Source organism: Dermacentor albipictus, unplaced genomic scaffold, assembly GCF_038994185.2.
Source record: "Dermacentor albipictus isolate Rhodes 1998 colony unplaced genomic scaffold, USDA_Dalb.pri_finalv2 scaffold_13, whole genome shotgun sequence".
Lineage (NCBI taxonomy): Eukaryota > Metazoa > Arthropoda > Arachnida > Ixodida > Ixodidae > Dermacentor > Dermacentor albipictus.
The window spans coordinates 13,082,550-13,226,728 of record NW_027225567.1 but is presented as its reverse complement, the minus strand read 5'-3'; the positions used below and the strand labels follow the sequence as shown (position 1 = coordinate 13,226,728).

The 144,179-nt window shown below is 45.1% G+C and overlaps 4 protein-coding genes and 1 non-coding gene across 6 annotated transcripts; 1 reads left to right on the top strand and 4 right to left on the bottom strand.

The window, feature by feature from the left end:
- The first annotated feature begins 6,065 nt into the window (after positions 1-6,065).
- LOC139051613 (probable phospholipid-transporting ATPase IM) lies at positions 6,066-55,733 on the top strand. Its single transcript, XM_070528549.1, has 5 exons — positions 6,066-6,189; positions 10,011-10,306; positions 47,620-47,703; positions 48,348-48,590; positions 54,472-55,733. Exons 2-5 carry the CDS (start codon positions 10,169-10,171, stop codon positions 54,994-54,996), a joined length of 990 nt encoding a protein of 329 aa, XP_070384650.1. The 5' UTR covers positions 6,066-6,189; positions 10,011-10,168; the 3' UTR covers positions 54,997-55,733.
- On the bottom strand, positions 16,809-16,881 carry TRNAS-CGA (transfer RNA serine (anticodon CGA)). Its single transcript has one exon. It is a non-coding gene; the product is annotated as a tRNA-Ser (tRNA).
- A 1,897-nt stretch (positions 55,734-57,630) lies between the features above and the next one.
- Positions 57,631-62,834, bottom strand: LOC139051608 (uncharacterized). Its single transcript, XM_070528544.1, has 6 exons — positions 62,180-62,834; positions 61,332-61,564; positions 59,436-61,244; positions 59,182-59,370; positions 58,999-59,107; positions 57,631-58,660 (listed from the first exon to the last, which is right to left on the bottom strand). The coding sequence occupies exons 1-6, from the start codon at positions 62,425-62,427 to the stop codon at positions 58,588-58,590; spliced, it is 2,661 nt and encodes an 886-aa protein (XP_070384645.1). The 5' UTR covers positions 62,428-62,834; the 3' UTR covers positions 57,631-58,587.
- A 6,605-nt stretch (positions 62,835-69,439) lies between these two features.
- LOC135918767 (uncharacterized) lies at positions 69,440-106,580 on the bottom strand. Of its 2 annotated transcripts, none has more exons than XM_070528551.1 (14): positions 106,395-106,580; positions 103,338-103,383; positions 99,971-100,038; positions 95,957-96,055; positions 94,531-94,609; positions 89,606-89,877; positions 87,797-87,862; positions 86,278-86,314; positions 84,781-84,858; positions 80,704-80,732; positions 79,467-79,525; positions 78,552-78,643; positions 72,999-73,079; positions 69,440-69,664 (listed from the first exon to the last, which is right to left on the bottom strand). In XM_070528551.1, the coding sequence occupies exons 2-14, from the start codon at positions 103,380-103,382 to the stop codon at positions 69,602-69,604; spliced, it is 1,068 nt and encodes a 355-aa protein (XP_070384652.1). In that variant the 5' UTR covers position 103,383; positions 106,395-106,580; the 3' UTR covers positions 69,440-69,601. The 2 variants fall into 2 exon arrangements, with proteins under 2 accessions (XP_070384652.1, XP_070384653.1); XM_070528552.1 differs by lacking the exon at positions 106,395-106,580 and adding an exon at positions 105,684-105,794.
- Positions 106,581-115,354: 8,774 nt separating this feature from the next.
- On the bottom strand, positions 115,355-142,699 carry LOC139051635 (uncharacterized). The gene is made up of 3 exons (XM_070528581.1): positions 141,881-142,699; positions 135,346-135,578; positions 115,355-115,777 (listed from the first exon to the last, which is right to left on the bottom strand). The coding sequence occupies exons 1-3, from the start codon at positions 142,640-142,642 to the stop codon at positions 115,417-115,419; spliced, it is 1,356 nt and encodes a 451-aa protein (XP_070384682.1). The 5' UTR covers positions 142,643-142,699; the 3' UTR covers positions 115,355-115,416.
- Positions 142,700-144,179: the final 1,480 nt, after the last annotated feature.

Genomic DNA, 144,179 nt, shown 5'->3' with positions numbered 1-144,179 from the left:
AAATGCTCATATTCTGCGGCCTAAAGCTCATGGCACGGTGCGAAAACGCGCACGCGGCGAAAGCGAAACAATGCGCGGACAAGCATGCAGACGCGCAGTCAGTCACTGCGAATCTGTGCGATCGCTGCATTGAGGCTTCATTCTATTACGCTCCATTTAGTTATGCAAACACTATAAAAGCATATTTCACATAGTTTGCTCTCAGCGTTTCAAGAAGCCGGTTCGGGAGACTACATCGCGGCGACCGCGCGCAGTGGCGTTCACTGTACGTATCCGGTATAGATATAGCGTCTGTAAGCGATCCTGTGCTTTCAGTTTGCCCAAGATTATTATTTAGACAGTACAAAACTCCTCTCGTTTCGAAAGTACTTACAGAAATGTCCGGGAGAGCTCGCGCGTGGTGTTTTCAGTGAGCGCTGACAGCAAAATCTATGAGGAGCGCGAGATGGCGACTCCGTAACTCCTCGCCGCCAATAGCCCTCGCGGTACTCCACGGAGGTGCGGAGGATAACCTGATCATCAGCGACTCCAAATCAGCGATCCGGAACTACACCAAAGGTTGAATGTCCGCGGATGTGGCCCGCATGCTCAACGCCCGGGCCGGGGACTTCGGATCCGGCACGATTACAAACAAGTCCCTCAAGTGGTTCCCCGCGCACGTCGGGGAGCTTGGCAATAACAACAACAACAGCCGCGACAATAATGGCAACAACAATGCTAACGGCCGAAGACGCACCGACACTCCACCCAACCACAACGAGCGCGTCCACCTCGTCGCGAGGCAGCTTACCCGCCGCGACGCGGTCCCCCAGAGGGAAGTGCTGCCGTTGTTGTGCGGGACCCCAGCGGAGGAGTGACGGCGACGGCCACCACGTCTGGCGCGGCCGCTGTCGTTACAAACACAACACAAATCGCGGCTGACGGAGCTGGGGATCACGCGAGCGCCGACTGCGATGTCAAGAAGTTTCCGGCAACGTACAGAGAGGTGCTTGGCCACTATAGGAAAGAACGAAGAAAAATTGGAGGACGCTTAAGCTTCGCCTTCAAGAGTGCAACGCGATAGCGTTATCGCACCCGGTTCGCACCGCCTACTCAAACGCGCTACGCCAGCCATACGTCGCGATCGCCACAGATAGCCGGGCCCCGACGCGCCATGAAGGCGGACGCGATCGTGGGGCGAGTGGCGCGCCACGTGTCGGGCAGCGCCGTACATTGCGAGGGGGGGGCCTTCTGTAGACAGTTTTAGTTTAGCGTACGCAACTATAGCGTACGCTATACGCTATAAAATAGCGTACGCTAAGCAGCGCACGTTTTCTACAACTTTAGTTGGCCGACGATATCTTCGGATCTCTGAGGCCATATTCCGTCGTTGCGAATATTTCGCGCCTGTAGCGATAGGTGGCGCTGACATCTCGAACGTTTCTTTCGTTAGGCTTCGACTCGTTCGAAACGAGAAGCGATCTCGAAAACACCACGAAGTTATCCATAATACTCTGTCGTCGAAGCGGCCTGAGAGTAAGCGAAAGCCGTTTACACAGTCATTTGCTACGAACGAAGTGCATTTTACAAAAGCAACGCCAAATTCAATTCGAAGCGGGCAGCCGAGATCGCCGCCGTGTTTCCCGCAAACTCCGCAAACACGCTAACGCTAACTCCTTTGCGTTAGCGTTCAGCGCATGCGCAGTGAAGACCCGCTATTTTTTAGCGTACGCAATGGAATAGCGTACGCTATACTAAAACTAGACAGATTTAGTTTAGCGTACGCAACTATAGCGTACGCTATACGCTATAGAATAGCGTACGCTAAGCAGCGCACGTTTTCTACAACTTTAGTTGGCCGACGATATCTTCGGATCTCTGAGGCCATATTCCGTCGTTGCGAATATTTCGCGCCTGTAGCGATAGGTGGCGCTGACATCTCGAACGTTTCTTTCGTTAGGCTTAGACTCGTTTGAAACGAGAAGCGATCTCGAAAACACCACGAAGTTATCCATAATACTCTGTCGTCGAAGCGGCCTGAGAGTAAGCGAAAGCCGTTTACACAGTCATTTGCTACGAACGAAGTGCATTTTACAAAAGCAACGCCAAATTCAATTCGAAGCGGGCAGCCGAGATCGCCGCCGTGTTTCCCGCAAACTCCGCAAACCCCGCAAAAACGCTAACGCTAATTCCTTTGCGTTGCGTACGCCCGCTATACCCGCTATTTCGTTTAGCGTTCAGCGCATGTGCAGTGACGACTCCCTATTTTTTAGCGTACGCAATGGAATAGCGTACGCTATACTAAATCTGTCTACTGTCTTGTGGTTGCGTGTGCGCAGAGCGCAGAAGAAATGTAGCGGAAACGTACTTCGCTACTCGTGAAACGGTGACTTCTGTAAGTTACATGGTCATAATTACCGATATACACCGCAGTATACCTTCCTACGGCAGGTTTCTAAGCAACACCGCATTCACTAGAGGTGATTTTGTCCCGTTTTGAAGGAACGAACTCGTGGCTGAGTGGTAGCGTCTCCGTCTCACACTCCGGAGACCCTGGTTCGATTCCCACCAGCTCATCTTGCAAGATGTTTTTTATTTATGAAGTGCCTTCTGGGATTTATCGCTCACGGCCAACGCCGCTGACGCCGACAACACTGGCTTTTCTGCGATACGAGCTCCTTAACGCTGTCGCGTTCAAATATCCACAACCCCACGGGCGCCTAGACAGGTCCCAGGCGGTTGACCTGAGACGGTTGGAGACGGGCACTTTCACCAACCCCTTCCACCTGCACCGCCTGTGGCCTGCGCTGCACCCGTCGCCCGGCTTCCCGTGGTGCGAGCACGAACCGGCCGATATGGCCCATGTGCTTTGGGAATGCCAACGCCATGAGGAAGAAGGACAAGGAGGAAGGGGGAAGACAACAGCAGGACCCTCTGAAGCGGGGCGCCTCAGTGAGAGATGGCAAGCCGCTCTCCTGAGCGAGGCACCGGAAGACCAGGAGTGGGCCGTCCAGCGGGGCAGGGCCGTTGCCGAGGATCTCGAAAGATTTTCCTCGGGCGATGGACCCCTGGCAGCCTAGCCCCGGGCACCAACATCAATAAGCGTTGGACAAATAAAGTTTATTCCTATCCTATCCCTATCCTTCAGCGTTTAGGCTAATACGAGAGTGGTGAGTTGATGGTAAACGTTATCTTGCGTGCAGCGCTGCTGTTGTACACAGAACACACAGGGAGAGGTGTTTGATTGGGGCGTTGTTGTGCACCATATCTTATAACTTTGAGAGGGTGGAGCGTTGTCATTTCTTCACGTGGCACATCGCGTTGTGGCAGAAGTATTAAACTTAAATTGGATGATGGGGCTTTACGTTCCAGAACCACACTGGTATTATGTGGCAAGCCGTAGTGGCGGACTCCGGATTAATTTGACACCGTGATGTTCTTTAACGTGTCCCAAATCGAAGTGCACATGCGTTGTCTATTTCGCCCCTGTCGAAATGCGGCTGCCGCGATCACTAGCAATCCACGACCACTAGCAATGCCACAGCCGCAAAGCTAACGCAGCGGCCCCAGAATTGATTTGACGGTCGACCGCTTCCGTAGTTCCTGGACCCTGCGGTGTGCTTTAAGTAATGCGCCTCTGCTTCCGCATGCCCTGCGTAAGTTTCCCGCTTGACCTATTTGCATGGCGTTTATTTTTCAGAAATAGCAGTAACGTACTGTACCATACCTTGAACTTAAGCTTATCCTGTTTGCCTGAAACCACTGTCGTATAGTAGTGGGATTTCCTTGCCTTCTCACATCACCTCCCCCCTCTTTTATATGGGAACTACCTCTTCTCCTCCCCTCTCCATCTTCTCTTTTCTCCTCTGTATAGAGTTCTATCTGCGTCTCCTCTAGCCTCGCACGTTAGCAGAAAGGGAAGCGCTACAGTTTCTGCAATGCTTGTGAAGGAATCACGGATAATTATAGCTGTCAAGGGGCTAAATTCATCCGGGACTACATACTCAACACGTTACATATGTAAATATTTCGGAGGTGCAATTCTCTTCGGGATCTTGTCTGTGCTTCGTAGCGCTAATGTGGCTGGTGACACTGTCCTCTTCTTTATCTGTCTCGAGTGATAAGCTAGACAGCAGGTGGCGGGGGGCACCGTGCCCACTGAGAAGCGATCTGTCCCATGCAGGCCTGCGCAGCAAGAGTCGCCACGGCTGCGCTAGAGGAGGTTCACGATACCAAGTACATCGTTGGGGCATCCACGAGTGTGCTGTGTAAGTACTACGGCGTATAAAGGCAGGGAAAGCCCCTACGCGACGCGACTCATCTTCGTTGTTATAGGCGTCGCCTCAGGAGGCTCGGACGACTGGACCCACAGGCGAGGTGCAGATTCCGCACGCGTACAGAGCAGAGCTGCGTGACACCGGTCGCCACGGATTCACCCTGCCGCGCGACCAGATCGTGCCTACCGGCTAGGAGACCTGGGCAGGAATCAAGGCCCTGTTGCTCGAGATCGCCAGTAAATTGGACGAGGGAAGGTTATGCACGGCCACTGGGGCCGAGACGATAGCAACAAATACATATTTATGTTTTGCACACGAAATTTTGGAATAAATATTTATCAATAACACGTACGACCTATATTCAATCTATATCCTTATTATGGCATAAAGGGAAATGTCCTTTAAGTTCTTTCTAGTCAGGCCCAATACGCAGTAAGAGGCGGTACATATTGGTCGTTGTTGCGCCCATGTAAGGTGCCGTGAATGCTACCCCGCTGCACCTTTGTGACGTGTTCAAAAACAATTAGCCAAAAATTATGACAGCCTGCCGTCCGAATTTGCAGCGTTGTGTGCCATGATGTCGCACAAATAACAGAAGCCGCATAGCAAGTTGGTGTGCACAGTTTTTCATTGCACGAGGTTCGTCCAAATCTATCAAGTCCCTGGTAATGCGTACTTGCTTTCGTTGCTTTAATATAAAAAAGCGTGCACAAGGACTTTACTATCAGCAAGCGCCTAAACATGCTCGTGAACGATTCAGACGATCCATTCTACTAGCCAAACGAAAGGGGGACTAAGCATTCATGGGTCCCAGCAAAGCACTGGGACAATCCAGATAATCGCCACAGATGACTCCAGAGATTGGACCCCACCATGAATTTTAGGCTACCACCGAAAATTCAACGAAACGATGCCAGTCTTCTGCACAGACTAAGGTTGGGGGTAGCGTTTACGCGCGGATACGTGCACCTCATGCGACGCACCGAGTCTCCACACTGTGAGGTGTGCAATGTGACGGAGACTATAGGTCATGTGCTTTGTGACTGCCCTAAGTTTGTGGAAGAGCGTGATAGGTTGGCCAAGGACCTTACGCGTCTCCACAGCGCACCGTTGTCGGAGGATGTTATTTTAGGCTCTTGGCCAGACGCTCAGTCGAGTTTTAAGGCCATCAAGGCATTACTGAACTTTTTAAAAATTACGGGCCTGGACTGCAGACTTTGAGCATGCCCAATTGCTTGCCACATTTTCTACATCTTCCTTCTATCGTCATCGTCACCCATCATGCACCTCTTTCTTCCCTCTTTCTTTCCCACTTCCCCTTCCCCCAATGCCGAGTAGCTGGCTAGAGGAATATACCTCAGGCCGACCTCTCTGCATTTCGTGTCATTAAACTTCTTTCTCTCTCTCTCTCCTCCCCTTTCCGGGTTACTTCTTGGTTAATGAGTTCCCCTCCACCCTTGAGATGGGGTACGCGTACTGTTTGTGAGCCTTTGCTTAATGACAGCAGCTGCTCGACAGAAAGTCCAAGATGACGACATCGTCGCAGCATGCAATATAAGCACGAGATGCATGCAAAATATTGACTTATCTCGCAGTATAACTGACGAACTAGTCATACCCTGTTAGGCGATAGCCGAAAACGAGAACGAATGTAATTTATTTCTCCTTTTTTTTTTCTCCGAGTAGCTTGTTTATGGACCAGATAGCCCTTTGAACCCTGCTGTGAATGTCATATTTCGGCAGCAGTTGAATTTACGCCTGCCGCGGCGTTGCAGTCGCTAATCGAGGCGTTTGAAAGAAGTGAAAGTGCTCGCGTGCAGCGAACCTCGCGCCTCGCGCATTTATCTCGCGCGCAGACGCGCTCGGCCGTACTTCAAGCTCTGCGGGTGCGATCTTCCCTGAGTTAGAAGACAAGGACAACTTGACCATCATGGTAAGACACTGCCTTCCGCTGACACTTCGCCCTGTCGATGAGTTGCTGTAGAAACGCAGGAGCCGAACAGGCATGTTTGTATTCAAAAAATTTGGAGGGCGCTTAAGCCATCGATTTTAAGAGTGAAACGCGATAGCATTCAAAGATCCCTGACTGCTTCCCACGCTTCCCGGCAAATGCGGGTTATGCAGCCGTAACGTTTACCGGGCAACGCTGGCGGCGAACGCTATGCACGAAGGCGGCCTTTCTGGCAGAAACGCGGCCTCTTGCATGGGCCGATCCCGGAGGCGGTCAACCGCCGCACCAACCGTCGAACGGCAGGTGGAAAATGGGTTTGTGTTTGAGTTTGCGCGTAACAGAATTAGGTTTTCGCGTATATACAACTCACAGTCCGACGCTACCATGTCTATAGGTTGTGTGTAAGTCGTACTTTACGAATTTTCTTGCGCATTTTGCCTGGAAAATTCAATTAGTTCAGTAACGCCTTTGCGCCACGCGGAAGGCCCGCGTGAATGGGGATGCGTGGTTCGGGATGATTTTTCTCTCACGCACAATGCCACTGACGGTGAATTTTTTGCGACACGGGACGCTTAACACAACAGAAAAAAAATTACATTGAGTCGGTGGTGAACGTTAAAGTGCTGGGCTTGCTCTGTATACCTTCACAACCGGCTACCTCGTTGTGGTTTGTCCGTAAAGAAAAAACGGTGGCGAAATACGTTGAGTAGCTGCTCATCGAAGTTTCCAGAATACAAACCAGGAAAAATCTGGAGTTCCTCAGATCGTATAATTGTGGAGCTTATGGTGTGCGGTGTGCGTCGGCCAGGCCACGGGGACTTTTTTTGGTTTTCAATTAAGCTTCCACGCTTTGAAAACGCTAGCGAATAGCTCTGCACAGCTTACGTTTCTGTATAGGGAAGAAACGGGTCGACCGATGGTTCAGCGATACTCTTTCACTTTAGCGCTTCGTAAGCCACCCGAAGAAATTGACGGTCATTATGAACCAGCCTAAACCATACCGTAATAAGCTCTAAGCGAAGAACCCTTGCGTCCTCGAGAAGTCGTTCGTTTCTTATACAGGATCCTCAAAGCCAATTAGTAATTTTAATAATGCTACAGCTACGCATATGCTGCTTGCACAGGCATAGTTTATGCGCTTTAAAGGACAATGAGCCTCGGCAAGTACGTAATTAGCAAAACTGTTCACCTACTTTAATTTCGCGACTGTGGTATATGTTTGTATTAGAAACTTGAATACAATTGTATTCGAGGCCAACTCTTTTGTATGAAGTAGTGTATAAATTAGTATGCATTAGCTCTAGTATTACGCGCTGACTTAAGGCAATGAGCAAAGGAGATGGATCGAATACAATGGTCTTGGCTTCCACTTTTGCCGCGGAATCTTCTTCGTTGAAGCAATGAAGCAAATGGAGCCATGGGATATGCGGCAAATAACGCATGGCGATTCTTGAAGGCCTGTCGCCGTTTTTGATGTTGAGACAGCGTAAAAAGCGGATAGGTTGTCGCGGCGGATGACCATGTATCGGAGACGATGGGTGCGCCTGTCACCTATCATTTTTCCTCGCAGCCTATTCGTGACTTCGGTCTTATTATTATAATAATCAGTTGAACTCTTGAGTTGTAATACGTTGTCGGGCTAGTTGGTTTGAATCCACGATATAATGTGTAAGCGCGACTGAACGAGTACGTGCAAAGAAACAGACACACAGAGAAGCGCTGTCTCTTTGTGCCTGTTTATACATGTATCATTATTTCGCATATTCCGCGCAATATCACCACAGGACATAGACCTTTCCATGCTCCTGCCTGTTGTCACCAACATTCACTCGTCCACAGAATGCAGAGTCTTTATAACGATCATTTTCACGATCTTGATATTTTTCATAAGTCGTTTTTCCGAGCATTGCGTTGTTGTCATATACTTTCACATTGTTCAATTGCCCTTCTCATTTTTCTTTTTTTGATTCACCTTGCGCCTTGTTGTATGTACACTCTTCTTTTCAATATTGTTCTTTTTATTAATTGCTTCCTTTTTGCTTGTATTCCCCTGCCGTTTTTCTTATTTATTTATTTATGTGTGTGCCAGCACTTAGACCTCACGGTTGTTCCTGGGCACGGTAAATAAATAAATGATTTTATTTATTTATTTATTTATTTATTTATTTATTTATTTATTTATTTATTTATTTATTTATTTATTTATTTATCACGTTATAATATTAATACCTAAGCTCGTATCGAAAATAATGACTTGCTCAAGAGGATAGTGACCGATACTATAAGTTGGCTGCATTCTCCTAAGGCATGCTTGGATTTTTTCGAAGCTTTGCACGAGTCAGCTGAAACCCCGTTTACGTGTTACGTATTTCGGTTCAACTCCGCGCAGTCAAAGAAGTCTGGCGTGCTAGTGGCGTCGCAGCCTCGCATACTACACCGAGGTTCTTCACTGATAATTCGCCTGTTGTCCTCCGCGAAGGCGAACTGTCCGCCCGCACCGCCAACAACCCCAGATTTACGGATGCAACAAAACGGCTCAACTGACACTTGCGCGTCGCTAGCCACATGTGCGCCTTTAATCGTCCCCGAGCCCCCTATCAAAACCCATTCGCTTTTTTTTTTCTCTTCTTTCTTCTACAGTTAAAGCGGCTTGAATAATAGCGATATATCAGTAGCTTTTTGTTCACGCCAGAATTATGGTGCAATTTGCGACGTTCCTGGTGTTCAAAAAAAAAGAAAACGCCAGCCTCTCACAGTGAAAAGCGTTATATAGTGCAGCACGGTTAAGCACCCTTCAAGCCTTGTTCGATCCCGCTTAAGTCGCCTGACTAAATACGCGCTAATGTATTCCACAGCTGGCATCTGCATAGCATCGTCGATATGCAATATAGCTGTGAAAGTGGTGCCCGCGTAAGTTCCGCGCGCGCGCGCAAGTGCATGGTTCGAACTGTATAAAGCCATTTAGCGTATACGTGCGGCAGTTGACAGCTGCATTCGTTAACCACAACGGCAGTGATCGGTGGATAAGGTGCGCAGAGGTGACGCCGCCGCCCTTGGCGGTAATCAAACCAGCGGTCTTGTCTTCATCAGCAGGAACAAAGGAAAAGTGTGTGCAAGGCGCGTTTGAAAATCGCCACTCGAGTCGCCTCGTTTCCGTAGCGTTCAACGTGGCATAATAACCTCTCCCATCACCGCTGGGACTCCTCCGCTCTATCCGCTTCCGCTAAACGCATCGACCGGCGTGCTGACCATACGACGGGTGACGATCGTTCTCGCACCCGCAGTTCGAAACCCGCGGTCGCACATATGGCTCTCCGTTACACCTGAGAGGTTATCGATTCACGTCACAAGCGAACTTTATACGATTTAGGATACCACTTTTCACTCTTTCGCGAATACATGTATAGATAGTTCCTCTCTGCTGTCCTCTGCTATATGTCCTGTCCTTAACCACTTCTGATGTTGGCCACCGCTTGACCAGGTGCCAGCACGAAAAAGATAAACAGTTTTCGTGCGACGAGCACTAATCTCGTTCCCATCCTTTTCGTAAAATAAAGTTCAAGCAAACAACCACTTGCTATTCAGTTCGCACTGCAGGTGCGGCTGCTTCCGTGGATTTCTCAAATCCGTGACGTCTGTGTCGGACGCACATGCGACACGACTCGCAGTCGCCCTCGCGTCGTGATCTTTCTTTAGCGCATTCCGGGTCCGTCTTGCGGAGACCCGCACACGAGAGAATGTACCAGTTCAGAGCACTGAACATCACCTCGCTGCTTGTGTTCATGCACGGCGCGCACCACAAGGCAAAGATCCACTTTCTGACCGGGAACCACATTACTTTCACCGGAGACAACGAAGAAGAGGTTCTGCTCACCCAACCGGAAGCCCGTTGTAGCCTGTGGAGCGACCAAGCCACGGGTTCCCAGTCCGAGGTCGTGTTCCAGCGAGAGCGGCGGCCGGCATGGCGAAAATCGAAAGCGCAGCCGCGAAAAAGCCACTTCTGGTCTTCGCGGCAGCGGCGAGACGAGGGCCGCCCTTTCTCGAGGCCACACAGGCGCTCGAGGAACTCCCGGGCCACCGGCGCCAAATTCCGCCACTGGTGAGAAGAATATCGCTGTTCTATAACTGCTATACTATCTTGTCGCAGAAGTACATGCTACCCGATGAGACTGAAAGAAATGAGAGCTTTGAGGGGATCAACTGTGAAGAGAACATGTGTCGGAATAATTCTATTCTACTGCTATTCATTCTTCGCACTCGTGATGTCGTCCGCCCGCGTCATACTTCTGGGGCGCTATAACGTAAAACTATTCCAAACTTTTCTATTCCAATTCTACTATCAGCCCTCCACGATTGGGCAAAAACTTTTTTCGACCACCCCCACTTCACCTGTCTGTCACGCGACGTCACGAAAACCGCGATAGCTCCCCATCTGATATGATGTGTACACACTGATTATGCGTGATTTGACAGAAAAGAGAAAAACAGTTATTTCTGATTCGACACCTTTTCGCCATTAGCCCTCGGCTATAGGTAAAACGTTTTCGGGCTGCACCCACTTCACCTGCCTGTCACGCGACGTCACAAAACCGTACAAACTCACCGCGTCAAAGGGACGTGTACGCGATAAAGATACATTAATATGCCGAACAAAACTGAATTTTCTTCGGAATAGCCGCGGCTGCCCCGTTCTGAAATGAATAAAAGATGGCTGCCGCCGATCCTTGAGACGCTGGCTACTCGCACCTGCCGGAGAGCACGGGTGTATTTGCGTATAATAAAGCTTCTTGCGTGGCCGTGTAACGTTTTCGAGCACTTTCGGCACGTTTACAACCTCATTCTGCCAACTCTTCTTTGCTGAGGGTCAGTTTTAGCGTCATTCTTAAGCTTCCGTTGCATGCCGCCGTGATTTGCGACCAGCCACCACAAGCTAAGTAAGGGAAAGCCGACCAATCGCAGACGCCGGCACCACCCTCTTCACCCGGTTATCGATTTACAGTGCACTGACTCTGCCCCAGTGGATTCCTCTCCACTTGAGCGTTCTCCTCGCCTCTTGTCAGCCAATTAGATACGTCAAGCTGCTCATTGTAGACAAGGTTATTCGTTTTTCAAGCAAACAAAAGTAACCTCCTATGAACGAGGAGAGTGTTTGATGGTCTGCAGACAACCCTGTGGGTGACCGCCCGGTGCTCGCGTCAGTGGTTACGCAAATTTGACGTCAGGAGATTGGAATAGAAACGTATTAGAATAGTTTTACGTTATAGGGCCCCTGGATCAGCTGCACGTGAATGGTGGATTATAACAAAGGAGTAGAATCAAGTGAAAGGAATTCTTACTTCATACATCAGCCATGGCTTTGATCAGTGGAAAAGGCAACTCGTCACCGTGACCAAACGCACAAATTCTGCGCGCAGTATTTGAAGATAAGAGAAAAGGCAATAAATTCAGGTGCCTAAAATGCGCATATTAAAAAAATTTAAAATCAGTAGACTAAATTTAACGTGTGCCTATAGATCGACCTGTGTATGCATTTAACGCAGGGCGCTGAACAAACATTAGGGTTCAGCGTTTTCTATATTATTTTTCAAAAATTCAACATTCTCGCTTTTTCTTCAGTTTTTATTTCCGCCATAAGACTAGACTTTCTTTATGTTTCTTCATTTTTAAGCCTATTACCTTTCTTTATTCTTTTTTTGGTTTCGGTGAATATCTAGTACACTAATTTTGCAGACACTGAACTGTGCCGTATGACTACACACCCTGCTCTCAGCACTGGGCTTGCATCCTATACGCAGAATAGCAGAGTTCGAGAAGTCGACAGCAAGGGCACAACGACTAAGCAACGATTAAGAGGAAGCTTCAGCTCGGCGGCTGCTATATAAATACATGCAGGAGGAGAATTAGTTTTTTATCGGCAACCACTGCACCAAATTTGACGAGATTTGTTGAATTTAAAAGAGAAACTTAAAATCTAGTGACTGTTGGTTTCCAATTTTTGATCTAGGTTGACAGTTTATTAAAAATTGGCGAAAATTTAAAATTTTTAGCAATCGAAACTGTCAAGTTTACAACTCTCTAACTCAGCAAGGAAAAATGATAGCACTATTCTGTGAATTGCGTCTGATAGTAAGCGGACAAAATTTATATGTTACACATGAACCTGAAAAAAAAAATGCAGTAATATGGAAACGCAGCTTCTGCAGAACCCTTGTACACAGCGTAACACATTCACGTAAGATATAAATTGACATTACGAATTTTCCCGCTTTGAATTACCTAATGGATGCCGTGTACAGAACCGCGATATCTGTTCTTGATGCAGGGATAATAATTTATAAACTTCGTACGTCGATGTCTTTTGAACTTGCAAAATCTTTAAAATTCTTTAAACAACGTTCTGGCCCTAAATCGAAATTCCACTTCCAACAATCACTAGAATTTAGCTTTCTCTCTCAAATACAACAAATTTCAATAAAATAGGTCTAGGGGTTATCTTAGAAAAGCGTTCTTGAGTTTTAAATGCATTTGAAAAGGTCGCATCGGAGTTGGGCCCGAGCTAAAGCTTCCTCTTAAATAGAGCACTTTTGATATTCAAGCGAAAAATAGAATGAGTCTTTATTTGTAACATTATGCAGGCATAGAGATAGGACAAGGTATTAGCCCCGAGAACGAACACGGGCGGCGCTGCGAGCGCCGCTCGCGTGACGTCAGGGCACGGACTCGCGCCTGTCGTCTGCTACAGTTCGGGCGTTGTCCGGGCGCTTTCTGCGGTGTTTTCGTTTGTTCGCCCTCGTTCTCTCTGCTTGAATACTTATGGTGGTCGTCTCAAATATATTTTACGACGTCTTCCTTTGCGAACATTTATTCAAAGAGCTAATTTCTTAGACAACAATGCAGCTCTCGAAGGCAACGCTACAGTGCCAGCCGAAGCGACGCAGACCAGCCCATTGCGGGTTTTTTATACGCGGATAGACAATCGCAAGAGCATAGCCTATAGGAATCCAGTTATGATACCATACCTGCCGCGGTGCAACAAGTATGTCACAAAGCTGGCTATATATGACTTCTACAGCAGTTACGTTGATTTTATTCCGCTAAAATAGGTTTGCTCACGACGAGTAGTTCATGGTATAATATCGAATTTTTGCATTTCCTCACAGAAACGCTCGGCAGTAGCACGGGGACTTAACTAATACTGGAGCTTAGATTCTACACGCCTCACTTGCTTCTTTAACTGCTTGTCAACATTAGGCGGTTCTTCACGTGTTTATTTTTTTTAAGCGGCGGAAATTTGAAGTAAAGTTAATGAAGGCTTACAGCTATCTACAGAGTACAAATAGGAATGTACCAATATATATTTCCTTTTCCGTGCTACACGTTCAACTCACCTCTTTAGGGGGCGTTTGTTAATGATTAATAATGTAAGTTAAGTTCCTCTTTTTTGTCTATATTACCAAGTGTATATCATTTATTTATTTCAATGCCGCAGTGTGTTTTGCATTGTTATTGTGGAAATATTTCACTGTTCTTTCATATATTGTATAACTGCAATGTTTTATGGCCGCTATATAAATGTAATTTATATGGCGCTTGATGTGTTACCCCGTGCAGCCATATTGTACCTAAGGGGGTGAGGTTACCTCAAGCCGCGTCTGTGCGACTTTTTTCCCTCATCCACCTCCACTTACCACTCCTCTGTACATGTGTGTGTGTAAATGGAAATTATTAAATCAAATCAAACTCACTTGAGAAATTTACTGGTGCTTGCTGCTTGAGGAATATACATGACGAATCTGTTTGGCGAACTGACACAGGCTGCTCGGCCCAATTTTTTTAGTGAAGTATGCCTGCTGGACCGCATAGCTGCAGCCAGAAAGAAGTCGAAGCGTCAACGATTAGTAGTATGGGACATATTGAAGATATCGAAATTCCCCAGGTGGAGGGTCAGAAATCAAGTGAAAGTATATGCAAGGCTTGTGGTGCTTTCTTTATGAATGTTTGCGATTGGATTGGAGCAAACTTAATTTGCCTGCAAGGTTCTCTTTTATGTACCGACGAAGCGAATAGTTATCCGTTTGTATAATTGAATAACGCTGGATCGAGACATGGTGAGACAGAAGGTGCTTGAATTTTCCTTTTGTATACAGGAAATCTAAGCTGCGGTGTAGTAGCTCGAGAATATTTTAGCCATTCCAGTTGGCGCTGTAAAAAAAATGCTTTATGGTTTTAATTCGAAGTTGCAGTGGACTGATGGGTTTCGCGAACATAGCGTGCCTCGCCATACGGACAGTCGATTGCTACCGTTACGTGATCAGGGGTGTGCCATATTGTCGATAAAGGCTACTGAGGGCCACTATGAAACATTTCATCACTTTCAATTGAGTGGCTCTCGATCTTAACAACGAGACTTTTCTCTCAGGTGATTGCTACTATGGTGTTTGTGAATTAACTATGTAAATACTCTACATGACGCGCCGTCGTGTTAGCAGCCATTAGCAATTCGTTTATTGGAGGCCTGTTTCAGAGGGGGATGAAAGTAGCAGCAAACTTTTTCATAAGAAATGCGCGCCTAACTATTTTTTTACGCATTAATGAATGGCCATATTTGAATAAAACAACACACCAGAGTAATAGGAATCATGATGAGAGCTTCGCTGGGCAGTGTCTTTCCAAAATCAGATAACATGTTGACGCCAATTACCAAAATTTTCTTCCACGTAAAATGCAATGCCTCTCATAGCTAAACACTAAAGGAATGTTAAGTGTTTAGCGAAGCATCATACACAACTTCGCGCGTTGAATTTGCAGATATTCTTGTTTTAGTCAAAATTTACCGATAGACACGGCGCATATATGCATTGCAAAACCTAGTAGACCCCTTTAACGCTACTTAGCTTGCGATATCCAAGCCGCAATGTTTCTCGACTCACACGCTTTTGAAGAAGAAACTGTGGTTAAGGTATGGCAGCTGAAAGAAGCCGACGTATTCTTCAATACGTACGGCTCGAGCCACCCATACCCCAAGCATACACGAAGGGAACGAGCGCGCGCTACAGCCGAGCGAGCCGGAGCGAGCGGCGTCCTGGCCGTGACGTCACTCGCGAGAGGGCGCCACTCCTAATTCTCGGGGCTAATAGATACGACTCCGAGTTCACATTAGCGAACTTGCCTATTTCATCCACCACAGCGCGAAGCCTGCAAGGGTACGCAGAGGGGCCCTGACCCCTCTGCGTACCCTCCCTGCTCCCCGCTTCCCATATTTGTAGCAGTGAAAGGCAAGATGGCTGCACAAATTTCTTGGGCTTCAAGCTCCTTGTATTGGAGCGCATGTCGGTTTGTAGCTGCAACACCATCGCCATCTTCACTGTTTTATTTATTAATTTATTTTATTAATTTATTTCGGCGGAGGAGGGGGAAGGAGTGTTGCCACCGACAACTCCTCCCCCTCCACCTCTCTCTCTCTCTAAATATATATATATATTGGGCGTTTTCTCTAGCTGCACTAAATTTCTGAAGTGCCTACGGTAGATAGCACAATTTTAACCGTTGATCTAAACTACTCGATGAGGCGGCCATTACTGCGACCGGAAATCATAATGTTCAATTGAATAATTAACATAACTCTGCTAATTTGCTAATGCCAAGGTAGGCAAGAATCAGGCTGGAGACAAGTCAGTGGGGGAATATGGCATAGGCTCTAGGAATAGTAGGGGAGAGTTATTAGTAGAATTTGCAGAACAGAATAATATGCGAATAATGAATACCTTCTTCCGCAAACGGGTTAGCAGAAAGTGAACGTGGAGGAGCCCGAATGGCGAGACTAGAAATGAAATAGACTTCATACTCTGCGCTAACCCTGGCATCATACAAGATGTGGACGTGCTCGGCAAGGTGCGCTGCAGTGACCATGGGATGGTAAGAACTCGAATTAGCCTAGACTTTAGGAGGAAACGGAAGAAACTGGTACATAAGAAGCCAATCAATGAGTTAGTGGTAAGAGGGAAACTAGAGGAATTCCGGATGAAGCTATAGAACAGGTATTCGGCTTTAACTCAGGAAGAGGACCTTAGTGTTGAAGCAATGAACGACAATCTTATGGGCATCATTAAGGAGTGCGCAATAGAAGTCGGTGGTAACGCCGTTAGACAGGATACCAGTGAGCTATCGCAGGAGACGAAAGATCTGATCAAGAAAATCCAATGTAGGAAAGCCTCTAACCCTACAGCTAGAATATAACTGGATGAACTTTCGAAGTTAATCAACAAGCGTAACACAGTAGATTTGAACATGCTCTCAGGAACGGAGGAAGCCTAAAAGCAGTGAAGAAGAAACCAAGAATAGGCAAGAATCAGATGTATGCGTTAAGAGACAAAGCCGGCAATACCATTACTAATATGGATGAGATAGTTCAAGTGGCTGAGGAGTTCTATAATGAACGAGAAGAAAGGGGGTTAACCGAGGAGTCCGATTTTTATTAGTCATATCATAAGAAGCCAACAAACACTGACACCAAGGACAACATAGGGGAAATTACTTGTGCTTAATAAATGAAATAAAGGAACGATAAAGTAATGGAAATTCAAGTGGATGAAAAAACAACTTGCCGCAGGTGGGAACCGAACCCACAACCTTCGCATTTCGCGTGCGATGCTCTACCAATTGAGCTACCGCGGCGTTGTTTTCCCATCCACTTTCTTGGGTATTTATGTGTCCTAGCAGAACTCTGGGAGTGTTAGCCAGCGCCACCACTCACAGACCTTGGCGGCGGACGTGGAACGTCTTTTTTTTGCCGCAGGCGTCACGAGAACGTGATCTTTTAGGGTGAAGGCAACTGGTCAATAAACCCAACTGGGTTTATTGACCAGTTGCCTTCTCGCGCCTTACGGCAATGTACCTTGTAAATGACATCACAGATGTTTCTGTGGGAGCAGCAGCGAACGTAGTGGAGCCCCAGCCACATATATTGAAAATCTAGAAGGTAGAGCGCCTTCGCAACCGCGGTTGAACTCAAGTGACTGGAAGGCCACCGGTGATGATGACTGACTCTGCACCAGCGCCGCGGGCGCGAGAAAGTCTGTCCGACGTACCTTCAGAGGCAAAGGTCTGACTGGTGTTCTGACTGGGTCAGGGCACTTTTCATTTATGTTCAATTCTAGCCTCTAAATAATTTATGGTGTTGCAGAAGTCACGGGACACGGTAGTGCTGAACTTAGCGTCACAAGTTGGCGGCTGAACGTAATTATATTTATTCAGACGTGTTATTTTTTTCTAATTGTAACAACGTGTCATTATTTCGCATCATCGGCGGCGCCTCCAGGACACTAAAGCGGCAACGGTGACACCAAACTAGAACCCGGACTGGTCCGTGGGTTGCGGCTCGCCGAGGCCTGCGCGTGCCAGGGGTGTATAAGATCGGCTGTTCGCTATCGCGGACAGCCAATTTTTTACGCGCATACCCCCTGGCACGCTTCGGCCTCTGCGGCCCCAACCCACGGGCCGCCGTGCTTTCAGCTTTGATCCCCCCGCTATCCCTTGGGTGTCCTGGAAATCCTGCACCGCCTGCTTTTTATACCCTCAGGTGCTCTCCTGAGGCTTCCGTTTGCTAGATACACGTGCCCTAATGGAGCAGTACTTGTAAAAAATCTATCGTCACGACGAAAAAAGCGACCCGCGACTTATACAACATCAGTTAGAACCTTGCCCCTTCGGACACCGCGATCACCAAATGGGGCGTTCGTTCCCACTGCCTCACCGCGCGGGCAGCCAGCGGCGGGGCCTAAACCTACTCGACCGCACTCCGCGATGCCGGCATGGCTAGGGCACAAACGCATACAACACGCGCTAAGAAGCCTCCTCCGTAGTGCCTCAGCAGAGTCATATATTAAAGGAGCAGAAGCCCCCAGATTTTCTCTCTCGCGCCCGCTCTTACTTGCACCTGCGCACAAACGGCTGGCGATTCCTCAAATGAACGTCTCGTCCCTGCGTTGCCCCATACTGGACCTCCAGGATCGCGTAACGCATACGTTATGGGCCATGCCTTCGTCTTTTTTTTTCTCCTCGTCTTTTTGCGGCGCGGCGCACTTCCGCTGATGGCGTCGCGCGCGAGCTGTTGTGATTGTCTCGCTTCGCGCTTGTAGTCACTGAAACGTGCTGGTAGGTTGGTTTCACATGATTACAACGAAGGCGCCAAATAAAACAACGGACGAAGGAAAGTTCGCAGTGGCCGATTCCAGATTAATTTTGACATCGTGGTGTTCTTCAAGGTGTCCCTAAATCTATGTACACGGGCGTTTTTTTTTTTTTATTTCGCCCCTGTCGATATGCGGCTGCCGCGGTAGGGATCAAACCCGCGACGTCCAGCGATTCCGTAGCTGCAAAGATACCGTGCATGAAAACAAAAGTGTTGATTTGACATGTGACCGCCTCCATAAGGTCGCCTAGATCCTACGGTGTGCTCTAATGCGGCTCTGCTTCTGCACGCGCTGCATAAGTTACCCGCTTGACAAATTTGCATGACATTTATTTTTCAGAAATAGCAGAAATATACCGTACCGTGCCTTGAGCGTATATTTATCCGTTTGCCCGCAACCGCTGTCATGTTCTGACGTCACTTTTCCCTATCGCTCCCCCTCCCCCCCTCTTGTTATTGTTATGACTGTTATTGACTTGTTTCGCTACGGCTTCGGTTCTACCCATTCTCTGCTGCCCCCCCCTCCTTTCTTCAATTTTATATAGCTTCCCTCTGGACTTGCACGTTAGTAGAAAGGTAAACGCTGTGATTTCTGCTATGCTTTTGCGAGGGGTCACGGATGACAAGAAGCTATAGTGTGGCGACGCCCAGGGAGCACCAGAGGGAATGCTGCACATTTGACGTGGTGCAAAGGTCGAAACGAGTTTCTGCCGTCGCCTTCCCTCTCTACCGCGCTCCTGTCATGTATACACACGCTCTGAAGCACCCTCCGACTAGGTGTGCCAGACAGCAGCAGCAGTCGGAAAGTCGCAAGAAGAGGCAAACTTCGCTTTTAAAAAAATGGGGGAAGGGTGTGTCCTTATCATGCCTTTCAAAGACAGTTGAGTCGCAATCTTTTCTGAATGCTTTTCTTCGGTACAGTATGGTTGACTATTCGGTCAAGTACTAGAATTGAGACGCTTTTCGACGACACGAAGGCCTGGTCGAGAGGAACAATGCCCCCAAGTTTTATGCACGCGCTCGTCACGTCTTTATGTGTGTTGGAATCGCTAGTGCTGATCCCCCCTCAGCAGTTATGGTTAAAACGATCCCGAATGAGGTTGAGGCGCGCCATGAGCGGTGCTGCAATGTTCTGTGCATGGGAGAGGGGATCCCCCCATGGCAACCCAACCCCCTTCCGACCGCTAATAGCCCTCTCCCTGATTTCACATTCAAGCATTCCCTTTCATCCATGTCACTCTTTCAGAGCCTACCTCCTGAGACTTTGTTCCGTGGTAAAGGGGGGAAGGGGGAGTCCGAAAATTTCGGACTCCCCCTTGGAACCCCCCTGGATACGTGAATGCTGCAATTGGGCGGCTTCCTTGGCTAATGAAATGTCTTGCATCAGTATAGGCGGGCATCTGCACTTACGAACGTTATAGTGCAAGTACTTTTTCTGAATGCGCGTCCTGAATTTTGCAGGAAATCATGCGAACAATGAAAATATTTAACATAATCTATTGTAAAACTCATATTTCTCCGCTGCACACACGCACTAGTAGTTTACTGAATTACGATGTCTGTTTTTGGTACAGAGGTTCACAGTTGTAAAAGTTCGCATTTCTTTTCTTTTCATAATTTCCAATTTTCGGCAATTATTTGTGAAAAATGCTTACGCGCCCTTAATTAATATTGCGCTTTAAGACTTACAACAAGGAGTAACACGCATTTCCTGAGTTGACCCTGCGCACACACTTCTTTGTGGGATACGTACGCCTTTTATTTAACGGGAAGATAGGAACAACAAATGTGTTTAGATTAATTTTCCAGCGACATTGCTGTTTCCGATTTCGTGCCTTTGAATAAACTTAAACATTACCTATTAGATACGGCGACCGCCCTTCCTCTCCTCGGAGGTCACAGACACCGCAGACATACCACAATTTGTTTCTTTGCGTGCACTTGCTGCAATCTTGCACCGCCCCCTTCCTTTGACGACTTTAGAGCTTCGCCGCGAACAGAATCTATTTTTCGTAAAACCTGCCGAAACATTCGTAAAATCGTAGAACGTGCAAGTCAAAATTGTGCGCTTTATATACGAAAAATGTGAGACGGTTGACAGGTGTAACAATACCCAACATCAAGACAAGGGGGTTAACCGAGGGGCCCGATTCTTCTTAATCATATCATGAGAAGCCAACAAACAAAGACACCAAGGAAAACACAGGGAAAATGACTTGTACTTCGTAAATGAATTAAAGAAATGATAAATTAATGGCAATGAAAGTGGATGCAAAAACAACTTGCCGCAGGTGAGGAACCATCCCACGTCTTCGCATTAAGAAGTGAGATCTTTGTTTGTTGCGAAGACGTGTCTTTGTTTGTTTAGTTTCTCATAATACCCAACTTCAGGCAGACAGGCAGGAGTTGATTGTTGTCGTACCGCGGCCAATTACTCGTGCCGCCTGTGTTAATTAGCGCAATGGTATGTACTCGCTTATTGCAGTCACTACGTAGCTGTTAATTGGGAAACATGCACTTTTGTACTCTCGGGCAAGAAAGGACGCAGTAACGTGTCGTTAAATAACGCCGTTCTTGGCATCGCAGGACGGCGATGAGGTTCGTTCAGATAACAGCCGTCGGGGTCACATTCACTGTGGTAGCGCTGCTGGCAGTGACGTACGTGTTAAGAGAAGCCACGCTTAAAGCAAAAGAAGCCCACGATGGCGGTAGCGCCATGGACACCGGCAACATCACGACATCGGACGACATCGGCAACGTCACAAATATCCCTGCTACGCTGCTCGGGGACCGCTTCGGCGCTGCAGACTTGGGCAACATCAGCCTGGAGGCGGCTGTGGTACTTGACCCTGGCTCCTTTCCCACCGGCAGTGGCGAGCTCTCCACGCACGACGGAGGTCCACCATTGAGGGAAAGGGGTAGCGAACGACCGAGTCCGAAACACCCCTCTAAGACCGTGCGTGGCGCCGGACCGAAGGAAGAACCCAAGAGTTTGCGCCAGCCAGGTATTGAAGCGAACAAGCTACACCAGGACACCGAGGCACCACATGCGCATTCCAGCAAAACCGCGGCAGGGAAGACCTCCCGATAAACCTCAGAAACAGAGCCGTGGCTCCAGTAGTTAACGTCAGGATTTAACACCACCCTCCATCAGCCTGACGCGGCTTCAGTGAACGGACGTCGTTGTGGGAGTGATAATAAAGGCCGTGCCTACGTTGTTTCTGTACTCCGCTACTCAAAAGAAAAAAAAAGAAAAAGAAAACTCGTATTTACTGCGCCACAGTAGTAATGTATTTTTGAGCGTATAAGCCACACCAAGAAATTCAAAAATTTTACCGGTAAAGACGGTGTGCGGATTAGGCACGAATTTAGACATGAAGCATGGCTTCGCGGCAGCTCGCGTAGCTTTGACGTGGAGCCACGTCTAAAGCAAAGTTTTCCGACCACACGCATTGAAGCTCCCTCTCCCCTATTTCATGGCCGTTCATTGTCCTCCTCTTTTCGGATCGCCATTTTGCGTCCTCGCTGCGTTAGCATTCGGCGAACAGTAAACGCGGCGCCGTCGAACCAGAACTCTGATCACGAGAGCTGCGCTTAACGGGGCAGTCACGGGTTATGAGCGCTGCCCAATAGGTGGCCAACAGAACTGGTGGCCGAAGATACGACGTGGAAGAGTTGTGCATCCGCCAGACTGCTTTTCTTTACAAAGGTTTGAGTGCAGTTGTATGAAGTTATTGCCTCAAATAGTGGCTTGTACCCATGAGGGAGATTGGCTACACTGGATGGATTGAAACGTACACCCAACAACATACCCAAAAGAGTTAAAGGCGAACATTTAGAACGAATCAATTGGCAATTAACTGGTAACACAGACTTTGAGAGTAGCTATACATCGACTAAAATTAAACTGAAAAACGAATGAAAAAAATAAAATGTCCCACAGTCGGTACCCTAGCAGCGTAACCTTCGGATGCTTCCATGAACCTGTGCAGAGCTCTAATATTCGTACCCTGGCTTGTGCCTAATTCACAGGCACCAAAAGACAATGTTTGGTGCTGTAAGTGTCAAACTTATTTACTAGCTGGAAATATGAGGAACATTGTGCGGATGGAGGAGAAGTGGTGACAAGAGAGAAAGGAATGGTCAACAGTTTCTGTTTTATTACGAGAAGAGCCCAGGATAGTTAAGGATAAACCAGATCTGTGACGGTAAAGATTTAGGTGGGGAACTCTACAGCGGAAACTTTCTAACGTCGCATCGCATGATGTTTGGCTTTGTTCTTCAACTCGGGGCAGGGAAGTATTGGCGAGGTTAGGCTTTGCCCCGAGACCCAAGTATTGCGGAGAGGAAACGGCATAGATGGACCACAACGTTCAGTTGCGCATCGCGGTGGCCCCAATTTCCCAAAACAGGCACGCCAAGTAGAATCCCGGACGACGCACAGCAAGGGTAAAGACTCTTCACAAGCGTTTTGGCATGGGACCAGGAGTGTACTATACGGATGCCAGTCGAACCAGCTCAGACACCTTCACCATAGTCTCTACGTGTCAGAACAACATAGCAACGGCATCCTTCAAAACCACCTCGGCATGCGTGGCTGAGGCTACAGCCATTGCCTTCGCCGTTCAGGACGCCTAGCACGAAACCAATTCAGCTATCATATTATCGGACTCACGTGCGGCTTGCCGCCTGTTTCTAAATGGAACATTACCCCAATCAATAATCAAAATCATAGACTATCAACTAGAAGGGCACCACATTATGATATGGTGTCCGGCACAAGAGGGACTGGGAGGAAACGCGAGGGCAGACCGCACTGCTCGAGGATTAAACGTCCGAGCAACGGCACGACCCAGCGACGACCTTCAACCGAATTCTCGCGACATCCTCCTACAGCAAAGGCAGGAGCGGAAACGTTTTGGTCATCCTCGCTACATTTTAAACAGCCAACCGTAGAGGGACTTGCGTCGTATTCAGACGAATACACACCCCAACCTGCACCCCCTACACAGAATACACCCCACGAGGTTCACTGATGAGTGCCCGTGGTGCACAGACACCCCAACACTAAGACACCTCACATGAGAGTGCCCCAGGAGGCCTCCACACACAGACAGCCACATAATACACCAATATCCACTAATTAAGAATATGCAGTGGGAGGCATGGCTTGCGGAGAAGGGTCGGGAGAGCCAATTGGCTGTTATTGACCAAGCCCAGTGAGCCGCTCATGCCAGTGGGGCCCTGCAATGGGGCCCCAACCATAATGCCTTAATTTCTTTATTTTAAATAAAGTTTTTACTCACTCACCTCGCATTGGCGTGAAAGGCATTTGCTCCTATTCCACCGAAATTTTAGATGTCGAAAATCATCTGCGGAAAGTAAGGATAATTTATTGCAAGTCAACAATAAAAAGCATTTGAATCTAGCTCCTTTTATCAAAGAGAAATCAGCAAGAACAGTTAAGACCGGGCCACTTAGCGATGACGATGCGAGCGAGTCAGCTGATTCATTTAAAAAAGATTCCACTATGTCCGGGGACACAGACAAAGCGGACTTGAGACAAATTGTCTGGGATAAAACTCGACAATATACTCAACAGGTGTGACCTATTATTAGAAATTAAATGTGTACAGAGCGAAAGCGTGTCTGCAGCCACTATTGCGTGAACTTTCTGTGAACTTAATTTTCGTATGGCTTGAATTATCGTCAGGAATTCAGCAAGGAACATTGGAGTGTAGTCAGCTAGACGGAGAGCAAAAGATCAGTTAAGCTGATTTGAAAAGATGCCAACAGCGACCTTCTCTAAACTTTGTGATGCGTCCGTTAAAATTATCAAGTGAGACGGAAGTTGATTAAGATGATCTTAGAGGAGACCTTCAAATATGCGAGCAGGAAGAAGTTTTGCGTGTTTCGGAAAAATGTCATCTAGATCAGTTTTACCTTGAACGAATAAGATTTTGGAGAAATCAGGTTTGGTATACGAATTTGAAGTTTTGATAACAGCCCCTGAGCAAAAGCAACTTGTGGCTGTTGGTAACGCCGTCAACCTGTTATGAAAAATGATTCGGGAGAATTGATGAAAACGGGCTCCAAATGGGAGAAGGATGCATCGTAAAGCTTCAGGAAGGCTAGGACAGTAAGTTGCTTAAATCTGGATTCAAGCGGAATAAGTCCGGACTCCAGATAAAGTACGTTGTGTCACGTTTCAACATGGTCAAAGGCGTTAATTAGATGTTTGCCACGAGGCAACCCCCTCCCCCCCCCATCCATCAGCGCCTACCGAGAATTCCACGCAGAGTTGAGACTCACTGCAGACGGGTCCACAAAAGGCACACCCCCAACCCAACCTGACCACCTGCACTAATGATGAAAAGGTCATTTAAATATTTGGAGGTAACAATAACAACGACGCCGAAATGGGACATACATACATACATACATACATACATACATACATACATACATACATACATACATACATACATACATACATACATACATACATACATACATACATACATACATACACACACACATACATACATACATACATACATACATACATACATACATACATACATACATACATACATACATACATACATACATACATACATACATACATACATACATACATACATACATACATACATACATACATACATACATACATACATACATACATACATACATACATACATACATACATACATGCATGCATGCATGCATGCATGCATGCCAGAACGCGTTTAGGCAGTTAGGCTTTCTTCATAAAAAGCTACCAACAGAGCCACCGAATGTTAAGTTATCAAGCTACAAATCTGTCGGGCGTGCCATCCTCGAATACAGCCGCATAGTCTGGAATCCACATCAAGCTTATTTGATCGAACTTATTTCCAAGTACTCCCGCAGTGACAGCGTGACTGCAATGCGCAACCGCGCCGCCATATAAACCCTGGAAAGCCGTCGACGTATCGCTGCTATGAAAATCTTGCATTTCCTTTATCACGGCAACATAGCTATCAACAAGAGCGACTACCTCGGGCCACCTTAACAACAGTCGAGCAGAATCAATCATGCTAAGTGTATAAGGCCTTTTTTATCGAGTTGTGATACTTTCAAATGTTCCTTCTTTCCATTTGCCACAGAAATCCGGAATGTGCAACCATGTGAGTGCATGGGTCTATCATCAACGGACGCATTATCCGCTAAACTTAAAGAATTGTTTGGCTAAACGCAACTGAGAAAAATTTGTCACTCCCGAGCTATTCTCCCTCTTTTTTTTTTTTTAGTGATCTAACCTTTTTATAAATACCTTTTGGAATTGGTTTGTTCCTGATGCACCAATGTATGTGAACACACGTGAATCCGTTAGCATATGTGAATGCATGCTTTTCTTTTTTCCCTTTTTTCTCTTCCAAAATAAAATTATGCTCACTTCTTTTTCAAAAGCTGCTAGGTTAACAACTATTTTAGTGTATGGCAAGTCTTCCATGTATATGTTCCGACATGTTTTGTTTGACGTTCTTTGGCTGTGTTATACCTATCCACTCCTGTGTGAGCCTGTGTAAGGCCCACAGTATCAAATAAATGAAAAAAAAATGCTACCTAAGAACGGCGCCGACTGTGGATTCCCAGGTTGCTATCCCGTCCCCTATTCTATGCTTCGGGTGTGCGGAGGCTTCGGAGAGGCGAACGCTGCGGAGAATCGCGATAGCATGGGCTTGGTAACGCAGCCGATTCGATGATGGTGATTGGCTGCTATGTAGTTATCAGATTCCCTAGTCGAGTCACCTAGGGATGACGACGGTATTAAAAGCCGAGAATTTTGGTGCAGTGGGGCCGACATGTCCTGATGTGAACTCGGACGTTTAACATGCTCCTGCATGGAGTGGGCTTCCGTAACTGGAGCCAGGTAACTAATGCCAAATAAACCCCTTTGCCTTCATTCCTACTAGTGAACGTACTCGACGATAGGCTATTTTGATTCCGTGCCGTAACGCCACCCCAAGCCGCAACAATGTTAAGCCACAAAACTTGGCAGCCCAAGACAGAGGCTTAGCGCTCGCCTCTCCAGTAGTATTAAAGGTCTTAGTTTCTATGCTGCACATCCTGAAAAGAGAACACGGCTGAATTCGCGGATTAGGCAGTCGTAAAGTTTATAAATCCTCAGCAACATAGCTCTACGCATCAGCGCGTTTTTATTACTGAACCGGCGCAACAGTGTCATTGCACGTTCTCGTTGCTAGCATTTGATTCGAATTGTTGCTGCCACTTTAGTTTACCATCATAAGTCATCTCTAATTACTTCAAAGCTGCTACTTGCGGTATCGGCTCATTTCGGTAATAAAGAGAAATAAAAACGGGATTTGATGATGGAAACAGAAGTAACGAGCATTTCTTGAGGTTAAGCGATAAAGACTGTCTGTCCAGCCAGGGCTCGAGTTCAGACAAATATGATTGCACAATTTGGTATAACGAATTGATATCCAGTGATGAGTAGAAAAATGCGATTTCAGCAGCATAGAGATAGAGTTGCCCATCCCGATGAACTGGGACAGAAGATAAAATATTAAACAAAACTCAGTGCCCTTACCCTCTGTGAAGATGGATGATAAGCGAAGCTGTGTATGTGGGCCTCTTAATGTCGAACTGCACCTCCGCCACAGGTTGGCCCGACATTTCACTATCTTCTGGATCGGCCCAGTATGGGGAATGCGTAACGCGCGCGTGGCCTCAGCTGCGAGTCGGCTCGGCATTGCACTATCTTCGTGATTATTTTCCATCACGCGGACACGATACTGGGGAAAGTAGCCCTTAACAGCTTCTCTGTAAAAGTGGTGAAAGAACTGATCCCAGTGGCACGCCTCCCGCCTGTTTATATGTACCCGATGTTTCCCCATGTTCGAAAAAAGGAAAGAATTCTCTACCCGAAAGGAACACTTGTATTCAGGCTATTAAATAGTCTGGAACAGCACAGCTTTCTAATCTAGAAATTAAAATTCCATGTTTGATGCTGTCATATGCTTTTACAATATCTCAAGTTACCAATGCTGATACATCTCCTGATAGTCCTGCGAATCGAATGCGGCTTTCTGTGTCAACGTGAGCTGACCATATAGAACATTCATGCATAAATACTATTTGTCTCGAGCGCAGAATACCCTGAGAAGAAGTAAAGTTATTGAGCCGGACATAGATTACTTTTTCTGAAATTTTGACTAGATTCGATGTAGAGCAATCGGCCGAATGTTGTCCAAGACATTTCCGAGGTTCTGATTTTTAAGTAAAAAGCACGGTTTTTGCAATTTTTCAAGAGATCGGGATCCACTAATATCGTAGCGAACACTTAACTATGTTCAGGAGCTCATTCCGGAATGAGTTAAGCAATAATTTAATCATACCAGTTGTGATACGGTCTGGTCCAGGAGCTCATTGATGTGTAGTTACGATCTCAACGGGTGATTCTGTCATGGTAACTTCTACAAACTCAGATGTCGAACTTTTAATCCTCCTAGGTCTGGGATACTGCGAAGGAAAGCGTGCTTGAAGCCCTTTAGCAATTTCATTTAGTGAATCCGCCGCTTCTTTGGGGTATAGAACAGCAAAAGGAGCCATAGACCATACCGACAGACAGACAGACAGACAGACAGACAGACAGACAGACAGACAGACAGACAGACAGACAGACAGACAGACAGACAGACAGACAGACAGACAGACAGACAGACAGACAGACAGACAGACAGACAGACGGACGGACGGACGGACGGACGGACGGACGGACGGACGGACAGACAGACAGACAGACAGACAGACAGACAGACAGACAGACAGACAGACGGACGGACGGACGGACGGACGGACGGACGGACGGACGGACGGACGGACGGACGGACGGACGGACGGACGGACGGACGGACGGACGGACAGACAGACAGACAGACAGACAGACAGACAGACAGACAGACAGACAGACAGACAGACAGACAGACAGACAGACAGACAGACAGACAGACGGACGGACGGACGGACGGACGGACGGACGGACGGACGGACGGACGGACGGACGGACGGACGGACGGACGGACGGACGGACGGACGGACGGACAGACAGACAGACAGACAGACAGACAGACAGACAGACAGACAGACAGACAGACAGACAGACAGACAGACAGACAGACAGACAGACAGACAGACAGACAGACAGACAGACAGACAGACAGACAGACAGACAGACAGACAGACAGACAGACAGACAGACAGACAGACAGACAGACAGACAGACAGACAGACAAACGGACGGACGGACGGACGGACGGACGGACGGACGGACGGACGGACGGACGGACGGACGGACGGACGGACGGACGGACAGACAGACAGACAGACAGACAGACAGACAGACAGACAGACAGACAGACAGACAGACAGACAGACAGACAGACAGACAGACAGACAGACAGACAGACAGACAGACAGACAGACAGACAGACAGACAGACAGACAGACAGACAGACAATGAACTTTTATTGAGGTCCTGAGGGACTAGCCGGTGGAGACCCGTTGGGGCCCCCGGCTCGCCGCTGGCTACTCCCATGTCGGAATCGGGAGGCCAAGCCTCTCCGCTCTTTCACGGGCCCTCTGGACGGCGATGGACTGGAGCTTGAGTTCCGTACTAGATATGGCCTCATCCCAGTCCATTGAACATATTTTTTTCTTTGGTAAAAGCCTAAAAAGTGACGATGTTCTTTCTGGTTTCAACAAAGATGAATGCAGTGCGCTGTTTTGTTTGTCTTTGGCTGTCGCCACAGTTCTTAAACGAAGCTGCATGTAATTTATAGTCCATTCAATTTTTCGGCGAATGATTGCGTTAGAGACTTTTCCATGCTGCTTTTCTTCGCCTATAATCCCGTGTGCAAGCTTCATTCCGTTAAGATGAGTTTGACGGCGAGCTGCTAGACATAACCGCAAACTCAGCCGGCTGAATAGCTGAATTTTAAAGCGAAACCACAGAGTCAGCTCTCCGTTATTCATCGCGAGTGGTTAACGCTGATAAGCCAGAATTTATAGCATATCTACAAGTTATGTAATCAGCGAACCGTCTTTGCCAAACCATAGGAGCCTGACGTGAAAGCAATATGTCCGAAGTAATGGCTAAGTGAACGCGACTTGTTCCATTGTCAAAGGTGTCCAAGATGAAATAGACATATGAGGAAAAGAGAAAGTAAGGTCTAATGCAGGAGAGAAACGCCCACGTAGAAAATAATTTGACGTGAATTATAACAGTTTTAACAGTCTCGGAAGAGAACAGCAGTTTACGATAGGTAGGGAGGCACTGGAAGTGGTAAGGGAATACATCTACTTAGGGCAGGTAGTGACCACGGATCCGGATCATGAGATGGAAATAATCGGAAGAATAAGAATGGGCAGGGGTGCGTTTGGCAGGCACTCTCAGGTCATGAACAGCAGTTTGCCATTATTCCTCAAGAGGAAAGTGTATAACAGCTGTGTGTTACCAGTACTCACATATGGGGCAGAAACCTGGAGGCTTACGAAAAGGGTTCTGCTGAAATTGAGGACGACGCAACGAGCTACGGAAAGAAGAATGATAGGTGTAACGTTAAGGGATAAGAAAAGAGCAGATTGGGTGAGGGAACAAACGCGAGTTAATGACATCTTAGTGGAAATCAAGAAAAAGAAATGGGCATGGGCAGGACATGTAATGAGGAGGGAAGATAACCGATGGTCATTAAGGGTTACGTACTGGATTCCAAGTGAAGGGAAGGGAACAGGGGACGGCAGAAAGTTAGGTGTGCGGATGACATTAAGACGTTTGCAGGGACAACATGGCCACAATTAGTACATGACCGGGGTAGTTGGAGAAGTATGGGAGAGGCCTTTGCCCTGCAGTGGGCGTAACCAGGCTGATGATGATGATGACATTGAGAATTGTTGTCATGCATCCCATTCCACAACCTCTTTCCACAAGCATCCGTTTTAAGTCACCATGAAGTATACTGGGAATTAAAATCTCCTACAAGAAGCATTGTATTTGAACAGTCTCGGCACAGCTATTCCAGATGATCAGTGCACTTGACTCCGTTCGGGAAATACACATTAAACACTGTAAATGCAGCGCAACCAGGCGTTAAGATATATAATCCTAAAATTTAGCAGTCTGAACACCCATGTTCAAAAGTGACAGTTACTGTATGCTACATTTTAGATGAGACTAATGCTTGCAGCCCACCGCCTCTATCTCGGCGGTATAAACGAAATGTTCGAAAATTATTAATAGGAAATCTTTGGTGCGACGAAAGCCATGATTGTTGATGCAAACTAACACCTGGAATTAGTTTGTGTACTAGATGAAGAAGGTCAACGTAACCGCGGGATACAGAGTGGCAATTCCATTGAAGAACTTTTACTGATGCTATGGCTTATCTAAAACGGATGACATCCACAGCAGAATGGAACGCATCCTGCTCGTGGTGATCACTGTTTTTTCTTCTTTCGGCCTAGATTTATGAGAATCAGTGGGAGAAAGTGGGTAACTATTACGTCTATTGCTGATGGTCCCAAGCCTCATGCGTCCAAAAAAAAGTGGCCAAGTCCCGCACTTACTGATAGTGAAGAACACACGGATGTAACAGACGTAACCTCTGCCCGACTGTCAAAGTTTGTTTGGTTTGAATGTTGCACAGGAATACTAGTTGATGTGGGAGCTGCAGCAGCAAAGTTCGACTGGAGAAGGCACTTGAATTTGGAAGCTAGCATCTCGGTTACATCTTCGGCAAAGGTGTTAGAAAATCACTCGGTGTTTATGGGTTAGAGACGTTTTTACAGGCTAAAAACCCCGTTACATGAGCTGTTGTTATACCAAGGTAGTGAATAGTGTACCAGGCATGTAGCAATTACGACAATATTTTTTTTACCTTGTAGATGTCTGTAAAGTACATTGTAACTGGCGCCATTTCACAAACTATACCCGCCTTTCTTATTTGCTCTACGCGTCTCGTGCTACCGTCATTAACCCGCTTCTTTCATGTCTGGTGACAGGGATTATTGTAACGCAGAAACGTTTCATTTTACATGTCAATAATTTATTACTAGCGTTACACGGCTACTTTCACCTCGTATATTCGCTGCAGATCCTTCCGACAGTGCGCATTTATCCATGTTTACCGGTGCAATGCAACCACAAAGCACAAGCTACAATGCAGGCCTGCGACATTGAAGGGACGCGCACTGAGATTCGCCCGAAGTGCGGGCGCCTTGAAACCACGCAACGCCTGAAACAGGCAGGCAGGCTGTGCTGGTCGGTCTATTTTTTGGCATTCATTAGGGATGGACACGTCATCCCGGCGAGAGTGCAATGCCGGGACCACCCACGGCGCAAGGGTTGAGGATCGCCGTCAGAGTCAACATCCCTCAGGAAATCGCGGCAGTGGTCCCGATGGACGGGCTAGACTGCCACTTGCACAAAAGAGAGATCCCATCCGAAACAGCCAGAGGCTGTTCGGAAGGTTTCTTAATGCAGGACCGCATCATAGTTAAGGATATGAGCGTTCCAATAGGCCACGAGAAAGCGACACCTAGCGCTCCGCTTTATGCAGATGCTCAAATGCTCGTTTTGATGGTGTCAGAAACTTCCTCTTTCTTGAAACGAAAGAGCGCAAACACGCGCACGCAGAAAAAAGAAAACACTGCAGAGGAGCGAGTGTCTTTCACGTGCGCACGCTGCGTACCAGACGCGTTCGTTCCTCGCGCACGCCGATGTCGAATCGCGCCCACGTGTGTGCAACCCCGGTGCAGCTGCGTTTGTGCGATAGCTGTACATATGGGGCAATTCCGAACGTCTGTTTCAACCTGTTATCATTTCGCTCCGTTTCGCTGCTTCTAGTAACGGCGGACGCTTCGTCAGATTAGCCTCGGTGTCGCGACATCTCGAACGCAGCCACCGTGGCCGTTGCGCTACTGCCTACAAGCAATCTGATTACGGTAAAATGCAGACAAAAAAAATTTACAAAACGTGTACCCCAAGACTCTTCGGCGATAGTAAATTACTACAAGGGCTGCAGAAAGCGGTATCCACCACCGCACAACTCCCTTAGCAGAGAGGACTCTGTCGCGTGGAGGCAGCTACAAACGGGCTCCTACCTGAACCTAAACGTACTCAGCAAAATTTATCCCACACAATAAAATGACAAATGCCCCTGGTGCCACGAAACACCCACTCTGTATCACATTACGTGGGCATGGCAGAAGGTAGACGTGGTGCCCGTTATACCAAACCCGAGTGCGGAGCAATGGGAGGGAGTGCTCTCCAGCGATCGCCAGGCCGACCAAGAAGGTCTATTTCGGCGAGCACAACTGGCAGCAGCATCCAGCGGAGCCCTGGACTAAGGGCAACCGACCGTTGTGCTAGAAGATGGACGAAGCCATCTGAAGACCGCAGAAGACGAGCGAACCTAGAGCTGATAAAGTTTTTCACTTACTCACTCACTCACAAAATGAGAAAAGCAAAAGAAAACGCTCGTTTACTGTACATTGGGCACACGGTAAAAAAACAACAACAACAAAGTCAGAATAAATAAGGTGGCCGCCAGTGTGGGGAGACTCATAACTAAATAATTCTGCACGCACCTAAAGCACGTGATGTTTTAAATTTATAATTCGATTATGCACAATCTCTTTGACAGTAAATTTTACAAATATGTAATGCAGCTTCATCAACGTCAGATATCACCACAGAAAGTACAGATAAGTTTTCTTGCATATTCACAGTGACGAACGGTTAAGCTATGCAGTGCTTTACAAAGTTTACCGACCAAACTGAATACACACAGCTGTTGTGTAAACTTGACCAATAAAAAGAAAATGGATCCTTCGACGTTGACATTGAAAAAAAAATGGCATGACAAATATATGTTAAAATTCGTAAACGCAAATTATAGAAATTTTAGAAATTTAGAAAATATTCGTGTGCAATGTAAACAAATGTGAATATTTTGTCAAGCCTGCACTATGAACACATAAACAAGCACCCTTAAGCAATAAAGACACAACATCTGCTATTACATGATATATCACAGAATTATTGTAAATTGGTTATAAAATCGAGGTGGAATTCAGTAATCGGACGAATTCACTAAATTAGGACGAAATGTCGGTGCAAGGAAAATCTTACGAAAAAAAATCAGTGCCATTCCACTCTGTGATGTCTTATGATCAGCGAAGCTATGAATATGAGCCCCTTAATGGCGAACTGTCCATTGCCGTGCTTTAACCGCCACATGCACATATATGGAAAGTGAGGCGCGACTAGTCGCTCGTCCACGATGTTGAGCCCCGGAAGATGATGACGCACCGGGGGATATACATACCCATGTATTGCTGCAAAATGCGGCATGACAGCTTTTACTAATGAATCCCGGCGCGTAGAACGGGTACGCACCTTAATGCACTGAGAGCACACTGCTTTACACAGCCATATCAATCGTGCTTGAGTCGACGTCCCGCAGTGCTGTAATGGTTGTGAGGTCACTCGATAACCGCATGCGGTCTCGCACAATACATGCCACACAAAATTGGTTCCCAACCAACTTCACGCGAAATCTGGACGTTGCTCTGGTGAAACGTTCCAAGTTAACGGATCGGAGCCACATGGACTGTTCGCATTTCTTTCCGCCTCGCCGTCCTCGTGGGCTGCATGCTAACGTGACCACCACCATGGGAGAGCGGAAGGAAAGGAGATACGCAATTAGCGCTTGGAACGCTGACAGAGAGAGGGCGATGCGGACGTAGCCATGGCCAACGCAGGTCACAGTGTACTCATACAGAAATGATCTCAACAAGAGGGGACACTCAGCGGAAACTGGCGACAGAAAATACATCGCGCTGGTATTAACGCCGACCGTTTGCTGCCGCGAGCATAAAAAAAAGAGAGAGAATGGGAAATGAAATTAACAGACATTGTTTCATTCTATTTTATTGTTTCCCGGCAAAACTAAGTATATCTGCGCACAAATTAAATTATACTTTGCGGCTTACTTTTCTTCCGCTGCCTAATGACAGGCCAACGACACCCAGGGGTGAATCTCCCAATGGCTGCCAATGGCTGTTTTTAAGCAGACGCTCTTTCGACGCTGGCGACAAGGAGCCGTTCAGTTATGGCCTTAGCAAGAGGGCGATACTTTGGTAAAATGGCGGCGCACGTGATTGTTTACGTTGTCATGGCAACAGAAACAGAATCGCGTGTCGCCTCCTCTCTCTAGCGCTCTTCGTTTTTTCTTTTTGTTTGTATTATGACGGCCCGCTCCGCTCCTTCTCCACCCTTCCCCATGCCCCACGCACGTTCACCTTTGCTTTCTTTTTGTCTGTCTGTCCGTGGCGCGTATCTTTTTTTTAAGCCTGCAGGCGCGCGCAACTCAAGGCATTGTTTGTGAACTCGTGCGTCGTGGTTTCTTTATGCGTTAGCACGCACGCAGTCCTGTCCATACTGTGAATATGCCAGCATATGCCAGAACATATAAAAATTGCACTTCCAAGACCACAGATCTTTTGCCTCGTTTTATTGACATCCGTTTCCGAAATATTTTCGAATAACTTCTTATGATACACGCTCAGAAAATGAACAAAAGTGAAAAATGTATGACATGTACATGACTACTAACAAAAAATGGCACTCAAAAAAACGCGAAAGCCGTTTCATGTACACACATATGAAATATTTCTATATAATACCCTAAAGACCAAAACGTAGAAGAGCTTCTGATATGCGCACTGCGAGCTTCTGATATAGAGTCTACTCACTGAGCTAAGGCAAAGAACTGGACGATGTGTATGACATAGTCAGGACAACTAAAGAACGGGAAAATTCACTGGTAATGAGAAAAACAATGACACTCAATATACCTAAAAAATAGAATAAAATGCTAAGATTGTTTTATTGACAGAGATACGCAAAACAAAAACAAGAACTTATAAACCTGCACAAAAGTATACGAAATGCGCGAAATGTTCATTACTACTGAACAAAAGTAAAAAGACATGACAGAACAAAAAAAGAAACATTGTGCTAAAAATGGTAATACACATTATCACATTATTTTGCACTTGGCCACAACTTGTGCAACGGTGGCAAGAGGGAGGAGAAGGTAGCCATCTTTTGCAGCAGCACATAGAAAACGTTCGCAGAAAGGCCTATTCCTCAATCAAAGACAAGGTGAAATAAGCCAATAACACGACTTTTCTTTCACCAAGAATGCAATGCTTTGCAGTAAAATTACCTCACTTAAGGCACTAAGTCATACCTACTGGGCACACCTTTGTGTAGTAAACACGAACTGCAAAATCTCCATAAAGGACACTTGCAATGCTTATGCTTTCCAGAAAAGAAAAGCGTATCATGCCTACACATGAAGGTTGTCGCGCGGTTTTTCAATCGGCAATTAATGAGATAACACATAAACAGGAAAAGTAATTTTTCAGCTGTTAGTAGGTTTGTAGAACGGTCAGAAACAGAAAAACCACTGAGGGCGGTATGGAAAGCTGGGCGAGATACTGAAGTTGCAGATTGACACTTGGCACAGAAAAAGAATAGACCAGATGACAATGAGGAGGAACATCCATTTGTCAGCTTTCTCTCCCGGTAAGTGGGAAGTGTAGCACAATCAAGGCGCAACGACGTCCGGAGTCTCATGGAGCACACACATGCACAGGGTCGTGTTCGCGTACATGCGCCTTCTGATGTCTTTGGGTCTGTGCGCTCACCTGTTGTCTTTAGGCACCCGGAAGAACCTTTCAGGGCTTGTTTTACAGCGAAGCTGTATACCTCTGTATACCTCGTTGGCGTGGTAAGCACGAACCACCCACTTCGCTTTTCGAACCACCCCACTTCGCTGTCTCTCACGTGACGTCACTAAAGCCGTGATAGCTCCCCAACCGATATGACTTGTACACAGTGATTATGCAAGATTCGACCGAACAAAACAAAAATAGTTATTTCTCATTCGATGCCTTCTCGCCATTAGACCTCGTCTACTGGTCAAAAGTTTTCGGACTGCCCCCACTTCACCTGCGTGTCACGCGACGTCACCAAACCGCGAAAACTCACCACGTCAAAGTGACGTGTACGCGTTAAAGATGCATTGAATGATGCATTGCATTGAAGATGCAAAATGAATTTTTTTCTGAATAGCCGCAGGCTGCCCCGTTCCGAAAGAAATAAAAGACGGCTGCCGCCGATCGCTCAGGCATTGGCTGCTCACACCTGCCGGAGAGCATGGGATTATTTTCGTACAATAAAACTTTTTGCGTGGCTGTGTAGAGAGAGAGAGAAAGAAGTTTAATGACACGAAATGCCGAAAGGTCGGCCTGAGGTATATTCCTCTAGCCAGCTACTCGGCATTGGGGGAAGGGGAACAGGGAAAGAAAGGGGGAAGAAAGAGGTGCATGATGGGTGACGATGACGATAGAAGGAAGATGTAGAACATATGGCAAGCAATTTGGCGTGCTCAAAGTCTGCAATCCAGGCCCGTAATTTTTAAAAAGTTCAGTAATGCCTTGATGGCCTTGAAACTCGACTGAGCGTCTGGCCAAGGGCCTAAAATAACGTCCTCCGACAACGGTGCGCTGTCGAGACGCGTAAGGTCCTTGACCAACCTATCACGCTCTTCCACAAACTTAGCGCAGTCACAAAGCACATGACCTATAGTCTCAGTCACATTGCACACCTCACAGTGTGGAGACTCGGTGCGTCGCATGAGGTGCACGTATCCGCGCGTAAACGCTACCCCCAGCCTTAGTCTGTGCAGAAGACTGGCACAGCTTCGTGGAATTTTCGGTGGTAGCCTAAAATTCATGGTGGGGTCCAATCTCTGGAGTCGTCTGTGGCGATTATCCGGATTGTCCCAGTGCTTTGCTGTCAATTTTCGGATGACGCTGGAGAGGAGACAGTTGGCGTCCGCTCTTGAAAAAGGAATTGAAAGCAGTGACTCTCGTTCTTTGAGTGCTTTCTTCGCTTCGGCGTCGGCCAGTTCGTTGCCCTGTATACCACAGTGACTAGGAATCCACTGAAATGTGATGTGGTGGCCGTTTTCTTGCGCTAAAGTGTAGAGCTCGGCAGTTTGAAGAGCCAACACTCTGTAAGCGCTTTCTTTCAACACCACTCTAAGTAGTTGAAGAGCCGATTTTGCGTCACTGAAAACTGTCCATATTTGAGGAGGCTGTCGCGCAATATATTGAACGGCCTCTCTTATTGCCACTAATTCCGTAGATGTTGTAGTCGTCTTGTTATGCAGACGAAACCGTCGAATGACTTTATGCGCAGGCACGACGAAAGCCGTACCAGACGCATACGTGTAACGTTTTCTAGCACTTACGGCCCGTTTAAAACATCGCTCTACCAACTCTTCTTTGCTGAGGATTCATTTTAGCAGCATTCTTAACCTTCTGTTGCATGCCGCCGCGATTTTCGACCAGCCATCGTAAGCTAAGTAAAGGAAAGCGCACCAATCGCAGATGCCGGCACTGCCCTCTTAATCCAGTTATCGATTTTCAGTGCTTTGGCTAGGCCCCATATAAGCCCTCTGCACTTGAGCGTGCTCCTCGCCTCTCGTCAGCCAATTAGATAAGACAAGCCGCTCAGTGTAGGTAATGTTATTCGTTTTTAAGGACAACAAAATTTACCTCCTATATAAATGAGATGAGCGCTTGGTTGTTTTCTTCAGAAAACCCAGCGGGTGACCGCCGGATGCTTGCGTCGGTGGTTACGCAAGTTTGACGACAGGATATTGGAATAAAGACATATTGGAATAGTTTTACGTCATTGGGCCGAGTTTGCGACAATTTTTGTGGCCCCGCAACAACTTAAGCCTCCTTTCGGTACTCAAGCTTGTCGAAAACGCGACGAGCAATTGTCAAGAGCGGTAACACGGGAGTGTGTTGCTTGCGCCGACAGAACGCGCAAAAGATAAAACCAAGGAGCTCTAACACCAGGAACATGTAACTCGAAAATTCTGTCTTCTGAACGACTGAAGACAGGCTTTGCACCCACGCATTGTCTTGAGTGCGAGTAGAAGGAATTATGCGAGCGTCCAGCACGATCTGGTTGAGGGCCTGTGTTGTGGCCACCTTTATGTATTAGTAGCGTACTGTCGCGTGTATTGTAGCCAAGTTCTTTTGGAAACGCGTATTAGCTATATAGTCGGATGCAACTTTAGAAAAAAAGGGGGCGTTTACTCCTCCGAGGCAGATGCACACGAGCATCCACCAATGGGCGCGTACTCTGGACCGACGTCATGGGCCGGACTGCCGGTGACTCGGCCGACGGAGATGGCCGCCCGGGCTTCGAACTGGGCCAAGTCGCGTCAGCTGTGCGCGTCAACTCCTCGTTACAGTGAATTCCCAAACTGTTTGTAATCGTCTGTCATGCCGGAAGTATTACTGGGAGCTTACGATGCGGCATTTGTGCCGCGTGTGTTTATTCTAAGCCGTGATCCGGCGAAGAAACATTGCAGCGAGCATCGCTGACACTGCGCTACGCTTTGCCTGAAAACAGGATCCCGCGGCGACCGCTGCAAACACATATCCTGCGTGTTTGTTCCATGTTTTTTTTTATTTCGCTCCCGAGTGAAGTTACGACGAGAAAAGTTTGCCAAAGTCTGGTGCCTACTGTCAGCGGCGGGTGTGTTCGTGTACTGTGTCGCTGCATTTCTCGTCGGACGGGGTGAAGTGATGGAGCAAAACCATTCTCAGGAGAAATGAGAAAAGCGTGCGTGCATGAAACAAACCTACGAGCGTCTCAACAGAAAATATTTGCAAAAGAAGTCTCCAACGCAAAGATTTGTCACCGTCAACTTAGCGTGAACGATCGTTGTTAGCAGTGAGATAGCCGAGCGTCTAACGGCGGTGTTTGAGCGTTGTGTATATAGCACCGTCGATTGATTGCTTTCCACCAGTGCTCACCGCTCGCGCAAGCTGTAGAATGCGTACTGTGGCACAGTCACGCATAAGTTGTGTTGCCAGCGGTCGATATGGTTTCCCACAACACAGCTTCGCGTTGCTTTTCGATCCTCGTGATATGTTGCAATTAAAAATTCCCAAGACAGTGTTAAGAGACCGGTAAAAAAAAGCATACGAGAAGGTAGGCACAGCAGCTTGTGAACCCGCTCCTATAATACCTATACCCGCGTATAAATGTGGGTATGTTTTCTTGCGTTTGTCAAATTTTCTTTATTTCCCACATTTCTTTATATGTGAGATTTTCTTAGTTTTTGCGTTTGTCTGTGAATACGTGCCTGCTTCCATGCGTGTTTGCATTTACGCTTATTTCTGTCCTTTTATTTCATGCTAGCATTCGTTTTTGCTAGTTTTCCTCCAGCAAAGTATTTTTACACATTTTCATGAACCAATCTCATTCAAAGCACTAACTCCCGTAGACTGCAGGGCTGGCCTCTTCCATCTCATTAAAACCTTTCTCACTGGTCTACCTCGTCTCTCGCTATGTTTTCTGCCCTCGCTTCTTGTGTTGTTGCCGCACTGTGATTAACCAACTTGCTCAAAACAAATTTTGATCGCCTATGAAAACAGATAGGTTGACAGATGCATTTTCTTAAAAGCGTCATGTGGGTTGCACAGTAACTTTGCCTCTTGTTCATGTTTATCTATCAGTGATTGTGGCAGCTCGCCAGAAGTGCACATTAAAAGCTGCATTTTGTGAAACAGCACCTTGCTATGCTCGTGCATTATTCATGCTTTAAGTCTTAGTAAACAGATGGTTTCGCTGCCCATCACATACGATGGTAAAAATTTTCAACATGAATAACATTGTGCAGTGGCCTGTCATTTCCTGTCTGACACTTTCATCGTTACACTTTTTCAGTAAATGGAGCCCAACAAAGCTGTGCACTGATAGCTTTTGCAACTTTCACCATTTATTACTTCACTATTGTCATTGTCTGAACCTGGCCGTCGATCGTTATGCCGATGGCTTGTGAATTAAATAATTGCCTCAATAAAACACATTCAACTTTACTCAGCATGTTTTAGTACAAACGATGCTAGCAGAGCTATTCAGGGTGAAAAATTGTGCTTACATTCCTGTTACTTGCCTGGTTAGATAAACAAATACAATGGATGTAGCATGACTGTGATTTGATGTGCAGACTGCAAACGGTGCCTTTCAAGCGTGCCCTCGACTACTGCTACGAATAGCCACCCCAATGAGTATTTTGGGCCTCACTAAGCTAATGATGTTTGATAATTGTTCTCTTAACCGCAAGACTTGCCTGAGCCATATAACCAAAATAAGGAATGTGACCCCATGAATGTGCTTTAGCGTGCAGGCTGCTAAGAGTGGCCGTCGATTTCACGTTTACTGCTTTTTCGTGCGAAGCTGAATAGTGGCTGCCCGAACGAGCATTTTGGGCCCCACATATTTATTTACGGTTAATAATTGTATTTGCATTAAGATTTTCCAGCATTTCAGCACGTTTCTATGCCAATACTTATATTGAGCACGATCTGTGCAGGATGTTGCTTTTTTCAGAATTGAGCTTCCATTGAAAGGAATGTGTCACGAAATGAACTGCTTATTTATTTGAGAGGTCACGGGAGAATGCTTGGCTGCTGTGAACCCACGGGCAAAATTCTGGGAGCCCTAATAAGGGCTGTTCTTTCGTTAATAAGAAGCTGTTATGCTTGATCGAGTGGCTCAATGCCCGACAGCTCGCAGTCGGAGTCGCTTTCTTCACTGTCATCTTCACCCAGCTGGATGGTGATGGGTTGGATGTGGTCACTCCCACACGTATCAAGCCTGAACTTTGCCTCCAGATCCATCACGTGGTGAATGTTCTTCCTCCAGTCTTCCGCCGTTACGTGCTTGATTTTTTCCCTCAAGACGACCGTGGACAGCTTGAAATCTCTGTTGTCCGCAGCGATGCCATTCACACCTTTGCCCACACGAGCTCAACCGGACTAAATTCGCAGTGGTACGGTGGGAGCCTAAGTACAATGCAACCGGCCCTTTCAGCTGCATTGTCTACGATGTAGCTCAGAAAGCATGTCTTTACAGATGCTACCAACTCAAGAAGCTGCTTTTTAACCATCCTTTCGCTGTAGGTGATGTTACTGCTTTTGAGCCACTCCTGTATTTTTTCCTTCTTCCAAGCTGTCGTAGGTAATTTCTCTTCTCTCCGGGAATGGTAAGGTGCATTGTCCAAAACAATGACGCTACCAGCAGGCAACTTCTGCAGAACGTCATTAAACCGTCCCTCCAAGCGATTGCCGTCCATTTCTTCGTGGTAGTCGCCCGTTTTTTGACCTAGGAATATATGTAAGCACCCGTCGACGAAGCCATCCTCACTGCCGATGTGCGTCACAATCAGGCGCTGGCCTTTCCCAGAAGGTTGTTTCAGACCCTTCTACAGGCCATTTGCTCGAGCATATAGGCGTCCGCGCTCCTGCACCACGGTGTCTGTCCACACCATCGACCGAGTGTGTCCCGCCGTCACCCATGTCTCGTCCAGGAAAAAGATCTTTCGGCCTTCCGACCGGTAGCGCTCCACGTCACGAAGGTAGCGATTCCGCCATTCAGCTATGTCATCCCGGTCGATCAGCAGCGAATTGCGGCTCCTCTTCTCGTGCTTGAATCCGACCTTGACAAGCAGACGACGCACAGTACACCACTTCAGTGATGGGAGATCCATACGCTTCGAGAACTCGTTAGTTATCTTCTAGACCGTCGGTATCTCGTTGCGGCGAAAGAAATCGTGCACACATGACCTTAGCGCGAACAACGTGAAGCTGTCATACTTCGTCCTGCGTCTTCTTTTCTCCGCATTTCGTGGGCGCTTTCGCGAGGGCGTCGACAGTTTGCCACCCGAAATATGCGACGCTTTGTCCTCCCTCCTCACCTTGCATGAACACTGTGCTTTCGCTGACATCGAGCATCTCGGCGACAAACTTGGTCGTGGCCTCCACGCTGTGCTCAGGCTCCCCGTTACGCCAATACGTGTAGCAGTGGAGGATCATCTTGCGTGAATCGCTGTTCAGGATGTGGCCACTCTTGTTTTTGCCGAGGTTCCTTGGTAGTGTGGACATCGAGGCGACACAAGTCTCGTTCGGCAACAAAGGATCGCATTCCGATGTCCCCTCGCTGGGCTCCATGTCGGAAAACTCGCACGGAATGCCTTGCGCGAACTGGCGAGATTGCAGGCTCGCAAAAAAAAGTGAGAAGGAAAAAATTTGTGAGAACACAAAACCAAAAAATATAAATTTTATGCTATTTAACACCAAGAGTATTTATTTAAAACGATGAATGAAGCCTTTGTACCTTTCCTACCTCGAGTATTCACGCCCCAGGTTTGGTTGCGATAAATGCATTGTTTTATATATGTACTTGTTCAATTCATTTTAAGCTCGGAAAAGGAGTGGTTAATGTGCCGTGTACATGTAAACAAGCGCAAAAGCCATGCAGAGCTGCTCTTTCTACTTTTGTCGCTTGCAATGAAGCTAAAGAACAGACGACGGGCAGCGTTATGGAAGGCACGGGGTTATTTTTTTGTCGCGATCCAGCATGTGCTGTAGCACATGAGAGCTCTACTAAACCAGTCATCAAAATACAAAAGTCTTTGTTCATACCGAGAATTGCGCGTTTCAGAAGCACAATTTTTTGAGTGGGATTATTTTAGTCGCGGAGTCAAGCGGCTGTCGCGCTTCGGTCGTCTGGGCGGGGCCTCCCCTTTTTTCTAAAATTGTATCCGACTATAGTGTATTTGTGCTCTTAAAGGGCATGAAGTAAGTCCCTAGAAGAGGGGAACGCTAGGAAATAGGATGTAGTCAGTTTGAGGTTAGGGAGTTGACCTTGCTGTAGTTTTGTGGCCCACTTTAGGCGACTACAGCTAAGCGCAGGACGAGTGCACACGCTGCTGTATCGGCCAATAACCGGAAACGAAGCACGCAGGTGGGTAGGAAGCACGCAGAAGGTATATGCAAGGTATGTTGTTGGGTATGTTGTACGATATATGTACGGTAGTTGTTTGGAATGAGTCGGGCATTTTCCACGCCATGTATGTAAAAGCGAACTGCTTTTGTTTTTAATGCCACCCATTCACCATTTTCGATGGTTTCGCCTCTACACGCATTATTCGTATGTGTTAATACGAAAATGACACATGGTTGTAATTTACTTTTTTCCGCTGACGTCATCCGGTGTAGCTTCGTACGGCAACTACTGCTGCTTACCTGGTGCAACTACTTTGTATGAATGCAGAAAAAGCCCGCAACGAGCATTTGTATAGAATAAAATAAACATTTCCTTATTTCACAAGGCGCCTTGCGTCTTTGCGAAATTGCACGTGGCAGAGATTCGATGGAGGCTTGTAAAGATCGTTCGCAATCAGTTTTACTTAATATTAAAAAGATTTCGCATGAAAACAGCGCGCGGTTGAGCTGTAGAAGCAAAAAAAAAAAAGAAAGAGAAAGAGAACGCGTCGATCAGCGTAGCTGGCGTAACGCGTCCCAGCTAGCGTTCAAAACGCGCGCGCAAAAACCGAAATCGGAAGTGTGGTTCAGGTATTAATGCCGGCGGCTTGGTGCGCTGCAGTCAATTCGGCCGCTGGGCTTTATGGGAGTGTCCGCTCTCGTTGAATCCTTTCTCTATGGTGTAGTGCCTGTTCTTATCCGCTGAATATCTGATACTGGCTGTCATAGTAAGGTTCGTTACAGCGCAACGCAAGACAAGGGCAAAAGAAGGTATAAAACGACGACACGGCGCTGTCTTTTGTCCTTTTGCCCTTGTCTTGTGTTGCGCTGTAACGAACCTTATTATGAATGCCAACCAACTGGCCCAACTTGCCGTCTTGATACGGGCTGTATTTGGACCTAAGATATTAAACTTATTCTTGCAAGTTGGCGGAATGCTTACTGCTTCAACTCCGCAGCGGGTCGGCCCGATATTGCGCTATCTTGGGGATCAGCACACGTAGGGGGAGATATTCTTGATCTACACGGCTCGATAGATGCTCGCATTTTTTTCTGAACTTAGTAATGTGCCGCTCCGCTGTAAAAAGCGTATCCACAAAGGCAAAACCATTCGGAAGATCAGCAAGCTTGCGATGCGCGCCGCTGCAAAACGACCGCTGTAGTCGACTAAATGCGTTTATGTAATAGTATGTAGCACAGGTGTGAAGTTCCGGTTTGGCGATATGTCCTTACTGGACTGCTTCTCAAAAACTTTCTTCTTTTCATCTGTGCCGGATACAACTACAGTGTTGAAGAGCAGGATCCGCAATAATACAGCTCATTTCAGCATTAACAAAATTAATTAACTGTATATTGACTGAAAAAAAAGAAAGAAAAGATAAGCTTAATGGAAAATAGCCACTGAAAAATGGACAGTGAAAGTTCGGCTAGAAAAATATATTTACCAGTAAACACCAAGTTCTAGGTTGGAAATGAGAATAGAAAAAATATGCTGAATCTTGTGGAGACAAGAACTGAATACACAGAACCCTGATTAAACAAGTTTTGACTGTGTTTAAAGGAACTGAAAATTGATTAAGGATTTAGTTTTTTATGGCGCAACGCAAAGCTCATCCTCGGGAGTGTTTACATTCACTTATTTATTTATTTATTTATTTATTTCAACATACTGCAACCTCGAAGGGCTATCGCAGGAGTGGGGAAATACAATACATGGAAAAGCATAAAAGGAGCACTGAACATCAATGATTAGTAATATACAGCAGAAATTAATTGAGTGGTAAAGACTGTGCGGATCCACAATTCTATAGAACAGACAAAAAAACTATTTAAACACATTGGCGTGATGGTGAAAAGTTGACATATTCAACTCATGGTGATGTCTGGTCGTTGTGGGGCTAGCGGGTGTGATGTAATTGCTAGGTAGGGAAAATCGTGGCGAGTTAATTAAAGTATAAAGAAACTTAAAGATTTTTTTTTAAATTATGGGGTTTAACGTGCCAAAACCACTTTCTGATTATGAGGCACGCCGTAGTGGAGGACTCCGGAAATTTCGACCACCTGGGGTTCTTTAACGTGCACCTAAATCTAAGTACACGGGTGTTTTCGCATTTCGCCCCCATCGAAATGCGGCCGCCGTGGCCGGGATTCGATCCCGCGACCTCGTGCTCAGCAGCCTAACACCATAGCAACTGAGCAAACCACGGCGGGTAAACTTAAAGATTCAATATGACGACATGAAGTGAGACTGGTGAGTTGAAGACTAAGATGAGAACTGGGTGAAAAATACCTATCAAAGCGACGATAAATGAAGCGTACAGCTTTCTTCTGGACAGGTTCAATTTTGTTGATGTCAGATATTTTGTGTGGGTTCCATACGACAGAGACATACTCCAGTATTGGGCGAACCAGTGTTCTATAAGTGAGGATTCGGGTGCTAAGTGGGGCTGAACGTAATGTACGTAGACATCTGCGGCGGTTACTTCCAAAAGCGTGTGGATATATATTTAGTAAGCAGAATTTTTCAATCTGGGCAGTCTAAAAATGTAAGAGTCCCTCCTCCAGCAACGCTGAGAAGTAAGAGCAATGCCGATAGCCCGCCTCGCAAATTGTGAAAGCCGCCCATCGTTCTGCTTTCACAGGAGTGAGTGTAACTGTGATTAACCACCTACGTTTTGACCTTTCCAACCACTTTTGAAAATAAAAAGCTGGTGCAATAAGTTTGTGTTGTTGTACAGACATTTCTTATATTTGCATCGTGTTTTTCCCCAAGTACATGCCTACGTCATGGCTAGCTGGCCCTTGTCGTCGTTATTTTGTCGATAGACAAACCAAACAAACTCATTGAAAATGAAGGCGAAGGCAGCGCCACTTTTCTGTGCACTACAAACAAAGGCTTATCTGCACATTGTAAGTCAGGAAAAACTTATCATAATAAAAAGTATACTGCATTTTAATACTAATAAAGAGACCAGGAACCGCATGCACTAGTGCACTAGTAGAAGGTCAAGTGGTGGACCTCTTATGCAGCTTCATGTTTTTGCCGCGTGGTGTACCAAAGGTCATTTTTCATGACTTTTAGTGATTCATTAAAAACATAAATCCACGTTTAATGAGAAAAACATGGCTCATTTTAGCCAGTACGATAGGGAATCATTCCATCAGCGGGGTTATCTCGATTCATGTTCTGAGCAGTCGTCTGTCCCTTTAAAATAGATTTGTTGAATACGCACGCCTGTTCATATTGCATGTCAGTAGCTCAACAAGTCACGGCTGATCACGCATTTCTGATGTGGCACAAAAGCTGATGCTTCACCTTGTGGCAAACAGTGATGCACAGTTTTTGCTTTTCCCAGCAGTTCAGTAACAGATGAAAAAATATATATATATACGTATACTTTCGCTGAGCAGGCAAAAAGCTTTGATGTGTTCTGCCAGCACGAAAAGTTTACAGGTTACCAGTGACAGCCTGGGCACACATACATTCCACGTGCAGCCTTCTTGCAAATCTTGCACGCTGATACCTTTTCACGCCAGTAGTATATGTGCGTGTGCTCCCATAAGAAGTGCAAAGACCACGGACTTTGCAATAAAGCCGATTTTCTTCTTCATCCATGAACGTCTCTTGAAATTGAGGACTGCAGTGCAGACTTCGCATTTCAAACTTTCCCATGTGCCCATCAATCTCCGTTTGTGTGCATGAATTATTAGTCTATTCCATTCTTTTGGCAAGCCTTTGGTTTGTATACTTTAGCCCACTGGTGTGCATCGGTAACAATCCATGATTGCTTTCATTTTTCAATAAGTTAATTCCTACCTCAATATCAACAAATGGTTACATTTGAAGACAAAGAACACTAAGTATGCTTGAAGGCATGCAGTGAAGCAAACATTTCATAAAAAACAAATTTTATTACGCGAAATAGGTGTTGATAAGTGCCCAATAAATTTACTCTGAAGGTGGGCACCAAAACATTGACCCTTTAGATATAGCATGTCTCTCTCTCCCATAACTAGAACATTTGCATGCGTGAGTATTACTTAATTTTAATTCATTTGTGTTCTCTATAGCCATTGTAATGCCGAACAAGCAAACACTTCACATTACTCTGCACAAAGCAGCGTCATTCTTCATTTAACCTTTTCTATGTTTGTTCTTGTGTTCATAAGCACTGAAGTTTGCAATGTTCTAAATGAGGTCCAACTTTTTGCTTTTTCTCTTGCAGACCTTGTATGACCCAGTGTTCATCTCTTTCTACAATGTCTTCTACACATCTCTGCCTGTACTAGCACTGGGTGTCTTCGACCAGGTATATTGAAGCTTTTAATTGTTTTCGAAGAATAAATATGTGGTTAAATTTTATGCAGCTATGGGCAAGGTATTTGTGTACAAATAAGGCTGTAAAAAATGCTTGTGGCACTTTGTGTAAATGAAGAGTGCAGGAACAAAAGTGTAGACACTAGTTTTAGTTGCAGCTTCACCATGTCAGCGTGCTGTTTGAAAAAGCATTCAAGTGCACACATGTGTACCTGATGGCACAGCTCGCAGCTGAAATGAACAGGCGGACGCGCTTTTTGCTTGTTGCAGATTGTACTGACTGACCATTGAATGGCTAAGGCTGTGGTGCTCACCTTTTACAAGGCGCCTACTTCAGGCGCTGTATTAGTCATAGGAAATTTGAAAGCACTAGATTCATATTAATATAATGCAACCTTTTTTGTGTGGTTACCAACTTGGGAAAGCAGCTTTCAATATTATTCTGTTTGAATTTTCGTGGTATGACCAGCAATTGAAGAAACAGCTCGGTGTGGCCAGTGAATGCAAAGGCTTGTTTGCTAAGACTAGGGAATGATGAAACGTTTTACAAACTTTCACTAATTGCAAGATGGCTTGCCTTGCTCTATCTTTATTTTTTGATTTATCATTAACATATGTATATATATTTTTTTTCAGGATGTCAATGACGTAAACTCCATGCGCTATCCTAAGCTGTTCACGCCGGGCCACCTGAACCTACTCTTCAACAAGGTGGAGTTCTTGAAGAGTGTCGCACATGGAGTGATCTCCTTCGTGCTTTTCTTCATCCCATACGGTGCCTTCAGCAACGGCATTGCACCCGATGGAGTCAACTTGGATGGGCACCAGCTACTAGGCACCACAGTTTCCACCATCCTCGTCATTGTTGTGAACGCCCAGGTAACAGCACACTCTGCACCCACTACATTTTTCTCATAACCATCCACGGGCACCTGTTTACAAAACAGAGGTCATTGATTCGATTCCAGCCTGGTTACCGTCATTGCCACATTCCAGCCGAAGCAGTTTGAAAAATTATTGCAAGTTTGGCTTGAAGGCAAAGCAATTGGCAAGTTTAGCATTGCACTGAAAATGTTTCAGAACACTGGTGTGACAAGGAGTGTGCCAACAGTGTTTAAGGTATTGCACCTTGGTGGCGCGCGCGGTGAGATCGAAGGAAAGCAGTCGCAGTTGGTCAGCATCCACAGAAAGGACAACACAAATTTATCTTTGCGTTCACCATGGCTTTATATGCACACAGCATCTCAGCAGGGACGCTAATGCGTGTGCACACTGTGCTTGTGCCAGCAGCACAAGCCAGAACGCTGCCTCGGCAGAGCCATTGAGTGGAGCGCGAAGGTGTGTTCACTTGGCTTTATCGCTTTTTGGAGTCAAATACAGTTTGCGTCTCTGGAGGCCTTATAATCCTCCACGCGTCGACCACGCATGCACTGCGGACAGCAGGACAGCACGACAACGCCGACAGCGCAAATGCAGCTCAAGTGTTCGTACAATTACTGTTGCAATAAAAACATAGCTGTGTTAGGTTTAGGTGTGTTTTAAGAAATCCCAAGTGGTAATATTTAATGCATGTTTCTGTGGTTTCCGTTGTAGACCACAGTGAGGCTTTCTGACATCAGATTTCATCGACACCTCTTGTTGTCCTTTTCCAGAAGCGCTAGGCCAGTGAGTGCTTAAAACTAAGCTGATTCTTGTCATGCTCATGGTCCAGAGCTTTAGGTCTTATCTACTGTACCCCCAGAGCACAGCACAAAGAACTGCAGTCATGTTCTCAGTGGCCTTGCTATTGCCTCCCACCAAATCACACGCACACGTGACATTGACTTTGCATGCCACAGTGGCTCAGTGTGGAATTTTGCTGCTGAGAACAAGGTCGATTATTGGATTCCCAGCTTTGGCAGCTACATTTCGATGCTGGTGGAATGCAGAAACACTTGTGCACTTAGATTGTCGAAGGGACATTAAAGAGAAACACCAAATTATTTTTATACTGGAGGTGGGGGAATATTCGAAGTTCCGAATACAAATCGAATGTACAGTCGACTCTCGTTACAACAGACCCTGATAAACCGCCAAAAAATGTCTGTTTTATCCAAGTCCATAATATCCGAAATGCTTCACTTCCTAAACTTTTGTTGCGATGTCCAACAACTTTATTGCAAAGAGCGAGTGACAAACGTCCAAAGTAAAATAACAAACAAAAAATGGCGCAGTTTCACCCGAAAGGCGGAAGCATCAGTTGTGATAGCAAATGAAACAAGATAAGCGCGGCAGCAGAGGCAAGCAAACGGACCTTCATGCGCTCTCTCTCGCTTCAATGCGAACTAAACGTCGAAAGCACAGTGCATACGAAGCTACTTTGTCCACATCGCAGATTGCTCTCAAGATAAGGCGGCCGCAATGTAAGCAGCAGCCACTGGAGGAGAACTCCCTCTCTCTCGCCTCACCTTCACCCCCTTCCTGTGCCTCGCATGCATGAAAGAAGATGGTGCTTTTCCACCCTTCCTTCGTCCCTCGCATGCGCGATGTGGAGTTGCAAATGTCGGCTGACCCTCGCAACTCAGTTGTCAGCCCGTGTCGATATGGCAAAAGTATGTTCTATAAGGCCAATTTTGAAAAAAATTGTTGCCAATTTCTTTCACTGTAGCCAATAGTTTTTTTGTAGCGCGGTCCATTAAAAGTAAACTTCGTTGCATTAATGAAAGAGGTAGAACATACTAAAGCTGAAGTATGGTCCGTTGTATCCGAAAGTCTGTTGTACACAGGTCCGTTGTGATGAGCGTGGACTGTATTAGACTCTCTATTTGTATTCGTTTTTGAAAAATAATTATTTGGTATTTTCAAATAATCAAAACATACCAAATATTTCACAGCAACCAACTATTATAGCCTGGTTGCTGTTCTCCCTCTGCTAAACAAAATATCACAAATTATCAGAATTGAAACAACGACAAAACGTTTCGAAGCATTGCAGGAACACAACGGGTAATGCAAGCTTTATTTTTGGTTTCGTAGTGGTACTCAATATTACAACCTGCTATTTTTGCTTGTAGTCTGTCATTTAGTGTTTTTTGGTACTCTATAGTCATATATGAGATTTGTCTTTTACACTACAACCAGACATTTTCCTTTGCACCTTTTTACATGTGTCTATGGCATACAAGTCCTTTAGCAGCTTTTTTTTTCCCCCCACAACTTCTGATCGTTTTTTGCTAACCACTTATTTAGCATTCTTGGATAGCTAGTCATACAGTAGCCATTCATTCCTGGAAACCTTGTTTGAAACCAGGCTCTAATATGTTTAAAAGCTATTCATGCAGTTTTTTGCAATGACAATTAGTGATCTTGTGCTTAAGACTGATCTCCTTTCGTCTGATATTTAGCTTTCCTTCTCGCACTTAGCAGTTCCATAATACTTCTGCTGTAAATATAGGCATCTGCATTTGATTATCTGAAATTCAATTCAGTATTCGATAGTTACTATTCATATTCAATCCGTATTCAAGAACGTTGATATTTGCCCTTGTCTATTCTATACTGATAAAGTATGATTTCAAAACCTTATCTTTGTTAATTTCACGGTACCATATTTACACGTGTTAGGCCCCCATTCCTACTTCAAAATGCAACAATTTGAAAGAAACATTTCACTAAGCGTCACGCATATGCCTGCGTGCTGCTTAATTTCCCCAAGCCACTATTATATGGCAGTAAATGTCCTGCCAACAATGGCAGTGTGGTCACCATATTCTACACTCGGCACCAAATTGCAACCTTGCATGCTTACTGTTATGAAGTGGCGTGGTGGCGCTGGTTAGGCCCAGCCAGCAGGTGTGGCGGGCAGCAAGCCGTTGCGAGATGTTTGCCTTTAAAAAATTATTACCACTTAGGCGATCGAGTGTGAGGTCACGTGCATTGGCTGCACCGATATCCATGTGCGGAAAGCAGAGTTTGGACTCATGGGCAATCAGCTACCCACTTCTGTGAACATCAACCAAGTTAGTGCATGCGTTTACTGGACGGAATGACATAGGTTTGTCATATGAGCAGAAAGTGAGTAAAGCTCCACACTGATATTGTGCAGTATAGCCTATACTGACAGTGGCAAGAATCAAGGTCACACATGTGTGGTAGTATCTGCAGTTCGCGACAACCTGCAACGCAGGTTGTCGAACTGCAGATACTACCACACATGTGTGACTACTGACTGTGTGTGACTACTGACTGTGTGACTACTACGACATGTGTGACTGCAGTAGTCACACATGTGTGACTACTGCAGATTGGGCTGCATGATGGGTGAACACAAAGCACACCTGCAGCCTCAGGCCATCACAAAATTTAATAGTGTACTTTACTTTAATGGAGCACAACACTGTGTGAAAGTCCATAAACGAATTTTCTGCTGTGTAGGCACTCTTAGAAACGAAATTGGTTTTACCGTCTCGATTTGCTTTTTCAAGCTGCCCGATTATTCACATTTTCGCAGCATTGTCTGTGACCGAAAAATCGGTCAGTGACTGTAGATGTAGTTGTGTTATATTGCATAGTAGTCTGAGTGCAATTCTAGGCTTCCTTGAGTAGCTACTATAAGCCTGCCTCGTGTAAGTAAAAGCTAGTAATGCTCAGAACAATAAAAACTCAGAAAAAATAAAAGGTAGGCCAAACTTACAACTTTCAAATTTCGTGCCAAAACTACAGCATAGTACATTGGTGCAATATCACAGATTTCAAAGTATTTCCTCGTTTTTTTACCATTGCGCCGCAGTGAAAATGATAGAAACTTGCCAAGTTCTCCCTTTGCCCGTTTAGTATAGAATGCAGTCCATCTTCACTGATAAATTACCTAGGCCCGAGTAGACGCGGTCAAAATTCATGATGGCCACGGCGAGCTGGCACGTGACCTTCTAGGTGGTGTTGCCACCCATCTTTCGTGTTTGTGTCCTTTCTGGTTTACAAAGCCTCCTCTCTCATGGCAAAAGTTATGAGATTGCACAAATGTAAGTTGCTAATACAGCTAAACCCATTTCTTTTTATTTATTCTTCCTTTAGAGTGGCCCACATGGTCAAAATTAATTCACTGCCCCTTACAATGGTGTCCCCCTCACAGGCTCAGGTGTTGCTTTGGCACATTTGGCATAATTTGAATTTGATTTGATTCAACATTTACTTCAGTGCCTCCATGATGCATGCCTCCATATCTGAAACAAACTACCAACATAGCTGCTTCGCGTGATAGCCCCATCGTTGGCACAGCCAGCCACCTCGGCATTTTGGCTCGTTCTTCGAACACGTTGGTGCCAGGGAGCAGAGTTCTCTTTTGTTCTTATTTTTTCTGTTATTTCATGGTGTGGGATTTTCATCAGATTTGAAATAACTTTTCCTCGGTTCCTAATAGCTTTCCACGGGATGCCCTCACTGTAACCACTCGCAGTAAGGTGAATAAGCTTTCCACAGCTTTTCACCTGAACCTCCTCACTGACAAATTTCACAGTGCACTTGGCACGATGTAAAACCAATGCACCAAGCGGTGCAAGCTTTGCACTACAATATGACGCGCCGCCTTTGCAGGTTTATCCTCAGGCTTAAGAAGTGTTCCTTTTTTATTTTTTATGCGCCCTATGACATTTTCTTAATGGCTTCCAAACTGTGCTGCATTTTAGTTTTTTAGCATTAGGCAAGCAGGCATGAAACCAACTAGTAGCAGCATTTTTGTTACCCTAACTGTGCTATTAAGACAGTGTCAATGCTGCATTTAGTGTTCATCCTGCCATTCTTTGCCAACTATCGATTACATTACAGACTCTCGTTTATGATTTGATTTCAGGCACCACAAGGTCATACAAATCCTTAAGTACAAGTAATTGACTTTTGTGTTTTGTTTCATAAAATGACATTGAATCTTGATATGACATTTGAAAAGCAGACGTGACACTGAACGTGGCAGTTGGCTGCAGGCCATAAGTTAGGTGAGGATTCTGGTTCACAAGTCTTAAATGTGTTTCAAGAGTCGGTGGGAATTTGAGTTTCCTGCACAGCAAAAAGCACCCTGTCATCTCTGCATGTCTATATTTGACTTGCTTCAAAGTCACATTGAAATATATTTTGGGTGTACATGCATGTACCTTAATAAATATTTAATAGGAAGTCAAGTGCAGCCGAAAAATATTAACTACAATGAAATTGTGAAATGGTACCGACTAGAGCGAAGGACTATGCCGCCACCTCATCCGGGCTTGACCCGTAAGGAGGCGGTTTTATACCGACAACTTCAAACGGGGTCGTTATTCACCCCGGTGCTAATGAGGCACGTGTGTCCAAGTGTTTAGGAAAGTGATCTGTGTTGTGTGTGCCGAAAGGAAAGAGCCACTGCAGCTCACATCCTTTGGGACTGTGCTAAGAATCCGCATGAAGCTGCAACGATAACAACGATCCCGCCGCGGCTCGAGGCCGCAACGAGGTCCTATGACCAAGACGTCCAAACCCAGGCCGTCCAGCAGATCTCGGCGGCCCTCGAAAGGCAACGACCGAGCGAAACCGGAGGGAGGCTGCCACCCCAAAAGAGGGGCAGGCGCGGTCGACCAAAGGGAATAGTGTTGCCGCGGCCGAAGTAGAGGCGCCACACGCCGCGAAGACGTCATGGCCGCGTCACGGTAACGCCTCCCTAACAGGGGAAGGCTAACCGTTCTGCAGGCGTTCACAACAAAGTTTCGTCACTCACTCACTCACTCACTGTCCTCACCTGTCTTTTCCCATGCAGATTGCTCTGGACACGTCGTACTGGACTGTATTCAACCACATTGTCATCTGGGGGTCTGTGGCATTCTACGTGGCCATGACATTGCTCATCAACTCTGACTTTGTGGGTAACCAGTTCCTCGGCTCTCTGCGCATGACGCTTGGCTCGGCACAGTTCTGGTTTGTGGCATTCCTCACGGTTGCCGTACTGCTGCTGCCTGTGATCGCATTCCGCTTCTTTTACACGGACGTCTTCCCCACGCTCTCGGACCGCGTGCGGCTCAAGCAGCGGCGGGCGCGCCGACTGCGCCGCGAAGGTGCACCAGAGAGCGGACTGGGCCGCGCCACAAGTCTGCGGCAGGGAAGCCGGCGTCGTTCAGTGCGTTCGGGCTACGCCTTCGCGCACCAGGAAGGCTTTGGCAGACTCATCATGAGTGGCAAGATAATGCGCGCTCTGGTGGCAACTGGAGCAACTCTCTCCACGTCCCTCCCACATTGCCCAACCAGCCAGACGACAGAAGGTCCCCACCATTGGCGTGAGGAGTGACTGATGCGGTGTGGTTTTCCCCCTTGCATTTGTGCTTTGCAAGAACAGTGGAGTGCACCGGCAAGCACTTCTCGTGCCATCGCATTGACACGGTGTCGACATGGTGCAACCTGATCTGTTCTTGCACATCAGTGCATATGTGCTGGTCAGGGCCTTAATACGATTGCCCCAGGAAGCCCCCCTGTGTGTGGTGCTTCCTGGAATATTGCATGGCACAGGTGCTGCAGTTGTACGGTCGTGCTTGCGATGGCTTCGCTGCCGTTGTGACTGTGATGAAATTACCGCAGCATGCACACTGCTAGCTCGTGGTGATGGTGGTGCCGTCTTTGGTACACGTGGGCAGTGTTGGCCCACTCCGCATTCAAATATTGCGCAACTGCATACCAGTACCGCTTTAGCGCAAGTGACGAGTCTTCTTGCTTTGTCACTGTTGTTTCCATTGCTGTAATGTAAGAAAAACCTACCTCCCTGCCTGTTATATGCCCATCGCTGTTAAGTCTTAACTCACTGTAACCAGCAAGACAGCTTGAATATGTCATGTAATGCACCAGGCCACTACAAGGTGAGCGGTAAGCTACATTTGACAGAAGTGCTTTTGTTTCCTTTCTGTGCCTATAGAGCTTGTTGCGTACTGTTGCAATGCGTGCAGAAAATCAAATACTCGCGAGTGTTTTGAAAATGGGAATTTTGATTTGAAGTTCAGTGCTTACATTTTGCCACTGCAGAGGTTGATCAAATGTTTTAGAGCGCAGCTCTTTGGCGTCCGTTCCTGGGTTTCGCGTCGTCGTCGGCGTTGTCGTCGGCCTCGTAACCAGCTCCGCCCCCCTTTCATCCCCCCAGCGCTAGCAGCGACCGACTGATACCGCTGGATGCCGCTGACGCCGCTAGAGAGTCAAGATAACGTGACTGCATAGAACACCGTCGCCGCCATGCAGAAAGAGGAGGAAAGGGTCCCCCCCCCCTGTTCTTGTGTGGCGGATAGGGTGCTCTTCAGTTGCCGACGCGCCGGTTATTTCACGTAGGCCCCGGCACGTCGACGAATACGTGACCACCTTCCCACGGCTAGACCTGGTTCTTAGCGCTGCGGAAGCGAGGGTATCATATATTGTTTGTGTCGGCATCGGCGGCGTTGTCCCTGAAACCAACTCCGCAGCTGGGGTTGACTCACTATCGGCGTCAGCGGCATCAGTCAGTCGCTGCTATCTCTTCCCTCCTCCCTTTATCGTGTTGTCCGCTTGCTGCGCGCGCTTCTGCCCCCATCGTTTGCCGCTGGGTGTACACGCCGCCCCCCTCCCCCTCTTCCTGCGAGTCTCCGGTTGTCAAAGCGCCGGCTCGAACTTAATTCCTTTCTTCGCTCCTCCTCCAATGCAACCCCTGTGCGGTGGCAATCAGAGAGCCAGATCGGTGGCGGCGGATCTGTGTGCACCGCCCGAGCCGAAATTGCCGCTGCCGTTCGCCCTGTGCGGTGGCAATCAGAGAGCCAGATCGGTGGCGGCGGATCTGTATATGTGCACCGCCCGAGCCGAAATTGCCGCTGCCGTTCGCCACTGCGAAATTATCTGCCAGTTCTTTCTGAGCGCATGAGCGAGACGACCGATTGAAGTCCTCCGTCTGCTGCTGCTGCTGCTGCTGCTAAACGAGCTGCCAGAGCAGACCCAGTCGAAAAAAACAATTGAAACCATTTGGAAATATCAATGGGTCCAACTGGAAACGGCTATTTCCAATTGGACCAAGTGTTATAACCAACAGGACCATTTGGACCAGTTAGAACGGCCAATTGGTTCATATGGATACCCTCCCTTCCAATTGGGCCAGATAGAGTCTCCAGCAGGACCATTTGGGTAATCAGAATTGCCACATGGTCCAATTGGAATTATCAAAACCATTTGGATAAAATTTAAGTGAGAAAATGTTAATGTCTCTTATGTACAAAATTTGCAGATTTCTCTTTTCCTTTTGAGATTTCTATTTTGAGATTTGGACGCGAGATTCGAGATTGGATTCGTGAGATTGGAAGACACTATTTGGCATTTGGAGGGCAAGTAAATGGGGAACAACCGTAAAAAAAAGTGGTCGCGACGTATTGATTATGTTAAACAGTAAAAAAAAAATGCACTGTTTTATGTGTTTCTTAAACACACGACTCAAACAACTTTTAGGCATAATGCAATTTGTAATTTAGCAATATTGCTGAAATTTTATATTTCTCATCTATGAAATAATTCTTCCTTGGAATTAAATTTTGTCTCAGCGTCATTTTTTCTTGGCGACCAAACGGGACAGCATAATCGACATCAACATTAGCAACATGTGCTCGCGTGTGCAGCAACCATGGCAGCAACAAAAACAGTCGTCGACAGTCGTGCATGCGTGCTGCACTGGATTCTGCGCTTTGACCTGATCGCCTTGCGTGCTGCGTTTCGTGCGGCACGAAATCGACAAACATTTGACAGACATAAAGAACTTCAAGCCTGACGACGACTTTTCGGCGGGTTTTTATGTGAAGTGGACAAACGCGGCCGGCACGTGTGCCCACTACCTTACCAGAATTTTGCAGATCGGAGGTAAGTTTCCGCGTTTCCAAAGCTTTTGTAATTTGCGTTACTGCACTACACGAGTGCACCGGTCACGCACACTCGTTTGAGTTAAATGATTGCACAGATATATGTATACGCTTTTGTGTAATGTAGCAAATATGCATGATGCACTGAACTAATTTCGACAAAAATGCTTCAAGTGTATTGCATGAGCGTTTCTTTAAAAGCAAGGTTTCCCCGAGAGCGTCGTGACAGCACTGGTGAAACGTATGAATCACTACGTGGGGGAGAACATTGCTGACATTGACAGAACAGCGAAAAATATATGAGTAATGCTATGTGCACTACGGAGTGCGCCTCCAACGGACATGGCTATGTGCACTACGGACCTTGTGGCGCCATCTAGGAAGAGCCTAGGGAAACACAATTGTCACGTGGCCACATTTTGGTTTCGGACCGCCGTTGCCGCGCTGGTGGTCGAAAGCACGCATCTGCTGTCACCTACCGTGTGCGAAAATATTGCTTTAGCGCGCTGGTGGTCGAAATTATTTCGCTTCCACCTTCCCTTACGGCGTGATCGGGTGTCCAATGAAATATGGCCCCAGGTATCGTACCAGAGTGGATGGTAGCAGAAAAGGCTTTTTTTTTTCTTTTTACATGCGATATCGACAGCAGTCGCTGCGCTATTGATAGCGAGGGAAGAACGGACAAATATGTGGGCCAGGCTTGAAAGCAGCATTTACATGAGCCTTCCGCGCTATACGCGAATGATTTAGACGTACTTACAGCTACTTAATGGCAGTCTCATGTTGGCTGTCGACGCACGGCTGTAAATCACTACAAAGTGTGATTGCTGCGATTCAGTTTGAGCACAAATTTCTGGATTTCTAATATTTTCTGCATTCCATTCATGAAGTTATTTCATGCTCATCACATTCTGCAAGAATTTCACATTTTTCCGAGGTCATTGTGGGCAGCATGACCCAATTTGCATGAATTGCAACAAAAGATTCAGGGATACAACATATTTATTGGTTTGCATCAGAGTGAGCGCTTAATAGCAGCCTTTGCACTGCGTACAGAACCACTGTTTCTGCAAATCGGCGCTGGTTACTGCAGCACAGCACCTGGAAAATACATATACGCAAGTGAAAAAAAGGAGAGAAACCAATGCACTATTGTAATGGTGACCAGACTCTCATAATTGCTCAGATAGTTATGTGAACATGCGAGCTGAAATGCATGTTTTTTTCATTTCACTGCAAGTGCCAGGCAATATTACATGACAAAATTTTGGCTGTACATTGTACTTGACTCTCATTGTGAAATTTTTAGGAAAAAAATAAACTACCATCCCTCACTGAGAAAAAGACTTCACAAAAAAAAAGCGTAGCTTTCCTGTGTAAGTACTTCTCAGGCAGCAAAAAAACAATGACATTCATAACTGTAGTCTAACATGTCTTACCAGTGAAACCACTCCAAACAACGGTCACAGCACACCATTTTCAGCGCACCATCATCCTTTTCCTTGCACAGGCCACAGATCCAGAGTGCATTTTTCTTTTTTACAGCAACTGTCATAAAAAATTCAAAGCTCATGTTAAACACAGAAATATGACAACGAGTAAATACTTGTTGCAGTGCATACCTGAGGCCGTGAGCAGGGACCAAGCATCAGGAGTGCAGTACTTCTTTAGCTTTGGCAGGGAAACCCTGCAGTCCAGCAGTGCACTGGGTAAGGCCTCTGGCCTAACTTCAATGTCAGCCTCGTCGAGCTGGCACGTTCCGTTCAGCACACGATCACAAAGGGCTTTGTCAGAGAATCCAGCCAGTAGCACTGGAAAGACAAAATGTAAAAACAAGTTAGGGAATGTCAAATCGCAATGAGTACTTTGTATTTACATTTTGCTTTGGCCTTTTCAGACAGAGACTTGAAAGCCACAGGCCCTTCTTCATCAGCTTCTCTTGCCCGCTTGTATCTGTTTTGGAGGACTCGCTTGCATGGGCGCCCTCGACTTTTTACCTCAGGGAGCTTCAGGTCACAAGCGCTTCTAGATGAACACGGTTGGCTCCCAACATCACTGGTGCAACTATCAGTTTGTCTGCCACACGGTTGTTCGGTTTCCTTTTGGGATACAGGCGATGCGCTAGGCAGTTGTCCGACTTCTTGGGGTACACTTGATGTGGTAGGCAAGATGTCCAGCACAGAGGCACTATCTGCCTGCACAATTTCATCCTCATTATGAGGATGTGTGAAACTGGCATCTCTCTTCAGCCAAGAGGCATTTACAGATTCTAAGAACGCAAGGCGCTCTGCAAAAACATCCGGCTGACAGTCGGCCATGTTGTCGACAAGAGCTTTAAGCGCTCTCAATGCGTAGTTGTAGCGCTGATTTCTGTTCATCTTCTCGAAGGAGGGCCCAGGCATAGAGAGTATTTCTGGTGCTTCGTGATTGGCAGCTTCAGAGTTGGTTTCAACAGCCCCACCCATGAACTTGAGTTGGTAAGATTTAAACCAACGCTTATGAACAGCCTTTGTCAGGTCTGGTTTAATGCCAAATTTCACACAAACATATAAAAAATGTCGGCAAAGCAGCTTCATTTTCGAGTATGTAGTGCAACTGCACGCATGATTATCAAGAGAGACCTCGTGCCATGCATCAGTGCAACTCGATGCCACTGCATAAGTTTGCTCAGACACGATTCTGACCTCTGGAGGGTCATCCTGCATCTTGGCCAGTTCCTGCTTTATTATTTTGCAGGCATAAGGTGTTAACACCTTGGCACATTCCTTCTCTACACCCTCAGATTCTTGATGAGAATAGAACTCGCATGTTTTCAGCAGTATAGTTTTGTGGCATGCCTCTTGCTGCATGCTGCTTGACATTTTTAAAATGTTGCGCACTGTTTCATGCAGTTTTGATGATGATGCTAGGACATTCTTTAGTTTTGCATGATGTGACTCAACACGGTTGGTTGTATTATTTCCACCTGTAAACTTGCGGTCACATAAGTGTCGGACCCACATTTCAGGAATGTTGCCCCAGTTCTTTGCGAAATAGCTCACAGCTTCTTCACTTGCATACCTTTCAAATTCAGCTTTCGCATCATTGTATCTGGCAGGTGTGGGGGAAAGCAGCATTTCATTGAAACTACTCAATAAACGTTCTCGCTCATCTGATGATTTGGCAAGCTGCCCAGCTGCACTCTTGAAGGCCTTGGTGACATGGAATTGGCACAACTGAACAGCTGGTGAACTTGGAAACGTCGTTCTAATGGCATTGATTTCCGTGAAATCTTTGTCCACAACAACCACTTGTGTATCAGCAGCAGCAGGATTCTCTTGAACAAAAGTCTCCAAAAGCTGATTGACAACATGCTGTTGCTCGGATGCAACGAAGGCATATGCGATTACTTGGGTACTTCCGGACCCATCCTGGACAGCCATCACATACAGGGGCATGCGTAGTTTGTTGGTGCGGTAGGTTGCGTCAAGGAGCACCACCTCTGGAAAAGACCTAAATGCTTGCTGCATGTGTGGCGTTTGAATAAAGAGAATTTGCAGCTCCTTATTCTCGTCAGTGATCGACAGCACTCTAGCACCATAAGTGGCTTGGCAGTGCTTTAGTTCTGCCACTAGTAGGCTTGCTTCATCCTCTGTGCGAGTTGCACGCTTCAGATTGTGCAGATCTTTGGCAATCACTGTTTTTCCTGCACATACAAAAAATTAAAACCAAGGCATGTGTAATAATGCAATCAAAGCTTCACAAACTAAGAAAAAAACTCTCGACTACTTACCACTTTGTTCTTTCAGTTTCTGGACGATCATGCTTGGGGGCACATTTAGCTCCATTAAAGGCTGCACGAAGCTGAGCTCTTCAGTGGCGAGCCGCCGGCATTCAGGATATGCCTTGTAGATTTCAATGCTGACTTCATGATTGTGCTGCAAATTAAGTGCAGTGATTTCCAGTTGTTGCGTCGCACGCCTCGCCGCTAATACCAGTTTTACCGGGCAGTCCTTCTTCATAGTCCTGGAGAAAGAACAAAAGTGCCTTTTAAACTTTTTTGCTGTGCCGAGCCATCTCCGCTGACATGCTACTCTGTGTAGGGGAGGGAATAAGAGTCCCGCGCAACACGTAGCTAGGTAAAATGGCGCAGCCGAAGGGTTACGCTAGCGTGGATACTAGGGAGAACGCAGAACCGCCCGAAGGGTTACGCTAGCGTGGATGCTAAGGAGAACGCAGAACCGCCCGAAGGGTTACGCTAGCGTGGATGCTAATAAGAGCCCCGCGCAACACGTGGCCGGCGTGGAGGCTAGGGAGAACGCAGAAATACGGAACATAGGTCGTCGCTATACGTACCGTTGGTTAGGACTAGGGATACTAGGGACAACGCAGAACCGCCCGAAGGGTTACGCTAGCGTGGATGCTAATAAGAGCCCCGCGCAACACGTGGCCAGCGTGGATGCTAGGGAGAACGCAGAACCGCCCGAAGGGTTAAGCTAGCGTGGATGCTAGGGAGAACGCAGAACCGCCCGAAGGGTTACGCTAGCGTGGATGCTAAATAAGAGCCCCGCGCAACACGTGGCCAGCGTGGATGCTAGGGAGAACGCAGAAACGCGGAACATAGCTCGTCGCTATACGTACCGTTGGTTAGGACGAACTCCGGTGGCATTAGTCCTGTGTCGTCCCCCGTGCTTGCAGGTGAAAGTGGCGTTTGAAAATCGAAGCTTGCTGTCCAGTTTTACTGCCTCGCGTGACAAATGAGCGTTCACAACATCTATCGACTTCGATGTTTTCTTGACAAATAAAGTATTTGTCTGCACTTGGAAATGCCGCAGAGCAGTGTCAAATGCATCATACGAATCGAACCTCGCACCTGTAGCAATTTCCATGACTAACGCGCTCAAGAACGTCTGGGCAGCGCTGGTCCACTCGCCAGCGCACAAGAACGTCTGCTGGGCAGCGCTGGCCCGCTCGTCAGCGCTTTACGCGCAAAATTGGCAAGGTGCGGTCACGTGACAAACGTGTTTCCCTAGGCTCTTCCTAGATGGCGCCACAGGGTCCGTAGTGCACATAGCCATGTCCGTTGGAGGCGCACTCCGTAGTGTACATAGCATTACTCAAAATATATACTGATTAGAACAATTTTCTTGCATTTGCTGCTTGAACCTTAGCTACATAAACCGCAAATTGTGACTTATTCAACCTGGTTGGATTGCTGAATATTAAAATTGAGGTGCCTTTTTATCTAATATCAGCTTGCCTATCTTGCCAGCTTTTGAGGGCAACAGGATTTCAGGATTCCATACACAATGCTGTCTTTCTTTTTTATCCATTTCTGCAGGTTGTGGCGCGACTAGACCGGAAAAGGACCATGAACAGTATCCCGCATTGCATTTTTCTTAGTAATAAAGCTTTAAATCCTACTTTTCACTTGTTGCCTCATTGTCACATGTAGTTATCATCTTAAGGAAGTAGTGGCTACTTGTTGTGTGATATGATGTGAAGCAAGAAAAGCATGGGGAAGAGTAATAATGAAGAGATTCTCTTTCGGTGCTGTTCGTATTGTATTGCATCATATTAGATCACAATATATATGAACCAACTAGCCGAGCAACACGTAATAATGTGGTTCCTTATTGCTGTGCTTGTTTGCCAGATTCACACAGCGCAGGTAGGCGGTGCACAGACGAAACCATTTGACCCGTCGAGCGGCTCCATTTGCACCATTTGGTTCCATGTCAATTGGCCCAATTGGTTCTATGCCAACTGCACCATGTGACCCAATTGGCAACAACCAATTGGTTTTATGCCAACTGAACCATTTGAGCCAGATGGTATACAACCAATTGGCCCAATTGTTCCAAGTGGCCCAATTGGGTACTAATACACAAATGGGACCAATTGGAAACAAGTGGAAATTTTCCAATTGGGTCCAATTGTTTTTTTCAACTGGGGAGGCCCAGCGCCGTCGCCGTCAGAATCCAGAGGTGCGTGCTTTAATGTTGACATAAAGACAAACAGCAATTTCCTAACACTTATGCCGGAGAACATCCCGTTCCTCTCGCTCGTAACGCGTCCCATGGCTGTGACAACCTCGCGAGGCACTTGTATAGATCTCGTCTTTGAGAATCAAGCATTGGTGTACCAAGTCGAACATATATCAGTCTATTTCTCCGACCACAAAGCTTCCTTCATGACTGTCAAGAACTGTTAGTGGAGTCTTTGTTAAAGGAATACGTGTGAAAAATTAAAATTCTGTGATAGCGCATACATGTGTTGCTCGATTTCTTTGCCTCAATCTATCGAAAAGGTGAAACAGCTTATTTGCTGCGCTCAAATTTCGCATTAGGAAGTAACGTAATCGTCGGTAATTTTTTGTTTCTTGCTCTAGTTTGTACCCCTTTTTCTTTTTTTCTTGACATGTTGGCTCTCCGTTTTCAGGCATCATTTTGTACAGGTTCAGATGGCAATATCAGGAGGATATTTTTGAAAAGAGCAAATTTGCCAGCATTTTTATAAGGGAATTTGGGGTTTAATGGGGTTATCCTGCAGACTACTACTAGTAATGTGCACTGATGTGTGACGCTTTACTGCCACAATGCTTTGATGATTTTTACTCTGTGCATTTTTGCACTTGGCAATGACTGTCCTCTTTTTTTTTTTCTATGCATCATTGAAAAAGGTGGGAAGGAACGCTTACCATGTTATTTATTTCTTTGTTATAGCTGTTATATACAGGTTGTTTTTTCTTATTTCCTGCCCCGATGATTTTACACTTGCTTATCAGTCACTGTAACAACCAGATTGTGTGCACGCATCTGAAAAGTTCTGTTTTGTTCTGTAATGTCCCGAGTGATACTGTTAATTATTCCAGCAGCCAGGTTGCAGGTGCAAGCCTTCTGAAGGTACCTCATATGTGATGAATGTACTGAATGATGATGATGACTGTGCTTGAAGGATCAAAGAATTTGCCTAATCGTGAATGTCAAGAGCTGCATCCATTATTTCGTATAAAAGAGTGTAAAGAAAGTGAACTCATTATCATAATAAAACCTGATAAGGAACTATTTCTTGTTTCCAAGATTACCAGTTAAGTATGTCTTCTCAGTGTATCACCAATTACTCATGGTGACAAGTGACATGTGAATGAGGAGGACACGACGCAGAGTCGTGACATACGTCATTTACATTCATTTGCCGATGTTGCCATGCCACTATATACCCGTGACGTCACACCAACTTGCAAGTCTAGGCTGATCAGGTGGTTGGTGCTATCAAGATGTGTTGATAGTGCCAATTTTGTTCCCATTTTCTTCTTGTAACAACAACATTGTGTAATCAACATGAGCATTAGAAAATGTGTGTGGAGTGTTTGTGAGACTGACTGCGCTTACTTGGCCAAGTGACTTTGAACGGCTAACTTTGAATGAGTGCTGGTGAAAAGAGCTTTGTATGGCTTGTGTTGTTACAGAAGAGTGAGGCTTCCAGAGTGACCGCTGATGGAAATTAGATTTCATTTCTTCTTTTTTCAATGCAGCCTTTTGTAAAATGGCTTGGCACGTCCTTGTAGAGCTGCTGGCACAGGTAGCTGATGCAAAGCAGGCCAATGAAACTGCATCGTACCTGCCAACACTTCTGGTGTGAAACATAATCATTAGGAGGACAATAGACATCAGTACTAGTGACGATGATAATTATGTTTGAGGAATGACATTACAAATCTGAAGTAATTTTTGTATTCTGTCCCAAGCGACTCCTTTTAGGATATAAGTCGGGGGAAACCAGCAATGCATTTACTGGTCTCTTTAAAGACTAGAGGAAAACACCACAATTTTTATTAACTCTACCGTGGAAAAATTTAAAGAATATTCATGTTGCAAAGAACATTGTTAGCAAAGTACAAAAGTGTGATGCCAATGTGTGTTCCGCAGATTACATTGAAAGTAGGGAAATATTGCAAATCAAAGATTGCAAGTGGATCGATGAAATTGTTTAAAGAAGAAAGAGATGAAATAAAAGGGCACATTGTTATGGCTGCACAGACAGTGAATACTAGAGCGCATTTACTCAGTTTGAAGGTCTACTAGTGTCTCAAATTAGGGCTGCAGATGGGACTATCCATTTATGTAAGGGCACACAGTGAGTCAGTATAGTCAGCAGAGAGCAGCATGTGCTATCACATCACAACCTTAATTCTACATGCTGATTTCATGCGTTATAGCACTCAAGAGACATTTCATGAAGCACTTGACAGATTACAAAATGAGGGTCACATTTTGTCATTGGGCCTTCCTCATGCACTGGTCACGCAGATTGTTTGATCTATACGAATGGATAACCTGGAAGTTGTGCGTCTCTACCAGGCTTCTACGCTTGAGCGCTTTGTAAGTACCACGCTAGTTTACACACTGAAAAATTTGAAAACATGAGCACGATAAACTGGAAGATGCACAGCTTGTGCTTTTCGCATGCCTGTGTCGTTGACGAACGCCAAAAATAACTGTGACCCGCCGATTTGAACTTCCCAGAGGCTTGAAAACCGCACACTAGTTTGTTGGCAAGATCCGGAAACTGCCGAATGCAGCCTCCAAATCGTGCAAACATGGCAGTGAACTCTTTGCAAATGTTGCAGTCAACTTTCTTCAGCAGTGAAAAATTCTACCTGTGGCAGCAACAGCGAGGAAATTCAGCCAAAATTCTGATGCAGCACTGGCTGCTTTTGACATGCAGAGGATGCATGCATTGTCCCAATGCACTTATGACGTATTCTCATACATTCCTCCAGTTTGAGAAAGTGGAACACAATGCTGTATTCATCTGAAGTGGCCACTGTGCTTCAATAATACCCCTTGGCGATTCTTGCATAAACATTTTGTTACTAAAACACATTCACTACCAAGCTTTCTCAGCATCTACTCTGCTTGAAGGCGGTGGGCTGGGAACACATTTTTCAAGCAACTCATCGCTAAAATTGCCAAGGAGCACTGTTGAAATGCAATGTCTACGTCAGACATTGGGCCTAGTGTCCTACACTTTGTCAAATCATGGAAGTGCTTAGAATCAAGGCTCATTTAGGGATACAGGGATGCTGTTTCAAGGGTGCTGATGAAATTACATGCCTGACTTTTAGCACAATATAGCTGTTAGCAGTAAGCAATGACATACTCAAACATAGCGTACTGCAACTGACCGTCATCCAAGAATGGGGCATGCTGCCTTGAAGGAATCTTCGCTGTGCTGAGATAGTGTCTTGGAAGTTTCGCAAACCATCCATACACACCTTCCCAAGCATGCCAAAATGTGCTCTTGGCAGTTTTACATGACGGGTTGGTTTGTTAGCTTTTTTTTGTTTACTTGTTCAATATAGTGCAGAAATGTGGTTATGCCAAGACCCAAGGGTCAATTCTGACTTTATGAGCAGTAGTAGCAGAAATCCCACTTGTTGAGCAATAATAAGAAAGTATGTTTCATCCAATCTGTTTGCTTCAGTTAATTTCAGGACGCCTCTAATGAATTATGACCACATGCTTGGTGCCCCTCGAGCATTCTATGCTGTGCCCGTTTTTATTACATGCCATTGTCATCTTTGGTAGTGTTGGTGTTGCATTAAGATATCAGAAATGACTGCAAGCTCTTCTGAAAAGTTGTCTTTGAAAATTTTGCTTACCTCACCCTAGGTCACACTGCCCCATGGCTTCAAGATGAAGCCAACATTCTTTTCCCCTTAACAACTCTAAGTGCAGCAAGCTTGATGGTGTGTGATGAAATAGTCGAATCTTAATTATCAAATGAAGTCACATCTAAGATGAAACTACCTTCACTGCATGAAGATATATGTAGGTGCGAAACATTGTAGGCTTCCTTTGTTATATCCATGTACGTTTTGTCAAGGTTAGACTAAATGCCTTGTGTTGAATGCAGACCGTGCATTAAAGAAGTACAGACACTGGTTTTTTCCATTTTGCTCTGAAACATTTACAAGTTTGCTCATTCACAAGCAATATTCAATAGTATCTGCAGCATTCTTACACATCACGTTGTAAGTTCAGGTCATATGCTTTCAATGTGAATAATGCAATATTTTGTTATCGCAAACAATTGCTGCCTTCTGTGTATGTTCAAAAAGAATTATTATGGACAGGATGCATGTATGGATTGTTTATAAGACTTGCATGGTTTGCAAAGTCTGTAAATGCAGTCTCTCAGAATTGAATGTGGGATGTGGACAAGTTTTCTAACATTTCATAGTGCCAACAGGTACCACTGTTATTTTTATATGATGTTGGAAGTGGCACTAGAGTCTATATACATTACAATAGTTTGGGGCACTTATATTGATCCCAATCATTGCAGGCCAAGAGATGTGGATTTGGGCATTAAAAGTTGTGTCTGTACTTCAACAAGAAACGCACACAGCTCTAATCTGGTCTCTTCCATTGTGGTTGCCTGTTTAGTGGTCGTCATGGCTCCGACTGACCCAGTGCTATTCGCGGCGACAATATAGCCAGCATCGTAAGCACTGCTGTTATAACTTGTTCAAAATTTGCATCCTGTTCCATAGCACATAGGACCCAGCAAGGGCATTTTTTAACATTGAACGGTGCACCTTGTTGCATTCAACCCTGGGATAGTAGTCTATTTTTCTTGGAGTAATTTTTCAAATTGCCATTTGCATGCAGCTAGCTAGCAAGGCCCTCGTTTTGTCGGCGATTAGCGAGCAACTTCCTGAGGAGAATGTCTGCTGTTTGTATGTATAACTCTGTAAGTCGAAAGGCCAGACAAAAACGCAGCATTTTTACAAAGCGCCAGGAAGGCACATTTTTGGTCTCGGGTGGTAAGAACATTGCAAAAGACATGTAATGCAATTGAAGTCCAGAGGGATGCCTACATTTGCTGCCTCAATGAGCTTTGCATGGCTTAACTGACCATATCATGCGAGCAGTTCTTGTATGAGCAGTGGAAGCATTGTTTGCAAATATACTACCCTCTCGATCCAACCTGTGCTTCTCAAAGGCTACTGCTTTCAAAGGACTTTGTAGTTTGGTCAATTGTATGACAGGAGGAGAGGTATAATGGATTCAAGGCCACATATCAGACAGTAGATGCAGGCCCCTCTACAGAGTGAATGCAGTACAATAGTAACAGATTTTAGAACCTCAGCCTGGGCATTCTCTAAAACAGGTAACAGTCAGCTGGTTTGTTAAACATGTTTGCAAAGTCTGCATTGTCAAGGATTGTCCAAAAATAGTGGTCCTCTAAAATATAGATAAGTTGGGTAAAAGAGTACAGAAACTGGAAGAAGGCCGAGTTTTAACTAGTATGCATATGTTTTAGCATTACTGTGAACGGAAAACCAAGAGACTGAGAACCTTCCAGGACATCGAGATTAAAAGAGAGCTGCTAAAGGTCAGAATTAACAGAGTTGTCCTGGTATGCTGATAAAACATATGCATACCGGGTAAGACTAATCTATGCTGCAGCTTGCTTAAACATTACTACAAGCAAGGTTGATGAATATGCAGACACGTTTTCTTCCTGCTTTCAATGGGCAACTCAAGCATCGACCCTTGTCTTCAGGAGTGCAGTGCCGGGCGGTGCAGTTTGCCTTTGTTATCTATGTGCCGTGTTGATGGCTAAGCTTTGCAATATATTACTGGAAGTGAATTTTCTTCTTTACCAATAACAGTTCCATCCTGTGTACTGTCTCGCAACAATGGAGTGCCTTAGTGAGTGCTGCTAGTGGGAAATGTTCATTGTACCAAGGCTTGCGCTTGTGTGACCACATTGCCCGGTGCAGACTATTGAGAAGTGGCATGTCAAGTGAAACCTGTATCTGTGCTGATGGCTTTGTTGGGCTTGTGCACAACACATCATGGTATTTCTGCAAGTAAACAACACAAGGAAAAGCAAGTTTCTGTATTGTTCTTTTCTTTGCGTCGGCCACGAACACTTGAGTGTGCAGGACTTCTTAGACCTTTGGCATAGAAAAATACTCCACTCTTCTTGTAAGAATAACAAAAGATGTGATTAGTAATGTGTGCTGCTGCAGTTTCTGTCAGTAGCTCAAAGTTTGTCGCAGTCTTCCTCGTTGACTCGCGGCTTCGTGACACCGGGTATCTTCAAACCCTGAAAAGGATGCACAATAGCAGCAGCTTTAAAAAACAAAACAAAAAGTCAGCAGTAACCCGATAATAATAAGTCCACGTAACCCTGATAGATCTCTCAAATGATTATAAGCATTTTTTTTTATTCCTGCTAAAAAATTAGCTAAATAATGCTTGTTTACAAAGGCACGCCACGCTACTGCATGCTGCTCGTTATACATTACATGCTCCTGAATAACAGTGACACTTAATGAGCGAGAACAAGGGCTCTGAAGGGCTTGACTTTTTTCTTTTTAGTCACAACCATATCAAATGACAGAAAGTATTGGAGAGATGGCACCAGAGTAGCTTAACTGACAAAGCACTACATGCATAATGTGGCTTTGGTCCCCACTTGTGACAAGTTATCTTTCATTCGCTTTAAATTCCCTTTGCCTGATTCTCTTTCATTTCAATTAAACACAACAATTAAATTATATGTTTTCTGTGGCTTTATATTCTGTTGTTTGATATGATCGCGACATTCAAATAACTTGCAGGCACATTCCTGTAGAAAGTGAAAACAGCAAGATTAAAAACAAGCCTTGTTTAAGAAATAGTCAAGCTTGCTGGAGTTTTTAAAAAAATTGACTGCATCATGATGTCATGAATTTAACAGCAACAGTCACTAGTTAATGGGCAGCGTTGATGGGAGAATGCAGTACAGTTGACTTCCATTAAATATATCGACGATACCAACTAGACTGATTTCTGAAGTGAAGGCGCTAAAATGACGAAGGATAAAGAAGAAACAGACACACACACACAGGGCGTCATTTTAGCGCCTTCACTTCAGAAATCATGCTTAACCAACACGCCCAACTATCCATCCTAACAACTAGACTGATCGCATCATCCGGCTGGTCGAATTAAAGATGCACAAAAAATGCTGGAGCGTGCTTATTCATTTAGCAGTATTTTCCAGATTCTGACACGCCCCGGAGTCGAACACGTGCCCCCTTTCAACGTGCCCAACGTAGCAAACTAAAGTAGAAATGACATTAAAGCTTCTAAACAAAGTAGAAATCTAATGCACACACGATTTCTTGGCAAGAAAAATGGGTCAGCTTTGCGGCAACACATAAGTGTTGAGCACGTGAACGCCGCAAAGGCGGTTTTGGTATCGTGTCCGATTGCATAGCGCAAGCAATCTTCAGCCCAATGTTACATGAAAAAGAATGCGCATGTTAGAATTATGTAAATACTGTAATCAGATTCTGTGAAATACGGTTATTGCTTTAAAATCCCCCTAGGACAGGATGAAAATAGGCGTTTTCGATGGGAGATGACTCGTGTCTAACGCATTCGCTGTCCCCTAACTCCGCCGAGTCAGACGCTACCACTAAAGAGGTCAATATTGGAGTCACAATACGGGTCAGCCACATGCGCACTGATTAATCAAGTGCAAATTATCTGGCAAAAGCCAATTTTAGGATCAAAATAAGAAAAGTTTGGGCCCATAGAAGTGCATGGGCACCAGCCAAGATTGAACGAACTGAAAAAATCTAAACCCAAATCGAATTGAATGAAGTGAAATGAAGTTAATTGGAAGTCTACTGTATCAAACTTTGTGTGATTCTCACAACGCACCAGTGCACTGCCAGGCTTCAAAAATATATTACGGCTGTGTGCACTAGGTGCAGCGCACATTCATTAAAGTTCCCAAAAGAACGGTACAGGGCACCTTTAAAAAAATTTTTTTTTATCCCCCACTTGGCATTTTATTGTAGCCAGCAAAGCCCCTTAATTTACCAGCAGCATTGCTGCTCAACACCTCAAGACAATAAGCTACTACTGTATAAGACCATCAGCTCAGTCAACATTTACAAATTTCAGTTTAGGTTTTTTTTAGTTGCTTTTAGTCATTCTCAAGTCTGGCTAGTAATGTGACAAAGCAACCACAAGACTCTTAGCACAGCAGCTCTTCTTCACTGAGGTTCCAAGCAGAGAATTCCCCTCTCACAGGTGGGAATATTGAGCCGAAATTTTACCAAGAGAGAATTTTGAGAAATTGTAGTGACAAAGAGAGAAATCACCTCTAGTGAGGACAACTAAAAATTGCAGTCTATTTCTGCTCTTTATGGCCTTAAATGGAAGATAAAGAAACCCTGTTGGCACTGTCAGCAAATTAACGAGCCCCTAACTGTACATTTACCTATGGGACCCAGTAAAGAACTCGTGGTAAATGTAAATGTAAGCTGCTGTTGTAACTTGCCACACTTGGTAAAAAAATACAAACAGCACAAACAGCAGCTGCAGTGTGCTCTACTGGCACACTGTGACACCAATCCAGTGATGAAGAATTCTTACTACCAGTGGTTTGTGCGTGTAACACAACAGTGGTTCATTGCTATTGTTAGATTAACCAGGCAAGTGGTGATGCTAGCCGCCTTATTTAAAAAGATGGGCAACAGAATGCAACTATGGTGCTAGACCTGCCTGTTAACAAAACACAAATGCAACAAAATATCCAAAGCACCAGACGCTCTTGTGCAGATATGCACAGTGTGGTGCTGACTGTAAGAACTTAAAGTAAACTAGTGGCAAAAAAAAAAAAAGTGCGGAGGTATTTTCAGGGGCCTGCAGGCAAAGAGAAATTGGAAATTTTTGGAATTGGAAATGTCCCTAAGAAACATGTAAGCTGTGAGAGACACATCGTAGCGAGGGCACACCAGATTAAATTTGCCCACATTAGGTTTCTTTATGTAGACGAAAATCGAAGCACACCTATGTTTTTGCATTCCACCCCCACTGTAACACAGACACCGTGGCCAGGAATTAAATCAGCAACCTCAAGCTCTGCAGCAGTGTTGCCAATTCAGCAGTTTACCCAGAAGAATGTTTCCTAGTTGATGAATACTAGGTACTGCTTTCAAGATCTCAACCACCACGACTTTCACTTTGGACGACAGAGCAGGACTGTTGGTCACAACTTACAAAACCAAACATTTTTTCATCCCATCTTCACCTACATAGGCACAGTTCCATCTCACTGCCGTCCCCACTTTTAAGATAGCTCCACCCTCAGTGGCAATGTCAAGGAGAAGTTAAAAAAGAAAAAAAAAGGGCAACTTTGTTTTCGAACAAAGTGAAAGAAATTATTTTACCATTTGAATCACTATGATGCTATTGCAGGCATGTGCAGAGACTTCCAGTGAAATGGTGCAAGGCATATAAGAGCCAAAAATTTTCCAGTAGCACACCAACGCTACTGCATGATCTTGCCAACATACTTTCCAATTAAATGCTCGCACCTCCCTCTACCAAGGGTGAAAAATTGCTGAAAGCTCCGCAAATAATCAGTCAGGTGCACTCACCTCTCCAACCACTTCTGCGGGCAAGCTGTCGATGGTCTCACGCAGGCGTTGCTTAATGTCTGCTTTCATTTGCTCCAAGGTCTCCCTGCAGCAGGAAAGAGGAAAGTGTTTTGCACTGGCTTAAAAACTAGGCACTCTGCAAGATAGTAAATGGACCAGGTTTATAAGCAAATGCTCTGAGTACTTCCCAAAGCTAGGATGTTTATTTAGCAACGCATTACCTACTTAACTGTCACAGCCGATGTCAAGTATTTTGTGGTGATTAAAAATAAGATTGTTAACTTTCTGATCAATACTCAGCACATACACCATGAACGTGTAGTTGGAAGCCAATGAGTGCCCAAGGACTCTCTAGTCGGAAGGAATCTTGTGAATGGCGCCAGTTTCACAATTGCATCCTTCAAGGGACACTAAAGGCAAATATTAAGTCAAACTAAAGTGATAGATTAATGCTCGAGAATGCCTAAGGCGTCAGTATTATCATGAACAGAGCTTTCGTAATCGAGAAATTGAGGTAAATGCAGGACACAGTTAGAGACTCCCTCGGGACATTCGAGTACTAGCCTAGTGACGAAAGCACTTCTCATTATAATTCTGTCGCTAGAACTCACCCAGTCGTAATAAAAAGACAATTTTATTGAATTATGAGACAAAATAAAATGCTGCTTGTTCAGTTCTATTTGATTCTTAGATAAAAAGAACTCACTGAAATTACCCTTGACAACAATGTGGGCGGTTGAAAGGTTTCATTTTCTCCACTCTGCGTCGCCTGCACTTTCGCGCTTCAGTAGCTTTATTTCATAGTGCTGCGCTGGTTTTTCTGGCTCGCGAAACTCACACAAACTGCAAGTGGTAGAAAATGCGACATCCATGTGATACCGCATAATTCCTGGACGGCCCATGTCACTTGACCAAGAGCAGCTGCAGTGGCAAATCCAATGCTCTGTCTTAGCTCGGTTTCCCCATGGCCGGGCGTTTGCGTTTTGCACAGAAAACCATAGCGCCATCTGTCGGGCACCTTTTACTCACTGATGGTAGTAAAGGGCGGTGATGGCATCTGTAACGTCACCACTCTCACTCGGAAGCAGGCGATTTGAATTGCGCCAAATGCATGTGGACCTTTCAGACGCAATTTCCTTGTAGACTAAGTCTTTTTTAGCACGAAACAAGTGCTGGGACTCCAAGTCGGCTTAGTATATTTGCCTCTAGTGCCACAACATACACTGATGGCTTGCAAACACTCATATAACATTTATGGTGACGATTTATGGCGTTATTTGGGCCAAATATGCCCAAAAAGTGCAATAATACAACATTGACAGCTGAAAACTTAGTGGGAAAATTATGCATAAATAAATGGAATCACGCCATACACTGAAGACATGTCCTATATCATAGCTGGTTTCCAAATTCCTACAAAGCAGATTCCTACAAAACAGAAATAGCTGCCACAGAGAGCGACACACTTGTGCCATCATTTTACGCAGATGCAAATACCACTCTTGAATTCCTCATGTTGGCCTAGGAACCATGGTTTGACTTGAGCGATGAGCATGTCATCATTAGGGAACTGCCTGCTTTCGAAAATAACTTCATAGATGGAAAGAGGTGAAAATCTGAGGGCGCAAGATCAGCGAGTACAAGGGATGACGAAGAATTTAATATTCGCGGGAGCATGCTACGGGTGTGCAAATAGTGATCGTCGAGATCGAATTGAATATGAGTTGAATAGTTTTCGAATAATGAACAGCCATTACGACAATTAATAAAAAATGATGGTCACATCCAAATTCTTAAATTTAGCAAGTTTCTGTCATTACATGGTACATTATGAAGCATTGTTTCAAATAGTGACTGTTGAGAGCGAATCGAATATCAATTTAATTGTGCCAGAAACAAATCAAATATTGAATACTTTTTGAATAATGACAATTATTATAAAACAATGCTCATATCCCAGTATTGTTAAAGCATGTTTCTGTTGTTACATAGTATGTTATGAAGCATTGTTTATTAAAAGCACAAATGGAGCATTAAAGTCAACCATGTTCCTTCGTATGCACAGGGCTCTTCAGAGTGCAAATAATAGTGCTGCAGCCTGTAAAGTATGGCTACCTTAATGACACAGTGAAAACTTACTGTACTTTTTCTCCAATATTATGCTCAATTGGGAGCAGTTGATGTTTAGAAATATTCTGAATGTATTCGAAAAACATTTGCATTTACGAATAACAATGATTCGATTCGAAGGCTGAATTGAATAAGACACCATTCAATTAGTTATTTGGAAGTTTCAAGTATTCACACACCCCTAGAGTGTGCTTCCATTAGCACAACATGTGAGTTATGAGCAGGAGCATTGTCTTGCAAGAGCAGGACGCCTCTTTTTGATAGCATGTCATGGCTGCCTGTTTTCGTGGCTTCCCCCAACTTTGCCAGCACGTTAGCACAGTAGGTCTCCATCACGGCGACACCTTTCGACAAATCTGCCACTTCTTGCTGGTTCCAAAATACTGTCAGCGTCACCTTCCTAGCTGAGGGCTGCACACGTGCCTTTTCAGGGGGGCGGCAAATCGCAGTGCTTCTATTGTTTAAATTGCTATTTAGTTTCTGGGTCACTATGGTGAACCTGTGTTTCATCCAGTGTGATCAATATTAAAAAAAACAAAGTCAACTTGGTTTTTAAGGCACGTGGCCAAAAGTTCAGGGCAGCAAGTCACACGGTCCTCCTTGTAGAAGACAAGCAACAAAACCAACGTGCTGCCACCTCTTTCATGAGCAGATGTTCCTGAATTATATTTTCTATGGACCCTACACTGACCTTGATATTTTCAACAGGGTAGTTCTTGAATTGTTAGGAAGCAATCTTTCAAATGACGGCCTCAACTTTTCTGACAGTGTCCCAATCAATGGCTGAATGAAGTCGACCAGAGTCAATGCCATTTTGACCAAATTCTGCCAAAATTTACACTATTGATGCCACTATTTGATGACATCACATGACGAGGCATCTGTCCCATACACTGTCGTTATTTCTTGAATAAATTGATGCAGTCTGTTACGTACTTTGAGAAAGAGAAAGTTATTAACTGCCCTGTACTCCACTGGCTCCACTATCTCACATTCCTCAGTATGCACATTAAAAAAAAAGCTATTAGGAAAAAGCTGAAAGTTTTTATCTGGCCTATCAAGATGCATGCCTAGCACTGTGTGAAATTTCTTTTATGCATGCCTAAGTGAAGTGGATCAAGGAAAACCTTTATTGAACAACCTTCGTAATGCATGAAAAATTTCCTGCAATGATGCTGATTGTTCGACTTGATACCGCAACATAGAAGACATTTCAGTACATACTAAGATGAGTGCGCAGGAGACACACCGCGACATTTTTGTATCTTTCTTTGTCATTGTCTTATATGCTGCCAAGGCTTTACAAAATATTTCAATTCAGCAATCATTACACACCTAAACAAGGTAAATTGAAAGTGACCACACAAAGTAAGCTGTCTCAATCTAGCCCACTGCTTTGTAATTTCAGTCTAGCAGAGTGATTCCTAAACCTGGCAGACTGGGCTGCCCAGGAAACAAGCTTTTGTTAAGGAGGAAAAAAGATGCAGTCAGTTATTGCAGTAATTCATGAAAATAAAATTTCTATATTGCAAGAAATGCGACAGTGACCCATATTCAATTAGTGCAACTCACCAGAGCTTTAAACTGGGGGACACAAGTGGCTTGCATGTATGGCGGCACACACGTGCTGTACCCAAGAAGTCTTGTTACTCCGGCCATAAACAAGAACTACAGGAAAGTGGCTGAGACAAGGCTAGCCAAGGTATACTTTCACAAAATAACAATAGATGTTGAACCTGGTTGTGCCATCACACTCTCCAATCTCGCGGCAGCATTTCATAATGCATGTCATCCTCCTCCAGAAAGTGAAGGCAATGAAATGCAGATCACAATGAAGTCGGTCACGATGCACTTTCGCAGCAAGCATGCTATACCAGACACAAATTTTCTAGCCTTTTGGATTGCTTCGACTCGCCTTTAACCACAACCTACACACCAATACATTGTTTGCTTCGCGTCTACAGAGATGTTTGGCATGTAAATTACCGGTCTTTCATGAAAATGTATTACTTTTATTTGTTATTTCATGGTTAGTTTTATATTTTACGAAATGCAAACACAACTGTGACTACATGTTGATAGCACTGCAAGCTCATCAATTTGCATATGGAATCGCAAACCTATAAAGCTCTTCTGCTTAGGTAGTACATCACTGCAGACATATTAAAGAGCGAGGGGACTCCAATGCTGGACATTTGAGTACCATAATCTAAAGCTCTCCATTATCTGACAAGGATGATCCCAATGTTCGGTTTCACAAGAAATTAGCAGGCACTTATCCATTTAAGGCATTCAGTCCTCCAACAGCTGCAAGGACACACAGAGATAGAACACTTCCTCGAGAAAGTGTGCATATTTTATCCTGGTGTAAGCTACTCCAAGAGCAGTGTTCTCTTCATATCTCTGTACGATCTGTACATTGTATACCAAATATGATGTATACCGGTGTAAAAAATTACAGTCTCTTAAGATCTCTCTGAAGAGGTGAACAGCAAGAGCCTACTCTTCCTCCTCTTTGCCTCTTCTCTTTCTCTTCCTTTTAGTAATTACTGCTCACTAGTAAGCATTTTTAGTCATTTGTAATCAACTGTGGTCATTACAAGCTGTCGTTAGAAATGTTGGTCATATCGCAGTTATTAGTGGTCATTACAAGTCATTTCAGTCATTATTAGTCATTACTGGTCATTACTAAGCATTTTTAGTCATTTCTAATCAATTGTAGTGGCTACAAGTTGTTGTTAGACACATTGGTCATTTCGTAGCCATTACTAGTCATTAGGGGTGCCATCTTGTACACGTTCCAAAGTAGAACGGAGGCGGTTCGTTCCACCAAGCCAAATACGATTTGTCAATTTGAACCGTGCCGAACGCCATGACGTCAATTGCGGCGTGATATCTGCTATCAATCATTCCGTGTCGTCTGCTATCGGACGAACGGAACGGAACATACCGCCTATTTCGTGACGTAAAGAACGAACCGCCTCCGTTCTATTTTGGAACGCGTACAAGATCGCACCTTAGTAGTCATTTTAGTCATCACTACTCATTACTAGACATTTCTAGTCATTTCTAATCAATTGTGATCACTACAAACTGTCGTTAGACACATTGGCCATTTCTGAGTCATCAGTAGTCACTACAAGTCATTATTAATCATTATTAGTCATTACTAGTCATTATTAACCTCTACCAATCTCTATTATAACATTATCCTTCACTAACTGTCACTATCAATCATTTTTCATTCTTTAATCTGTCTCCATATGGCGTGATGACGCTTCGGCGGACACTCCGATGGTCAGGTCTGCTGACACAAGCTTCACCATGAGCCTAGAAAGGCTTTCGCCTTAAAAAATATTGAGCAGAAATGTTCAGGTGAGATGTGAGGACAGATGTGAGCCTCACTTAGAGAAAAACAATAACTTGCCTCTGCGCTTGCAGTCGTTCCACAGTCTTTTTCATGGAATCCAGATGCATGTTTGCCACTGCTACACTGAGATGCTGTTCCTCGCAGGCTTCATGTAGAAAGAAGAAAGCTTACTTCAAGAATTCAATACTTGACAGCATGTAAACGAAAATGACCAAAAAGATAGTCAACATAGACAAGTACAAGTTCTGATTCTCAAGATTTTTTTTGTTTTTTTGCTATCGCATGCACGTATCCAACGATATGGCAACATAGCAAGGATTGTGGACAGGATGACATGGATGATGGCACTGCAAACTTAAAATCCCCAAAAAAGTGATGCTGAGGAGGGGCCCTGGCTGTATTGGAAGAAGTCTGGCGGAAGTCAAGTTTCTTCTTTTTTCCTGAAGTATCTCTGGAAACAATGGCCAAAGCAGCCTGTCCAAATCATTTTTATGTTGTCTTAGCAACCACGCATCATGTGGTGACATTGTGTTGCCATTGGTGCGTCTGTAGTTGCGCAGCACACGCAGTAAACAGAGTGTCGGATCTACATGTAATGGTAGGAATGCACAGCATATGTTCACTTTGATGTCACATGCCTTGTGATGCTGGCGAGTTGGCAGCACCAATTAAGTTGAAATTCTTAAAAAAAAAAGAAACAGAAAAAAAGAAACTAATGTTGTGACTATTCCCACAGAACATCTGTCACGGAATGTGTCGCCACAAAGTAGATCATCATGTCTGCTTTTTTATATATTTCTTTAAAGCAGAAGTCACAGTTACTTCTTTGATTATGAAATGTTTGCTAGAGAATGACGCTGGGCACGTGCAGAACACGTCCCGTTACTTGCGTGCATGCCACTAGTGCGTCACTTCCTCAAAATCTGGGTTCCCAGAAGAGAAAAATTTAAAGTGTAAGACAGTCTTACCTTTACTGTCGAATCCATCAAGAAACTGTTTGCTGATTGCGTCGCACTTTTCAAGTCCTCTAAGGAGAAAGAAGGATACGATTGCAACTCAAATAACCATTACGCAGTGATGACATGTTCAATAGATGCTACTGCAATACAGTGCAATGCAGTTTATTTATTAGCATCAATGCCTTCGTATCTACCAACATAGCAAAACCTGTAGCATGGTGCTCAATACATTTGTTAAGATGCAAGTGAGAGGCATCGAATGCAAAATGCACAAAGATGCAAAAGTATATTCTGAAGAACAACAGATTGCCGCTTGTGGCAACAACATGAGAGCAAGAGGCACGGAAAGGTGTATCAGCATTATAACAATTACAACATGGATTACAAGACATTAGTGAAATTACCAAACAGTTATGTGGAGAGAGAGAGAGAAAATAATAAATGAAAGGCAGGGAGGTTAACCAAAACTAGGCCCAGTTGGCTACTCTATACTAGGGGATAGGCAAAGGGGAGGAAAAATTAAGAGAATAAGAGAAAGTCCACTGTGGATATTACTGACGTGGTAACAGTTGTGTGGGAATCTGCAGTAATATTCCTAAAAGGGAAAATTCTGGTTGCAAAGGGGCAAAAAAATAATAAATAAATAAAGAATAAGAGAAAAAGAAAGCACTTAGAGGTCTCCCAGAAAGGACGATTTACAGCATGCTGAAGATAAATTTGTGATCTCAGGACTGAAACCGGTGTACAGCCTTTCTAGGAAGGTCACTCCTACCAGCTGAGCTAGTCGGGAAGCAAGCAAAATGGCAGAACAAGGTTGAATTGAAAAACAACTCTAGTGCTGGAACTTGCTTTTCTTGAATTATCCAATACCTTGCGAATTTTTGCAGAACTCATTTGGTTAATAAACGATCTAGCCCTACAAGTTGTTACCACTAGCCTCACTCCTTGTTACTTCAGTTTGGTAGAGCGACTGCTGTGAAATAACACCAGCACATGGTTCGATTCCTAGATCAGAATATTCACATATGCGAAGCTTGCATTACTAAGGAATGTGCATGGCTTCGTTCACAACTGTATGCCTTCATACTTCTTTCACATGGATGCCAAGTTTCCCATCCGTGTTAGTGAAGTTTTCCTGATATGCAAAAATAACTACAGCTGGAGAGGCCAGGGGAATTGTCCGAGAGAGCAGGAGACATTTAAAAGCCCTTGGCAAGCAAAATATCAAAATATGAAATTCACTCACCCAACAAGATCAATTGTGACGAGCCCATTCTGTAAAAGTGATTTCGTGCACTTGATTGAAACTGCAACACCACTACAACCTACACTGGCACACTAGCTAAAGGCACATTCCTGTTTCATCATCCAAACATGGGATTCCATTTCTAGCAACTTATTACGCTAGCTGGCTTGCTCTATCCTAGCACCGCCAAAGGCTTTACAGCTAGGAAACCCCAATTGGCTTACAGCCATAAAAATCATAAAGTTAAAAGGCATTCATATTATGAACTTCATAAAATAAAATTCATATAATGTAATTTGTCCATGTATGACATTAATATGTTTAGCTGTTAGTAGGCCATGACAAGTGATGCTTCCTATCCACTGCCTCCATTGCAGGCGTGCAACATGCAACAATATCCTAGCATAAGAATGGTTTGCAGTGGTGGTGTTTCAGGCTGTTAACTGCAATGATTTTTTTAACAAATCAGCTGGAATGTATTACCATAGTTCTTTCATACAGTATTACAATGACGTTGCAGATGCCTGAAAGCAATGACATTCAATTCAATGACTACCAGCAATGCTAGTCATTTTTAATTACAACTGCTGTCAAATTTCTGCTTTGTACATCCCACAAGCATGTGTACCTAATGAACTTTGCTCTGATATGCGGGTGCACATCACCTCGTTACTTGCATGACCTAACCAGCCTGATACATTAAGAGCCTTTGGGTATTCATCGCTCCCAAATTTGGCCAGCCATTATCAAAAGCTGTTTTATTAGTTTTCAATGTGACAAACAAATCATAACAGGGTTTTCCACGTTTTTTTCATGAATCAATCAATCAATCAATCAATAAGGTAAATGATTTTTCTTCATGAAACAAAAAGTTTCGCCTGTTTACTTTTTCAATGATTTCTCTTTTTTTTTTTTCTGGCAATTGTTCTTTGCACTTAAAGCATTTTGCTGTGCCACAGCAAACATTAAATATGCGCATACACTGTCAAAGTAATCTAAGTACAGAGCCACATCAACCTTTATCAGTGGCCAGTGTACAGAAGATTTTGTTTTGCATGTACAGTCGAGTGCAAAAGTCTAGAGACCGCGGATTCAGCAAAAAAATTTAATTTCTGCTAGTACAGCTGTTCAAAGTGAAATTGTATTGATGCATTATGCTGGTAAAACATGCGCCCATGAGCAGTGCCACTCGATTTCAGCCTCTATGATTAGGCTGCGAAGAAAAAGAAAATATTTTACCGGCACCTCTGGTCTTTAACTGGACTATACAAATCTCTCTACGTTCCAGCACAGTCATTCAGAAGAAGGTGTTGCAAATGGCACCTTACAATAACTGCTAACAACCACCATAAGTAACTACTTATACTTCTGTGCTCCAAGAAAGTTGCACAAAATGTGGAATAAATAAAGACATGAATACATACAGGCATTCTTTTATGAAACACTTTGCAGTGCAAAAGTGCACTAGTTTTGCAACTTGTTTGGGTGGCCCTGAGCATGCTTTTCAGCCTGAAGAGAGTGAAACTGTCATCACGGCCAGGAGCATGTTCCAGTGAACAATGCGTCCGGTTCATTATTCTGCTTACACACTCAAAAAACTAGGAAAGGGGAGGGAGGGAATGAATGGAAGAGTGACCAGATTTGCACTTTGAAATGAAGATTCAGTACAATGCATGGACACAACATTACGACAGAAACCAAGAGCACCTACAGCACTGATGAGTGGTGCAGAAAGATCAGCAACCAGCAGTGCTGCTACTGCTGCTGCACTATGCCAAGCCTGATTATGCACGATGTGCCTGATGGGGTCTAACATGACATGCCTTACTCGTCCTCAGTCTATACTCAAGGGCAACACTTAAAATGAAATCTTTTCTAGCTTCTTTACTGAAAATAAAGAACAAGTGCAGTACAGCCTCCAGCTTGCCACACCACATTGTATGAGACAGTCATAAAAAAAAAAAGGCAATGAGGTAAAATAACGTAAGTAATACAGACAACTGTTTGCTACACGTGTCAAGTAAAAATTTCAGTTATCTCGCCACCAGGCGGCCCTGGTAACTTTGGTTCAGGCAAAGTCCCCAAGTTGCAGCCCAAAACATTGTCTTTAGTGAAAAGACACCAAGTGATGACTGCAATAATGAGTTGCTCAGAATTTGTCTTTTTTATGCTTTAGCTATTCCTGTATGTCTGTCTCAATATATTTTAAACTATAGCTTTACATTACCTCCTTCGGTGGCAAATCAACAATTCGAATGTCGGAATGTGAAAAGGGAAAACAACCGCCAATTTTCTAAAACGGTGTCAGATCTTAAGACTGCGCTTCACCTAGAAAAGCAGCTTTGATGCAACCAAATGTTTTAATAATGAGTTCTCTGGTACGTGTTTAGAAGTAGTGACTAAATGGAGGCGCATGCACCCCCTTTGGAGTAAACAGGAAGTTAGGCACTGAACATAGCTGAAGCCTGTTGAGAAATTTTACCAGGGCAGTTTACTAGCTAGTATTTACATCACTAAAAATAAAAGTTGCTAAGACTCCAAAAAGGCAAGGTTGTTGTTAAGGTGCCTAAAAACTTGCTAAATTTAGAGACTTTCTCTCTAAGTTTCCAGCACTGTCACCAAGCACTTAACAAGTGCATAACGCAAGTATCCGTACCTATTCAATGACCATTCCAGTATAGTAATATTGAATATGCCATTCTGGACAGTATACAATAGTTCTGAGCAGTGCTACTTCACAGCCGTGAAAACTTTGCAGCCACTCCTGCTCACAAGACCTGTGGAGGACTCAAGGAACTGACCCACAGTTTGATGATGAATTAAGGAGGTGGCCATAAAGTTTTATGCGAAGCATATTACTAGAGCTCAACCCAGCTCCTCAGGCGCGGCGGTGTCGCCTTCAATGAACTTTGACCCCATGCCATACCACGTGACACCGTGACATCACGACAGAGGAGAAACGGGGCTCCAACTTGCGCCGTCACTCGCGGTGTCGTGGCGGTATATAGACAGCTGCGCTTGTTTCTAGGTGGCTTTGGCTCAACTCTTGCAAGATGGGCTGGGTGGGAATCGAACCAGGGTCTCCGGAGTGTGAGACGGAGACGCTACCACTGAGCCACGAGTACGATGCTTCAAAGCGGTACAAAAGCGCCTCTAGTGAATGCGGTGTTGCCTTAGAAACGAGCTGTTTCTAAGGCTCAGGCGTGCGTCGCTTGCTCAGGCGCACATTTCGTTGCCGCGCCGAATGCTGCGTTGCTCGACGCTCACCGCGTCCAATGCGGGGCGCGTAGTCGCTGCGCCGTAGCCCATTGTCTTACACCCCTTGGCGGGTCGACGGGAACGCTGTCGCGTTCCACTATTGAAGGCGAAGCAGAGTAATGCATGAGTTGTTTCTTCGCCTAGCCGAACCAAATATAGCCAAGCAACAGCAGTTCACCAGGCTAAACAGTGGTTCATCAACTAAAATAAAGGTTAGTATGCTTCGCATCCTGGGCTTAACCGTAGCTAAGCCACAGCCATTCTTTTATCACACAATGCCCTTAATCACCAGGCAGTCTGCATTAGCACTCAGATACTGCTGCTGTAAGAACCAACTTATGTCAAGTTGTACTTCTACGAATGTGGAGCATCACCGTAACACTCGAATAACACTTCCACGTGACATCCCACTTTGTAAACACAATGCAATAAAGCAGAAACATAATACAGAACACTGAACAGGCAACAGGGTGGAGGCGAGGTGAAACTGCTGCCTGTGCAGCATGCAGATAATGATTACCTCTGGCAATGGCTGCACAGTGCTACTGCACTTTAGCTTGATGTATTTTCAAGGAAAGCTTCCATTAGCTTGACCGGAGAGATGCTATTAAGCACTAGAAACCTACTTTTCTCTCTTTTCCCAGGCCCAGAGAAGCAGGCTTGAGAGGAGTTTTACAGACTGACCTCTCTGCCATTTCTTAACAAATTTTTTCTCTCTCATCTGCTTGAGCATCTGGTATGGTCAATTCCCATGTAGGCCACCAGCTCTCTCCCTACAAAATTCTCAAAGCCCACAGCAATGTATGGTGCAACACTTACCAGGTGCGCACAGTGCTCTTCAATTTGCTCCACTCTTGTAGAAATAAGTTCATTCTGATCATATAGTTCCTCATGGATCTTCAAAGGCAGTAAAAGGAAAACATTACATGTGTCCATTAAAGAGCTTTAAAACAACACAGACACCATTTATTTATCTACTGCTCCACAGGTACGTAGCAATATTTTTGCCAAGTACTCCCGTCAATTACTTCATGTTACAAAATCAACAGCCGAAAACTCGTGAGAAATTTTTACACAATAATGACCATTCAGCTGGCAAGTGTGCGATACTTTACAAAAACAGAAAGATGTGAAATATTCAGTGTGTTTACCAGAGCAGCCAGACAGATGCCAAGTATGAAGGAATCTTCGCACACCTTGACTAAGCATCTGTCAAACGAACAGCTCTGCTAAAAATTGCTATCAAAGCACTTGCTCCTTTCTTGGAAGATAAAGAAAAGTCAGTAGCACACTTTAGTCATTCCTCTGCCTCTGAACTCCTTTACTACGACAGCTAAAGGCTCTCACAGCAAACACCGCCATCTTCTGATGAATTTTGCGATGTGCACAGCTTCGCACTTGTCGGTTACAGTACTACTGCCGTCTGTAGCCTCTAAAATTTGACATGCACGCATGCCACCCTCCTCAGAGTCTGTGTGGTGCATAATATCTGACATAACTAGCCAAGCTCGAATTTTTATTGTAGCCAAGTGGTCAGTGCATATAGCTCGCAACTGCAAGTTGCTCCAGCAGCATATACGGTACTCTTTCTTTTTACAGCAATGACACTGCATAAATGAAGGTATGGCATTTCTGGTTTCTTCCCTTTTTATGCAGTGAACAGCTGTATTGCCTCTGATGTGACTTTTTTCTCCCTTTGCACTTTTTTTTAGTTATTATACTAGATTAGCTGCCTTACTAGATAGTGCTAATTTCAGTTATAAGATTCTGTGATTCGTATTTCTCTAATGATTTCGCGTTTTGTGTTACGTATTTGTTGTTCTTTGCTATCGGCCTTTTTTTTTTGTTTATTCTTTCGTGTGACATACTGCCATGTGGATTTTTTTTCCCGCATGTTCCTTCTTGCCAAGTAGTATTTAGAAATGGACTAATTTGTTGTTAGCCCACTCCCCTCTACAATGCTTAGGTGATTGAATACAAACAAACACAGTATATATATAAACAAGAAAAAGGGGAAATGAGGTGCCCAATTTCTCTTAGTCACTGTCACATGAAGTCAACAGATAAAGGAGGTTGTAAGCGAAGATTTGCTTTGCTTCTTCATATGGTGAAGATGGAGATAAAGACGTAGAGATGGCTTGAAGATAATGACAACAGTAATATGAAGGCAGTATTAAAAAAGGAGTGATGGTCACAGCAAACCCAGTTTCAAGCTTCTAACCACTGTCGCAGTAAAGACAAGATCTCAGAAAATCGTTTGTTAGCTATGGATTGCAGTGGTCTGCTGCTGCGCTTGTAAACACTGAAGGCACGCACCATAGTCAGCTTTTCAAAGGACTCATCAGACACGTACCTGGAAGAAAGAAAAGGAAAACAATAATGCTCCCAGCAGCTCATCTGCAGGCATTCACAACTCATGGGCCACTCTACATAGTTTATAGAGGATATTTACTATAAAGATATTGTGCAAAATGTAAGAAACATCGAGAAAGAAAGAAAATGTGAAGGACAATGCAAAAGCTGAGAACAAGCAATAGTTTATTCTTTGTCGCTTGGTGCCAAGTGGAACATATAGTCAAATGGCTTTACAAAGAACAACTCTACAACACATGGACTAGTATAACAAAGGATTCCGTAAGCCCCAGCAGAAAAATTTCCTGTCAGTCTTTTTTTTTTTGATGCATGTATGTGTACTATATATGTGCTGCGAGGCCCGTGTTGTGTATGAATTGAAGCCATGTTTTGTGGAACCTGTTATCACATATTCAGCGATCATAGGTGGTTGTGACACCGTAGCGGAGGCCGGTTTACAGCAGCAAACGCCAGCATTCCGACTGTAAGCATGGACACGCCAACATTAGGTGGTACACATCTTCCTCCATCACTGGGGCTAAGCAGTATGGACATGTAGCACACAGTGCTAAATGTGACCAGTTTCACATGGAGAGCATAGCCGGCGTAATGGCCAGCCCGGTCCGAAGCCTCCTAAATACAACTTCCTCCACCCTAGTAAGGTGAAGGGGGAGGGAGCAGACATAAGCGGTGGCATAAGAGCATGTGTCCTGCCGGAGAAAATTTTTACGGGCTCGGAGTGAGTTAAGAAGTCCAGGTGGGAGGGGAATAGAGAGACGATCTGCATTAGGAAGGCAGTGTGCCTGCTGGTCAGCCGTAATGTTGTGATGGTTCACAGAATGGCCTTGAATCCAGTGTACCCTGATGCAAGTAGTTTTACTGTTCATAGTGTGTATCATCTCGCAGATTTCCATCGCCTTGTAAACCTTCTCAAGTTCTTGAATAGCTTCTATAGAATCAGTGAAGATATGTAGTTGTCTGATTGTAGGCAGCTTACATGTGACATCTAGTGCAGCATCATAGATGGCTTGAAGTTCCATTACTACAGTGCTGGCTTCCGTAGATAATGATGGTCAGCGCTGATGAAACTATGTGTAGTAGTACTAAGGAATGATGTCCTCCTGTCATCTGTTAGGATAGCAGCATCCATATACACTTTGCAGGTGTTAGTGCATGATGCATAGATGATATTGTGTTCATCAATGTTATATCGCTGCATCATAACTTGGTTGGCTTGTTACTTGTGATACTGGTGAATTCCCAGGGAGGCATTGGATAGGGCTCACCGTCAACAAGTCACCATGAAACAATGAACAACGTGCATTACAACAATGATGCTGTAAAACTTGCTTACAAGTCTGCGCTCATGTACGGAATCGTCGTACCTCTTTATCTGCCAAGTCAAAGCTATACGAACAATGCCAAGCATCCAGCCCAAGTTAAAAACAGCACAAAAAGTAATATAAATGCAATGGCAACTTACTTCTCCACCTCAGCTCTCAAAGGTCGCAGTGACATATTTAAGTCTGACAGCAATTGTTTCAAGTGCCTGCCAAAAGCAAAAAGACGGCGAAACAAATTAGGATCAAGTGAGCATGCATATGAGTTCAATAAAAATATACTTCAATGAAATTTAGTGAACTTCAACAAGTTGTTCGCTAAAGTTAGTTCAAGTTATGGGTAACAAAACTAGTTATCGGTAACAGGGATGTCACAATTACAGTGTCTACTCGTGTAAGCCTTGCATATTCAACGGTTATAATTAACAAATTGCAACATATGCCATAAAGTAACTAATTACAAAGCTAATTTAATATTTGATTAATTCGTCAATTAAGCATTTAAGCTTCTCACGAAAATAATGTCTGCTTCTTTAGGTAATCCAGCTCCAGGAGTAGAAATGTGCTATATATTTAACACAAGCAATTTTTAAACATTTGGTTGTTTAAAAAAAAAACATGCACCTGGTATTATTACGCAGGTATTTTGTATTGAATACTAAAGGGGCAATAACATGGTCATTAAACTATTATCAGTTTATCATTGTAATTGAGAGCAAAGGTGCCAAAACAATTACACAAACTAACTGGGCTTTCAGCACACATTTTAACCAAAAATTTCAATTTGAATTCACTGCCTCTGAAGCCCTCCCACCAGCAGTAATCGTCATTTTGGCATGGCTGATCTGTGGGAGCACTACTCTGTTGTCTGCTCTGAAACGTTCAGAAACCACATATGCGCCTCGCCGGAGTCTTGAGGCCAGACCACATGTGTGGTTGCCGAGGCGCGTAAGCTCACGCCTAAAACCTTGTGTTTGCCGCGCCTTGCGAGAAATTGCGGTTTGCATCTACAAGAGACGCACGCCTCCAGCGCACGCCTGCTTGGCTCACTCATACCCGTTTTGACAGACATCGTTTCACACTTTGTTACTGACAGTGCTTCAAAATGCTGAAATATTGCTAAATACAATAGTTTCATTTCTAGAGTCATTCTATCAGCTCAATATGTAAACAAAAAGCACATTCTCTCGCATGACATAAACCTGCCTCACCAAGTGCTAACGGTATCTGCATAGCCAGGTGCGCAGAAACGCAAAGCAGCCAAGCACCGATATATGTCTGGAATAGATACCTGTGCTTGCACCACACTTGGATGCATACAATCTGTCCCACACAATCTGCGCATGTGTAGGCACGCCGGCAAGCATACATGTGGGTTGGCCTTTATAGCTCGGCACACTCTAGCACCCAGTAACACAGCAAAGGTGTCACAATCACATTGTGCCCACAATTCTTTCACAAAATAAAAACAGCTCAAACAAACAAACAAAGGAACTATTTTGGGCCTGCAGAAACTACGTCACACTGACTGCTGATACACCCATTCGAATACGAAACCACGGGTATACCATGCACATTGACCATACAGAACCAAGGGTCAAACACACTTCATTTCACTATGCATCAGTGTTGCCACACAGCTGCATGGTTCACCAGTGATATAAAAGAATTCAAATACAAATCTTCCACTGCACCAAATGGGCTCAAGCTTTGCCGGCTTGCTGTGGGATGTGTACGGTTTAATGTGCAATGCATATTCAAGCACAAAAATTTGGTGTCATGGCCCCTTTACTATGTACTAAATCTTGCTTATTCCCACTCCTGCTTGTGCCATGCAAAATTTGCCTTCTATTCGATTACATGGCACATCGCAGCATGCTAAGAAGAGCCAGACTAGACGAACAAACATAAAAGGTTTGGAAGAAGTCGCAAAGTAACAAATGCTGACCAACCTTTCCTCATCCGCACGGTCTGCTTCAATTGCATTGTATTGCTTTTGCAAATTGATAAAAGTGGAGTTATTCTCCTGTGTAACAAACTTCATAACATTTAGATTCAGAGCTCCATGACTAAAGTCAATGGCCAGGTCTAGCTTATCCTTTAGCCTGTCTTGAAGCACAAAGGTGGACAGCCCAGTCAGGAACTTTAAGCACTGTAGTGTTCCTGGGCGCAGAAGAAGAGCTGCGCTGAATCCTTGAAGGAAGCGGGCAGCAGTGTGGTTCTCCTGTAAGCAACAGTCAAAACAGCATCGATAAGTACCCCACATTCTTCTGCAAAAAATTTTGCTGAAACAAAAGTTTGGAAGTTTATTTGCTACTTCCATGGCAGCTTTCACACTAATGCCAAACAAGCCCTGTTTCCTTGTTCCAATCTACATTTGTTAGCAAGGTTTTACATTTGGTGTGTTGCTTTGTTTTTTGAAGTCATTTCTGTGGACCTTGATGTCCTCTATAATTTCACAAAACGGACATGATGCAAGAATTCTACTCCAATCCTTGAAGCACAGCAGGACCTCACTAAACAAAGTTGAAGGAAGGGTGGCACTTACTTTACTATATTATATAACATCACTATAGCAGTTGTTTGCCCTCATGGCTGACATTAGCCGCAAGGAAAGGAAGGAGGTTGAGTGCAGTTGGTAACCACCAAGTAAGCCAACGGAAAAACACACTGTAAATAGCTGAAGGATTGCAAAAGATTGTTTTCTTTTTTGTCTTCATCAGTGAGCTGATTGCTCTTTCTAATACTGCTGTCAACACTAATTTGTCTTTACCGTCATTGTGAGAGCAAAAGTAATGGCACAACCAGTCCTACAACACATACTACGTAGTGAGTGTGCCAGTTGAATACTGCAAGCCTCTGATTTCATACAACAGCTGTCGCTGTAAGTGAGTGGATGCTTCTAAGCAAACAAAAAAAGCCGTAGTTTCAAAGCATTGATAGCGATAGCAAGGTATTAGACAAGTACATGAAATAAGGTTCGTAGTTTTACGAGCCATATAAGGTGCAGTAAACATTCAACTAATTAACAAGCATGGTTTCACACACACGCAGGCAATCATGAACAGACCTCACCCGATGACCACTAACTACAAACACTCGATCTTACACTCACTCACTCACTCTCTCTCACAAGAGTGCCAACAAGGTATGGTGCATGGGCCGTATATGCGCCCATACGCAGCCACGGATGGGCTACAAGAGGAAACACACTTGCTCCCCCTTGCATGCATGATTACATTAGCTCCAACACTGGGCATGCAAGGAGACAGCACACATCAGGCCACCATCCTTCCCAGCTCACCCTCGCGTGCTTTTCCTCACATTTGCAGCATATGGTGTGCAGGGCATGATGCCATGTTATCACACTTGGACTTCATACGAAACATCACTGCTACAACGATGACGAAAATTCGCCTGGAGTGTCCATATAGTTGATAAAAGGAGGTCTTTTTACAGTGGCATCCAGCAAGGACCATTGCATGAATTCAGAGGCTTGCAGAGCTTCATCTCTGCCTGTGTACATCAACAAGCATTGTATACAAAATGAAAGGCTTGCAGCGTTCTACTGGAACTTTTATGATACACTGATAAGCATAGCAATCGCTAAAAACATGAGCTGACGCCATATTTTGAAATAATCGATTTCATTTTATATTCTTGTTCATTGTGCTGAGTGCCTGACCCTGGCACTGACGGCTGCCCTGGCTTCTTCTGAACTGATGACAAAGAAAGAAAAATATGAGAAATGAAATGGATCATTACGAAATACAATCCCAGGGCGTGGAAGACCCCTTACAATGCACGTACAGCTATTTGTTTCGGCTGCAGTTGGATAATGCAGCATATTCCGAAGCACCTTTCCTCCTCGTATTGCAAGTCATGTGCTTCAATGTTTGCACTATATTCTGGTGTAATAGCACACAACCTTCACCCATGACACACCCAACTAAACACAAGTGCAGGAGAGTGCAGGAGTCAGCAGTACTGGTAGACTGTGATGCGAAGCAGCTGCGGATAAGCGCATGCATAGCCACTGACTTAGCACCGCAGACGGTTTTCCGTGTTACCAGATAGCCAACAGCTCAAGGGAGCTTTGAACAACTGTATGAGACAAGTTGCAAGCACGGTCGCACACCCCCAGATTTCTGCCAAAGTTGATCAGCAGACCTTCATTTTGAACTAAAAAAAGATTGGTTATGTCCATTTTAAAGAAAATACCTGCTTCATTAAAATGAGATTTTAAATTCATGGCTTTCTATGTGAGTTACAAAGGGTATTATGATTACTTCATTATATAAATTATCTCATTAAAACCCATTTCGTTATAACAAGGTTTAACTGTGTAGGTGGTCTTACACGGTTTGTAAGAAAAGTAGCACGACTGAGCTTTTCGTTAATTTATCCACAATTTTGACACATCAACTTAATAGTTTTCAATATATGCCCATTCTGCATCAACACAGCGTTTTCAGCAACTCTGCAATAACTGAGGGCTCCCTGGAACGCAGAAACTGGAATGTTCTTCAGCTCCCTTTGCCTCTTGAATGGCCTGGACCGAGCCATGGTGCCGTCCTTTCATGACCCTTCTCAGTCAGGTGAAAAGGAAAAAGTCTGAAGGAGCGAAATCTGGGCTGTAGAGTGGCTGGGGAAGCTGTGTGATGCAATGTTTGGTCAGGAAGTCCATGACAACAAAGGTGGTGGCTCGGCGCACTGTCGTGATGGAGCCTCCATGATCCAGCAATTGCTGGACGGATACGGCGGGCGACTCGTTTTCTCAGTCTTTAAAGTACTGCCACATAGAATGCGGCATTTACAGTTTGATCAGGTGGTACAAACTCTCTGTGAACCACTCCTTTGCAGTCAAGAAAGATTATCAACATCAATTTCATTTTCAATTTGCTCATGCAAGCTTTTTTTGGGCGAGGTGAGGTGGAAGTGTGCCATTCAGAGCATAGGCACTTTGTTGAGGGGCCATACTCAAAAAGCCCCGACTTGTTTCCGGTGACAACATTGTCGAGAAAATTTGGATGGTCACAAACACAATCAAGAGGTTCTTGACAAATCACAAGATGTCTTTGTTTTTGTTCATCAGTTAACACCTTCAGCACCAATTGCACAAACTTTTCTCAATTCGAAGTTTTTGGTCACAATTTCGTGCACAACAGTTTTTGGCCAGCTTAACTGTTCTGACATCTGCACACTAAATCTACGGTCAGAGTTCAAAAGATTGCGCATATTCACTAAGTTTTCATCACTTTTTGCCGTTGAAGGGCACCCTAACCATTGCTTATCTTCAACTTGCTCTCTTCCTTCCAGAAACTATTTGTGCCACTCAAAAACACTTGATCTACCCATGGCATCATTCTCATAAGCAGTCTTCATCATAACGTGGGTCTCACTCGCAGTTTCACCCAGTGCGATGCAAAACTTCACCACATAACGCTGTTTCAACAAACAATTCACTGCGCAGATAACAAGGCACATTGAAAAGGGTTCACCTTAAACTCGATCTACACTCCATGAAGGCTTGCAGATGACTGGCGACTGGTGCCCTCGTAGCTAAGACCCCTAAGACTGGTGCGCTTGTAGTTTTCCCCTCTTAGCCACATAAAGTTCTCTGCGAGTATAGGACCACAAGTTCAGACACTTCTTTTTCTAGTAGTACTTGCAGAATCTCTACCATGATATTCGGAATGCCCGCTACTTAAGAATGTCAGCTTAGCATATTTGATCTTCTTGCTTATTGTATGAGCAAGGAGACCACTTTGGGTGCTGTTTTGTCAGAATGACATGCAAGGGAAAATGGCAACATTAATTGCAGGCCTTACCGATGCCTGTTCGCTATGTCTAGTACACTTTGTCACTGAAATATTATACAGTCGTTTAATTCTTACCACCATAGCTAGCTAATTTTTTCTGACAACATTGTATTCGTGAGGTAGAGATATCACAGAGGAACAAATTCAACTTAAGTATAAGCTTCACTAAACCTATACCAGTGACCAGGGTTTGGTATAATGTAAAACTATTCCGATCTGTTTTTATTCCAAATCGGCCACCAGCCCTGCGTGATAGGTGAAAATGGCTCGGACTTTGCCCATATGGGTGTGGCGCCTGGCCATACGGTCCGGACCCGAACCATTCTGACCGATCAGGAAGGCTAATGGCCGATTTGGAATAAAAGCAGATTGGAATAGTTTTAGGTTATAGGGCCCCAGAGTTGCAAATCAGGCTCGTTGGTACACCATATTAGATTAGTATTTGTGTATTTTGAAGACAACACAGGCACAAGAGTAAAATATAAGTACACTGACGTGTTCATGTTATCTTCTTGAGTCAGTCATTTCTTTGCACTGCATTAGTAATCCCCCGCTGCAGAAGTAAAGGCTGCAAAAATAACCCATTCTTTCTATGCCTATCCTTTTATAATTCCCAGCACACAAGCAAATTAATGCTATCCGCTCAACGACTAATTTCCTGCATTACAACTACTGCATTAAAGTAGCTTTGTCGATGCAGACAGGCGAACCAACTCCTCACTCAATCACAGCAAGGCTTGATGTTTATGAGCAATATAATTGCCTGAAAATGGCCTTTTATTTTGAGCTGTCAGTTTACCCAAATGTCCAAGTATACTCAGATGACTTGGCAACTAAATATGTACAGCAACAGTGGTGATTACCTATATAGTAACAGACTCTCCTTAGGTGGTGGTGACGTCCAATAAATAAAGGCACCAGAAATTTGGTTCATCTGCAAATAATATTACTGACAATAGGGGAGGGCGAGTATAGAGCCAGTGCTTTTGTTATGTCGTGTCTGGTCACAGCTGAGATTAGTGTTTCAAGCACTCAATGATGGACATCCTACTTACTTGCAGCGTTGAGATCCACGTAACAATCACTGCACGAAATTCTTTGTCAGGCTCCCCAGGCTTGACTGGCCAGACATTTCTGCATGAGCCCGCACATAAACATGCTGTATTTATTCAAATCTTAGCATATCACACATTACAAAATATTTGAGACAAAGGCTTTAGATTCAAGGGTTCAAGGTTTCGTATGACGGGGGCTTGAGGCTTCTACATGTTGTAAGCGTTAATCATGTGCACTTTAACATTATGATTAAGGGCTGCAGCCCCATCACATTACAAGTTGGCTGACTGACAAAGTGCATCAGCTAAACCTGACCAATCGCAACAACTCCCCATTAAGGCCTCATTCGCACTGACGACCCGCAGAGGTCCTGAGGCAAAGTTGGCCGCAAAGTGACCGATCACAAGCGGTCACTTTGATCGAAGAGCAACCGTTTCAGGTCAGTCACACACTGCCGTCACAGAACGACTGAACCCATCAGTGGCATAGGAGCGGGACATCAGTATACAATGGTGTTTAATTTACATGACGATGGCAGTGCAAACAGACACAGATGTCACCAATTGTGAGACTTCAGCACGGTGATGTGCAGGTCGTGCTTACCAGTAAAAACGACGGTCGCCGTGACTCGCTCCTTGGTCAGCATTCGCAATTGGTTGTGCGACCTCTGCCGATCACTGGTGCGAATGCATTTTAAGGATAGGTGGCAAAATGAACAAGTCATTCTAGCTTTGACTCATCTTGTGACATGATTTTGAATTGTAGCGTGAAGTGACACAGACAGACACTAGAACCAAACAGGACAAGTGCTATCTTGTGACTCATTTTGTGACCTTTCCTAAAGTGGTTCATTTCGTAAGCAATGGACAGAACTGAAGTCAACTGTGTGGCAAACAAAGTGATGACCAATCAAGCATTGCTGGTGTGGGTGACAATGATGAGTGATGTGACAAAAACAGTGAACGTTTTGGAATCGTTTAAAACATTTGAATCTAACACGTCCAAGATGTATAAAGCAGCGAGGTGTGAAAACACAATATTTAACTTTTTTTAAGCACTATTTGTAACAACAGGTTTTCAAGAAAACATTTAATAAATTTGAGGAGGCATGGCATTCATGCATAACATAATAAAGCCATCTGTTCACAGAACATCGCATAATATTCTCGTCAGCTCTCATTCAAGGAACTTGGTTGTTATTACTATTATTAAAATTATTATAACTCATCGCATAATATTCTCGTCAGCTCTCATTCAAGGAACTTGGTTGTTATTACTATTATTAAAATTATTATAACTATTTATTTTCTCATTTCAGCAAATGAACATAAGTTCAAACAAATATGGTATCTAAGCTAAGGTGACCCCTTGCTAAGTTATCTTGCAAAATTGCACTACATGATTGAGTAAAGTAAAATATTTTACTTGAACTTTTTTTGAGCTGCCTTCTTGTCATAGGCACAGTAGAGACCATGAAGCACGTGTCGGACGGTGGTGGAAGCGTTCTTGCCTCGGAAGTCTTCCCTGGTTAAGCAAGATAAAAGCAAGAGTCAATTGCACAAAATTTGCACAAAACTGCACAAAATCTAACTACCACAGGTAATAGAGATGCTAACGAATTTCTTGATGTTTGCCTTAATTTTAATCTTGTTCAAATTATATCAGAGCCAACCCATGTAACCGAGGACTGCGCTAACATTCTCAACCTAATATTAATGGATAATTCGGAATAAGTTCATTCCATCACGCCTCTACCAGGTGTCAGTGATCACCAAGTCATACAAGTCGACTTCACGATTAAACCGTTTTTACGGACAACTAGCAAACGTACCATCCGACTTTATGATAAAGGAAACTATACTGCCATAAATAATGAACTTCGCACATTCTTGCCCCATTTTCAGTCTGACTTTAATCAAAGATCTATCCACGATAACTGGTACTTGTTTAAGACAAAAATTGAAGGTTTGGTTGACAGGGTTGTTTCAAGCATAAATACAAGAACTAACCCCCTAAATCCTTGTTTCACAAATACACTCAAATGTCTTGAAAACAAAAAGAAGCGTCTTTTCCGTTCAGCCAAGTTGCGGCCTAGTCAGAACACTTGGTACAAGTATTATGCAGCTGAAAAAACGTACCTACAAAATGTGCGAGAGGCCAAACACTCTTTCTTCCATTATGACCTGCCAAACATGTTGTCTACTAATCCCTGTAGGTTCTGGCAAGTCATTAATCCCCAGAATACACGCACAATTTCCCTCACCGATGCACCAGGTGAAACTATCTGTGAATCCGAATGCGCCAACATTTTTAATGCAGCTTTTTCATCCGCGTTTACTAATGAAACCGATCCGGCCGTTTCTCCAAACCCCGCAATTATTCAGGAGACAATGCCTTCACATGTATTTTCTTCAGAGGGGATTTTGCCCCTAATAGAAAACTTAAAGCTTTCATCCTCTGCTGGCATAGACAACATCAACGCTAAGATACTGCAGAACACCAAAGACACAAGTTCATCTCTGTTGTGCTTGTTATTCACTCAGTCACTCCTCACAGGCCAACTGCTCAAAGATTGGAAACAAGGGAAGGTGTTCCAGTCCACAAATCAGGTAACAAGAACTCACCTCTACATTACCGTCCCATTTATCTAACTAGTATTCCGTGCAAAATCATGGAACACGTCATCTACACTCACATCATGGCATTTCTTGACTCAAATAACTTTTAAATCCTGCCCAGCACGGGTTTCACCACGGTTACTCCTGCAAGACTCAGCTTGCCGCTTTCTTACACGATCTGCACTCTAACCTTGATTGTAATCTTCAGTCTGACGTAATATCTTTAGATTCTGCTAAAGCCTTTGATAATGTACCCCATAAACGCCTTCTGATAAAGGTTTCCCGCTTAAATTTTTACCCTAATATACTGAAGTGGACTGAAGAATTCTTGACTAATCGTTCACAATTCGTCACCATTAATAATATAAATTCTAATTCAGTCTCTGTAACATCAGGCATCCCACAGGGATCCGTGCTAGGCCCGCTACTTTTCCTCATATACATAAATGATTTACCACTAAACGTAACATCTAGCATACGTATGTTCGCGGACGATTGTGTGATATATAGTGCTATTACTTCTACCGCTGACCAATCTTCTCTTCAAAGTGATCGTAATGCTGTCCAGGACTGGTGTAATGAGTGGCTAATGGAACTTAACCCATGAAAGTGTAAATATTTGTCCATTCACCGTTGCCGTAATTCTCTCATTTTCTTACGTCATCTCTGAAGTTCCGGTAGAACTAGTTAATTCGTACAAGTATTTAGGAGTAACACTTTCGAGCGATCTTTCCTGGAATTGTCATGTTACTAACCTAATGTTATCCGCGAACAGGACATTAGGATTTCTAAAACGCCATTTACATCATGCTCCTCAACATGTAAAATTGTTAGCCTACAAATCATTTGTCAGGTCAAAACTAGAATTTGCATCGCCTATTTGGAATCCTCATCAAGCATACCTAATTAATTATCTTGAATATGTACAAAATCGCGCTGCTCGTTTCATCCACTCGTCATATTTCTTTGATATAAGCATTTCCTCCTTTAAAACTGCATCCGCATTATCCCCTTATCGCTCCGTCGTCGCATTGTCAGCCTATCTTTATTTCACAAATTCTTTCATAACCCTATGCGCATCGCACCTCATATCCTTCCTCCTACACGCATATCTCACCGCACCAGCCATGAGCTACAATACACACACGACAGCCCGTCCACACTTACGCACTGTCACGTTTTCAAATTCTTTTTTCCTCACACAGCTGCAGACTGGAACGGCCTTCCTAACAACGTTGCTGTCATATGTGCCCATCGAAGTTCCTCGAAAATGTAAAAAACTTGCTGTTACTGTGTAGATGTATTTTTATTCTTGCCACCCCTTATGTAACGCTCCATTTATTGGGGCCTTTAAGGTAATAAAATGAAATGAAATTTGTGGCCAACTGAAGTGCAATTCAGTATTCTGGAAATGTGAGGTGGCCAGTAACAACCTTCAAAACATACTCGCATCATTTGCACACACAACATATGTCAATGCTACTTGCAGTGCAGCTGTGCAGTCAACTAAATTTGGAATTGCTTGAGTGTCAAAACTACATCATATGAGCAAGAAAGAAAGGATGTGACAAAAAGGGCAGCTCACATGCACTTGGTCTTACTTTCTGTGTTTTGCTACCACATACTACACACAGTTTTAATAGCACTTGTGAACAAATGAGTACATAGCCTGAGGTTGCTGGCAATGTTATGGATATCACGTCCGATACAGTATACATGAAATAATTCAAGCTTTAATCACTCTAAGTTCTGGTTAATTCAAACAAATCTCAAAAGTATTGCTTTTTAGCAGTGTTTTCAGTACACATTGAAACTTCAAGATTCTTGGGAGAAACCTGCGGTAAAACAATGCTACCTCTCTGGCCTAATGTGGATGAGAGCACATTAACAGTGCATAAGATAAGTCAAACATAATACATCGTCTTGCATTTCAAAACTTTTGTTTCAATACCTTGTGCACCAATCATAAAATGTTCTACTGAGAAAAATTATATAGCACGGTGGTGACAGCTGGATGACAAACCGGCTTACCCTCGCATGTACCCAGTTTTTATGCGAAGCATATTACCAGAGCTCAACCCAGCTCTTCAGGCGCGGCGGTGTCGCCTTGAAACCACGTGACACTGTGACTTCACGACAGAAAAGAAACGCGGCTCCAACTCGCGCCGACGCTCGCGGCGTCGCCCCCGGGCATCGGACGCGGTGAGCGTCGAGCAACGCAGCGTTCGGCGCGACAACGAAATGTGCGCCTGAGCAAGCGCCGCACGCCTGAGCCGACGCCGACGACACCGGCTTTTCTGCGACACGAGCTCCTTAACGCTGTCGCGTTAAAATAAAGGCTAGTATGCTTCGCATCCTGGGCTTAACCTTAGCTAAGCCACAGCCATTTTTTTGAAAGATTCTAAAAGAAGAAAGTTGCACATATATTACCACTGCGTGTATATCTCCCAGCATATGAAAACATAAGCTTGTAGCGAATTGTAAGCTAGTCAGTGTTGTATTATTCAAGCTCCTGATAATTCACACAGAAATGTGCATTCCAGAGCAGAATGAAATAGTGTGTATTACATAATACACAAACGTACAAACAACTACCAAATACAAACACTAAAAGACACCAGCTAGTTTCAGTACCAAATGGAATGATTGCACTGTAATGCTGAAACAAGGAAACTTGAAAATTCTCATGATGAAAACTACAATGCATTTCATAGAGAGACAGAAGAAAGGGGAAAGGCAGGAAGGTTAATCAGATGGGAAGATCCAGTTTGCTACCCTACAATGTCTTTCAGGATATTAAAAGATGTTATGGTGTGCTTACTCTCCAAGTTTTTCACCATGCAGGGGATCTATGTGCAGTAGTTCCAGGTTTTTGATCAACAGTTGAAACTGTAACAAGATAATTGTGCAGTGTAAACACTTCTGATAATGGGTTCTATGCCAAGAGAAAGCAACAGTGTTAGTATCTTGCAGCAAACACATCACTTGCAGCAAATTATATTATAGTACACAAACATATGAAGCAAACAGAGGCCCACCCATGTGCACACACAACTGTGGCATGTATGCATCACTCATCACAAAGTAGTCTCTCAGCGTTGGAGAGTGGCCAGTTATTTCGTTTAAAATGGCACACTGCTGAATGCCCCATCTCCATTGCTGAAGCCAAAATTATCTTGTTTTGATTTTTTCTCTTTCACTGAATACCTGCCAGTTCCATATGAAGCCCCATTCCCCCAGTATGTAACCACTTAACCATTTACATCCCCTTTAACGCAGTCAGTTCAAAATCAGTATCAAGTGCAGTGTGGCTTCAGGCATCAAGCAGGCTACACTTGACAGAACAGCAATCAGATGTGGTTGCAGTCACTGAAGCACGCACCAGACAGCCCGATGCTTTTAATGAAGGCCGCACCATGACTGTGTTGCCAAAGTTAAGCACCCATTTGCCGTAAAAGTGGGACATAAGGAAGAAGAAAGTGAGGGCAATGCCCTGCACACCCACAGAAGCAAATGCAGATGGCTGTCTAATCGAGGTGCATCCCACGTTGAATGCAAAAGACTGCAGAGTGGGATGGGAGGGCCATCGCCAATCTGGCAGCGCAGGAGATAACGTGTGGCTCAGCGTTTGGTCAAGGATTCACAGCGTGGCCTGCACTCACCACTCTATTGGGCTTGCTGGTAAGGACCACACTAATTTGTGATGTCACACGATTACCACTTCCGATAGCAGCAACTTCAGCTGAGGCCAGCTTCTGCCGAAGACATTTTTGGATTTATCATTCGCCTTGATCTGATCGTGTGACGCATTATTAATTGCATGCCTGCGAACCTGTGTACATTAAGATTTGTAAAAATCTTGTGAACATGACAGGAGGGACAGGGGGGATAGCGCGCATTTTTACTATGTTTCTCCTGAGCACACGCATTTTGTGGCATACATGTGCACTTTGTTAATGATCATTTTCCTCTACATGCACCGCATAAGCAGCAGCAAATTTAAAATTAAACGGCACATACCGACAAGCAACACACACAGTGGCTCTTTCAGGGACTTTGCTGTCGCCAATTTCACCTGCTTGAGGAACTTGTCGGAATAGACTTGCTCAAGCAAGTACTTTTTCGTTCATGCGGCACCTTAGGCTGACCAACAGGGTAGCACAGGTGCCAATACATTTTTTTGTGTGTGTATTTTTTACACACTTGCACCGTCTGATATTTCAGGAGCTTTGAAACATTTTTGTGAACACAATTTATTTTTCGAGAACTTAACATAATGCTCATAAAATCATATAACTCCAAATTCGTAAACACTGGAAAAAATTTGGGAGAGTGGCAAGTGTGCATTCGTTCCACACCAAAAGAACCCTGACTTCATACCATAATTGCAGTGTCAACAGCTACCTAATGATGCCAAAAATATAAGATACACATGCTGCCAGTATTCTTTTAAGGCTACTTAATTTTAAAATCCTACTGCCATGGGTGAAGCACTAATAAAATAATGTAGCTTTTGCAGTCAAAGGCAGCTCAGAAGAAAAAAATGAAGAAAACAACTGCATAGCCTTAACATAACTTGCATAGAAAATACTGTAAGAGTAGGATTATAGAGCAACGCTATTTCATTTTAGATTCACTATGTCATTTTAGATTTGTGAAGTGCTCTTTCAGGATTACATTTACGTTTATCTGGCAGGAAAGCGTTACTAGTAGAGAAAACGAAGGACCAGGTTCCCCTTTCTTAATTTCATGGCCAAAGCATGGCACCGCTAGACAAGCAAGTAAACAAATTTCAAAAAATTTTCGCATGTTTTAGGTTGCTATCACACTTAAATAATTCTTTTAGAATGCAGTGGAAACCTTGTTAAGGTGGGGTGAGACTGCGCGTGATTCAAAATATTGATTTTCGCATTGTGCATTCTTTCGATAGCATGTCTTCAGCTTTCAAAAAATATATAACACATGAGTGTGCACAACTTTTAAAATATTTATTTACCTAATTAATTTTCAGTGGCTGCATCGACCGGAAAGTGGGCATGCCCTGCCATCAACTCCCAATTTCGTATGAAGCTTTCATCACATAAAAACAACTTTTCTTTGACCTAAGTTTTGCCTTTGCAACTTTCTTTTTCTATGTAGTGCATCTTACAGTCACTAGGGGGATCTCTTCCACTCTTCTTTTGTTTGTTTCTGGCGGCGAGCACTCTTCGAAGAGCATGTTGCGTCTGTGAAGGATCTATTTGATGCCTTTTTCAATATTCCTACAATATTGCTGTCCACATAGTTGTGTAGGACACCATTGCCCTTTCATCTGCAAAATTTGAAAGTTCTACAAATAACAATTACATTAAAGAATTGCACATATGTGAAAATGCAAAATAACAAACACTGAATTGTGCCTTTCTTTTTAAATTTTGTGTTTTATAGATAGCCCAACTAAAGCTGATGCCATATGAAGAATTTTAAAAGCACAACCATGTTCCTGACTTCTCTGACAGCAATTATTTCGTACCTTTCAAAGTCTCACTCCACCTTAAATGATTAATTAATCTTAAGCACATGCTGCCAGTGCTGGTGCAGCAACAACAAGGTGGCCACCCCCTGTCTTTTATTTACATGTGTTTGTATTTCCAAGTCTCCATTCACAATAAGAGTACCTGATTGGTATTCCAGAAGCTTAACTAGCTTGACTATAGCTAACTTAGCAATCCTTAATGACTTTATAACCTTGCTTAACTTAATGACCTTCTTTATTGTTCCTTTGGGCCTCTAATGCTTAAAAATAAGGCAATTAGTGGCAACTTATTTCTAAATACTTTACGACTGATGAATGACACATCTTTTTTGCAACAAGTATTCTGTATCTGCTTCCATATGCGTCATTTTATACAGGGTCCTTTGTCCATGTGTGTTCACACAGTCAGTGGTTGGATTTGTTGCGTCATCTGTTCTTCAATTCCAGATAATTCATTTAAAGATATGGTCCTGAGGAGTGTGAATCATGCAAGTCAACTACCTCCTTCGATAACACAAATACCAGTTTGAGTAATTTGCACTTGCAAACCACAACTCTAGAAGAGCAAAAAACCTTTGACAAAAAGGAATACTCCCCCTTCCCCCTTCTCCTTTGCCTAAATCTCTAAGAACACAATTTAAACCATGCATCAAACACACACACACATCCCTACCTCTCTCCTCTGGGGCTGGCTCCTTAAGAACATGGTTGTTGACATGCTGTAACAAAAAAAAGGGGGGCAGGTATTACCATACTTCTTAGCAGGAAATGATGCTTGCAGGCAATTTAACAGCCAGTGAACATTGACAGATTAGTTTTGTGCAGTTTCTTGTTTTCCTTTCTTTTTTATAATTTTATTTAGCTCATGTGATGGTGCGCACTTACAAACATGGTGCCGATCCCCAGAACTATGTCTGGGAGTATTTAGTATGACTTGTAAACGAGTTAAAGATATATTAATGGGGAAGGGAGGGAGGAAGGGAAGCACTTTTTACGACAGTGTTTGAACAAGAACACACTGGAGTGCAGTACTTTGTAGAAGTGCAATTGCAGTCTTGTGCGTTCAATATCAAAAGGAAATCAAGAAACAATCTACAACTAACACCTGTTAATCTGACCTCAACAGAATGTACAGAACTGGTTTCGATTATCTGAAGTTCAAATTTAACTGTGTTTGAAACCAGCATAGATTTACATGTTCATTTACTGGAAATGAACCTCGCTCATGTTTTCTACTACTAACACTGCACAATTTCGACAATTACTAGTGGTAGAGAGCATCACGAACTGCACCCCCAATAGTGACTTTTTTTAGGAGTGCTGCTGCTGAGCACAAGAGAGAGATCTATTAACCAACCCGAAGTGGTAGCTGAAGATGAAGGGAAAGAAGTGCGGTGGCACAGAATTTATGTTCAAGCAACATCACAAAGGTTCAGTAAAAAACGTTCTGCCACGATTGTCAGTTCTCATCTCTGCCTTACCCGTCGTAGCTACAGTGGTGGCTCAAAGGTGATCCATTGCAGAGTAAAATATGCTTCGACCTGCAGGAACCAGTGGCCAGGGTCGGTGAACCAGAAAGGTGGGAAATCGATTCGAGGTGCGAGCCCAGCAGCAGAGGCGGCTGTGGAATTCATGTGACTGCCAGCATGCATGTTGTTCACCACCCGAGGCTGTCAGCATATTCGACAGGATCACCACTTTAGCTACGACGGGACGAGATGAGAACCGAGAATCGTGGCCAAACATTTTTTTTTTTTTTTTTTACTGAACCTTTGTGACATTGCTTGAGCACACATTCTGCTCTACTGCAGTTCTTTTTATCTATGTTCAGCCGCTGCCTAGCGGTGGTTACTAAAGAGGGCTCACTTCACAGCTGCTGCAGCAACATTTCAATGAGAAGGAGTACAAAACAGCTTGAGCCCAAAGCAAAGGGTACATGTTAAAAAGCTCCAAGCAGAAAAATTTAACCAAGAAATATGACATCTTTCATAATCTAGCTTGCTTTAAGAATTTAAATCTGGTCATTAAGTTTATCCTTTACAATAATACCTGTTATGGACCCTTGTCCAGATTGAAATGATGTGCAATGTTAAAAATAATCAATAGCAGTTGCAGGCCAAAAAGAACAAAAAAGGAAATCCAGTGAGCAGTAGGCTTTATTCCCAGATCTGCATGCCAGCAAAGTGCACAGTTGGCTGCTGACTCCGTGATCCCTTCTAGCTCTGTTCTGGAACTTCTAGTTCTGAAACTTTTTTATCAATATATATATAGCACTACTTGCACCAGCCAAAGGGTTTCTTCCGAATGTCAATTGCAACTGTCTCAGGACAGTTAATGTTCTGAGTGTTACACAATACGTTCAACTACAGCTTCATAGCATAGTTGTTGCCGCGCGAGAGTTTACAATGCTCCTGCTCTTGCCTCAAAAAGCAGAAAGCTTATGACACTGTCATTTGTAAAGATGGCAAATTCTTATGACATTTCTATGGTTGCAGTAGGATAAAATCTTCACGAGGGTTGCAATACTCCATACTCCCCTTGAAGATAAAATCTTGTTAGGAGTGAATGCTCATTGTCACAATGCATGTAACACTCCACATGACTTATTGCCTTCATATTGGCTCCAACCAAATATGCTTATGCAGGCCGGGGATCTCAAAGTGGCCATAATTCTGGTTGAGATGGACAGTGCGTGTGCGCTACACAGTGCAAATGCATCTCATTGAGAGAAGTTCAAATTTGTGACTCAAACATTTGTTCCAGTGCATGTGCTCTAGGCAGTTCTAGCACGCCAACTTATTGGAAACCTCTTGTTCTTTTTATAGCTGGGCTAGCCCGGACCACTTGTGTAGCACACACTGTTCAATGACGGCCAACAATGATTCCAGCCGCATCCCGCTGTCAACACTCCAGTCAATCCCGGCCTGTCGCCAATAGGCAAACAACCACATTCGCAATAAGGTCAAAATTTAGATGCCTGACAAGTTTCCACAAGTTTCTGATTATGAGATAAACTTACAGCTGCACCCTTGCATTCTCGCTAGTGTGTCAAATGCAAAGCAAGTATACTGAGAAAATGAAGACCGTCAGGCACACTTTCTTTACTTCTTGTGCAGTGTTGCTTACACAAGCGTTGCTGGGGCTGTCCTAAATCTAGCCAACTGTTTCTAGGGAGTTCCCAACGGCCAAAAACGCGATTGAAAACTTACGGGCCGTTCAGGCTGCAGCTTATGTTACCGACTACTGCGGACCTTATGGTGCTGTTTAATCAGGCTCAAGCATTCAAACTGCGGTGAATGTTGGAGGATGGAAGTCTGTTAACTACATTTATAACGCCGGCTTAGCTCGTGCGCTAAACAACACTCTCCCAGATGCGTTGGCTACATCGTGTGAAATAGCACAGACGCACACCGGACGTTGGATCGGACAAGTTGTAATTGCATAGTTCTATCTGTTTATTTATTTATTTTGCTTACTCAGGAAGACCCGGATAATATTCGCAGTCGATCAGCGTTTCCGACACTGTACTAAGACGCAGTCTAGTCACGCGTAATCACACTGTGAAAGTCGGGATGTGCATCCCCGAAAGTAATACGGGCCCAGGGCGTAGGCACAAGATAGTGCACAAGTGCAAAATGATCTGCGTCCGTTCACTCCACTTCATGCGATAGACCCGGCTAGAACAATATTTTATTCTTTAAAACTGAAGTAAACTGACATTTAAACTCACCTTGCCGATTTGCTGTGTTCGGAGCTGCGCGGATTGTTGGTACGCTAGTCTTCTAAGGTTCCGCCTCGATTTATTTTCGTTGAGCTATTCGGAGCAACAATTGAGCTTGGGACGGGCAGAGTGACCTTAGCAAGCTTGATCACAAGATCAAACAACTGGGGGGACGTATTCTGAAACGTTCGCCGCCGCGAAAGTTTCGCCCTGGCCACGCCTCCGCCGTTGTGGCGCGCGCTGAATGGCTGCTTTGACAAAACCGGAAATTCACTTGCACCACCTGAATTTCCGGTTTTGTCAAAGCAGCCATTCAGAGCGCGCCGCAACGGCGGAGGCGTGGCCAGGGCGAAACTTTCGCGGCGGCGAACGTTTCAGAATACGTCCCCTCTACTCTAATGGAGATCAGTGGATCAAACTAACGTCAAATTTTTAGGTCGGACCGGCGCTAGGGTGGCTAGAAGGGGCCACCCTACCGCCGCGTCGCACAAACTATGGTACAAACGCTTGATCTTGGCGCCACTTCTAATGCGCAGAATCAATTCGAACTCATCATCATCATCATCATCAGCCTAGTTACGCCCACTGCAGGGCAAAGGCCTTCTCCATCTACCCCGGTCATGTACTAATTGTGGCCATGTTGTCCCTGCAAACGTCTTAATGTCATCCGCCCACAGGCACGTACCCAGGATTTTTTTTCGGAGGGGGCCCACCACCTCCATTATCATCATCATCATCATCCTGTTTTATGTTCACTGCAGGACGAAGGCCTCTCCCTGCGATCTCCAATTACCGCTGTCCTGCGCCAACCGATTCCAACTAGCGCCTGCGAATTTCCTAATTTCATCGCTCCACCTAGTGTTTTGTCGTCCTCGATTGCGTTTCCCTTCTCTTGGTACCCATTCTGTAACCTTAATGGTCCAACGGTTATCTAACCGGCGCATTACATGACCTGCCCAGCTACATTTCTTCCTCTTGATGTCAATTAGAATATCGTCTATACCCGTTCGCTCTCTGATCCAAACCACTCTCTTTCTTAACGTTATGCCTAGCAATCTTCGTTCGATCGCTCTTTGCGTGGTCCTTAACTTGGTCTCAAGTCTCTGCCCCATATGCACTGGCAAAATGCACTGAGAAATGCACTGGCAAATGCATTGGCGCTGGACATATTGCACTGGCAAAATGCACTGATTGCACACCTTACTTTTCAATAATAGTGGTAAGCTTCCAGTCAGGAGCTGGCAATGTCTGCCGTATGCGATCCAACCTAATTTTATTCTGTGAATTTCCTTCTCATGATCAGGGTTCCCTCTGATTAATTGACCTAGGTAAACGTACTCCTTCACAGTCTCTAGTGGCCGACTGGCCATCCTGATCTCTTGTTCCTTTTCCCGGCTATTTATCATTATCTTCATCTTCTGCATAATAATATTCAACCCCACTCTTACACTTTCTCTGATAAGGTCTCCAATCATTTGTTGTAACTCGTCTGCATTGTTGTTCAATAGAACAATGTCATCGGCAAACCGAAGGTTGCTGAGATATTTGCCGTCGATCTTCACTCCTAAGCCTTCCCCAGTTTAATAGCTTGAATTCTTCTAAGCACGCAGAAAATAGCTTTGGAGAAATTGTGTCTCCCTGTCTGACTCCTTTCTCTATAGGTATCACCCTGCTTTTCTTGTGTAGAATTAAGGTAGCTGTAGAACCTCTGTAGATATTCTAACGCGAAAGACGAGTCAGTAAGACGAGAAACTATATACAGACTATATTTACAACAACGGTTGCAGCGCGGACCGGTTAGATTCAAAGCGCGAGCCCTGTTCGTTCTTCCTCCTGTTTTCTGGAGTGATGGGGCCTACGCACCTCGTTCAAACAAACAAATACCTCACGCATGTAGCGATATTTTCCAAGCTTTTTACGTAAGCGTTCTGTACTCCTTGATTACGCAGTGCCTCTACGATTGCTGGTATCTCTACTGAATCAAATGCCTTTTCGCAATCTATATAAGCCACATAGAAAGGCTTATTGTACTCTGCAGATTTCGCGATAACCTGATTGATGACATGGATGTGGTCCATTGTAATGTATCTCTTCCTGAAGCCAGCCTGTTCCCTTGGTTGACAAAATCCAGTGTTAACCTTATTCTATTGGAGATTATTTTGGTAAATATTTTATATAATACTGGGAGCAAGCTAATGGTCCCATAGTTGTTCAATTCTTTAACGTCTCCTTTTTTTGTGGATTAGTATAATGTGTGCATTCTTCCAGTTTTCTGGGACCCTTGCGGTCGATAGACACTTCGTATAAACAGCCGCCAGTTTTCCAAGCATTATGTCTCCTCCATCTTTGATTAAATCGACTGTTATTCCACCTTATCCTCCCGCTCTTCATCGTTTCATGTCTTGCAGGGCCCTTCTGACCTCATCGCTAGTTATAGGAGAGTTTCTGGATCCGGTTCATTACTGTTTCTAAGTGAACTACCGTGACTTCTCTGGGTACTGTATACAGGTCAGCTTAGAATTTTTCCGCTGCTTTTACTATATCTTCGAGATTGCTGACGATGTTATCCTTCTTATCTTTTAGTGCATACATCATGGTTTGTCCTATGCCAGGTTTCTTTTTTTAATTTTTTACGGCTTCTTCAGTCTTTCTCATGTTATAGTTTCGAATATAAGTTATTTTCGCCTTGTTGATCAGTTTTGACAGTTCCGCGAATTGCGTAACGCTGTGCGGCCGCCAGTCCCGTACAACCACGTAGAGCGCAGGACTCTGCGATTCTAGACGTACTGCGCTCACTGCGAAATGTTAGAAAAACGCCCACATAAGCACAGCAGAGAAGTGGCTACGTGAGGCGGTTCGACCGATAACTGTAGAAGCGTCATTCAAAACAAGTAATTGTTCTCCACTTCCGGTGGCGTTTTCTCTACTTCCTTTTTAAATAAAACGATGTTGATCCATAAATATTCTCATAAACAGCGGTTAACTTTTTTATTATTCGCTTTTGCTTGCAGTTTGGTTGTTGTCTTGGCTCTCTCCCTTAGTAGATCGCTTAATTTCTCAACTCCTTGCGATTTTTGTTTCCAATTGCCAATTTTGCACGAAAACTGCTATACAGTTAGGGAAAAACAGACGAGGTAACGGGCGACAGTCATCTTGTTTATGGGTTTAAGGGTTATTGCAGGGTTCCATGATGGACGCTCTTTCACATTATTTTATTTCCCGCCTTAGCTAACCCATGTCACTTGTATATGGTTCCGGGCATCTGCCAGCGTCGCGGCGAGCCGTAACTCAAGGAAACAAAGAAGCGAAGGGATAAGTTGAACGCAATTGGCGTTTTCTCCGGCCGCAACTCGTTCCATGAGAGTTAAGACCCGCTTAGTAACAGCCGCATCCCTCTCCTGGTCCCAGAATCAGCCTAAACAAAGAAGGTTGAACTAACAAAAGCAAGAGCTATGCGCGTGACGGTTGAACAGATGGTGACGACTGAACGCATCTCGAGTTAATCGCGAGGGTGCGAAATCTACGAGAAAACTGTCCTTCACATTACAAGAGATGCCGATAACTATACCGCCATCTAAAAGGAGTGAAAACGGCAGGATAATGCTGACCGACGAACAGCTGTGACGTCTCAACTTTGATCTGGCGGCGCTTTAGGAATGTGTGAGGAGTGGTGGCATGGATGGGAAGGGGGGGGGGGGGGTTACGCCACTTGATTTCGGGGGGGGGGGAGGCCCGGGCCCCCCCGGGCCCTCCCCCTTGGTACGTGCCTGACAGAGGTTCTACAGCTACCTTAATTCTACACAAGAAAAGCAGGGTGATACTTATAGAGAAAGGAGTCAGACAGGGAGACACAATTTCTCCAAAGCTATTTTCTGCGTGCTTAGAAGAATTCAAGCTATTAAACTGGGGAAGGCTTAGGAGTGAAGATCGACGGCAAATATCTCAGCAACCTTCGGTTTGCCGATGACATTGTTCTATTGAACAACAATGCAGACGAGTTACAACAAATGATTGGAGACCTTATCAGAGAAAGTGTAAGAGTGGGGTTGAATATTATTATGCAGAAGATGAAGATAATGATAAATAGCCGGGAAAAGGAACAAGAGATCAGGATGGCCAGTCGGCCACTGGAGACTGTGAAGGAGTACGTTTACCTAGGTCAATTAATCAGAGGGAACCCTGATCATGAGAAGGAAATTCACAGAATAAAATTAGGTTGGATCGCATACGGCAGACATTGCCAGCTCCTGACTGGAAGCTTACCACTATTATTGAAAAGTAAGGTGTGCAATCAATGCATTTTGCCAGTGCAATATGTGCAGCGCCAATGCATTTGCCAGTGCATTTCTCAGTGCATTTTGCCAGTGCATATGGGGCAGAGACTTGAGACCAAGTTAAGCACCACGCAAAGAGCGATCGAACGAAGATTGCTAGGCATAACGTTAAGAAAGAGAGTGGTTTGGATCAGAGAGCGAACGGGTATAGACGATATTCTAATTGACATCAAGAGGAAGAAATGTAGCTGGGCAGGTCATGTAATGCGCCGGTTAGATAACCGTTGGACCATTAAGGTTACAGAATGGGTACCAAGAGAAGGGAAACACAATCGAGGACGACAAAACACTAGGTGGAGCGATGAAATTAGGAAATTCGCAGGCGCTAGTTAGAATCGGTTGGCGCAGGACAGCGGTAATTGGAGATCGCAGGGAGAGGCCTTCGTCCTGCAGTGAACATAAAACAGGATGATGATGATGATGATGATGATGATGATGATGATGATGATGATGATGATGTTGGAGGTGGTGGCCCCCCCCCCCAAAAAAAAAATCCTGGGTACGTGCCTGGCTCATTATAATTATAAAGACTGGTAATCATGTATCTCTGAGTCTTCTTGTCAACGTTGACGTGGTAAATAATTATGGCTGTAGCCGATGAAAACTTCTCACCACACTGAAGGATTCACATTCAACATTGTCTTGGTTAGGGATTTTCCAAGCAGTTAAAAGGTAAATACTAAGACGTGTGCTTTTCTTTGACATTTGATCAGTCATTGCGCTCATTCTTATGGGTGCACTATAATATCTGTGATTGTAAGTCATCGCTATTTACTTTCTTGTGCTTCGTAATTTTATGGCTATGACATTGTTCTTTGTAGGTGCAGCATCGTTTTGCTCGCCCTGGTAGACCATAATTGCCTTTTCAGGTGCGTGAACGTTGGATTATCAGAGCGCTGTCACGATGCATATGTGTAGTACCAGTCTGCATCGGCGGGTATAGTTGTACGATCCTTGTTCCAAGCACCAACAGAAACAATAAGTGGAATTGCAGGGCCACCATTGGTACTGTGCGACCAGGCGTCTCCGCTGACATCAAGCGTAATGAAGCCTTTCCAGAGCTTCGGTGAAAACGATCGACACACGTGCTACAATTATACTTTATCAAGATCCCGAAGGATTGTTGAAAATGCCTTTGGGAGGCTGCAAGCTCGGTTCAGGCTGCGGTGCAGAAGAAAATGAACGCCGACATTAGGAATGTGCCGATGATCATAAGGGCTTGTCGTGTGCTCCACAATATATATGAACGCTTTTCAGACTCTCTTTCATTTAGTGGCTGCATCAGTCCGAAATTGAAAGTATGCTGTATGTACAGCCTCCAGATACTACAGATGCGCAAGTTGGAAGCGGTGCGGATATTAGAGGAGCCTTTGTGGAATGCTATCGACAGTGTGAATGTCACTGAAGTTTGTGATGCCGTGCCATGCGCTGGTGAAATGCCACCTATCAATACGGCTACTGGCGTTGGGTAGCACGGCAGTGTTTGGTTCACTGTGGTGCTCGTCATTGTCCACTTGTGTGCAACAAATTTACTTTTTTATCGCGAAGCTGCATGTATACCTCTACCGTCCAAGGAAATTCTCGTGTCGTTGGCGTGATAAGCAAAAAACTCCTCATACGTGGGCCGATCCCGGAGATAATGCAATGCGAGGCCGACCCGCGGCGAAGGTGAAGCAGGCGTTAAGCACTCCCCATGCGTGGCCCGATCCCGAAGATTGTGCAGTACCGGCCCGACCCGTGGTGGAGGTGAAGCAGGCGTTAAGCAATCCCCAATCGTGGGCCGATCCCGAACATGCTGCACTGCCCGGCCGACCCGCGGCGGAAGTGCAGTTCGCCATTAAGGGGCCCACATACACAGCTTCGCTGGTCATCCTTCTTCACATAGTGGAAAGGCACTGAAGAAGAAGAAACTTTAGTAAAGAATAGTCCGGCAGTTCTTGATGTGGTGGCCTCAAGTGACGGCTCGAAGTTCTTGGACTCGAGCGGCATCTTCGGCTTGCCGGAAGGCCCAGAGCTGGTCTGCCAGCTCTGAACTTCTGATAGCCGCCTCCCAGCGGCGGCGACGCCTACGGAGAAGGTCCCCGGCGGCTCCCGCATCCAGGGCGGCGTCGGGAAGAACGGAGCTCGAGCCTTCTCCTACTCTGGCAACAGCCGCGATTATGGACGCGTCGCCAACGGAGCTGCTTTGATTACCGTTGTTGCCGGTACACTCCCAGAGCATGTGTCGCAGCGTTGCTCTGTGTCCGCATGTTTTACACGCGTCTGTTGGGTACAAACGCGGATAGCAGTGGTGTAAGATAGCGGGGCTAGGGTAGGTGTGTGTCTGTAGCAAGCGTAATGTCACGGCCTCGTTCCTGTTCAATTTATCGTGCGGTGGCGGGAATGTGCGTCTTTCGAGTCTGTAGTGTTGGGTGAGGTCTCTGAACGTGGTTAGGCGATCGCCCCACGCCCAGTGTGTTTCTTGTTGCTGTGTTTCTGTTGTAGTGTCCCGATCCGGCAGATCCGATGCGCCGCTCTCGGGGTCGGAGGCGGCCACATAATCAGCGGTGGCTCGGCGTGTGAGACCTCGAGCCGTGGCGTGGGCCGCCTCGTTGCCCGCGAGCGGAACATCGGTATGTGCCGGGGTCCAGAGGAGGAAGACCGTAGAATTTTGGGGTTGCGAGGGCGATGACGAGTCGCCGTCGTCAGAAATGTGGAGTATGCGGGCCGCTTCCCGCGAGACACGACCGCGCGCGAAGCCGCGGATTGCCGCCTGCGAGTCGCTGATCACGATCGCAGCGTTTGGCACCGCGACGAGTGCTAGGGCTATCGCGGCTTCTTCGGCCGAGCGGTCTACAACCGCTATCGCATGCGCGCTTCTCCCTCCTCCATATCGCGCCGCGTCTACGTACACCGCCTCGTTGCTGTTACCAAACTTCTTCTAAAGGTCGCTTGCTCGTTTGTTGCGTCTCCCGCGGCGTGGTGCGTCGGGTGCATGTTCTTGGGAAGCGGCGGGATGATCAGGCGGTCGCGAACAGAGGCGGGAACCACCGTCTTTTCTCCATGCTGAGTGTGGTACGCGATGCTGAGCGACTCGAGGATGCATCGACCTGCCTTTGACCTCGATAATCGTTCGTATTTCGCAATGTCGTGCGCCTCGATTAACTCGTTGAGAGAGTTGTGAACTCCGAGCTCTAGAAACTTGTCGGTGCTCGCGTTGAGTGGAACGCCGACCGCCCTCTTGAAAGCCTTTCGGATCATGCATTCGACTTTGTTTTTTTCGGACCCGATCCACCTCAGGTAGGGGGCAACATACGTTATGCGGCTGATCGCGTACGCCTGCACGAGACGGATCGCGCACTCTTCACGCATACCATTGCGTCTGTTCGTGATGCGACGCAAGAGTCGGATGGTGTCATCTACCGAACGACGAAGTATTCGCACCGTCTCTCCGTTATGGCCGTTTGCCTGCAGGTGTAACCCTAGGATTCTAATTTTCTCTACGTGAGGTACGGGAGTACCATCTGCCAATGTAATGCGAATTTTGGAATATTCCCGTTACTCTTCGCGCAGGGTTTTACGACCTCTCCTTGTGGGTTTGTAGAGTAAGAGTTCGGACTTGGTAGCCGAGCACTCGAGGCCCGTTCCACGCAAGTAATTCTGAACCGCATCTACTCCTGTCTGTAGCGTTCAATTAAGGTAGCTGCGTCACTAAATGACAGCATGCTAGCAGGACCCTCATGTTGCTTCACAAGTTATCTTTATCGCAGTAAGAACAAAACATGTGCACGACAGTGATGCGAAAAAGTTTGAGTAATTTTACAGGCCATTATGTTTTGTTTAGGTTAATAATAGGTGGTATCTTTCATCAAACTAAGAGTTGCGCACTATATAAAGAGCGCATTATAGGAGCTGCTGGAAGTTCTCTGTTGTGTTGTCTCTTGCATCCAGTAACTGCTATGTCACACACGATCATGATTCTCATGTAGTGCTTTTTTATTCCTTCTGCAGCAAAGAAAGTGCGAAACCTATTTGTAAAGTAAAATGAGTTCTTAGAGGCACCACAACCACATAATGAAGGGGCACCTCAGGCACAGCTAAATGGTTGCGTGACCACTAAGCGAAAGTCCATCCCACGATATGAGTGCTTAAGATTGTTTTTTTTTTTCTTCTACTACTAAGTGATCTTCATGACAGCTCGTTCATCTTTCGTGGTACAATGAAGATTCTGAAATATTCCACATATCGCCATGAGGGGTTGCTAAAGCACTGAATTTACGTATCGGTGCGACCACCTAAGTTGTTTACCATGATGTCAACCGTTTTTCTTACGTACTTGAAGCACTAAGCGGCAAAAAAATTTTAATGTTGAGGGCTATGATCACGTGCGCGCTCGGCACATGCAGCCACCGATCTAACAGTGCAAAGGCAACAGCGCAAGTCCACTTGTTTCTTCACACATTCCAAAAGGGTATACCAGCGCTTACACGGAGGCTGCACTATAACCAAAGCACATGTCTTAGAGGATATGATGCAAGCTGTACCAGTACACGTAAACGTAGTGAGTAGCAGACACTGGAAAACGCCATCCACGCAGACCAACTAGCCCAGCGTTGCACGCTCCTGCAAAGAATTGCCCCATTCAGTGATGTTTTCTCGCTGCTTTATTGAAGCGTTCTAACCCAATGAGCAGGAACCACGGGCGGTTTTGACTCGGCTCAATCCAAACACGCGCCCTGACAATCGTCGAGCGAGTGGAACTGATTGGATCCCACCAGGCACCGCCTGGCCAACAACGCCGCCCGAGACGCATTGGAGCACCGCGCGCTTCCTTCGGCCTGCATGTCCGCGAAGAACGGGTACTTGAGTTCTTCTAGGCCGCACGCGCCGGGCTCTGGAACTGAACAGCGTGCCGAGTCCGCCTGGGCCTCCTCTCTCCCTTTGCCTTTGCACTGCCTGAAGCATTCGCGAAAGGTCTCGTAGACGCCAGCACGACTCTGCGGGCAGTTGCCGCGCGGGAAGTCCCATGTCGTGCAGGCACGTCCGTCGAAGTACCAGAAGGTCGTCACGATGTCCTTCCTGTAACAAGGTATGTAGCGAAGCGATGTTAACGACACTTTTGAGTATACGTTAGGTATTTAGGTGTTGCTCTAACACTCTTGCTATTTTCCCCCTTGCTTTTAAGCATATGTTTTGTTGTTTATCCCGTTGCGCCAGGATGCCTGATGGAAGTTCCGTGTCTGAACTAGAAACATGAACATCAATATTTAACCCCAGAAAGCCCAACGTATCATTGGGATACGCTAAATTTGATGCTAAAGTATCCTATTGAAGCGCTGGGAACCCAATGTAGAGCTCATACTACCGTTTTTATTATGCTGGAAGGAGTTTTCACTTGTGCATAGTTCACCGAAAGAATTACCAATTAATTGGTTGTAATATTATTATTTATTCGATTACCATTTCACTATTTTCTTTATACCAATACCCTCTCCATGGCCACGATGAATGTGAACAGGTGATTTTATTTTCTTTGATGTGAAATCGTCTTGAGGCATTATGGGGTTAAAGAGGATAACGTGGATCGGTCGGAGACACTGAGCGGCGCTCATTGTCTCCGACTGCCGTCCACCTCTCTTCGCCGACGCTGCTTGAAAAGATGTGCTGACCCCGCTGGGAACGCTGCTTCGCATAATGTTCGTAGAACCTGCTCAAAGAATCTTCGTTTTATAAAAGTTGGCTTGCCGCCTCAACAGAGTTCAGTCCGAGGCAGATCCTGTAGCCACTTTGGTAGAGGCGTGACGCAATAGCATGAACGGTTCATTCTAAACAGATTGTGGCCTACTTCGGATATGGATGGATGCAATGAGCGTCCCCTTCGTAACGGGCAGTAGGTTGCGCCCCTAAGCTTTTGTTCTTATTTTACGTAATGCACTCGTTATATTTAAAAACAACACACGCAAGGAATTCCCAGCCTCAAACTTTCTGAACCATTATTGGGAACTTTGTTTTTTGTACGCCTCTGTTATTAGCGGTCTCTTTACTTTTCTGCCACGACACCTCTAATCGCCTTTTACTAAACTGTATTGGGGGCGTGTTTACTTTTCCCTGCTACCCCTGAACCCAAGGGCTTCAAGGAGGCCAGCGGAGCCCGGACCGACAGCTGGGTAGTTATCTTCACATTCTAATAAACATGCTCCATCGTTTTCCTAGCTTTACTGTAGTAAGCACGTGCTTCTTCCTTGTTGTATCTCGCTTTACAAGTGTGTGTATAAGTAAGGCATTCTGATCTCGCTTGGAAAAGTAATGAGCTTCCCTTGGAGTTATCGTAAATTGTTTCTTTCCTGATTTCGTTTCTTCCTCTCAATTAGTTATTCATAGCAGGTTTCTTTTCTATTGCCGCCACCCATGAGATTATTTCAGCCTCTCTGATTTTCCGCTTGACATTACTGGTTACCATGCTGCTCACCATACAAGTTTCATACTTGCTGGTGAGCTTCTTAGTTATTTTTCTCCACTGAAAATCAATGATTTTCCTATACAAATGCCTGAACGCTCTCCCAGCCCATTTACTTTCTTCCATATTCCTCCGTCGTTCTTCATAATCAATTTTACTGTGAACCTCCCTCACTTCAAAACTTGTCCAGCCCATATCACCCTGCCCAGTTTCATTTCTGGTCTTCCCGTGAGAGCCCAATGCGAGGTGTCCCACTGACCTTTGGTTGCCATCGACTCCTAATTGTACCCTTGACTTCAAGCAAACACGCCGCATTTCCAAGTGTAAGTCCTGGAACCATTACACCTTTCAACGTACCACGGGGCACCTCGTACGTATTACATCGCTATAGCGCTCTGTATTTCATTATGGCCGCATTTCTCTTCCACTTTGCAATGAATTTTTTCATATATGCTTCCGTATATCTATAGCGTTCGTTTATCCATATACCAATATATTTGTATTCTTTTACTCCAGGTATTTCCTGGCCCTTTACTGACACTGTCTGTTCACTATTTTCGTTGTATACCATAAGACCAGTTTTTTTCATGCTAAATTTGAATCCTACATTCTCATCTTCCTGTACACCTATATTAACCAGAGGTTCAATATTACTTTGCCTGTTAGCAAGCAACACAATGTCGTCAGCATAAAACAAACCTGGAAGCTGCTGCTTTACTATCATACGTACCCGCCTGTTTGTAAGAGAAATTACACGTGATATCAATTCCTTCTAGCGCCCTTCCCACCCTTTTTATGTAGTCAACCCCATAACCTTACGGAACACGGAATATTTAAAAAAATCTAAATCTCTGCGCAGCCTCACAACGCAATCTAGTATTTACATTTGCAGCCTCTACCATAATATGTAAGCCAAATTGCGACCTTCGGTTTTACTGACAACTGTTACAGGCTGCTGAGGTTTTCTGAGGTACCGTGGTGCGTAAACTTTTGTGGTTGACTGTACATCATAAACAGCAGCAGGATAAAGGACATCTCACTTCCTTGGTGATATCAACTTTCGCCTGGCTCCTCCTCCATTCCTTTTCAACGAAAACGGCATTTTCTAACTACATACCACTCAAACTCTGTATAAAGTTTTTTTCTAAGCACTCACCTTCTAGAATAGTTTAAAAACTCTACATATGGCGGCCTGCTTTCTTATCTGGATATTTCATTACACTGAGTAAGAACAAATAAATTAGCATCCAGACGCCTACCGATTCTGAACTCATTCTGTAGTTGTCACAATTTGCCATTATGTTCTGCACATGCTTGCAGTTTTCGTCTGCATTGCTAAGCTGTACATTACCGTTGTAATGTGGAACTGTGTATAAGAGTGATTTCCATTTTTTCTTTCTTGCCTTTATAAATTAAATTCATTTTGATTTGTCGTCAACTGCTTGGTATTCGGCTACTTTGTGAGCTTTTTCCTACTGCTTTCAACAGAGCTTCCTTACTTTTCTGTCCTAGTTCGGTCCGTAAGCCGCCAAAATGAATAAAGAAATCTCAACACTTCTTTCTCTATCGTTCTCGCGAAACACCGCCGTGCAGCCGATGAGGCGAGAGTCTTCGTACGGCCGAAACTCCCGACTAGCGGGTGGCTCTATTGGCTGTGCTTCACGAGGGAAAACGGGCGCTTTGTAGTGTTCCTCATTCGCTATACCTGACGAAGTCTGTACAACCGGTTGGCAATTACGTAGGATAAATGATGGTCCACATTTGCAATGAGTAATCGAGTCTGCGCGTCAAGTCGGCAACCATGTATGCAATACTATGGCGGATTGAATCACGCGTGTCTGTTGTAAACGAGTCGGTCTGATCTAGCCAGCCCGTCACTTACAAGAAGGACCCTTAAGGACACCGAGACGGATGCGGTGAGGCCTCGTCGTGCGGCAGATACTCGCAACAGAATTTTCGCTAACAAGTTCACGAACCCGTCAGCTTTTCAAGAAGTTTAGCGAATATAGTAATGTCTATATTAGAAACCTGAAGACAAGCGTACACGAAAACTCCATTTTCCGTGTTACTTCGAAAACGCTTATGTTACGACATATCAAATTTTGCTCTCAATGCGCTAATTTCGCACTCAAATGCGGGAGACACGACGCAGACGTACACCCCATGTTATGTAGTTGTTTCCGTATATTGCGCCAGTCTGAATGCCAGATGAAGCTGATAACTGCTGTCCTAGTCCTCGACAGAAAAAAAGAAAAGAAAGAAAGAGAAAAAAGTAAAGGAAGAAAGGGAATTGTGGTAAATCTCCACCAAAGTAGGTGGCTCCTTGTGGAAGTACTATCTTTAATGGGGACACTTTGGCTGCATCGTGTCTGGCGACTTCGCCTTGGTCTTTCTGACATTGTCGGGTAGGAGTCCGTGCTGCGGGAGCAAGGTTTGTAGCCTGAGGCTAGCTCGATAATCCGGGACGACGTTGGTGTTGCCTGCACGGCTTGGGCTTGGTTCATGGCGTTGCATAGGTGTCCAGAATAATGACACCGAAGCACTTCTACCAAATGTCACGTTGCAGTGACAGTAGCCCGGTTTACATGAATGCGACAATGGCGCATTGCATTACCAAGCGCATTTGGGAAAGGCGATGCGACGCCGTTTACATGTAGCGCATTAACTCTCGCGAGAACGTAGCGCCACATAATGTCGTATAAGGGAAGTGCAGCCGACTTCCGGTGTAACTGGTTTCCGGTAGTGGGCCGAGTGCACGTTGGTGGCTAAGTGTACCGACTACCGAGAGCCTGATGCTTGTGCAAAATGCAGCGTTCCGTCTCCACCTTATGGCATGGACTAACTTTCACGTCATCTTGTACGCTATCGCCTACATGCAGCATCAGCAGCGACGTCGTCGGATACGGTCGGCCTACATGAAAGTACTTTTGCGCGCAAGGGGGTTGGCGTCGTGCCCTCCCGTCAACAATTTGGTTGTCATGCAATTTTAAATATTTAACCCTTTACTGCACAATTTTTTGTTTCCTCAAAATATTATTCATGGAGTTGTAGGGAAGCATAATAGTACCTGTGCTCCCATGGAAACTTACTTCAGCGAATGTCTGTGGTTTCAATTTGCAGAATAAGGGTATGATGCATATCTGCAACAATGTGCAAACAAAGAAGAAGTTGAAAGTAAATAATAGATTTAGCGCGATTCATACTCAGATGCTTATTTGCACGAGACAATCATTGGTGTACCTATGATTTAGTGTGGAACAAAAAGAAGCACTTGTACATGCTTGTGCAGCACAGGTGGTTCCCACACTTCGTGCAGTACGTCATGCAGATTTCCGTCCAGCCAGGAAACAATGCAGTGTTTTCGGGTTATTGTCAAAATGTAGAACATCGAAGCACAGACGTAAAGCTGTGCCCGTGACGACGTGACACGGCAACGTGCGGAGGCACAGCGTACTTTTGAAAAGAAAAAAGGAAATTTGACCAGAGAACATCTTGTCCACATATTGAATCGAAACGCACTTACACTCGTGGCTGTCGTGACTAATTGAATAGTCACTGCCTTCACTATAAGGAGGAATTGCTGGGCCATACCAGCGTTTTGGAGCCATTTCACTATTCCGAAGAAAATAAACCATGTACACGTTGTTGCATTTGTGCAACATAGGAACGCTCTGTCGCCAGGAACAAACTATTCCGAAATTACAATGTCTTTTTGAACCTACAGAGTTAGAAGGATGTGGAGCATAGCGTAACAATATTATTTTGCGCTTTGTCTTATGGAGAAATACATTTACAATTTGTAAAACTTACCTATATCACTGCTCGTGGGCGCGCGCAGCCTCCGCCACGTTTGTTTTGGTAGAAGATGCAAAGAATTAGCACAGATTGCAGCACAAGGTGCCGCGTTTTACAGACCAATGTCGCGGATATGCAACAACGTGTACAGGAAGCTCCAAACTGACTTTGCTTCGGTTTTTATCGCCGTTCATCAGAATGTTGCGTAAATGCAACAAGGTGCATTAAAGGGTTAATTCAGATATGATGGCAAGGAAAGCAGTGGTTTCCTGTGCGGAGAAATAGGTTCGCGCAGAGCACGCTGCGGCGAGCGAAGTTGCCGTGGGGGACGCCATTTTGCTTCTGCTTCGTGCGTGGCTGTCTCGCAGCTTCGCCAGCGAGGCAGACCCTCCGCTAATTCCTTCCCATAATTCCTAATGCGACGATCCTGCATTTAGATGCTCCGCGAGAGTCGACTCGCGCTCGTAAATCTACCCTCTCCTGGCGCATTAATGCGATGCGCCTTTCTAGCGCATTACTGCTGTTTACATGAATGCGATGCGCTAGAAATGCGATGCGATGCGACACTCGCATTCATGTAAACGCGGCTAGTGAAGAACCAGACAGTAGCGAAAACTGTGAGCAATGAAAACAACACTATTCGCGTCCCGCATGCAATATGATTGCACAAACGTCGATGACAATTAGACAACAGAAAAAACCAGCGATGACATTCGAGGAACTTCCGATACAGAGAAGCATGTCTTATACGTTGAGCGATAACCTTTCACGTTTGTCAGCCGGTGAAACTCGATCAGCGGAAAACATAAATGAGTATGCATGACAGTACCGAACGATGACTTTCTTCGATATTTCTAGGGGCCTTCTGTTACGAGATAGGATCAAAAATTGAACGTGGAGCACTTTAGTCTTGTAGTCAGCGGTGGGAGTCGCGTCAGAAAGACGAAGCCCACATGTGGCGCAGCTGAATTGGAAGTCTGAGACCGGGTGGAGTGAAAAACTATGAAATCCCTGCGAGTTCCTGAACCACCACAGCCCAAGCCAGAAGCGTTGCGCCGCGGTCACTCGCCGTCAGGTTTCCCCAACGTGTCAGGGTCCCGTACCACCGCAACTACGTTGCCAGACGTAGCCGTCGCCGCAGCCAGCGCGTCGGCTGTTGCCCCGAGCAACCACCAGCAGAAATGACAGTGCCAATGACAATGACAGTGAAGCGCGAAGCCACTTCATGGCATGCGTCACGCATTAGTTCCCTCAATGCCACCAGATGGTGTTGCCCCCCGTGCAGCTTTAAAACCCCTCAATCTCCAAAAGTAGCGCCAACCAGCTCCCTCCTCTTCCGCTCCACTTCCGCGCTTGGCGCGGCCTCGACAGTGGCGCCGCCTATGTTGACCCTGCCATAGCAGACGACGGCTAACGCGCTACAGGAGGAAATCCACGGAAAAGTTCGTTCGAGCTCTGCGGAGCAGTTTTTGAGGCTCGATTTTGCTTCGTCAGTTGGTAACTGGCTTTCATAATGTCGTGTTCGAATTGCGCAAAAAAAAAAAAAATAGAGACAAGGACCCTAATTTAAGGCGTAATGCGTCCGCACGTTGAGAGTTCGTGTTGCTGAAACACGACGCATGCACACGGTGTGCTCAAACACGCGCGTAATTACCTCAGTTCCAGGTTTTGACTGCGTGAAAGTACGTGTACGTGGTTTAGTAGGTTCATTTACGTGCCTGCAGGGTACTTTTGTTCGGTCGGCGCGTGAGAGATTCGAACTGTCTTGGGCCAGCAACGCCTAGCAACAGGGCCACTTCTGCTCCGTGCCTCTTACAGATGTGTATAGCTCATGCACGGGTTGTGGCGGCCATGAGCAACGTTTTCACACGCAGACAATATTGATAATTTGAACAACTTACCTGCACATGGAATCGTTATTTATTTATTTATTTATTTACTTATTTATTTATTTATTGCAGTACAAGTGGTTGGAACTTGATAGCAAGAACGAACGTGATGGGGACAAATGAACAGAAGTTCCGAAAATAATTAACCCCCCCCCCGCCTCATTAGCAACAGTAATACTTTTGTTGAAGTGCTCATTGTAAATTTGTATACTGCGTCCATCTGTATTATTTTGCGTTGTAAGTTTTCGCAGGGAAGCAGTGTTGTTTTAACTGGAACACTGAAGGCACAGAAGACCGAAGAAACTTATTCTTGGGTTTTACGTGCCAAAACAACGATATGATTATAAGCACGCCGTAATGGGGGACTCCGAATTAATTTCGACTGGCTGGAGTTCTTTAACGCGCCTCCAATGGACGGGACACGGGCATATTTGCATATCGGCCCCATCTAAATGCGGCCACCGTGAGCGTTATTTGATCCCGCGACCAATCTGTCTGCGCATGCTTTCGTCGCACTGGGTCGGAGCACGCTGGAAAGAAAAAAATTACAAAAGCGCGACGCGTGCTTCCACGTGACACAGATTGGCCAATGAAGGAGCGGAGGAGGATGAGGAGACAGAAGGCGAGGAGGAGGAAACGCCAGGGAGAGCGAGGTGGCGGAAATTTAGATCTAAGATTGGCGCTACTTTTGGAAATTAACGCACCTTGGCGGAACACCCGACAAACACGGCGCGGCCGGCGTGCACCTGCCGTACTCATGCCACTCATGCCCCAACCACTGGCACGCGCCGACAAGCGAACGCTTCGCTTCGCGTTGGTCGGAGGAAGAAGGCACGCAACCATTGGACACAAGCTCTGACGCGCGCAGAAGCTCGCTCCTCGGCTGCGGCGCACTGTTGCTGGACTATTTTGTCTTCGTCCGTCAAAGCCTGGCCTAAAACGGCCTGCTGTAAACTAAGCTTGAAACAACAAGTTATGTTTGAATAATGAATGTACGCCTGCCACAACAGTTTGTTTTTATTTTTGAAGTAACAGTAGTGCACAAAATATCGACATCAGCGCTCGCGCTCGTGCGTCGTCTGTCAGCAAGATCGCTTTGCAAACACCTGCACGACGATGCCATATCATATCAAAAACTCTTGTACCATTTCATTTTTTGGTAGCTCATTGCACAGCCAACTATGTAAGAATTAGGCGTGCAATGCAAAGTATCACTGAAAAAAATGGCTGTGGCTTAGGTAAGGTTAAGCCCAGGATGCGAAGCATACTAGCCTTTATTTTAGTTGTTGAACCACTGTTTAGCCTGGTGAACTGCTGTTGCTTGGCTATATTTGGTTCGGCTAGACGAAGAAACAACTCATGCATTACTTCTTCGCCTTCAAGAGTGGAACGCGACAGCGTTCCCGTCGACCCGCCAAGGGGTGTAAGACAATGGGCTACAGGGCAGCGACTACGCGCCCCGCATTGGACGCGGTGAGCGTCGAGCAAAGCAGCGTTCGGCGCGGCAACAAAATGTGCGCCTGAGCAAGAGACGCACGCCTTAGAAACAGCGCGTTTCTAAGGCAACACCGCATTCACTAGAGGCGCTTTTGTACCGCTTTGAAGCGTTGTACTCGTGGCTCAGTGGTAGCGTCTCCGTCCCACACTCCGGAGACCCTGGTTCGATTCCCACCCAGCCCGTCTTGCAAGAGTTGAGCCAAAGCCACTTCTCCTCTGTCGTGACGTCACGGTGTCACGTGATTTCATGGTCACCGCCGCGCCTGAGGAGCTGGGTTGAGCCCTCGTAATATGCTTCGCATAAAAATCTTTGTTTGAAATATTGTCACGTAGTAGTGACGGTAAAAAATAGCGCAGACTGTTAAGAATGGCCAGCTGCCGTGCAGGATTGCCAGCCACTTACGACAATGACGGCAACCTCCCGGCGCTCTTAAGAATGGCCGGCTGAAGTGCAAGATTGCCACCCGCTTACGACTATGACGGCCAACATACCGGGAGCTTCGCCGCCAACTTCTAGCCACAGCGTGACTAAATCGACTTTGTGACGGAATGAGTTCGGCGGTCCAACTATTGTTCCCAAACTCCCCAACGCGCTACGCGGAACGGCTCCGAGTTCTACGGGGCCCCTCTGACGTCGGCTCCGGACATTGGAACGTGTGTGCCTTTGTGTGCGTAGGCCGTCCTGCGGGCAGGCGGCTAGTTTTGCGATGACGAAACGAACATTCGCCGCCTTGTATCGCCGGTGGACCGAGTGTTTAAAAACTGCTGTTGTGCAGATGCTCGACACACTTCTCTTGAGAAGTCATGTTGGACTGACACTCTCTCTGAAGCAGTCATGTTAGACTGATGTACTTTCTCAAACAGTCATGTTAGACTGATATAAATATTGTAAATAAACCCATATTCCTCGTTTTCGATGAGAAGCAGTCCTTCCCTTCATCAACGTCCTCAGCGTGGATAAGTTGGACGACGGCATGGGCCAGCTACCTTCTAATTCATGCCCGACTCCAATCTTGACAACGGATCACGAGCGACGGGATTGAGCCCCCAATCCTGACAAGACTCAATCGATACGATAGCGGCGAGCAATGTCGGCAATCGTCCAAAATCCCATCTGCGGGTCAAGCGCTTCGGTTTGCATACATCAGTCATCGAAAGTTACAGCCTATTCGCTTGTGCCCGCGCGCCTTCCAGAAACTGCTACACAATTCTCGTCGCTCATGCAATCAGACTATACAAGCTCCGTCGACAACAGACAACCGACACAACCATCGATAACATTCGCGAAACTTCCGATACGTTCAGGCCCATCCTGCACCGAGCGATAACGCTTAACATTTTTTAGCCGTTGAAATACGGTCAGCGGATGAAGATAAACCATCCGTGTCAATATAATTATGCTTGTTTGTGCGTGAAAGAAACGTGAAAAAGTGGGTTCTAAAAAAATCAGGAAAAAAGAATTGAAACACCTGTAGCACTCGCCAAATAAATTATATATATATATATATATATATATATATATATATATATATATATATATATATATATATATATATATATATATATATATATATATATATATATATATATATATATATATATATATATGTAAATTAAAATTTACGTAATTCAGAGCTTGTCTCCTCCCGATTCTTGTTTCTGTCAAATCTTGCCCATGGAGCACCTCATTTATTATTCTAGGTTGTTTTGATGCATCAACGCCGCATCGGGAGGCCCTCCCATTGAGTATATTGCTAGAAAACATTTTCACAGTGTAAAGGCCATGTTCTATTGTAACTGGTTTCCGCATGTCAAGTTTGTCTTGCTGGACATTTAATGAAATGACATACTAGCAGATAATACAAGCTTGAGAATTGGAGGGTTTAAATAGGGGTCTTTCATTGCCCTTAGCCAAGTCGTACTATTGAAGCACTTATTCGAATGTATAGGGCAGCTCATTTGCATAATATAAGAAATATATATATATATATATATATATATATATATATATATATATATATATATATATATATATATATATATATACAAACAGGTTATTATCACAATTTACACACTTCGTCTTCACACACACACAAAAAAAGTTTATTGTTTTCAGCCTACTATGATGTTTTGACTGAAAAAGATATATTCAATTTGTTCTGCGAGGCAAGCAATAATTGCTGTGCCATATTATTTTATTGCACAACACTGGGTACAGTAACCAGCCATTAATAAAATTCAGAAGAAATTAATAGCACAATGCATATGATCAGGCACATAGCATATTATTATTGCACTTCCTAATTCATGCCCTTTCTTTAATTGCACGAAAGCTACTGCACTGAAATAGTATACTAGTACATAGATTAAGACGCACGATTTTATACTACGATAATAATCAATCATTCAAATGTTTATTGTAGTGCCCAGGAACAGCTGAGAGCCTTCGTACTGGTGAGCTTCCCGAGAAATATGTTAGACAAAATGTACAGAATACATGAATGTGGTAACAAAAAAAATGCAAGATAGAGAAACAAATAGAGAAGAAAGGAAATGAGGAAGAGTAAAAGGAAGTTAATCATACATGATTATCTACAGATACACAAAACACAGGAAATGAACTCTGAAGTATGTTTTGGAGTCGAGCCTTACATAGCACAATCTTGCAACAAGGCCAGGTAACGAATGTAGAATGCTGCCTGGTATACTGTTGCGGCACTAACAAATGCATATGATCAAGAAGCTCCAGGGAATGTATAATGTCGTGGACCACCTTGGACCACCTTCTACAGGAACAAAAGGTGTGATTAATTAAGTCTTGCATCTAGAGGTGCGAGTTGAGGTATATTTAAGAACGCTCAACTGTGGTCGCCAGAATGGCAAAAGTGATGCTTTAAGATAGATATCAATTTATTCTGGATGCGTTCAATGAGGTCAGAATTAGATTTGCTCATTGCACCCCTCTCCTATAGAGGCGTACTCTAGTAGTTGGAGGCACACAGCAGAATTTCAGAAACACAACAGGTGAGTGGAAATCATGCAATATACGGCATGCGATTCCAAGAGTGCGAAGGGCATGTTGTGTAATTATCTATGTGAAGAGAAGCTTAGCATTTTGTAGAAGTACACACCAATATCTTTCATTTCATCAACCCTAGGGAGTGGAGCATCTCGTAGGATGTAACAAAATTTCACATGTTGTGTTTTCCGCATTAAGAGTACCTATTGTTTCTGCACCAGTTTAAGAGTGAAAAAATGTTTTTTTGGTGGTCGATGCAAGTGGTGAACACTGTCGACAGTCTCAAATAGTTTAAGTCGTCGGCACACAAAGCCATGCTTTTCATTTATTAAAATGCTTTTAGCACTAATAGAAAGCAAGGAATCCAATACCGATTCAAACGCTTTTGACGCACTGCGTAGGATAGATATAGGTTGGCAATTGGTAACTGCACATCTAACACCTGATTTGTGCATGGGCAATGTCCATGCTACCTTTTGAGTGCTAGAAAACGTACTAGATTTTATGGAACTATTGAAGATGCTTGTGAGAACAGGGAACAAGTATGCTTCCAAACGTCTTAAGCTGTGCGGAAGAAATGCCATCAACACCACAAGAAAGGGAAGGTATAGGCACTTCATGCACTTGAAAACAAGGTTTTCATTGACTGATAGCGTACACACTGTGCCAGACTGAGAAGGAAGGTTACTTGAAGCATATTTCACACCATATAGCAAGCAGAAATGTTCCGCAAAGGCATCAGCAGTGTTCGAGGCAACACCACTATTTTCATGAGGAAGACGTACATCTTTGGCACTCTTTTTAGAAGACTGAGAGCGCACGAAGCTCCAGAAATATTTTGAATTATGTGTCACACAATCAATGTGGTCGTAGTGATGATTTTAATAATAATAATAATAATAATAATAATAATAATAATAATAATAATAATAATAATAATAATAATAATAATAATAATAATAATAATAATCTTACTGGCAACTTGGTACTCTAGACTAAAAAAAGGCTGATGCCTGTACGCTAAATCGTCTGATAGCCAGTCATTTATAGCAGGAATTTGTAGGGTGCAGAAGACACCTCCTTCCCCTCCATGTGCACACACACACACGCACACACACACACTTGCTTAATCACACAGCCCGGCACACACGCACACAGTCGATGGGTGCACAACACACAGGAGTGCCAATTTAGTCTAGTCGCAAGCAAGAAGAATCCAAATGGCCAGGGGGGTGGAGAGAAAGCTCTGTATGCCAGATATGATCATGGAGTTGTGGTGTCGGGCCGTACAGGCGAGATGAGGGCTCAGGCTGTGCTGACCACTTGTTCAGACGAACTGAAGAAGAAAGACGAGTGCTGTCTAGAGAGCCGTCAAGCACCCTGCAGTATAGACTATAGTGCAATGTTGCGCTGGTATTGCAGGGTGTGCTACTTGAGGGGTTTGAGGCAATCATCGATGGGTGGCATGAGCTTGCGACAACCGAAAAGACGAGAGTAGAAAGTGCGTGTTGTCCGGCGCTGAACAAGCTTAAGTTTGTTAGCGTCGCGACTTTGGTAGGGGGACTATACTGATGAGCAGTATAGTCAAGTCGTGACAGAATGATAGAAGTGTAGAGTGCTCGGAAAACCTTAGGTCATCAGGAAAGTGAGACACGGGACACAAACCCAAGAATTGGCCGATGCTTAGATACACTGCTGGTGACATATGCGGAAAAGTTGAGAGAAGAGCAGAATGTTGCACCCAGAATGGGAAGGGCCCGCACAGTCTTTATGGAGGTGCCTCCGAGGAAGTAGGCTGGACACGCAGCAGTTTCATTGTGGCTGATACGCATGGCAGCGCTTTTTGCAGTGCTACTACAAAGTCTGTTATTGTAGGCCCAGACGTTCACTTTTACGGAATGTATTTATTTCAAGCATATATGCTGTACATTGGCATATTGTTGTTGTGCAAGTACATTAACTTGTAAATGAAACACATTCTGCGCAGATGCATTAGTAACTTGATTTTGAATAGATCTTTGTCTTGACTACAATTTATAGTATCGCAGCAAGAAACATTTTAGTAGAAGCTGAAGGGATTCCAGCAGTTTATGCATACTGACTGCACAAAACACTGATGACACCTTTTCACCTCCCCCACAATGCACTCACACCATCTACACTTTCGGTAAAGAAAAAGTGAGATAAGAAAATCAATTATAGTTTCATTGACTCAGTATTGCTGCTTCTGAAGCAAGCATCGAAGCAATCCTGGTATACGCTGCTACATGCATAGGTCTTGCGTGATGCAGGTCCTGCTATGCACTGCACACGGGGCACACGTTGCAAACAGATAATTTCTTTTTGCAGTGCTCAAGTACAAGGACACACCGACTTAAACATGACTGCGTCGTCCCGTATGCTTCAGTGCGTCAGTGTTCTTGATTGCTACACGAGCGATTTATCCCCAACTACCCAAAAGACGGACGCACTAGAAAGAAGTGAGTGAATGAGTACAGTGAACTTGTACTGAACTGGATTCACATGCCGAATAGAAGAGCGCAGTGTCAGCTGAAACAGGCGGCACGGCTGATTATATAAGTACTTCTAATAGTTTGGCTACCCGTGTATTTCGCTTTCGGAAGTTATCTTTACCACTGGAAACAGCGCAGAGCTTGCCCGTTAAACTTGAGTCAACCGACACCACACGAAACACGCCGCGGTTGACCAACCCAACTTCCACACGGTTCATTCACCACATCACACATAACACGAAGTCAGAAGTGCCACGTTTTAAATCACTGCAGCAACAAACGGAACTGCAAATTCCCTCCTTCGACAGAGTTTCTCAGCTGGGCTAGTTCACTCGCCAGTTACAAACTCGATGGACGCGCTAGGCCTACGCGTAACCTAAACAACATCGGTGATAGGCGAGTGCTGATTATGCAGACTTCGGAGCTCGTAAACATGTTTCCAATCGTTTTGAGCACAGCAAAATACACATACAACAAGCACAGACGTTGCGGCAATCGTGATTCGGTTGGCTGTTTTAGCATACGATCGCACTGAGCCCGGCGGAACCCAGTGGCAGGTTGAATTAGTCGGCGCCGTTCGAAGTCCCTTCGGATCCCCGTCGCACTGCCACAACCCACGGTCGTCGGTCGTCTCATTGTCTGCCTACTATTACAACACTGTCTTTCAGGAACACTGTCGCTCGCGTCGTGCGTCCAAAGAACTGGGACGATCGTTGGTGCCGGCGCCTTCTCATGGGTGGCCATTATAGGCATAGCAGCAGGAGGCTTCACAGCCTCCGATTGGTTGACGCCTGCGACGCGTCGCAGCCTCTCATTGGTGCACGCCGGCGAAGCTTCGCCTCGTTTCGGCAAAATTCTAGCATCGGCAGTAGACATCGCTGCGCGTCGTCACGCTTCGCCGTGTTCCCGACCGACGCTTTTGACGCTTCGGCGCGTGCCGAAGCTTTCTGACGCGTGCCAGTGGTTGGGGCATTATGCGGGTGCCCACGCGTCAGCGGTTGCGCTGGTGCTCGCCTAGCGTCGCGTTTTTGCAAGCCAAAAATGCACCATGTCATTCCAGCTTTAGATCTAGGTTCACGTTTAAGAAACCGAGGGTGCAAAAATTGATCCGGAGTCCGCCACTACGGCGTGCCTTATAATCCGATCGTGCTCTTTGCACGTACAGTGTCATCATTCCAGTAAAGTTTAACACATTTGCCACGATGCGATGTGCCATGTGAGGCAATGACGATGCTAGCCTTCTCAGAGGTTATGAACAATGGCGGACGACAACGCCTCAAGCAATAAAGCTTCGACTGGGACTAGTTGGTATGGCATCGTTCTGCTTGCTGCGCTATACTGTCATACGAAGGACAAAAAACACAGACACACATGTGCGTACATGTACATGTGTGTCTGTGTCTGTTGTATAACAGTGTAGCGCAGCAAGCAGAACGAGGCCTTAAGCAAACGCGTCCCGCTATGTGTTCTGTGTACTACGCAGGCAAACAGCAGTGGTATGCGCAAGGTAACGTTTAACATTAACTCACCACTTTTGTATTAGACTAATCGATGAAGTAATTAATCATTCGCCGTCCACGTCAGCCCTAATTATCGTCAGTCAAAGTAAACAGCAGAGAAAACATCGCTTACATCGATTCTCGCAGTGCACAGGATCCGCATTGTTTTTTTCAGAGAGGTGAATTGTCACGCGTATTTACGTTTTCTAAAAGACATTTAAAAAAAGATATTAAAAGTGTAGGTGGGCAAATATCAACTTTTCCAATTGGAAACAAATACGAATACGAAGTATGGAATATTGAGCCTCGTATTGAATTGTCAAACGCGTATGCGCATTTTCAGAGCAGGAATTTTTATTTCTGCATATTTAGCGACCGCGCCTCTACTGCCTAGTTCAAAAAGACAAACTAACCATCACAGGCAAACGAATAATTTAAAACATGATATCGCTACTTCTCGTTAAATGAACTGCGTGAATAGCCTCACATCATCTTTAGAGCCTGGTTAAACCAGTTTTCCAAGCACAAATGGCTGCTGTAAGACAAGATTTCAAACCGCCGCGGTTGCTCAGTGGCTATGGTGTTAGGCTGCTGAGCACGAGGTCGCGGGATCGAATCCCGCCCACGGCGGCCGCATTTCGATGGGGGCGAAAACACCCGTGTACTTAGATTTAGGTGCACGTTAAAGAACCCCAGGCGGTCGAAATTTCCGGAGTCCTCCACTGTACGGCGTGCCTCATAATCAGAAAGTGGTTTTGGCACGTAAAACCCCAGTTTTTAAGACAAGATTTCAGAAAACGCTAAAAGAATGGTTGCCGAAAAAGATAAGACGTTGTCAAAAAAAGAAGAGCTACTGAGAGACTTTTCCGCCAGAAACATAAGTAAAGGCCGCGTTGCAAAGAAAGCTTCATTGCCTGTAGCGTAAAAAAATGAAACTGCGACCCACTAGCCTACAAAAAGCACTAAATGGCAGACTACAAGCAAAAATCACAAGTTGTCATGATGGTTTTCGCCGCGAAGCCACAAACAAGGCTTGCATTACCCTTTTGTTTATGCATTGTTTCGAAAACGTTTGTCACTGTGTCATTTCTGATAACTTGCGATACTTTCTCTGGCAGATGAAAAGAGTAATAAGACTTTCACAGTTGCTTGTAGCGAGATATTTTGCTTGTTGCAATATTCGAAAATACCAAATAGTTACTTTCCAATGCGAATACGAACATTTAATGCACAATATTCGATTTAAATAGGAGATTTCGAATATTGGCCCACCCTTATAGTTAAAAGCTGCCGCTCAACGCAAGACACGCTCCTCTGTATCGGAAGTTGCTGGAATACTAGACAGTTTCAGTGCTGCGTACGTTACATACGCAACGACGTTGCGTACGTAAGATCGCTACGTTCTGCAAAGTGCGCATGCGCAGAATGCAACACGAACGGCACGTGATGCAAACGCGGCCGCCGCGTACGCACGCATCGGATGCTTGCGTGCGTACGTGGGGAGCCTTGCGTATATGCTGCTTTCGTGGTTCTCGTTTGTTCAAGAGGGCGCGAGACAAAGGAGTTTCGCAAAACGGCGGCGCCAAAGGCGACCAGCGGAAGGCTGTACTTTTCAATGGCCTACGATATGGCTTTGCTGCGTGAAGTGAACGCGCAGAAACCATTCGTGGATCCTTCACACTGGAAATACATAGCGAAACATGGGAACTTTGTTTTTGAGAAAGTGTTCAGTGTGCGCTGTTTGCGTGAAAGGCTCGACCTCCTGTTGGCGCAGTTCGTCGCAAATGACCGTGCCAGCCTCAGTAAATGAGCACTCAGTTTTTATTTTTCTCGATACGATTCGTGTATTGTATCCGTATTACATGTAGCTTATTTTAAAGGCCTAAATGCAATTCGATGTGGCGTGAATGCACGCTCATGTTATGTAACGTTGGCGAGATCAACAGCGTCTATAGTTCCCCCGTTGGTTCGACGTACTGGCTGATGCGGCCAACGCGCTCCGACAAGCCCGGCGTCTAACAACGCTCGCCCGCTTACGTACGCAGGCATTTCCCAGTGCTGAAAGCCCTGACGTGACACGCGCTCTTACGTTCCGCAACGCGCTTGCGTGCTGCGTACGTATCGTCATGGCGCAGTACTAAAGCTGTCTATTATTGCTGGTTCTATATGTCATCTATGTTGTCGCCAAAACCTGTATAATCAGGTTGCATGCGCGACGCGAATAGTGCTGCGTATTCTAGAACCAACGATTAGATTCCAGCGGTTACACTAGAATTTACACCGAGTCACTTATGAACGGTCGACGCGTCTGACCCCCAGGAGTGATTTCGACGATCAACGAATGTGATCGCGTTATCGTTATGTCGCATGTTTTTCTCAGCAAAAGTGCGCCCAATAAACATTTTTCTTACTCCAAGTTTTCGCTTCTATCATAGTTCTTCCCTGTTAATGCATTACAATACGCTCATCTTTACGTTGTGAATAGAAACGTGAATGAATTAATTAATAAGTTAATTAATTATTTAATAAATTAATGTTTATTTCATGAAGATACAAAGAGGCTCTGTCTAAGACGCTGACAAAAGGGCACGAATGCCTGACTAAGTGTCAGTTCGCTTTTCCAGTACACAAAATACTCAAACCCACACGATAAGCAAACTACATCAAGTGACTAAATACGCTGTAAATTGAAAGTGTACGTAATACATGACAGAAATGTTCAATGCTATTTGCAGTTTTAAAGTAAACAATCATTTTTGAAGCAACAAAAAATACACGTTCACTTTTTTTTTATATTCCTAGAGATGGTGATGAGTGTGTAATAGAGTGCATGGCAAGATAATGATTTAGAAAAACTGCCACTAATGATTGCTTTCGCATGCCGTAAGTTGTCCGTATCTTGCACTTCTTGTAAGTTATGTTCCTCATCTTCTATTTGTGTGCTTTCGGAAGGTATTTTCTGAAAAGATGCGCTTTTATTAAGCCTGATATCTTGAAATATTGCAATGGCTGTTTCTTTGTTATTAAGATTTCCTATTGTGCGAAATTACTACACACTATCACCTCGGTAGGAGGACTTATCCTCCCCCTCACATCAAACTGGCTAGACCTCTGGCGTCCACTTTACGCATGCTTCAGACGATGTGCTATCCAAACCTGGCCCTTTTCCATACGATCACTCCAGAGGCTTTCAGCTCTACTTGCCCCGACTGTGGGGCTGTTAGCAATCTCGCACACATGCTCTGGCGATGCCCCTCGTTACAGGGACCCAATCGCATCACAGAACAAGAATCGAGCTCTGCCATCCGGAGCTCAGAATATGCACGTCAAACTTGGGCTGTCCAGAGAGCCCACGATGCGGCGGTTAGGCTCGGCCTACCCGTCCCCACGTGGGAGCGGCCCGCAGCTCTGCCCTAGGGCAAAGCTTCTCAGGACCTTGTCATTAAAGTTCTTTGTCTGTCTGTCTCTCTGTCTGTCTGTCTGTCTGTCTGTCTGTTGTTAATATGCTGTTATTACACCACATATACGATAATTAAAAAAACACGTTTAATTATAAATTTGTTGAATTGTTCGTGAAAATGTATCTGCAATATCACATAAAATATCTGGGAAAGCAGAATTTGCATAGCTACCCTGGCCCTTTATTTTTACGAAAAATTTATTGATATTCCAATTTCGTAGACCCTGTGTGCTTAAGCACGAACCTATGTATTGCGCGTGCTATGACCAACTTGAACACAGACTTCGCACGAAGTTGAACGATGCCAATTGCTGTTAAAATTAAAGTTCTTGATTTGATTTGATTGGTTCGATTTGAACCTCAAAGGTCGCCAGACGGGACCTTACATGAGGGGTGGGCGCATGGATGGCGCATAACAATGACTGTTGCGTAGAACTATGAAGAGTACATAGCTTCTTCGATGGCATTCTTGAAATTTGAGAACCGCTTTGTGTGTCTTCCTCGTGTGCTCGACTCACCTGGTGCAAGGTATGAAGAGCGTGTTGTCCAGACACTTGTCCGAGACGCGGTCGCGTTGCAAGCAGCTCGCGCGGCAGCTTTCCCAGCTGCGAAACCTGTTGGAGCCGTGGTTGCATAGCTGACCGCCGTCCTCCGAGGTAGGGACGCAAACCCTCCGCTCCGGGTCATAGTGGAACCGATGCGCCGGCTGCCTACAGTAGGTGTAGTAGTAGCGTCGGCACTCTTCGCCGCCCTGGGGAGTGTGGAGGACGAATATGGCTCCAGATTTATAAAAGAAAGGGGCCTTTATAGCAAATGACACCACTGCGCGTAAACTACGACAGCTATATTATCACCAATTAATTTTCTATAAATACTGCTGAATACAAAATTAGTCAGGCTGCATCCGGGATGCCGCCGCAAAATACGTACGCGAAACGTCTTGTCCTTGCTTCCAACGCTGTACTGGTACTAGGGAACGGAAATCACGTAACGGAGTGCACAAATTACATTTATTCACGCTCAAGGAAGCACGCATGCCTAACTTAGGTCAAAGATAGCGGGTGCCTTACGGTCTAATTTTGCCATCGTGCGAGACCCCTATTTGTAGTGGGCCGTCCCTTGTGTTTTGCAAAAGTTGTGTATGGACTAGGGGTAACGAAATGACACCCCTACTGATGGCGTCCCAGACTACCCAATGCTGCTCGTGCTCGCCGCGCTAGTAGATGGTTCGGGCTCCTGCGCTTGCCTCAATCACCTGCGTCGCCCAAATGGAGACAGACATGGTCCGCCGTGGCCAAAGGGGATCGAATCCCTCTGTTTTGCTGCCAGAGTCTCTTCACGCCACTACTGCACACTGTGCGTCGAACGTAAGAGGGGTCATAGCAAAGCAAGCGCGAAATTTCTGCAATAATTAACACTTGTAGGCCTCATAGTGTTGCTACACGGAAATTACGAGTGTTATAGATCAAAGCTACGATGACCGTGAGCTTTCTTAAACGCGATCATTCCTGCTTATTTATGGACAAACGTATTACTGAGCTACGCCTCCCTGAAACCGCGTGTAAGGCTAGCGTTTGTTCCGATTGCGTCATGCGTGACGCGACAACGGTGTCGTCGCAGCACAGTACACGCGCGTGTTCGAGTAGCGGCTTTTTAAGTGTGAAGCATTGCTTCGCCTAGTCCAGAGAAGGTCAAACGCGGAGCCATCCAAGATCGCAGAGTTTCTCGCCGATGCGCATGCGCATCCCCATGCGATCGCTCGCCGCTCTCGACTCGGCGACTCCTCGCTCCACGCGCCTGCTCGCACACCGGGCTTTGCGCCTCCTCTCGTTGCTCCACTCGCCCGTACGGGCGCCACAAACGGACCTGGCTCGGTTTTGCGCTTGCTGCACTGTGTTGTGCGTAAGCCTCTATAGCTGGCAGATACAACAAGTGGTCCTCGGAAGTATCAAGCGCAAGAGGAGAGGAACAGTGCAAATGCTCCGCACACACCACAGAGGTATGCGATGCGTACCTAAGTGGTGAGGCAGGAGGCGAAGCGACGTCGCTTCTCTTGTTGCCGGAGCGCGAGCAACAAGAGAAGCGACGCGCGGCCGAAGAACAGCGGCACACCAGGCGAACGGCCGCTGAACAGGCCGCCGAAATCGAGAGGCCCCGATTCGAGGACGCCGACTCGCGGGACGCATAAGTGTAAAGGCACTTTGTCCCAAGACGAATTTGGTGCGGCGTGTGGCATACGTTGGCTCCGATCGTCTAGGTCGTCCGGGTGTCGCGGGCCCGGCAAGTGGCGATCGTCGAGCGAGCGTTTCCCCGGGAGGACATGCGTTCGCTGGGGCTTTGCGCCGCGTGCAGGGGAGAAATGCTTCGCATACTTCGATAATCATCGACGATGGTTTCTGCCGTAATTTCTGCATCTGCACAGCGATGCCAAAGTAAAGCATGCGGCTAGTACGGTTGCAAACTTATAAGCTGGAATGCTATAACGCGTTTTTGTTACATGCAGTTTTAGCAAACGACCCCATCAGGCTTATCCGTGATGTATTTATAATGGCGTTAAACTTTAAAGTGAATCCGATGATTGCAAATCATTCCCGGGTATGGATAGGAGACACGCGACGTGGTGGTTGTGGCCGGATGGTTTGCACTGTACGTTTAAGTGGACGATAGTTACCGTATTGCAGCGACGTTCAATTATGTAAGGCCAACGTGCCATATAATTTCTGATTTTTACCGCTACCTTGTCAATATCAGAAATTACCGTACCATATACAGTAAACCCTCGTTAACTCGAAGTTGTAAAATCTGGGAAAAATTTCGAGATAAGCAGAGTTTCGAGTTAAGCAAAATGCCGAAAATTTCAGTGACCGGGTCACTGAAAGAGCCAGTAACAACCAGCACTGCTAACAAACGCCCCACAGCACGAGGGGAGCTTTTGCAATAAACGCAGAATTCCCAGGAAAAAACTGAATTTTATTGTTTTGAAAAGAACTGGGTGATGCTTGCCTGCTTGGCGTTGGTATTCGGCGCGAGAAAAGCGTCCTCGAGCTGCTGAACGCACCGCATGAGCCGTTGTTCGCCGCCGCTGCATTCAACTTTGTTGCGGAGCAAACGTAGCAGGTTTCTTGTTTCTGCAGTTGTCGGCACTTCTCTAGGTGATTCTTCATCAGCGTGATCACCGTCGTCGTTCACTGCCATTTCAACAATGTCGGCGTCAGACAACATTCCGGTAACGGGCACGTCCGACTCGTAGAGCGCGTACTCTTCAAAAGTGAGTTCGCCGTCTTCGGCATCGCTGGCGCAGCCGGCAGCTTTGCGGACTTCGTCGCAAAGTTCATCGCAATCACTGAACTCGTCAGTGTCTGGCTCGAGCGATTTCTCGGCGCGCGAAAATCCTGCGTACGCGAAACAATTGGCAATCGTCAATGGACGCACTTGACGCCAGGCTTCGGCGATCAGGTGGACTGCACTCAGCAAATCTATTTCGTACTTCTTACCACTGTCATAAGAACACAAAATGCGGCGCAGGAGACTCTTCCTGTAGAACTTGCGAGCAACCTCAATGACTCCTTGGTCCATCGGCTGGAGCACGGACATCATATTAGCAGGCAGGAACTCCAGCGTGACTGCTTCCAAGTTGTTGATTTTTCCGTGGCCGGGGCAGTTGTCCACGACAAACAACACTTTCCGGCCGTCCCTTGCCATTTTGCGGTCAAGAGCACGTACGTACTCTTCGAAGAGCGCTGCAGTCATCCAGGCCATTTTATTGGCGCGGTAAGTCGCATCTCTCGGGAGCCGTGCATTTCGGAAGCACCTTGGATTGAGCGACTTACCGATAACAAGCAGCGGCAGTTTTTCATCGCCGGTGGAGTTGGCTCCGAAAAGTATCGTCACTCGGTCTTTGCGCTGCTTAGCGCCTGAGCACGCTTCTCCCTTCGGCGTGTATGTGCGGCTAGGCAGCATCTTATAGAACAGTGCTGCTTCGTCGAGGTTGAAAATGTCCTTGTCCGCGTAAGCCTTTTGCAGCTCAGCGAGGTGGTGGTTGCGCCAGGTGTCTGCAGCCCCTTCATCAACAGTGCCGCTTTCGCCGTGTATAGGCTTCGACGCCACGTTATTTCTTTTTTTAAATTGTTCAAACCAGCCATTGCTGCAATTGAAGTCTGTGTGGCCCATCTGCAACGCCAGCGCGTCTGCCTTCTCCATCATCATTTGGGTAGTCACGGGAAGGCTGGCTGCCCTGACATTCCGGAGCCACAGCATGAGTGCTGCTTCGACGTCCGGGAATTTCGAGGCCCGAATCCGCTTCCGCTCACTGGAAAAACTTTGCTCGAAGCCATCGAAGACCTTCTGTCGATTTTTTACTACTGTCGAAAGCGTCGACAAGGGGATGCCGAATTCTTTGGCGATGCTTGTTTTGGATCTTCCCGCTTTCTCCACTTCCTTGATTAACGCGACTTTTTTCTCCAGCGTCAGAGACTTGCACTGCTTGGGGCGGGACATTGTCGTCGTCCGTTGACCACACACCACACGCACACACACACACAAAAAAAATCGCACACGCACAATAGAGAGTTTTAGTGTAGGGGACGCAAGCGGCTTGCGAACGCAAGAACTAGGGGCGATGGTACTGCACATGCGCAGACCGCTACGTCTGCTTGCGTCCTTGGGTTGTTTGGCCGGCCGAAAACATCGCTGCCCCTAAGTGCTCATGTTACCCACGTGACTCTCGCGGTGTAGGAGAACTTACGAGTAGCTAGCGGGTAGATAATCTAATAAATCTTTCGCCAAGTGTCGACAGACGTCGTTTTTATATATATTAGAGAGGTTTAGCATGTCCGGTATGCGGATAAACGTAGCTGGGGCGTTGGGGCGCGGAGCCATAAAGGGGGGGGGCGTCTTGCATGGTGCATCCACCTGGCGGCGTAAAGCTCAAATAGACAAAATCAGCTAATATTGCTGTAACCAAGTCTATTCTACTTCGCTGCTGGTGTAAATTTTCGGCACTGGCATAATTGTGTTGCTGCAAAAATTTATACCCGCAGCAATGTAAAATACACTTGGTTACTGCTATATTAGCTGTTTTTCTCTGTTTGAGCTTTGCGCCACCAGGTGGCAACACCATGCAGGCCGCTCTAGTTCATAGCTCCGCCCTGACGCCTCAGCCTGCGTTTACCCGATTACCGGACACTCTAAACCTCTCTATTAACTGCTTTTAATAAGAATAGTTTTATGTGCTTTACTTCATATGCTTGATTTCATGTTTTAAAAAATGATAATACATCAAAGATCAGACATTGATGGCGCTGGGAGCGCATGCGACCTCACTGCGGCTTGCGTTTGGGGCCGCTAGCCTATAACGTGTTTCTGCTTGCGTACGCAAACGCAAACGCACCCAAGCGCTTAGGGCCCCAACGCCTTGCGTCCCCAATACTAAAACTCTCTAATAATGTTCGCACGTGCGAAATGCGGTGGCACGACTACCCGATAAAACCCATGAGCCCCCGCGCGCAAGCGGTGCACACCACGTGACTGCTTCCAAGGTTACTTGACGTGGTTGGCGGAAAACGGCTGCATCCGCGGGAATTTTGTATTCGCCCTTAGATCGTGACCGCGTTCGGCACTTTAGTAGGAACCAAGCGCTCGCTCGGAGCCTGTATCACCTTTAGGTAACGGCCTTTGCCTTCAGCTGTCCCGGTCAAAATTTCGAGATATCTGTATTACGCCCGAAAAATGCTTCGAGATAAACGGGTGCGAATACATAACACCTATGGGTGGGGAAGGCGCGACGTGGAAAACTTTCGACTTAACCGATATTTCGAGATAAGCGAGTTCGTGTTAACGAGGGTTTACTGTACGTAGATTAGTGTATACTTGCGTTTCACTGGCCTTGGCGTCCTTCAGAACGTGTCGCTTATAGCACAAACGTTTCACACAAATTCCTCGTGCTGCAACACTCCCTAGGTGTGGTTATCTGTGTGCTCAACGACTGTGACAATATGCTTCACTCAGAAAGCTACGACGTTACTTTATCACCAACCACAGGCGAAAAGTCATGTAATGGCTCAAAATTTTTATTATGCTGTCACATAACATTATTTGTTTCAGCACGGAACTTTCGTTAGGTAATACATGCACAGTGGTTCGCATTCAAAGTAGTTCCTGAAGGACAGAGCGCCCATGCTCTGGCAATCACGACAACCAGTGATACACGTACGAAGTAACAAAGAAGCACGGTTTCTTTTTTTCTCCGTAAGGTGGGGTGGGGTCACTGTAGCTACACAAAACAAATACATGGATAGTTGGTCTTCATGGGACAAAGCTAACCTAGCAAAGCGAACGAATATATACATGCCGGTAGCTAATATCACATTTCGCACAAGGACAGAAGGTTATTTAGTTTACACTAGATGTGGAGGCTTAAACTCTGTTTTTATTTAAGAGCTACACCGTTGCCCAGTTCTTTCTACTCCAATAAAAATGCTTCAAGCTTCGTTTTCTTGTTCATCAGAAATTGGCAAACTTTGGCTTCATGCTCAAAAATCCATTGTGCCTGCAATCATAATCCACCTTGACTGTTAGAAAAGCACTGCGTAAATATTACTTCTAGCAACGTTGTGAAAACTAATTGAGATGCAGCGTTAGTCAGTGACGTTAGGGCGTTATTTTGAATGATTTAGCGGAATGACAGATATAGGTCCAACAATTTCGGCGTCAAGTGCTTAATCAAGTACTTACTCAGGTTTATTGCACTATCATTTCAGCTGCCATTGTTGTCTCATCCATGTACCTGTTTCGCGTTTAGATGTTGTATAGCCTAAACGCTCAGATGAATTTAGCCCCAGTACATAAGAGCAGCAGCAACACTAATAGGCACGCCACTAACAATATTTTAGAATACTTAAATAACTGGATCACAGCACCCAGTATTATTTAAGCACTGGATTTGCCGTGACGATAACGAAACGAAACATTACTTCCAACTATCAGAGAAGGCGAGTCCTGGTTGCCCGCATTGCTGCTTGCGTCTCGCGATTTAGCTCGAGTTATGTATCTTACGTATTTCTCTGCCTCCGCTGACTCGAGCTGGGCCAAGTGCTGCGCAGTCTTCCTCCGGTCAACGGAACTCACTTCCGTAGAGTTCCGGAGCCCGTTGCGAGTCTGGTTCGCCATCGGACCCGCGACGACAGGCGGTGGTTGCTGGGCGAGGCTAGGTACAACCAACAGTTCCTGGCCTTGGACATCCTGGGGCACGTGGTACGAGGGGCGTGGCATGGGGTGTGCACTGCGCCGCTCTTCTTCCGGGAGGAGGTCGTGAGGAGAGAGGGGACCTCCGGGCGCGTTGGCCGTTGCTAAAACCGCCGCGGTTACAAGACCAGCAAACAGGACACCAATGAGAAAATATTGTAGCGTGTTTGCCTTACTATCGGGTCCATCCTGCGCAAATGCGGCTTCGGCTTCCGGCTGCAGCAGTGGTTGCTGTTCGCGCTTGGAATCGAGTGTCATTGGTGCCGCATTTTCTACAGAGCTAGCGGTGAACTCGGGGGCCACATTGGTCTGGGCCATGCGCGTCTGAGGCATCAGAGAAGACGAGACGCCGCCGCTGCAGGGGTCGACATAATCGGGATGACAGCCTGCGGCGTCACTGGGTAGCCAGCCACAGGGACTGAACACTGGTTTCGTTGGAAGTCTTGCTCTGGGAACGGCGACTGGGGTTCCGGGCAGCGCGGGCTCCTGGTTGCCTACTATCGCTAGCAGTGGCGTCGGACGGAGCCGAGGGGTGCGCATAATACTCAGGTCGTAGTAGGACTCGTTCGCCATGGCGGTGGCAACGAGCTATGCCTCTTTGTTTTCGTCCCGTGCACACGTGCACCCCGAATGATTGGGTATGGTTTGGTATGGCTCAACCCACTACGGAACTCGGCCAAGAATTGGGCTGTAGTATGTAAAAAAAGGTAAGAAGTCGTAAAGAGAATTTCGTAAATAAAAAATATACTAAATGAATAATAATCCTAAATATAAATTATATAGAATAAGTGCGCATGATACTTTTTTCTCATTCATGGTCAGAAAAGGAAACTGATAAAATTAGCATTGCTGTTTAGCTTTTTTTTGCTTACAAAATTAAACATGGCATCACTGCAGTATCCTAGTGCTGACGCCCCAAGAAATAGTATAACAAGAAGCGTAATGGCCAGTCCAAGTTGGCGTAGGGGACCTGCAGAAGTCGTTTCATTTGCATGTTTAACGTACGAAATTGTATAAAGAAATGTTCCGTAGTTTACTGTTCATTTAAATAATAACATTGAGGGCAAGAAGCCCACGGTAGCGGGATTAGGCGTTGTGGCTAAAGATTCCTAAATGTTTTGAGGATGTATGTCTCACAATTTCATGAACACTTCATCAAAACATTCTTTTTTTGTGTAGTCTTACAGCGGAACAATGTTTTATTGACAAGGTGTCAAAATCCTACGTACGAAATGATTTGCCTAGGCATTCCTTTAAATAGTTCCAAATTGGAACGAACCAATCTCCTGGTAAATCTGCTGCAACTCTGCGCCAAGCGCCTTCTGTAACGCGTCTTCACGCTCTTCATCAAGAAATCTGCTTTATGACGACTACACTATCATCACCGGCGAGCGCTCAGACCTTCGTATTTATACTTGCTGAATAATAGGCGAATTCTGGAAGACGAAGGAACGTATAACACCGAAATTCAATAAGGAAGGGCAAACACAGAAAATTGTTCCTGTCTTTTCCATGAATATGTGTGCTGATTCGAAGGAAATTTCCGTTTAGGGACATTTTTCCCAACCATGCACGCCAAAGTATTACGTTATGATATCTTGAATGAATTAATCATTACAAAATCATTCAACGACGCTAGCAATAAATGCTGCCATTGCGACAGACACGTCGCTATACGAGCATTTTTTCATTGCGATTGCCTGATTTTGCGCCTATTTTTCCGGCCGAGGTTATGGCAGTAATTCTAGCTTCACGCAAAAAAAAAAAAGCATTCGACTACGGCAACGGCTATCGTTGCCGACTCACTATCTGTGTTGTCTTCCTTTTCTGCCTCATTCGCCCATGCTAAAGCTCTTTCACTTGCTAGTTCTGTCCCATCTGCAATGTGTTCGTTTAGTTTCAGTACCTGGTCAGAAAGGTTTGTTTTTAAACGAAACTGCCGATTCACTCGCAGAGGCACTGCATTGTGACCCTGTAGCGTGCTTGTTTTACCAATGACATAACAAATCACGGTGACCACATTTCGCATGCGTTCAATTGTGAAAACATTATCAGACCCACTGCTTACTGCTTCTTGAGATTATGAGCATCTGAATTCTGACACAAAATG

Excerpts from the sequence above, each read along its gene's own strand:
- LOC139051608 (XM_070528544.1), bottom strand. The coding sequence starts at position 62,427 with ATGGAAATTGCTACAGGTGCGAGGTTCGATTCGTATGATGCATTTGAC. Across the intron at positions 61,565-62,179 it reads GGAGTTCGTCCTAACCAACG|GACTATGAAGAAGGACTGCC; the intron begins GTACGTATAGCG and ends TTCTTTCTCCAG. Across the intron at positions 58,661-58,998 it reads TGTTTGGAGTGGTTTCACTG|GTGCTGTGCTGCAGTAACCA; the intron begins GTAAGACATGTT and ends TGTATTTTCCAG.
- LOC135918767 (XM_070528551.1), bottom strand. The coding sequence starts at position 103,382 with ATGTCAACAACCATGTTCTTAAGGAGCCAGCCCCAGAGGAGAGAG. Across the intron at positions 87,863-89,605 it reads GACCGTGCGGATGAGGAAAG|GCACTTGAAACAATTGCTGT; the intron begins GTTGGTCAGCAT and ends TGCTTTTGGCAG. Across the intron at positions 84,859-86,277 it reads CCTTTGAAAAGCTGACTATG|ATCCATGAGGAACTATATGA; the intron begins GTGCGTGCCTTC and ends CTGCCTTTGAAG.
- LOC139051635 (XM_070528581.1), bottom strand. The coding sequence starts at position 142,642 with ATGGCGAACGAGTCCTACTACGACCTGAGTATTATGCGCACCCCTCGG. Across the intron at positions 135,579-141,880 it reads CAGCGGAGGCAGAGAAATAC|GGCGGCGAAGAGTGCCGACG; the intron begins GTAAGATACATA and ends CACACTCCCCAG. Across the intron at positions 115,778-135,345 it reads CTCTTCATACCTTGCACCAG|GAAGGACATCGTGACGACCT; the intron begins GTGAGTCGAGCA and ends ACCTTGTTACAG.
- LOC139051613 (XM_070528549.1), top strand. The coding sequence starts at position 10,169 with ATGGCGAAAATCGAAAGCGCAGCCGCGAAAAAGCCACTTCTGGTCTTC. Across the intron at positions 10,307-47,619 it reads GGCGCCAAATTCCGCCACTG|ACCTTGTATGACCCAGTGTT; the intron begins GTGAGAAGAATA and ends TTTCTCTTGCAG. Across the intron at positions 47,704-48,347 it reads CACTGGGTGTCTTCGACCAG|GATGTCAATGACGTAAACTC; the intron begins GTATATTGAAGC and ends ATTTTTTTTCAG.